General features: G+C 38.6%; 2 protein-coding genes and 1 long non-coding RNA gene across 5 annotated transcripts; 1 reads left to right on the top strand and 2 right to left on the bottom strand.

Moving 5' to 3' along the window:
- Nucleotides 1-27865: 27865 nt before the first annotated feature.
- Nucleotides 27866-29287, bottom strand: LOC120106871. Its single transcript, XM_039119970.1, has one exon. The coding sequence runs from the start codon at nucleotides 29285-29287 to the stop codon at nucleotides 27866-27868; it is 1422 nt and encodes a 473-aa protein (XP_038975898.1).
- A 41221-nt stretch (nucleotides 29288-70508) lies between these two features.
- Nucleotides 70509-133844, top strand: LOC103710690 (telomerase reverse transcriptase-like). Of its 3 annotated transcripts, none has more exons than XM_039119973.1 (13): nucleotides 70509-70886; nucleotides 78470-78547; nucleotides 79018-79083; nucleotides 79173-79361; nucleotides 82236-83184; nucleotides 83278-83357; nucleotides 106068-106194; nucleotides 108220-108358; nucleotides 115096-115234; nucleotides 122401-123702; nucleotides 124193-124878; nucleotides 125002-125274; nucleotides 133420-133844. In XM_039119973.1, the coding sequence occupies exons 1-13, from the start codon at nucleotides 70593-70595 to the stop codon at nucleotides 133487-133489; spliced, it is 4392 nt and encodes a 1463-aa protein (XP_038975901.1). In that variant the 5' UTR covers nucleotides 70509-70592; the 3' UTR covers nucleotides 133490-133844. The 3 variants fall into 3 exon arrangements, with proteins under 3 accessions (XP_038975901.1, XP_038975900.1, XP_038975899.1); XM_039119972.1 differs by lacking the exon at nucleotides 133420-133844 and adding an exon at nucleotides 132914-133413 and having other exon boundaries at nucleotides 83290-83357; XM_039119971.1 differs by lacking the exon at nucleotides 133420-133844 and adding an exon at nucleotides 132914-133413.
- Nucleotides 133845-140487: 6643 nt separating this feature from the next.
- Nucleotides 140488-141675, bottom strand: LOC120106872. Its single transcript, XR_005508868.1, has 2 exons — nucleotides 141632-141675; nucleotides 140488-140819 (listed from the first exon to the last, which is right to left on the bottom strand). It is a non-coding gene; the product is annotated as an uncharacterized LOC120106872 (long non-coding RNA).
- Between the last annotated feature and the right edge of the window lie 2504 nt (nucleotides 141676-144179).

Here is a 144179-nt window from a genome sequence, read left to right as displayed (position 1 = left end):
CCACAAGCCTTGCCTTATAGGTCTCTACCTTTCCATCCGAACCTATCTTCCTTTTGTAGATCCATTTGCATCCAATAGGTACAATACCTTCTGGTGGATCTACTAAGGTCCAGACTTGATTGGAATGCATGGAGTCTATCTCTGACTTCATAGCTTCCAGCCATTTCTCGGAATCGATATCAGATATCGCCTCGTTGTATGTTTTGGGATCCTGTATGTGATCCCTATCTCCCACTAGGAACATTTCCTCAGTATCCTCTTCAAGTATACCTAAGTATCTATCGGGAGGATGGGAGACTCTACTAGATCTACGAGGTGGTTGAGGGACATCGTGTACTGGCTCCTTATGAATAGGTTCTATAGGATCCATGACTCGTTGCTTTTCAGAGACTTTCTCTTCAAGCTCAATTTTCCTCCCACTGCCTCTATCAAGGATAAACTGATTTTCCAAGAAGATGGCATGACGGCTCACAAACACATTGTGATCCTCTGAGACGTAAAAATTGTATCCTAATGACTCTTTAGGATATCCTATAAAACGAGCACTTATGGTCCTAGCCTCTAACTTGTTCGCCTGTAGTCGGTTGACGTGGGCCGGACATCCCCAAATCTTGAGATGACCCAGACTTGGTTTCTTACCATGCCATATCTCATACGGTGTGGTAGGAACGGATTTAGAGGGAACTTTATTCAATAAATAAATCGCTGTGAGTAAGGCATCTCCCCAAAGGAACATAGGTAAATCAGTGAAGCTCATCATGGACCTGACCATATCCAATAGGGTCCGATTTCTCCTCTCTGACACCCCGTTGAGTTGAGGTGTACCCGGAGGTGTCCATTGTGAGACTATGCCGTTTTCTTTGAGATAGTCCCGGAATTCCCCACTAAGGTATTCTCCTCCCCGATCTGATCGAAGAGCCTTAAGAGGTTTTCCAGTTTGTTTTTCTACTTCATTCTTGAACTCTTTGAACTTTTCAAAGGATTCAGACTTGTGTCTCATAAGATACACATACCCATACCGTGAATAATCATCGGTAAAGGTAATGAAGTAAGAATAACGTCCCCTGGCTAGCACATCGAATGGGCCACATACATCTGTATGTACTAGGGTAAGTATTTCAGTGGTCCTCTCCCCATGTCCTACAAAGGGTAGTCTGGCCATCTTTCCTTGAAGACAGGACTCGCAAACTGGATATGACTCGGAAGTCAATGAGCCTAAGAGCCCATCTTTATCCATTTTGTTCATTCTATCTTCTCCAATATGGCCAAGTCTGAGGTGCCACAAATATCTTTGGTTTATCTCATCTCTGGATCTTTTGGATCCTTTGGCACTCACATCTTGCTCGGTAACATTCACAGATACATCCATATGTAAATGGTAGAGACTGTCAATCATAAAACCACGTGCGACTATTTTATTTCTCAAATAAATAGAACAACAGTCTTTGTCAAATGTAAAAACATGACCTTCCTGTGCTAGACATGAAACAGAAATCAAATTTCTGCTAGCAACAGGTACATAATAGCAGTCTCTAAGTATTAAACTAAATCCAGACGGTAGTCGCAGATGGTAGGTGCCCACAGCCACAGCAGCAACTTTTGCCCCGTTGCCAACCCGAAGGGTTACCGCACCTTCCGCCAGCCTTCTACTTTCCTTTAGACCCTGCATGGTAGTGCACAAATGAGCACTAGAACCAGAATCTATAACCCAACTAGAAGTAGAAGAAACCGTTAGATTAGTTTCAATAATGAGCAAGTCTATACCTTCTGAAGGTGTGTCACCTTTCTTGTTCTTTAGGCTCTCGAGGTATGAAGGACAGTTTCTCTTCCAGTGGCCTTCGACATTGCAGTGGAAACATTTTCCTTTGTCGTTAGCCTTTTTCTTTTGAACTTCCTTCTTTGGCTTCTTGTCTTTCTTCTGCTTCTTTGCAGGCTTCTTTTTCTTCCAAGTAGACTTTCTCTTGGAACCAGAAGTCAACTCAGCAGCGAGGACATTGCCCCTTGAACCTTTCAAGGCTCCCTCAGCAGTTACCAACATGTTGATTAGTTCAGTCTTAGTGCATTCAATCTTATTCATGTGGTAGTTTACTATAAACTGACCAAATGAATCAGGAAGTGACTGTAGGATCAAATCCACTTGCAATTCCTTGTGCATGTCCATACCGAGCTTCTCAAGCTTCTCTAGGTCCTTGATCATGGTCAGACCGTGATCATGGACAGACTGCCCTTCGCGCATCTTCGCTTTGAAAAGCCTCTTGGACACTTCAAAACGAGCTGTGCGACTCTGCTCACCATACAACTCTTGTAGGTGTGCCAGTATGTCCCTAGCAGTCTTTATATTTTCATGCTGGCATTGGAGTTCATTAGACATAGATGCCATCATATAGCATTTTACTCTAATGTCATCGTCCAACCACTTTTTATGCATCTCACGCTGAACATCAGTGGGACGTGCTGGTAATGTGGGGATATCTGAATCAAGTATATAGCCTATCTTCTCACAGTCCAAAACTATTTTAAGATTTCTAAGCCAGTCCTTGTAATTGGTTCCGGTCAGTCGGTTGGTCTCAAGAATACGGGTCAAAGGGTTTGAAGCCGACATTGTATCTGCAGAGAGTAAAGATTCTAGTTAGACTTTTGTACTTGATCCTAATCTGTCCTAAGGTCTTTTAGAACAAATGTGACTCCCACTATTTTCTCGAATTCCTCACACTCCCCTAGTAGGAAAACGGAAATCCCACACGACTAGGGTTTCTAGTGGGTACTGCGGTCCCACCAATTTACATGCAACTTGGTCTCTAAGCCATGAAGACCTCACCTAACAGTTATTGGTGACACATAGATGGATGAGTGTACAACTCTTGTACAATGCTTCTCAAGCATGTTGCAGTGCAACTTGGTCTCTAGGCCATGAAGACCTCACCTAACAATTATTGGTCTCATTTCTTAGTTAAGTCAGACCCACCGTATAACCGTAGGAATAAAGTCGTCATTGGGTCCTCACCTAACAGTTATTGGTGCCCAACCCCACCTTTACCCTACAACATCTCATGTCTATAGAGAGGTCCAGCCCCCCAATGCAACTTGACCACTGTATCCAGCCGAGACAAGTCAACATCAGAAAGGCCTTAGCAGCTCTACTACAGTGGAAGACCTATTGACTTAATATTGGTTAATCAGGTCTTAGTGTTTGCAACTTGAGCCTTTCATAAGAGGTAATCGAACAATTGGCCAGGTAAGCAGGTGGGAGGCTCCCCTTACTCAGAGAGTAAGGTCCTAATTAAGTAACCACCTTTCATGCTTTCCTAGACACCAATTAGATCAATTAATCTAATATGACTTGCTCATGTCGGTTCACTCTCGACTTGATTGAGGAGGTTTTGATTTAGGTCTCAATTGGGTTTGCTACATCACATGTAGACCTATCTACCCGACTCTCATTCACATCACATGCAAACGGCGCATTGCAGGCAGTTATAATCGCGGCAATAATTAAAGCTAAACTTTAACTAGGTGATGATCATGGATTCTAATTAGGTCGTATTACAAGCACATGCACATCAATCGATCAAGTGGTCTTCAACTCTTGAATTGGATCCAAGCTTCCTTGATTCGATCCTTGATCAACTCTTGATCTCATCGCCATCAACCGCTTAGACCCCTGTTCATCTCATGCATCGTCTTCGACTTGATCGTTGATGTACATTACATCACAGAAATACAACCAGATGTAAAATAAAAATAAAAATAATTTACATCTCCTTTTAGGGGGCACGCAGGCCTCTCAAAACATCAAATAAGATGCATGCAAGCATCTGAAAAATTACATGACATCGCAGATCACATCGCAGGTCATTACATTTGATACCAAAAGGGGTTGAATCCTATGATCATCACCGTATGCTACAATTATAATTTTCAGATCTGAAACTTAACTGATTATATCATGACATAGGTCGCTGATCATGCTAATCATGATTCTAAACTTTGTAATCCCATTAACAATGCAATTAGAATCATCTTTTTATCACATAAAAATCAGCATGTAAAAATCAGCACCCCTGAAAAATCTGCATGCAGAATTTTTCAGCATGCATGATCATTTAATTTTCAGATCTAATATGCCTTTAGATATTTAATTCTTACCTTAATCTACGAAGCCTAGGCTCTGATACCACTGTTGGGAACCCGCCCATGCCGCTGATATTTCAAAAATTTTCAGATGGCAGCGGAATCGGCATGCACGGGTTCGACGTTCATCGCATGAACGCTTGTTTCGAGACCTTTCGTAATTAGGTAAGAATTAAAACTTTTAGAACTAATAGGAAGATCAAATCTTCACCTTGCGCGGGTAGATGATCACCGCGAATCTGAATTCGTGGTTTTGGAAGAGGGTTCGTTTGAAGCCGTTCAAACGTCCGGCCTCTACGGGTATCCACACGAAGTAGAGAACCGATCAAAGCTTTCTTGTCTTCCCGGGGTGCTAGCTCCCTTGCAAAGACTCCTTTGATGGCTGATCTCTTCTCTTTCTTTCAACTCTTGAAAGTGCTTGAGATGAGGAAGAAGAAGAAGGAACTCAAGGAAGAAGAACACAGCTTCTGCAGCCTTCTTTCTTTTCCCTGCGTTGGAAGAAGGATTGGAGGAAGAGGAAGACGCCAACGCTTGGACCTTGCTCTTCCTTTGCTTGCGGCTGAACTAAGAGAGGAGAGGGGAGGGTGGCGGCAGCAAGAGGAGGATGGCTCCAATACCTAGGGCGCCGGCCTCATGGTGCTTCTTATAGCCATCAAGGGCTCCTCCAAAGTAGGAGCCCTAGATGGTTTTCCAAAGAAAGAAAGGGGGGGTGCGCCGGCCCCTCTCTCTCCTTCAATCCGCACCATCCAAGATGAGAGGGGCTGATGCCCCTCTTACTTGGTTAACCTAATCCTCTTCCAAAGAGGATTAGGTGCCTCTCTCATGGTTTAATCCTAATCTAATTAGGATTGGCCAAATTGGGTTCAATCTATACTAGTCCTAATCCAATTAGGACTTGAATGAACCATGACTCAATTGAACTCTTCAATCCTAATCCAATTAGGAGTCATGTTGATTCATTAGATTAATAATTAATTTGGACTTAAGGAATCCTAATCCAATTAGGATTTGTTTAATTTTAGTCCTAATCCAATTAGGACTCTACTTGAATCCGAAGTCCTAATCCAATTAGGATTTCTAGGAATCCTACTCCAAGTAGGAATCCAATTTTTAATTCAAAACTCCTAATCTCATTAGGATTGAGGAATCCTATTCCAAGTAGGAATCCCAGTCCTAATCCAATTAGAACTCTAGGTATCCTACCCGAAGTAGGATTCTTGTTTCAAGTCCAATTAATTAATTCCTTTTTCCTTCTTCAACTTCTTATCAATCAAATTGATTTCTTGTGATTCCTAATCACGATTTCAACCATCGGATCGGTCAATACTTCTAGTGTGTGTGACCCCATAGGTTCTATTCTGACTGGTAGTGAGATATATTGTGATCTCTATCACTATATCATTGAAAACTCCTTTCAATGGGTTGGAACGATTCCAACTCAACTCATTAGGGTTTATCGATCATCAAGATAATCCCTATGAGTCCCACCATCCACCAGTGACACCTAGCAGCATGTAGTGGCTACCCAGCAGAATAGAATGATGAACCTCTAGGTGCAGTTAACATGTGATACAGTCCTACTATCGTGGATCCCTACAGGACGGAGGTCATGGACAACTCGTCAAACCCCATCGTCTGTCATATGTCAAGATTTATTCGACTCGAGTTCGATAGTGAAAAACTCTTTCTCCACTGTGCATACTGCCCCGGCCGAGGTCTTACGAACTCAGTCTTATAAATCACATAGGATCTCTCCTTATCTATCAAGGTCGATAGATTCCATATAGGTGCATACCCTACTCCTACAGTGAACTTACTGCAGCCAATCTACACTGCATGGACCCATATGGCTAGAGACCATGTATGTGTGCAGTCAAACTACAATAACCTCACTGTGAGTAGCCGAAGCGCCGCAGGTCAAAGGACCAGTCACACTACTGCAACATCAAGCAAGTCACTGACGAGTGGATAGACATCCAAGTGACTTCTTGTATTGGTCACGCTCAGTACCCTTGTTCTCTAACAAGCACCTGCACTATCACTTCAGTGTCCCTACACTGTGGACTCAGGTCTCGTCCATCCAGAAGGAGAGTGATCTGTGCACTGATCGGATCGATCACCGTCCTCGTGATGATCCTTTGATCAGGAGCATTTAGAAATTAATCACCAATGATACATGGCTCAAATTCTCAACTCTTGAGAATATGTATCATCATCTTATTAATTTCTTGGACGATTCATAGACACATAAACAATATGAATGAAAAGATGCCTTTTATTTATTCAATAATAAATAGTCAAGTACAAAATTATGTCCCTAGAATCAACAATGTGTCAGCCAAATTGGCTTCTAGGGCATACATCTAACACATAAAACAGGGGGAGCACATCTTGTGATAACTATGTTAAACTAAAAGATAAGTCTGAAATGAATTCCAAAACAAAGGGGGAGTGATATGAATACATTAATAGAAATGACTTGGACAGGGGGAGAACAACTTGAATATCCTTGAGTAAAATGAATGCTGAATTCCACTATAAATTGAGTCTTAAGCACCTAAGGATAATTTGTCCCCTTCATGTTGCTGACAAAAAGGGGGAGTAGATAGTATATGGAATGCAAAATTTATAATAGATCTTGAATATGGAGTATGAAAGGGGGAGTAGACATGGATATTGAATATGGAATGCAAAATTTTTTAATCATACTCCAAAGTTGAATTAGGAAAGATAAAATTGAAGAATATTGATTTTAAGATAATTGCCCTTCTGGAAAAGAAAGGGGGAGTCAAAAAGAATCTAGCTTTCAATTATCTTCAGCATTAATATTTCATTTTAACTTGATTCAAACTCAGTTCATATGCCAAAATCATTTAAGAACTATAAAGATCAATCTTATGCACAAGGAAAGAACTGAATTGAGTGATACACATTGTATCTAGGCCAAAATATTATACTTGTACATCCGATCAAATACTGTGTATATGTTTAAATTTCAAATTTTGCATATACTCAGTGTTTGTCATCATCAAAAAGGGGGAGATTGTTGACCCCCTAATGGATTTTGATGAATACAAAACACTAGAGCATAATTCCATTATATCTTAACAATTTAATTAAGGAATTCATGTGTTTTATCTAGAATATTGTTGAGAAATGTCTAGGCAAGTTTCCACAATTTTTATGAATTCATTGAAGAACATTTTGAGTTAATGAAAAAGTTCAGGGACAGCCGAGACGTCTCCTGATAGTTTCAGAGACGTCTCTGGCACAAACAGGAAGAACTGGCACACTTGGAGACATCCCCGGCACCTGCCGAGTCGTCCCCGCGTTAGCGGAGTCGACTCTCTCAGTAGCGGAGTCGACTCTCTCAGTGGCGGCAGAAAGGCAGTTTTCAAGAGATATGCGCGAGACGTCCCCTGAAAGAGCGGAGTCGACTCTCTCAGGGAATTCCAGAGGACATGTCTTTCGGAGATAAAGAAGCGGAGTCGTCCCCAAGGCAGCGGAGTCGTCCCCACTCAAAAAGTGCAGACAAGCCGAGACGTCCCCGTAAAGTGCCGAGTCGACCCCAGACAACATAAAAAGTAAAATCCTGTAGGGGAGACGTCCCTCGTTGTAGCAGAGACGTCCCCGGAGCGCCTGGGACGCGACTGACAGCTTTTCAGGTTTGGTTTGAATTTCAAATCCTTCTCTTTTTGTTTCTAACGGCTATATTTGCTTTTTGGGCTATAAAAAGGGACCTCTTAAGTGGTTCTTAACAACTCTTCACCAACCAAAAAGCTAGATCATTCAAGAGAGAAGTTAGAAAGAAAAGCTCAAGGGAGTGAGTGCATTCAAGGAAGGAAATCAAGTATTCTCAAGTCTCCCAAGCGATTTCAAGCTCAACCACTCTCGTGCGCTCGGGATTCGAAGCTCACACTCAACCCTACGCGCTCCACCTCGGAAGAATCAACATTTTCCACGCTTCCAACGGCAAAAGGATTCTTCCGGGTTACATTATTCATAATTGTTATATTTGCTTCTTAGAGCTTTTATTTCCTTTTGTAAACTCTTTTATTGTGGTGCTTGTTCCAGTCAAGGGACTTGGAACAAGGGAAAGGCGTCCCAAGCCTAAGAGAAATTGGGGGTTTTAGGGTTTGTTGTGAGCCCGGTGTAAAACAACGAGTTGGGTAGTGAACTTGCAAAACTACCGTACTGTAATCTTGGATTATAGTGGAAATTCCCAAAGGCGCTTTGGGGAGTGGATGTAGGAGCGGTGAAGGCTCCGAACCACTATAAAACCGTGTGTTTGTGGTTGTCTCTTCTTATCTCTTTATCTTTATTTTAGTTCTTATATTTGTGTGTTTTATTTTTCATTAGGCAAAAAGTTTTTAAAACACCCAATTCACCCCCCTCTTGGGTGACCATCTCTGGGCAACATATCTTAGAGCATACATAAAATTCAAGGCTTTGAAGATTCTTTTAAAGCTCTTTTAAAAACTTTATTCCTTTAAAAAGAAGCACATTTTGGTACACATAATAATGGATTGGCACGAAATTGAAGTTCTAAAGAATAAACCAATAAGAACTCATTAGTGAATTCCAAAAATAGGTTTTCTAAGAGATACTCAAGAAAATCATTATTCTTTCCCTTTTTCATTAAATTAGAGGCTCTTAAGATCAACTATTTGAATTGCAATTTGGTTCATGATTGATGCATAAGATATACTAACCAAATAACAAGCCTCAAGGTGTATCGTAAAGATTTTCAGATTAAATTTCAGATGATACATATTGGAGAGTATTAGGATCACTTTTCATTTAGTATTCTTTCTCTCTCCTTTAGTTATGGATTTATGCGATTAGGTTCCATATGATCTTTTCTTCTGAAATTTTCTTTCTCCTCCTTAATTGATCGTTCCATTTAAGAGTTTAGAATTTGAAGATAATGTTCAATAAAATTGTCAATCTCGAAAATATATTTTTCTATAAGTTTCAGCACAGCTTACACTAATGAGAGTATATTTCTATAAAGCTTAATGTTTGAGATAAGACGAACTTTATAGAATTAAGACAAATAATGGCAACACAAGGAGGTTTATCAAAATCAATCCATAAAACATTCAAGATATTCATCAAATGGATGTAACCTTTTGCATTTAGATTGAATATCTAAAGCTCCCCCTCAAAAGATGCATTCTTCTTTAATCATTCTTTTCTTTGTTGAATTTCAGATTTTGATGACAAGCATGAATAGAACTGAAATTCTATGATATCGAGAATGTAGAGTGATCTAGAATTATTCAAAATTTGTAGCAATTACTCTTTCTAATCCTTCAAGAACAAGTTATGCTTTCTCTTAATCTTAGAGAAAATGTATAGAAATATTAATCAGAAAATGATTCATTTGAAGCTCAATTTCTTTCAAAAGCATTTACATTTTCTTTCTTTTAAGAATCATTTGAGTGAGCTGAAATATTTCTAGCTTTAAGATCATTCACTTTATATATATATTTTGATGGAAGTCTTTAAGAATGTAGGAGAGAAAAACATATAGATGATCATTGAGGTATATATATTTATAGAACTCAATTTCTTAATCATAGTTTTTCAACAATGTATACATGAAGCACAATAAATCTTTTCAATATCAAAATAAAATAATATATTTAAAAATATTTGTTTGCAATCAAGATCATCGAAAGACACATCATTTAGACCAATATTAGTACACTTTAAAGATAAGAAATGATATGTTTCAGATGCGTATCGGGGCAAACAATCAAGGCATCAGAATTATTCTATTTTTCTTAAACTGTAGTTTTTATTTAGAAATCATATTGAGTTTAAGCTTTTATACAAAATCAGATTCTGAATTTCATAAAGATTTTCAATAGAGGCTTTCAAAATCATAATTTGAGATATGTATTTTCCACATTGTAGCTCATCTTAAATCATTACGATTGAAAACACATATTTCAAACATATAAGAGCATATTCAGAATATTTGTATTTATGTTGAGTTGTGGTATGAATTAGAACATTATATACCAAAGTTAGGCAAGTTGAAAGATAAAACAAAATCAATTCATTTTGCGTAAATAGAGATATACTCCTCTTCTCTTTTTTACAAATTTATTCAACTTTCATATTTCAAAGATGATTGTGAACAACAAATCTAAAATTTCTTTTCAATAATACCATAAAATAACTTCATATAGTATTTCAAATATTCAATCAAATTATCCAAGTATGGAGCATTACAAAATATTGAGAACCCATAATTCAAAACATCATGCCACATGCAAAATATATTATGTGTTAAGTCATGCATTAAAATATTAAGAACAAGCATGTCAATGATCAAAATCAATTCTTTTCAAATAAACTCCCCCTATTTAAATATAATCTTGGACTGATTTCATCCTTAAAGTGTGTTTTCAAGTGATTAAAAAATTTGACTTGATTCTTCTTATATACTTTCATTTACTTTGTCTTTCATTTTTACTTTCTTATGCTCTATACTCTATTTGCTCCCTATCCGGTGGAGTTGGAAGGGGCACGAGGTACTACCACTAGCCTCCCTCTTGTGCCGTCCCTAATATGCCCTACACCGAATAGTTGGGTCAAATAGTGCCGGGTACTACCACTAGCCTCCCCATTGGCACCATTCCTGTGATGAGCAATATAGAAAGGTTAAAAAGTTCACTTCAAACTCTCCCTGTTTAAGCGTAATTAATTACGAATTTTATTCCTTCCAAAAGAATGCTCACACAAGTCTCACAAATGTGCCGAATGTATTATGCTTGTTTTGCTTTTCCTTAAGATTGGAGTATTTGCCTTTACTTAGATTTTACTTCTCTTGAATAATATCCATTTTCTTTTCTTTATCTCTCTCTCTTTTTATTATTCTCAAGTAATTTACATGAAAGAGCAGAATAAAGAAATAATCTTATGTATCATATAGATGTATATCATGCAAACAACATTTTCATTATGCTCAAGAATTCATAGCTTCTCACAAGTCATTTTAAATCAACATTTTAAGCATATACTTGTGTATTTCATGGTTATGATATAGTCAAAGAAATATTTTAGTTTGAGCAAACCATGAAACAATTTCTAAAAGCATAAATCAATTAATACATATATGGACATGATATCAAAAGATTAATAATTAAAGATTTTAATCATGCCATAATAAGATTTAAGTTATTGACTTTGCTCAGCTAATTTATGAGAGAGGTATCTAAAATTACCGATACATTCTGCATTCTTCAAGTCAAATACCTACTAGATTTCTTATGTGTAAACTTTTAGCTGAAGAAGGTCCTCTCTCTTGTTTGCATGTGAATGTATATTGTATCTTACGTAGAGGTGTCCTTCAAGTTGAAATCTCTCATTTTCTTGCTCAAGGATCCTGCATTATTAACAAACTCCTTTTCTTTCTTGAAAGAAAGTCATTAGTTTCTTCAAGATACAAAACATTCATCCAACATATTTTTAACTAGATGAGTCAATATAAGATATGACAATAGTTGAATGTTGAGTCACTTTACTCAAGAGATTGCCTAAATATAAGCAAGTACATATCACTTGAACTAAAGAGATAGTTTCATTAACCAAGATGGTTCAAGGACAAGCATGTGAGGCAATAGAAAGATTCATCAAGATCAAATCAATTTCTTATTTTCAAAATCAATTTAGCTTAGATTCTATTTGCTTAAGATAATTATCAATAAGGCATGCTAGCTAAGTTTTGATCAAATTGCCTTAAACAATTATTTCTATCAAAATTCAGATTATGATTCATTTGTTATCAATAAAATATGATTCATTAGAGTTAGATTGAAGTCTTGCACAAGGGCACATAATGAGCATACAATCTGGTCTACTAGCTGTATGATAAAATAATTATTCTATCATGCTTCAATACAGCTTTAAAACAATAGATCTACATTGCTCATCCTTTTCAAATTCTACAAGATGGGGTCATAGACATACCTTCTTCATGCCAATCTTCTATAAGAGTTTTCTTGTGGACTAACTTTGGTCAATGAAGATCCCCTTCCTTGTTTATCTTAATTTGGAGTTCGAGAAAAAATGTTAATTCATTCATTACACATATTTCAAACTCACTTTGCATGAGCTTAGTAAAATCTCCATATAAATCTTCATTAGTAGAACCAAAGATGATGCCATCAATGTATGCTTTGAGCAAGCAAGATATCACAAATTCTTCTTTTTTAATGTATAGATTTATCATTATTACTTTTTATCAAAAGGTTACTCAAGCTTTTATATATCATGTTTTTGATGCTTGTTCCAAATCACATATTGCTTTATCATATTTGTAATGAGTGTTTTCAAATAAGGTGGTTATTTTACATAGATCTTTTTTAATGAAATAACCACATAGGAGTGCATTCTACACATTCATTTGACAGAATATAAAGCTCATAAAGCAAGCAAATGATAATGGTGATCTTTACTTCTAATCATGCAAGAATTTCATCAAGATCTATTTCATCTTTTCTTGATTTAGTCTTTTAGTAGTTATCAATTTTTCTTCATTAAGTGCATTTTTGAAAAACTCAATTTGGTTCTAATTATTAACAAGTTTTCAGATTGTTATATGTAAAAGATTAACCATATACATATATAATTTGATTTTAGTATCTTGATAATAAATCATTAGTCTCATAAAGAATATAATGAATTGATATTTCTACAACTAGAATCTTTTCATTGAATGTTCTATATGCATTGCTTGATGAATGATATCCAAAGATAGAAATATCTTTATCTGATTTGGCATTATTTTCAAAAGATTATATCAAGCATAACATATACTACTGAAAAATATGAAAGATATGCAATAGATCATTTTTTATTTTTCAGAAGATCAAAAGGAGTTTTCATCAAAAAATAGATCTAATAGAAACCATATATATGACAAGCAATGATGATAGCTTTTAAAAAAAAATCATTTAAGTAGATGACTATCATACAACATTGCCTTTTTCATTTCTTCAAGGATTCTATTAATCCTATTTTACTTATGGTGTTCTTGGTGCAGAAACAATTGTATTCAATATTACTTTCTGTGCACAGCTTAATACAAAATTGGTTTTCCAAACTATGCCATGATACTTCTTTATTTTCATAGTTTGCAAACCTTTTTCATTTGAACCCTTTTTGTGAGTTTGTGCCAATGTAGAAAATATTTCAATTTGAGTGCCAAGAACAAAACTAATGTAAGCTTTTGAAAACTTAGTAATGGAAACAACATCTTTAGATTTAGAAATTAATTTTTGTTTGTTTTCTTAGTTAACATGCATAGTAAACTTTGACCTTTCAGAAGATACTCTAAGTAAGCCAATGGCAAGGTCTTTTGAGATTAAGTACATACTAGCATGAGTTGATTTTATATGCCAAAGATGGTTTCTTTAATCTTGGTATTCATAGTGCATATATTCAAAGGTATACCAAGTACACATTTTCATATCTATGATTGATAAACAATAATGCCATGGATAAAAACTCTCAATCAAGCATATAGAGAATTCATAGAGTTATTCTTAATAAATTGATTAATCATTTAGCAACTTATCCAATAGTGAGTAAAATATACTATAAAATGAAGTGATTTGATTATATTTTCAAAAGTATTTTCTATATCACAAAATTGATCAATACTTGCAATTCATATTTTAATCAAATACTAAAGCAAAAATAATGATGAGATGCAAGGGTTACTGATTTCATTATTATTATTTTTTAATTACTTTTCATAAGTATATTTTAAGTTTCATTTTTTTGACGTGTCTAGAACACCCATTTGTATGAAAGTTCTATTTGTTCCATGGGTATCTTGGCACACCTACATCTACATCCTCATATTTTCATTTTGGGTACCCAAGCTTGCTTGGGTCCTTGAGAGTTAGGACATATGGTTCCTTTTGGAACCCAAATTTATTTAATTGTAATAACTTTACCACTTGATTTAATTATGTTAGAACGATAGGTAAAGTTGTTATGCCCATTCTTTTCATGTTTGAAATAAGTTATCTTATTTAATGGTTTGCTTGGTGAATTGATAACCTTTTTCTCTAGAGATTTATTGTTAAGTAAAGGAGTCAAGCCAAGTTTTGATTTATCATAAGCAACATATTGGCTTTCAAACATCATTTTTAATCTTTCTGAACTTACAGTGAATTTGTTAATAAAAGATTTTAATTGGTTAATTTCTTTACTTAAGTTTTGATTTTCTTTAATTAAACTCTGATTTTTTTGAATCAATTGTTCTAAATTTAACCTTAAGCTTTCATTTTCAGAATTTAGTTTATCTTGTATTTCATCACTAGAATTTCTTTCTTTTGAAATTTTCAGATTTAGTTTCTTAAGATTTTTATTCTTTATAGCTAATTTTCTATATTCACCATACAAATCATGAAAAGCATTTAATAATTCATCATAAGAGAATTCTTCTTGAGAATCATTTGATATAAAGATAGATTCAGATTTTACCTTATCTTCTTGTGCCATGAAGCACAAGTTAGTTACCTCTTGTAGTTCTTTGGAGCTAATATCATCATTGTTGCTCCTAGCTTTCATTTTCTTGTTTGACTCTTCCTTGGTCAAGGCTTTCTTCCTTTTTATCTCTTTCTTTCTTTCATCTAGCTTCCTCTTCTTCTTTGTCTTTAGGAAGCTTTTGAATTTTTTTGTTGTTCTTTCTTCCTCGAGTCGACTCGGGTTTACTTGGAGTCGACTCGACTGACTTGAGAGTCAACTCGAGATCTTCGGGAGACGTCTCGCTCTCAGAGGCCTAAAAGATGATTCTCTGTCTTTTGAACTGTTCTGCCTCGGAGTCAACTCGGGCCTTGTTGGAGTCGACTCGGCTAACTTGGGAGTCGACTCTGAAATACTTGGAGTCGACTCGTTCACAGGATCTCCAAGATTGAGTCTCTGCCTTTCAGACTGTTTTTCTCTAGGAGTCGACTCGGACAAACTGGGAGTCGACTCGGCTAATGTGGAAGATTCTGCAGTCTGATTGTTAGTATGCAATTGAAGCACATGTGAGCTAATCTGAGATTTATCATAAATATTTCTTAAAGTATCCCAGATTTCTTTAGCAGATAAGCATGCAGAAATCTTATGAAATATAGATTCATGGATAGCACAATATAGAATGTTCATAGCATTAGCATTCAATTGTGCTAGGTCTTTTTCATTGACAGCTTGAGAGAGTGTGTGAGGGCCATTTATAATGATATTCCATATTTTATAGTTTTGTGATTGAACAAAAATTTTCATTCTAGCTTTCCATTGAATATAGTAAGTTCCATCAAAAGGTGGAGGTCTGTTTATGGAAAGTCCCTCGGCAAATAATGTATTATGTGGGGTTGTCATAATCTTTAGCTCTAGTCGGTTAAGACTATAATTAATAGAAGAGCACCTGCTCTGATACCACTTGTTGCCCAAGGTGACAACCCAAGAGGGGGGGTGAATTGGGTTTTCTAAAAATTATGTTACCTAATTTTTACTTTGAATTGAATACAGCGGAATGATAAGATGTTATTTACTTAAGCTCTAGGCAATTACAAGTAAAGTAGTGGAAAATTAAGCTAGAGCAATTATACTATGGCTTTAGGGTGCAATTGATCTAAAATTAACTTATAGTTGTATTATCAATTTTAATCTATGTGTATGGTAAGAATGGAGAGGAAGCTAAGCAAATTCTAAACAATCACTTAGAACTCTATAGAAAACAAAGCTAGAGATATTACACAATCAAGTATGAATGTAAGGCATGAAATACAAGAGATAAGGCATCACAAACACAAAGATGTATAGTGGTTCGGTGCACCCCAGCACCTACATCCACTCCTCAAGACCTCTTGGGAATTTCACTATAATCCCTCAGATTACAGCCGATTGTTTTACAAGCTCACAACCCAACTTGTTGTTTTGCGAGATCACAACGAACTCGGTCGGTTTTCACAGGCTCACCGACTAGAACCAACCGATTGTTTTTTCGGGTTCACAATCAAACCCAGTTGGTTTTTCCAAAGGCTCACCAACGACAACCTTACAACGATTGTTTTTCGGATTCACAATCAACCCAGTTGGTTTTCCCAAAGGCTCACCAACCACAACCTTACAACGTTGGTTTTCCCTTCGGCTCACCAACAAACCTTAACCCCTTGATTCAATCCCTTGATTGAATCAAGTTACAAGATATTAGAACAAGAATTTAAAACAAATCAAAGCTTCTTAAACAAGCAAATATAACAATATAAACAAATAGAGTAAAGAGAAGCCCTCAAACAAGTTGTGTAGATGAGGAAACTCGGCTTCTTCTTTACTTGACCCTCTTCTGATTTCGCACGAGGTAGAGGATCACTGAGGCAGCACACAGTTGGAGAGGAAGCTTTGGGATTCACTCGGATGCTCTTCTTCTCTCTATTTTGCTTTGAATGGCCCTTTTGTGCTTTTGGGAGATTTTTCTTTGAGATCTCTTTCCTAAGTGTTTTCTCCCACTTCCATCCCTTCTTCCCTAGCTCTCCTCTTGATTTTATAGCTTTAGAGGGAGTGGAAACAAAAATCTAGCCGTTAGAGACAAAAATAGAGCCGTTGGAATTAAGAAAAAACTAGTCGTTATGCCTCCCAACGTGCTGGAGTCGACTCGGCTGAAGTAGGAGTCGACTCGGCTGAAACAGGAGTCACTTGTGAATAGTAGTCTTTCGGCACTGTAGCTGGGAGTCGACTCCGCATTGTAACGCTGAAGTAGGAGTCGGCTCGAGTACTGTAGCGCTGAAAATCAACTTTCTGTCTTTTTGTTTGTTCTCAGTCGGAATCGACTCGTAGAGTATCGGAGTCGACTCGAGCACTGTTTCTTGAAACTCCAGAGTGCCAGAGTCGACTCTAAACTTCCAGGAGTCGACTCGAGGACTATTCTTTTGAATTTTTCTTTGAATTTGCTCCTCCAACTTGAATCCTTTGAACTTGAAACTTGGGCCAATGAAGTGTAGCTTTCTTCCAACTCTTCTTGAGAGCTTTTGAGGCCTTCTTGTGTTTATCCAACTTGCTATGTTCCTTGCAAAACAAATTATTTTTCTTCTTGCAACAAACACATTAGTATTTAAACTTCAAGGTTTTGTGATCATCAAAATCAATCTTTAAATCAATCTTTGGGTCATCAGAGATTATCTCTTATAGTTTGTTTATCGTTTTTAAGTTCTGAAATTTCCTTGGTTAGTTTTTCGTTATCTTTAATTAAGGTATTAGTTTTTTGAATTAGCATTTGGTTGCTTGTTTTAAGTTCTAAATTTTCTTTAATGATAAAATCCTTATCCTTAATTAATTTATCGTATTTATGGAAGTGAGATTGATTGGTTAGTTTTAGCTCTTTATTCTTAAGATTTATTGTCTTATATTCATCCATTAATTCATTAAACACATCATACAATTCATCAAAGGTAAAATCTAAATGCGTTTCAGATGTTACCTCATTTTCATTCGCCATGAAGCAGAAGTTGGCATTTTCCTCTTGTTCCTCATCCGATGATGATGATGATGAATCGGAGTCCGACAAAGTGGAGACGAGGACTTTCTTTTTCTTATATTTGCTGCCCTTCTTAAGCAAGGGACAGTCAACTTTGAAATGTCCCGGCTTCTTGCATTCATAGCATCTGATTCCTTCATTTTTCCTTTCCTTACCTTTATCCTTGTTGTAGGAACTTGAGGGACCTCTCCTCTGATGAAAGGACTTCTTCCGGTTGATGAATTTTCTGAACTTTCGCACGAGAAGAGCCTCATCATCATCTCCCTCATTATCTTCTTCTTCGCTGCTGCTACTGCAAGATAAATCCTTGTTAGAAGAAGTAGATTTGAGGGCTATTACCTTTTTCTTATGAGAGGATTCTTCTTCGCTGTGTTGTTTCATTGTGAGCTCGTGCGTCATCAGGGATCCAAGAAGCTCCTCAAGTGGAAGCTTGTTCAAGTCCTTGGCTTCTTGGATTGCCGTTACCTTGGCCTCCCATGACCTTGGCAAACATCGAAGAATTTTCTTGACAAGGTCACTGTTAGTATAATTTTTGCCAAGGCTTTTTAGGCCATTGACAATATCAGTAAATCTAGTAAACATGCAAGTGATAGTTTTATTAGATTCCATCTTAAATAGTTCATATTTATGAACTAGAATGTTTATTTTAGATTCTTTTACTTGATTCGTGCCCTCGTGGGTCACTTCAAGTCTATCCCATATCTCTTTTGCAAAATTGCAGGTAGAGACTCTATTGAATTCATTACGGTCTAAGGCACAATAAAGCACATTCATGGCTTTTGCATTTAGTTGTGCCTTCCTAATATCATTGTCATCCCAATCTTTTTCAAGTTTGGGTATAGTAACACCCTCTACAAAAATTGATGGGATGTATGGTCCATTAACTATGGTGCTCCAAATCTCATAGTCTTGAGCTTGGATAAATATCCTCATCCTAGCCTTCCAATAGGAGTAGTCGGTTCCGTTGAAGAATGGAGGTCTATGGGTGGATTGCCCCTCAATATGAGAAGATCCAAATGGGGTTGTCATTTTGATCTTTTACTCTTTTGATAGAAGAGTTCCGACTCTGATACCACTTGTTGCCCAAAAAGACAACCCAAGAGGGGGGGTGAATTGGGTTTTAAGTAATTATTGCAAATAAAAACTTAATGAGTAACTAATTAAACCTTATTGCAAGTGGATTAATTAGTTTACTATATGCAGTGAATGAAGGGAATGGAAGAGACAATGAAACAATCACAAACACAAGAGATTTTATAGTGGTTCGGAGCTAACCCTTGCTCCTACGTCCACTCCCCAAGCTTCACTTGGGAGTTCACTATAATCCCTCAGATTACAGCCGGTTGTTTTACAAGCTCACAACCCAACTTGTTGTTTTACGAGATCACAACGAACTCAGTCGGTTTTCACAGGCTCACCGACTAGAACCACCCGATTATTTTTCCGGGATCACAATCAAACCCTTACACGTTGGTTTTACCCTCGGCTCACCAACCAACCTTAACACCCTTGATTCAATCCCCTGATTGAATCAAGTAAGAAAAGCAGTTTGAAAAGAGTACAAGGATAGCTTCTTGAAAAGCAAATATAAGCAATATGAATAAAGAAGAGTTAGAAGCCCTCAAACAGATTTTTGGATGTGAAGTAAGGGGCTTCTCGAACTCTGCAACTCCTCTTGAGTGTGCTGAAGATTTGCTGTCAGAAGGGGAGCCTCGAATGCGAGGAAGATGTTTGGAGGATGGACTTCAATGCACTTCTTCCTTCTTTCTCTTGTATTTACTCTTGAGTGGCTTTGGTAGGTGGAAATCCCTTTTGCTTTGAATGGAGTCTCTCTCTTGATGTCTATTACTGTTCACTCTGGCTATTTAAGCAATCCCCATCGAAAACTAGCCGTTAGACACACTTTTAGAGCCGTTCTGCACATTCTGCAACTCCTGACATAGTGTCCGTTGGGATCGGAGTCGACTCGCTCGATCTAGAGTCGACTCGCCTGTTGCTGGAGTCGACTCATGCTTTACTGGAGACGACTCGCCCACTGTTCAAAATTTGAAATAAAGTGCTGTCCCGTTCTGGAGTCGACTCGGCCAAACTTGGAGTCGACTCGCCAATATCCGGAAATGACTCTGCCTTCTAGAGACGACTCATTTTCATGAATCCAAAGGTCTTTCTTTCGGGTTTACTTCCTCGAGTCGACTCGGATTCTCTTGGAGTCGACTCGGCTCTCAGAGCCTGAATACTGGTCTTCTATCTTTAGAGTTGAACTGCCTCGGAGTCGACTCGGACTTTGCTGGAGTCGACTCGGCTCTCAGACACCGAAGTTGGCTCTCTGACTTTTAGTCTTGCTTTCCTCTGAGAGTCGACTCTTGCCTTTTTAGGAGTCGACTCGGCAACCGTTGGAGTCGACTCGAGTTCTTCTGGAGTCGACTCGGCTCTCAGAGTCCAAAAACAACTTCTCTGTCTTTCTGTCGGTTACTCCTTGGAGTCGACTCAGAACTATCGGGGGTCGACTCGGCAAGCATCGGAGTCGACTCGAATTCTTCAGGAGTCGACTCGGTGACAGGGTCTGAGATTCATCTTTCTGTCCTGCTGTCTGTTCTCAGTCGGAGTCGACTCGCAGTGTGCCGGAGTCGACTCGAGCCTGTGCCAGAACATCTGAAACACTTGGAGTCGACTCGAAATCCTCCGGAGTCGACTCGAGTTTCAGCTTTTGACTTAAGTTGTTTTCCACATGTACTCAAAAGAGGATTCTTACAAATTTTGCCTGATATACTGGATTGAATTCATTAGTATAACATAAAATATACTCAATGGCTTTGTGCTCGTCAAAATCAAATAGGGTTATAATCAATCACTCCACATTCCTCTAATTTCTAGAAAATTTTTAAAATCATGCATGCAGCCCGCAAGGGATCCTTTCGTTTTCATCACATTTAAAAGCATTCTTAAATAATACAATTCACTGAAACTAGGATGAATATAAACAATCCTGCCAATTCATCTTTTTTGTTTCTTCAGGTCCAAATTTTGTGCCTAAAATTCCACACCTATTTTGTAGAAAATACTACATAGATTATGTTCCAAGCATCTTCTAACATTTCATTAGCTTGCATCCATTCCGTAAACATTGTTTTTCTACATCTTTTCTTGCAAGAATGGATGACAGACTCTAACTTCTATGATAGGCAATTTTGTTCATAAATGGGAGATGCACAACCAATCATTCGACAATTGGTTCTCTAAAATGAATACCAAACTAAAATAATCTTCATATCAGTGTTACTATTAATTAAGATATTTTCTACTATAATAGCTCTTTTCCTATCTACACCTTTATTTACATGCTTAAGTAAATATTTAATCATCCTTGATTTATTGCACCATTCAACTTTTATATTTGCCTGATAATGTGTAATCAAATCCATATTATGCAGACCAACAAATATGTTATCAAGTTTAATACTATTTTTCATAACATATCATCCATCATTCCTTCTCCTGCAAATAGCAAATCTATTTTCATCAACCATTGTTTCACGTTGAAATTTTCTTGAAAAATAGTTTGAACACTTTCCTTTGATCATACATGGAGATTTAGGGTTGTCTAATCTACATGGACTATGCATCATAAACTTCACAACATTTTCATATCCAATTGGATGACAGTTTTGTCAGATAATTCTGCACAAATTATAGAATCTATATCCATTGTTGTTGGATATTTATGTTTTGGATCTAACCAAAGCAAGATATGAACATGTGGTAAACCACATTTTTGAAATTCTATGGTGTATAAAGCTGCAAATAACATTAAAAATAGTCATATTAGAAACTGCAATCATATATATATATATACGAAAAATTTGATCATAAAAAACAACTACATACCTGCAACTATTTTTTCCAAAATGTTGTTTTCTCATAATATCCAACATCAATTCTTCAAGTTTCATTTTAAAAACTCTACTAACAATGTTTGGTCTATCGTCAGGTCTTTTACCAAAAATTAGATTAAAGTAGCATGAATTTCTGGCCATTGTGCATCGCATGTAAACGTGATGAATAGATCTAGATGTCCATGCCATGTGCAAATAGCTATTGCATATTAATAATTTTGAATCATGTACCTTGGACTAGCAGTAAAACTTGATGACAATATAATTCTTTTTCTAATTGCATTATCATCAACATTAGCTCTAACTACCATATCTTTGATACCTTGATAAATCTCTAATCTAAGATCTTTTTGATTTCTTCTAGTGCAGTTTAGTCTTTCTTCCTTAATGCATGAATAGACATCAACTATATATTGTTGAAATAACCTTCCTCCTCTTACTAATATTTTTTCTTCATTAATTCTCTGTTGTAATCTATAAGCATAAAATTCTCTCATAGTAGCATGCTGCCTCAAGGGGTTCCCACTTAGCTTATGCAGCGACCAGGATCATTTTTGTCTTCTAGGAGCCCCCACCCCTGGCTTTCTTAAGGTAAACTTTGATAACAACATTTATGAGGATAAAGGCAAAGAAGGAGTGGGTTCTGCGATTAGAGATCATGACTCTAGACTTGCTGTAGCTGGGGATCGGCATATCTTTAACGAGTCTGTCATCGGTGCAAAGCTAAGAGCTGCATGGGAGGGCATCACCCATGCCACGTTAGTTCTAAGTGCAGATAGTATCTATCTTAAAGGTGGCTCGGCCATGGTGCTTGACTGAATTCAGGGTCAATCGGCACCCACTGCTTTGGGATATCTGCAGGCTCGTGGGAAGGTTTGTTTTCATCTAGGTCACTCATGTCTATCGAAAGGCAAACAGTGCTATTGACTGAATTGCCTCCTTTGCTGCGCATCATTCAAAAGAGTTCCTCTAGAAAAGTCTCGAGTCTATTCTTTTCCCTTTTCGTCAACTTCTTTTTTCTAATCTTTCTAGGTGTACTCATATGCATCCAGTGTGAGTCGCTGTTGTATCAAAAAAAAAATATCAATTCTAAAATCATCCTCACTAAATGGAAATAAGATCAGATACTGCATAGCCATTAAGCTAGGATGCAAGTTACTAATGCATTTCAATCCTTCTGTTTTATATTCTACGATAATATCACGCTGACGGTTTGCCTGCTATAGATCACCAATAATTGAACTTGCCATTTTAGAATATGAAGGTGCACAATACTTCATACGATCTTTCTGATGTCTTCCCAATAATCTTAATTGCACTAGCAAAAATTCTGACTGCCTACAACAATCTCCGACTGTCACGCCTCCATCCCGAGATCGCGGGCCGGGGGTCGCGCCAACCGCCGCACACCCGTAGGAAACTCTCCCCACGAGCATGCAAGGCATCTAAACCAAACACCTCAATTATGCAATTCTAAAATAATTTAACTGAATAAATGCAATCTTATTCCATTGACTAACTCAAGTCATAAGGTCTCACAAGTCTAAATACGCAGCGGAATAATCATTTACCAACATGCAGAAACCTAGTTCTTAAAATAACAAAAGTCCACCAATCATAATAAATGTCCATAATAACAAATCAACTTAAATAACCCTAATCTAAGATAACTTGTGCCACAATCCTTCTAGTCGCTCTTCCCAATTTGAATCCCCAATAGATTAGTTCTCGAAATCTGTAAAACAACAAGAGATAATATAATGAGCTAGACAGCCCAGTAAGTCATGAACACTCTAGCTAGATAAGTCAAGCAATAATATGTAGAAAATAAATAAATATGCAGTTCCAAAGTATAAGTCAAATATTTCTTGAATTCATAAGATTCTTTTCGCGGTTTCAAGATTCTTTCACATATTCAATTTATCATGTCGATCCTGGACTATGACCACATGTTCCCTATGGCAGGGTCATCAACACCGACTAATCTTCTTGCGGTGAGTCCTTCAGGACAGTCAATTGCCAACGTATCTGCCCCCATTGGCGGGGTCCTCAACATAGCCAGGTCGATAGTTCAGTTTGTTCTCTATTTCATATTTCAGTTATATATAAGAAAAATCATACAATGTCAAAACCAAATGTCGTTCATATCTTAATTTCTTTCAATTTATCGGATTCAACTCAACAGCCAGAAACTATGACCACATGTTTCCTGTGGTAGGGTCATATCACCGACTATTCATCTTGCGGTACCAATGTATTAGCCCCCATTGGCAGGGTCCTCAACATAGCCCGACTGCAAGTCTGAATCTATTTCAAGTCATAATCTTTTCTTACATTATGTTTAGTGTTCCAAGCCAAAAGGTACAATATCAGAGCAATTAAACACAATTCAAATCAGAAGCAAATACGTTCAATCATAATCATATAATATTCTAAAAATACACATATAATTCATGCATCAAATTCGAAATTACGAATAATTCGATTCGTGAAACATATATATAGTTTGCCGATAAATCTAGAAAAGAGGTTACATCACGTACCTTGCGAACGCGATCCACGACAAATCCAATTAATTCCGCAAATCCCTCGCAGAACCTAATATTCAAAAACCATATTTTCTTTTAAAATTCATCACAATATATATATATATATATAACCTAAATTTTAACATTCTCCCAGGGCCGACCTTGCCGAAGTGTCTAGCACCCCGGGTTCGGGTTCGGATCCGGGTTCATACCCGAAAACCACCCTTCTTTTATATTTTTTTTTCTTTTCTTTTCTTTTCTTTTTCTTTTCTTTTCTTTTTCTTCTTTCTTCTTTTCTCTTTATTCTTTCTTCTTTTCTCTTTTTTTTTCCCTTCTTTTCTTTTTCTTCTTTCTTCTTTTCTCTCCCGATTCCCTTCTTCTCCTTCGGTGAAACAGGGGACCCCATGACCCCCTGTCGCCGCCCCCTCTTCTCTCCTCTCGATCGAACCCAAGGCGGCCGCGGTGGCCGGCCTTGGCAGCGGCAGGAGGTGGCGGAGCAAGCCCGGCCACCCCCGGCGACTGGCGGTGGCGAACACGCCGACGGCTAGGGCAAGCCGTTTTAGACCCAAATCCGGCGATCAGCCGGCCCCAACCCACCACACATTGTGGCCAAGCATCAGAGGAAACGGAGAAGAAGGTGAGAGATTCTTACCTCAGCCCCGACGAAGACCGGCGCCTCCCCCTCTCCGACGGAAAAGAAGAAGATGACCCCCCCTTCGTACCGACGGAAATGAAGAAGAAGGAGAAGAAGAAGAGGAAGAAGAAGAACCCCAACTGGCCCCTTTCTCCCCCACTCTCTCTTTCGACGGCTCTTCTCGGTGGCCGCAAGGAGGAGAGGAAGCCCTAAAAACAGGGCTTCCTTCTTCTTCGGGATGGAAACAAATCCATCCCGTCGCCTCACGTGCATTGCACGTGAGGCTGAGATTTTGGGACTGGGCCGGTCACTTGGACCGGGCCCAGTTCCAGGGTTTTACATCCCACCCTTCTAAAAAAAATTTCGTCCATGAAATTTGCGTACCTGCAGTTTTGAAAAGTTGAGGGTATTTCTGCTTCATTTTATCTTTCAATTCCCAGGTAGCTTCTCGTTTTGTATGATGGCTCCACTGCACCTTGACGTAAGGTATAATACGATGTCTCAAAACTTGATCTTTCCTGTCCACTATCTGCACTGGATGCTCCTTATATGATAGGTCTTCTCTAACTTGTAAAGGCTCAAGCTCTGTGACATTACTTGGGTCTGATATATATTTCTTCAACATCGAGACATGGAAAACATTGTGTACACCGGCCAGAGAAGGCGGCAAGGCAAGTCTGTAAGCCACTTTACCAATTCTTTCCAAGATCTCGAATGGACCAACAAATCTGGGATTCAATTTTCCTTGAATACCGAATCTTGCAACTCCCTTTGTAGGTGATATTTTAAGAAATACATGGTTACCAACTTGAAATTCTAATTCTCGTCTTCTATTATCCGCATAACTCTTCTGTCTACTTTGTGCAGTCCGAAGGCGATCTCTGATTAGCTGGATTTTCTCAACTGTCTGTTGAACAAGTTTAGGGCCCAACAATCTTCGTTCACCAATATCATCCCAACAAATTGGCGAACGACATTTTCTTCCGTATAAGGCTTCATAAGGCACCATCTGTATGCTACTCTGATAACTGTTATTATATGCAAACTCTATTAGAGGTAGATGCTCATCCCAAGAACCCTTCATATCTATGACGCAAGCTCTCAACATATCCTCGAGAATCTGAATGGTCCTCTCAGACTGACCATCGGTCTGAGGGTGAAAGGCAGTACTAAAACATAATTTTGTCCCCAAAGCCTTATGCAAGCTTTTCCAAAATTGTGATACAAATCTAGTATCTCGATCCGACACAATGGATACTGGAATACCGTGCAGTCTCACAATTTCTTTAATGTATAATTTAGCTAGCCTTTCCAGACCGAACCCCACTTTGATAGGTAAAAAGTGTGCTGATTTGGTTAGCCTATCTACTATCACCCATACTGCATCATTAGAACTGGGAGTCTTTGGCAGTCCTGTTACAAAATCCATAGAAATTTGTTCCCACTTCCATATTGGAATGTCAAGAGGCTGAAGCGGTCCTGCAGGTCTTTGGTGTTCAGCTTTAACCTGCTGACATACTAGACATTGTGCCATGAATTGAGCAATTTCTCTTTTCATGTTGTTCCACCAATACAATTCCTTTAAATCTCTATACATCTTAGTTCCTCCTGGGCGCACTGTATATCCAGACTGATGGGCTTCTTTAAGAATTTTCTGTTTGATTTCTAAATCCATAGGTACACAAATTCTATTCCGATACCTCAAAGATCCATCCTCATGAATCCTGAATTCAGATATATCTCCTGCTTCTATCGACTTCCGAATCTTCAATAACTGCTGGTCATTACCCTGAGCTGTCTTGATCCTCTCTATGAGTGTCGGCTGAACCTGCATATAAGCCAATTGAGTCCTTGTGCCAGGTACTCGGATTTCTAGTTCAAGTTTCCTCACATCTTCCAAAATATGTAGTTGGCTAGTAATCAAAGTAGCCATATTTCCTATTGACTTTCTGCTCAAGGCAACTGCAACAACGTTAGCTTTTCTAGGGTGATAATTTATCATTAGATCATAGTCCTTCAACAATTCCAGCCATCTTCTTTGTCTCAAATTCAATTCCTTCTGGATAAATATATATTTCAAACTTTTGTGATCTGTAAACACCTCGCATTGCACCCCGTAAAGATGATGTCTCCAAATCTTGAGAGCAAAAATCACAGCTGCTAACTCCAAATCATGAGTAGGATAATTTTGCTCATAAGATTTTAATTGTCTAGAGGCATAGGCTACTACTTTACCGTGCTGCATCAAAACACAGCCGAGTCCCTTTTTTGAAGCATCACTATAAATTGTGAATCCATCATCACCTGTAGGTATAGTAAGAATAGGTGCTGTAACCAATCGCCTCTTTAATTCCTGAAAGCCTCGTTCACAATCTTCAGTCCATTCAAACTTAACTCCTTTTTGAGTTAAGCGAGTCAAAGGTATAGCTATAGAGGAAAATCCTTCCATAAATCGTCTGTAATAGCCTGCCATTCCTAGAAAGCTGCGAATCTCAGAAACATTAGTAGGCCTGTTCCATTGTACTACAGCTTCCACTTTTGCTGGATCCACAGAAATCCCATCTCCGGATATGATATGCCCCAAAAACGATATCTCATTCAACCAAAACTCACACTTCTTTAATTTAGCATAGAGCTTCTCCCTCCTTAAGAGTGGAAGTACGCTTCGTAAATGTTCCTCATGTTCTTCTTTTCCTTTTGAATAAATTAAAATGTCATCAATGAACACCACCACAAATCGATCTAGAAAAGATTTAAATATTCTGTTCATTAAGTCCATAAAAGCTGTTGGGGCATTCGTCAATCCAAAAGGCATCACCAAGAATTCATAATGTCCATAACAAGTTCTGAATGCAGTCTTGGGTACATCTTCCGCTTTGATCTTTAGCTGATGATATCCTATGCGGAGATCAATCTTAGAGAAAACATGTGCACCTTGCAACTGGTCAAATAAATCATCTATTCGAGGCAAAGGGTACTTGTTCTTTATAGTCACTTTATTCAATTCTCTATAGTCAATGCAGAGTCTCATGCATCCATCTTTCTTTTTCACAAAGAGCACTGGAGCTCCCCAAGGTGACACACTAGGTCGTATAAAACCCTTGTCCAGTAAATCTTGCAACTGATCTTTCAATTATTTTAATTCAGCTGGGGCCATTCGATAAGGAGCTTTAGAAATCGAACCTGAACCAGGTACAAGATCAATAGTGAATTCAATTTCTCTGTCCGGTGGCAATCCTGATAACTCCTCGGAAAAGACGTCCGAAAATTCATTCACTATAGAAATATCCTCTATCTTTAGTTCATCTTGTTGTATATCAATTACTGAGGCCAGATAACCTGTGCATCCTTTCCTTAACATTCGTCCAGCTTGCAAAGCCGAGATAATATGAGGAAAAGCAGTTCCCTGGTTCCCACAGAAACTGAATGCCGGTTCCCCCAGAATTTGAAAATTTACCCTCTTGCCATGACAGTCCACTGAGGCATGATAGGTAGCAAGCCAATTCATCCCCAGAATGACATCAAAATCCCGCATATCAAGTACAATTAGATCCACAGGTAATTTTCTATCTATTATTTCAATTTTGCATGCCTTGCATATAACATCAGTGCTCAACATACCACCTACTGGCGTCTCCACATAGAACTTAGTGGTCATAGATTCACACAATATATTATGTGTTTTGATAAAGCTTGAGGATATGAATGAATGTGTGGCACCCGGATCAAATAAGACATAAGCATAAATATCGAATACGGGAATAGTACCTGTCACCACTGCATTAGAAGCTTGTGCATCCTGCTGTGTAAGTGCGAACACCCTTCCTTGAGTCTTTGGCCTCTGGCTTCCTTCCATTGCCCACGTAGATTTAATCTCGTTTCTTTGTGGGCAATCTGCAATTTTATGACCTTTCTGTCCGCAATGAAAACAAGAACCTGTAACCCAGGGATAATTTGCAAATTCATGATTACCGCCACATCTTGAACACTTTCCATTCTCATTTTTGGGATTTCTATCTTTATTTGGCTTCTGAGCTGGATTCTTGAAATTCTTGTTTCCCCCTTTAAATTCAGCAGGTCTGTTTCTTTTCTTTTGGTTTCTTTCTCTTTCAGCAAAAGCTTCGTTGACTTCCCTTTCAATGATTAAAGCTTTATTCACCACAGCTGCATAGGTAGTCAACTCATAGGGTACCACTTGCTTCCTAATTTCAGTCTTCAATCCCATCTCAAACTTGTGCACTCTGTCTTGCTCATCCTCTACCAATTTCGGAATAAATTTGGCTAGTTCTGTGAATTTGGCTTCATATTCGGCCACTGTCATGCCCCTTTGCTTCAAATGGATAAATTCTTGTTCCTTCTGTGTCCTTACACTCCGAGGAAAATATTTATCATAGAATGCTTTTCGAAATTTATCCCAAGTGAGAGGTTCCCCATCATGCTCAAATTTATGCTCCAACATCTGCCACCAATTAAATGCTTCTCCTTGCAACATGTATGATGCAAACAAAAGTTTTTCATCGTCCCGGCATCTTAAGACAGCAAATGCTTTTTCCATTTCTGTAAGCCAATTGTCTGCTTCCAAAGGTTCTGTAGTCCCCTGAAAAGCTGGAGGAGCCAACCTCTTAAATTCAGCTATGCTGCTACGATGTTCACACTGTTCCCCTCGTCCTTGTTGAGGCTGTGTCTGGAGCAACTGTGCTTATTGTTGGAGCAACTGCTGTTGCACCTGCTGTTGCATTTGCATGAGGCCCACCATGGTCTGCATAACCTGGCTTAAGCCCGGTTCCTGTCCCATTTGAGGGCTCATGACTCCCTCCTGCTGAGGGATACTCGTAGCCCGTTGGGGTGTGCTGTCAGCGTGCCGGTTCAGTGTCTCATTCGTAGCACCAATAGTAGTCTTTTTCGCCCGACGTTGAGGCATCCTGACCTATATGCATCAAATCACAGCAAATTCATAAAAAGAAAGCTCACCGAATTAAAATATTTTTTTTATAAGAATAATCATCACATTCTTTACATCTAATGTCCCAATGTCCCTAGTGTCTACCCACCTAAACTCCTATCGGGTATGATTCTTTGTCTTAGATTCTATCCAAGTCCGCTTTGATACCACTGAAGTTGTCACGCCCCCGTCCCGAGATTGCGGGCCGGGGGTCGCGCCAACCGCCGCACACCCGTAGGAAACTCTCCCCACGAGCATGCAAGGCATCTAAACCAAACACCTCAATTATGCAATTCTAAAATAATTTAACTGAATAAATGCAATCTTATTCCATTGACTAACTCAAGTCATAAGGTCTCACAAGTCTAAATACACAGCGGAATAATCATTTACCAACATGCAGAAACCTAGTTCTTAAAATAACAAAAGTCCACCAATCATAATAAATGTCCATAATAACAAATCAACTTAAATAATCCTAATCTAAGATAACTTGTGCCACAATCCTTCTAGTCGCTCTTCCCAATTTGAATCCTGTTGTCCAGAGATGGTCACCCAAGAGGGGGGTGAATTGGGTGTTTTAAAACTTTTTGACTATTTAAAAAATAAAACACGCAGATGTATGAACTAAAGTAAAGATGGAGGGATGAGAACAGTCAATCGCAAACACGAGGTTTTATAGTGGTTCGGAGCTTCCACTGCTCCTACATCCACTCCCCAAGCACCTTTGGGAATCTCCACTATAATCCAAGATTACAGTCCGGTAGTTTTGCGAGTGCACTACCCAACTCGTTGTTTTACACCGGGCTAACAACGAACCCTATAACCCCCAATTTAACCTAGGCTTGGGACGCCTTTCCCTTGTTCCAAGTCCCTTGACTGGAACAAGCACAATATTGAAAAAGTTTTACAAGGATTTAAAAGCTCTAAATAAGCAAATATAACAATGATAAGCAATAGAACCCGGAAGAACCCTTTTAGCCGTTGGAAGCGTGGGAGATGATGGTTCTTCCGATGTGGATCGCGTTGGCTTGAGTGTGAGCTTTGAATCCCGAGCGGAAGAGAGTAGTCGAGCTTGAAATCAGTTGGGAAGCTTGAAGGCACTTGATTTCTTCACTTGAATGCACTAACTCCCTTGAACCTCTCTCTCTTGCTTCTCTCTTGAATGATCTTGTGTTGGGTTGGTGAGAAGTTGTTGAGAAGCACTTAAGAGGTCCTTTTTATAGCCCAAAAAGCAAATATAGCCGTTGGAGATAAAGTTAAAGAGATTTGAAATTCAAAACATCCTGCAAAAAGGTGTTAGTCGCGTCCCAGGCGCTCCGGAGACGTCTCCGCTTCAACGCGAGACGTCTCGGCTGTAAGATTTTACTTTTGACGTTGTTTGGGGTCGACTCGGCGCTTGATGGGGACGTCTCGGCTTGTTTGTGCTTTTTGCATGGGGACGACTCCGCTGCTTCGGGGTCGACTCCGCTGTTATATCTCCGAAAAACATGTCTTCTGGAATTCTCTGAGAGAGTCGACTCCGCTCTTTCAGGGGACGTCTCCGCTGCCTTAACACCGAAAAAGACATCCTCTGGAAAACCCTGAGAGAGCCGACTCCGCTACCTCGGGGACGACTCGGGAGGTTTACTTTTTACTTGCGGGGACGACTCCGCTTACTGTGGAGACGACTCGCGCATATCACTTGAAATCGGCCTTTCTGCCGCCTCTGAGAGAGTCGACTCCGCTACTGAGAGAGTCGACTCCGCTATCGCGGGGACGACTCGGCAGGTGTCGGGGACGTCTCCAGTCGTGCCAGTTCTTCCTGTTTGTGCCAGAGACGTCTCTGAGACAACCCGGAGACGTCTCGGCTGTCCCTGATCTGTTTTCTTCAGCTCAAAAATTCTTCAATAAATTCATAAAATTATGGGAACTTGCCTAGACATTTCTTAACAATATTCTTAATTAAACACATGAAATCCTCAAGTAAATTGTTAAGATAAATGGAATTATACTCTAGTGTTTTGTATTCATCAAAATCCATTAGGAGGTCAACAATCTCTCCCTTTTTGATGATGACAAAACACTGAGTATATGCAAAATTCGAAATTTAAATATATACACAGTATTTGATCAGATGTACAAGTATAATGTTTTGATTAGAGCTAGATACAGTGTGCATAATTCAAAATAGTCAACTTTCATTTCTATCCTTATGCATAAGATTGATCTTAATAGCTCTTAAGCAATTTTAGCATATCAACTGAATTTGAATCAAGTTAAAATGAAATATTGATGTTCAAGATAATTGAAAGCTAAGTTCTTTTTGACTCCCCCTTTCTTTTTCAGAAGGGCAATTATCTTAAAGCCAATATTCTTCAATTTTATCTCTTCTAATTCTTCAATTTTGCATTCCACCATAAATTTTGCATTCCAATATATCCAATATCCATATTGGTTCTACTCCCCCTTTTTGTCATCAACAATGAGGGGGACAAATTATCCTTAGGTACTTAAAACTCAAGTTCTAGTAAAATTCAGCATATTACCATGAACCACTCAAGGATATTCAAGTTATTTCTATTAATGAATTCTGCATTCATTTTACTCCCCCTTTGTTTTGGAATTCATTTCAGACTCCTCTTTTCTCCCCCTGTTTTATATGCATTGATAAATTATGTCAAATTTGAACATTTAAGGTATGTTATGAGATTTTTATGGCACATCACAGAATCACATACACAATCACAGAATCACATACACAATCACAGAATCACATACACGGAGTTAGCAACAATGTACACAAGGTTTCAAAAGAAATTGTGTGTCATTCATGTATCATTGTAAACCTTTGAGGTCATTACAAAGTTAAAAGAGGAAATCATTACAAGTATTGATTTCTAATACAAAAAGTGTTTCAAAATGAGCCTAGGGTTTACAAAAGAAGATCCCTAGATGTCTACAAAATGTCCCTTATCGGCGACGTTGCTCATAAGCCCTACAAGCTGCATCTATAAATGCATTGATGGAATCTAGTAATGTTTTGAACTGCTCCCCCTGGGACTGTTGAAAGGCTGCCACTAGTGCTTCAAATTCAATGCTTGCCCTTTCAATTCTTCCTCGAAGTTGGGCAACCACAGTGCCCACATTACCTCCAGGGCTTGTCAGTTCTTGAAGGCTATTTGAAATGGTCCTCAAGCTGTCTTGTAGCTCAATTGATCTGAAGGCTTGGGTGGCATTCACACTAACTAGTTCTTGCGCTGTAGCTTCTATCTGAGCTCTAATTTCCTACAGCTCTTGTAGAATCCCTTCATGTGAAGCTCTGATGGGGGCCAACTCAGTAGAGATCATCGATCTCATCTCCTCTCTCATCTGCTGGCAAATAACAGATGCTAAAGTGCGCATCTAGTCTTCTGATAGGGAGTAGGGCCCACTGACTGGAGGTGGTGGTGGCATGGATGTGGAAGGTCCAGCTGAGCTGGAGGGTACATCAGGAAAGTCCATGTGACTATGTGGAGGAGAGTGGTGGTCAGGCTCCTGAAGTGGGATCTCAGGCTCTAGGGTTTGAGCTTTTCTCTTTGGTACCTTGACCCATGACCCATCTACCTTGTGAAACTCCATTCTACGCATTGTGCTCTCATTATAATAGTCGGTGTTTCTCAAAGGTTTTGCAGGCTCATTTTCTGGAATGGGTACTTTGAAATGTTTGAAGAGTAGGGTAAGGATCATCCCATAAGGTATGCTAAACCTAGAATACCTATGACATGTAGCAATGTAGTTCAACATAAATCTAGGGAGGTTTAGGGGAATTCCTAGTAGGATGTGGTGCATGATAACTAGGTCTCGCTCCGAAACAAAATCGAAGCGGCCGGTTTTAGGGAATAAGACTCGGTTGACAATACTCAAAAGGAGTCTCATCTCGCCATTTAGGTCTTGGGAGTTAACCACATCGAGAGGGCCGCAGTCCTCTCGTCCTAAAAGCAAGTTTAGGGCTATTTCCCTTTGGGGATGTGAGGTCGGAGCCTCACCGTCCTTAGGGATTTGCAAGACGCTAGATAGGACATCTTCATTAATTTCTACCAACGTCCCCCGAACATATGCAGTGTACCCTAAGTCCCCTAAGGCCATATTGCTAAATAGTTCTCTAACTAGGCCGGGGTAGGTTGAAGTATTGAGTGTACAAAGATATTCCCACCCTTGGGCACGGAGTCTCTCTCCAATAGAGAACCCCTCACTATCTAGAAAATGGAAATCTATGTACCTCCCAGTGGTTACTGTGCGATTCGCACAGGAAATGGTCATGGTTGGCGGAGCAACCGGAGGAGACGGCGCGGAAGGCTCTTCCCTCCGTTCCTCACCGTCGGTCGCTGCCCTAGGACGCCTCCCACCAGTCCTCCTAGCTCTTTTAGGTGCCATTGAATGGAAAACCTAGGAAAATGAGGAGAAAGAGGCTAGGGTTTGTGTTGGAGAGAAAATGGAGGCTAGGGTTTTTGTTTTTGTCGGGGATGAAAGGTATAGCTCGAGTCAGCTCGAGCTGTTTCGACTTATTTTAAAAACCCCCGTTCGGTCCCCGAGACGTCTCCGCGACTAAGGCGAGACGTCTCGCCGGGGGGACGTCTCTGCGATTTGCCAGAGACGTCTCCGGCACTGAAAAATTTCAGACTGATTTTTATCTTTTTCTAATTTGTTTCATTTAATCACACTAATCAATATGATTTCTTTTGGTGAATACAGAATGAGTTTGTTTGTGATCCTCCCCCTTAATAATACATCCTATAGAGGTTTGATAATGATTTTTGAATTATTAATGTTGAAATGAGAAATGTTTGACCAAATTTCGAATACCTATGAAATAGGCTCTGAAAATATCTCTATGAAGAGTCCAAGGGAGGGTAACCATCCTCCGGAAAGTCAAACAGTTCGTCATTTAGCTTAGATGGATTCATGCTTTCACTTATGTTGACCTTGAGGTGGATTACTAGCTTGAGTAGCAAAGCATTGCAATACAAGTCGAATTTATTTGCTAGGATCATACAAGCTCAAAGCATTCCTTAAGAAGTTGAACCTATCTTTACAAAGGGGCTTTGTAAAGATATCGGCCAATTAATTTTCAGTACATACATATTCAATCATCACATCATTTTTCAGCACATGATCCCTAATAAAGTGATGCCTAATTTCTATATGCTTTGATTTAGAGTGTTGGACAGGATTTTTTGTTAAATTGATTGCACTTGTATTATCACATTTAATTGGTATGTTGTCCATTTTGATACCGAAGTCTTCAAGTTGTTGCTTAATCCAAAGAACTTGGGCACAACAGCTTCCAGCTGCAATGTACTCAGCCTCAGCTGTGGACAAGGCGACTGAATTCTGTTTCTTGCTAAACCAAGAAACCAAATTAGCACCCAAGAATTGACATGTGCCACTTGTGCTTTTTCTGTCGAGTTTGCACCCGGCAAAATCAGCATAGGAATAAGCAATTAAATTTATGTCAGATTGTTTAGAATACCATAAGCCTACATTAGATGTCCCTACTAGATATCTAAAAATTCTTTTAACAGCTTGCAAGTGTGATTCCTTAGGACCTGCTTGGTATCTAGCACACATGCAAACACTGAATAATATATCTGGCCTACTAGCAGTAAGGTAAAGTAAAGAGCCTATCATACCTCTGTACAATTTGCAGTCTATACTTTTACCTTTTTCATCTTTGTCAAGCTTGCAACTTGAGCCCATGGGTGTGCTAATTTCCTTTGCATCCTTCATCTTGAATTTTTCCAACATTTTCTTGATATATTTGGATTGACTGATGAAGATGCCTTCCTCTGATTGTTTTATTTGTAGCCCAAGGAAGAAGTTGAGCTCACCCATCATGCTCATTTCAAATTCTCCCTGCATAAGCTTGGCAAACTCTTGACAGAGACTATCATTAGTAGCACCAAAAATTATATCATCCACATAAATTTGCACAAGCAATAAGTCATTTCCTTTTCTTTTAATGAAGAGGGTTTTGTCTACATTTCCTCTCTTAAATTTATTTTCAATTAGAAAATTACTTAATCTTTCATACCATGCCCTAGGAGCTTGCTTAAGCCCATACAATGCTTTATGCAATTTATAAACGTAATCTGGATGTAAGTGGTTTTCAAAGCCTGGAGGTTGTCCTACATAAACTTCCTCCATTATATAACCATTTAGAAATGCACTTTTTACATCCATTTGATAGAGTTTAAAGTCCATGAAGCATGCATATGCCAAAAGTAGTCTAATAGCCTCTAACCTAGCAACAGGAGCAAAAGTTTCATCAAAATCTATTCCTTCCTCCTGATTATAGCCTTTGGCCACTAGCCTAGCTTTGTTTCTTATTACTACTCCATCTTCATCTAGTTTATTTCTATATACCCATTTGGTGCCTATAATTGAAACATTAGGGGGTCTTTTCATTAAAGTCCAAACTTCATTTCTTTCAAATTGGTTTAATTCCTCTTGCATAGCATTCATCCAATTAACATCTTTTTCGGCTTCTTCTAGTGATTTAGGCTCTATTTGTGAAACGAAAGCAAGATAATTACTAGTATTTCTTAGAGAGGATCTTGTCCTTACCCCTTGTGAGGGATCACCAAGAATTAGATCCTTTGGATGACCATGTGCATACCTCCATTCCTTAGGAAGATCTTGATTTCTCAATGGAGGTTGATCTTCTTCATCTTGCTGAATTGTATCTTCTTTGATCTCATCCTCATGTTGTTTGTCTTGTATGGAGAATTTCTTCATTCGGTCTTCAAGTATACCTGCATCACCATCTTCTTCTTTTCTAGAAGAATCTCCATTAGCTTCATCAAAAACAACATGAATGGATTCTTCAACAATGAGAGTTCTCTTGTTGAAGACCCTGTATACTCTACTAGATGAGGAATAACCTAAGAAGATCCCCTCATCTGATTTAGCACTAAATTTGCTTAGATTGTCCTTTCCATTGTTTAAAATAAAACACCTACAACCGAACACATGAAAGTAACTTATATTGGGCTTCTTATTTTTTATTAGCTCATAAGGTGTTTTCTTTAAAATAGATCTAACTAATGCACGGTTTAAAATGTGACATGCAGTATTTATTGCTTCAGCCCAAAAATATTTTGGTAGATCCGATTCGCACAACATGGTACGAGCCATATCTGCTAGTGTGCGATTCTTCCTTTTACCACCCCATTTTGTTGGGGTGTCCTAGTGGCCGAGAAATTGTGATTGATACCATTTTCGTCATAAAACTTTTCAAAGTGCTGATTTTCAAACTCGGTACCATGATCACTCCTAATTGCTTTTAGTTTAAGATTGAGTTCATTCGAAACTCTATTATGAAACTTGATAAAAGTGGGAAAGGACTCATCTTTATGTGCAAGAAATGAAACCCATGTAAAGCGTGAAAAATCATCAACAATTACAAGACCAAATCTCTTACCCCCTAGACTAGCAGTTCTAGTGGGTCCAAATAAATCCATGTGAATTAGTTCTAGGGGTTTTGTTGTTGAGACTATGTTTTTAGGCTTGAAAGAGCTTCTCGTTTGTTTCCCTAATTGACATGCAGCATAAATTTTGTTCTTTTCAAAATCTATCTTTGGTAGTCCTTTGACTAGATCTTTTGTAATCAATTTAGAAATTAAATCCATGCTAGCATGTCCTAACCTACGATGCCATAACCAACTAGTCTCATTGACTTTGGGATCCATGGCTACAAGATATTGGCCATCCTTCATGGTGAGATCATCAAGATCTACCATGTAAACATTTCCATGCCTATGTCCTGTGAGTATGATCTCATTGTCAATTGGACTACTAATTATGCATAGTGATGATTCAAATGACACTTTAAAGCCCTTGTCACAAAATTGACTTATACTTAATAAATTATGTTTTAGTCCATTAACTAACAATACATTGTCAATAAAAGAGGAGGGTGATATGGAGATTTTACCAACACCAATTATTTGACCTTTAGCATTGTCTCCAAATGTGACTACTCCTCCTTCTTTTGATTTCAAGGTGACGAAGAGACTCTTATCACCGGTCATATGCCTTGAGCAACCACTATCAAGATACCACATTCTCTTTTTATTCCCGGCTGCAAGGCATACCTGCAAAATGATTATGTGAGGCTCTTAGGTACCCAAGTCTTCTTGGGTCCTTCGTGGTTAGTGTAGTTGGTTCCCTTAGGCACCCATACTTTAGTTATGTTTTTAGCTTTTACAAATGTACTCTTGTTAGTTTGGATCTTTCTTTGAATACAAGAGTAGGCTTTATGTCCACCTTTTTTACAATGAAAGCATGTAGGTTTTTCAGTTTTGACATCTTTTGCTTTCACAAAGAAATTCTTTAGATACTTTTGTTGCTTGTTAGTTTTATATCCTAATCCGGCTTTATTAAAAACAGCTCTTTGATTTGAAAGAATAAGATTTAATTTTTTAGAGCTTTGTGTAAATTTTTCAACAATTGGTTTGTACTTATGTACCTCATTCTTAAGATTCAAATTTTCTTTAACTAGTTCTTCCTTGTCCTTTTTAAGGGATTCAACATTTTGTGCAAGTGAGGTATTATTATTGAGTAGAGATTTAACTTTTAGATTCAATTCCTTAATTAGTGTTTTTGCCGTTTCATTTTCAATGCTAAGTTTTGAATTTTTGTTTTCTAGATCAATGGTGTTAACATTTTCAACGCTCTCTTTCTCAATCAATAGATTTTTAATATCTTCCTTTAGTTTTAGATTGGAGGCTTTTAATTCTTTATTCTTTGCTCCTAACATACTACAATCACTCATAAGTTCTTGAAAAGCTTCATACAATTCTTCTAAAGTAAAGTTTATAGTTGAGTTTTGACATACCTCGTCGTCTTCGAACGCCATGAAGCACAAATTGGCGGTCTCTTCCTTCTCTTCCTCGGAGGAGGATGTGTCACTATCGTCCCAAGTTGCCTTTAATGCCTTCTTCTTCTTCTTCCCAAAGTACTTCTTTTGTTGAGAGCATTCGGAACGAATGTGTCCCGGTCTCTTGCAATCATAGCATATGATTGGGTCTCTTTCTTTTTCCTTTTCTTTTTCCCAATCATTTCTCCCTCCAAATTTCTTTCTTGGGAAGGGTTTCTTTCTTCTCATAAATTTCTTAAACTTCCTTACTATTAAACCCAAATCCTCATCTTCGCTTTCCTCTTCACTCTCACTACTTTCTTCTTCACACACACTCGAGGTAGCCTTGAGTGCGATTGTCTTCTTCTTTGGCAACTCTTCTTCATGTTGCTTCATTGTGAGCTCATGCGTCATCAATGAGCCCAATAGTTGTTCTAGTCCCAAGGTGTTGAGGTCTTTGGCTTCTACGATTGCCGTGACCTTTGCTTCCCATGCTTTCGGCAAAGACCTGAGAATTTTACTCACAAGTTCCGGATTAGTATAAGATTTACCCAAACTCTTTAGACCATTAATTATATCGGTGAAGCGTGTAAACATGCATGTGATGGTTTCATTGGGTTCCATCTTAAACAACTCATATTTGTGAACAAGAATGTTCACTTTAGACTCTTTGACTTGATTTGTACCCTCGTGGGTAACTTCAAGCCTATCCCATATTTTCTTAGCGGAACTACATGTGGAGACTCTATTAAACTCATTTACATCTAGAGCACAAAATAATGAGTTCATGGCTCTAGAATTGAGTTGAACCATCCTATTATCATTCTCATCCCAATCCTCCTCAGGTTTGGGAACTTGAATGCCATTCACCATGTGTGATGGTTCTTGTGGTCCCTTGACTATAACCCTCCACAAGGCATAATCTTGTGCTTGAAAAAAGATCCTCATTCTAGTCTTCCAATAGGTATAATTTGTCCCATTGAAGAGTGGAGGTCTATTGGTTGCCTGCCCCTCAGCAGGAACATTGTTAAAGGGTGTTGCCATCTAGATCTTTGGCTAAGACGGTTAGGTCTTTCAAGAAATACACAGAGCACCTGCTCTGATACCACTTGTTGCCCAGAGATGGTCACCCAAGAGGGGGGTGAATTGGGTGTTTTAAAACTTTTTGACTATTTAAAAAATAAAACACGCAGATGTATGAACTAAAGTAAAGATGGAGGGATGAGAACAGTCAATCGCAAACACGAGGTTTTATAGTGGTTCGGAGCTTCCACTGCTCCTACATCCACTCCCCAAAGCACCTTTGGGAATCTCCACTATAATCCAAGATTACAATCCGGTAGTTTTGCGAGTGCACTACCCAACTCGTTGTTTTACACTGGGCTAACAACGAACCCTATAACCCCCAATTTAACCTAGGCTTGGGACGCCTTTTCCTTGTTCCAAGTCCCTTGACTGGAACAAGCACAATATTGAAAAAGTTTTACAAGGATTTAAAAGCTCTAAATAAGCAAATATAACAATGATAAGCAATAGAACCCGGAAGAACCCTTTTAGCCGTTGGAAGCGTGGGAGATGATGGTTCTTTCGATGTGGATCGCGTTGGCTTGAGTGTGAGCTTTGAATCCCGAGCGGAAGAGAGTAGTCGAGCTTGAAATCAGTTGGGAAGCTTGAAGGCACTTGATTTCTTCACTTGAATGCACTAACTCCCTTGAACCTCTCTCTCTTGCTTCTCTCTTGAATGATCTTGTGTTGGGTTGGTGAGAAGTTGTTGAGAAGCACTTAAGAGGTCCCTTTTATAGCCCAAAAAGCAAATATAGCCGCTGGAGATAAAGTTAAAGAGATTTGAAATTCAAAACATCCTGCAAAAAGGTGTCAGTCGCGTCCCAGGCGCTCCGGAGACGTCTCCGCTTCAACGCGAGACGTCTCGGCTGTAAGATTTTACTTTTGACGTTGTTTGGGGTCGACTCGGTGCTTTATGGGGACGTCTCGGCTTGTTTGTGCTTTTTGCATGGGGACGACTCCGCTGCTTCGGGGTCGACTCCGCTGTTATATCTCCGAAAAACATATCTTCTGGAATTCTCTGAGAGAGTCGACTCCGCTCTTTCAGGGGACGTCTCCGCTGCCTTAACACCGAAAAAGACATTCTTTGGAAAACCCTGAGAGAGCCGACTCCGCTACCTCGGGGACGACTCGGGAGGTTTACTTTTTACTTGCGGGGACGACTCCGCTTACTGTGGAGACGACTCGCGCATATCACTTGAAATCGGCCTTTCTGCCGCCTCTGAGAGAGTCGACTCCGCTACTGAGAGAGTCGACTCCGCTATTGCGGGGACGACTCGGCAGGTGCCGGAGACGTCTCCAGTCGTGCCAGTTCTTCCTGTTTGTGCCAGAGACGTCTCTGAGACAACCCGGAGACGTCTCGGCTGTCCCTGATCTGTTTTCTTCAGCTCAAAAATTCTTCAATAAATTCATAAAATTATGGAAACTTGCCTAGACATTTCTTAACAATATTCTTAATTAAACACATGAAATCCTCAAGTAAATTGTTAAGATAAATGGAATTATACTCTAGTATTTTGTATTCATCAAAATCCATTAGGGGGTCAACAAATCCCCAATAGATTAGTTCTCAAAATCTGTAAAACAACAAGAGATAACATAATGAGCTAGACAGCCCAGTAAGTCATGAACACTCTAGCTAGATAAGTCAAGCAATAATATGTGGAAAATAAATAAATATGCAGTTCCAAAGTATAAGTCAAATATTTCTTGAATTCATAAGATTCTTTTCGCGGTTTCAAGATTCTTTCACATATTCAATTTATCATGTCGATCCTGGACTATGACCACATGTTCTCTGTGGCAGGGTCATCAACACCAACTAATCTTCTTGCGGTGAGTCCTTCAGGACAGTCAATTGCCAACGTATCTGCCCCTATTGGCGGGGTCCTCAACATAGCCAGGTCGATAGTTCAGTTTGTTCTCTATTTCATATTTCAGTTATATATAAGAAAAATCATACAATATCAAAACCAAATGTCGTTCATATCTTAATTTCTTTCAATTTATCGGATTCAACTCAACAGCCAGAAACTATGACCACATGTTCCCTGTGGTAGGGTCATATCACCGACTATTCATCTTGCGGTACCAATGTATTAGCCCCCATTGGCAGGGTCCTCAACATAGCCCGACTGCAAGTCTGAATCTATTTCAAGTCATAATCTTTTCTTACATTATGTTTAGTGTTCCAAGCCAAAAGGTACAATGTCAGAGCAATTAAACACAATTCAAATCAGAAACAAATACGTTCAATCATAATCATATAATATTCTAAAAATACACATATAATTCATGCATCAAATTCGAAATTACGAATAATTCGATTCGTGAAACATATATATAGTTTGCCGATAAATCTAGAAAAGAGGTTACATCACTTACCTTGCGAACGCGATCCACGACAAATCCAATTAATTCTGCAAATTTCTCGCAGAACCTAATATTCAAAAACCATATTTTCTTTTAAAATTCATCACAATATATATATATATATATAAAACCTAAATTTTAACATTCTCCCAGGGCCGACCTTGCCGAAGTGTCTAGCACCCCGGGTTCGGATTCGGATCCGGGTTCATACCCGAAAACCACCCTTCTTTTATTTTTTTTTTCTTTTCTTTTCTTTTCTTTTTCTTTTCTTTTCTTTTTCTTCTTTCTTCTTTTCTCTTTATTCTTTCTTCTTTTCTCTTTTCTTTTTCCTTCTTTTCTTTTTCTTCTTTCTTCTTTTCTCTCTCGATTCCCTTCTTCTCCTTCAGTGAAACAGGGGACCCCATGACCCCCTGTCGCCGCCCCCTCTTTTCTCCTCTCGATCGAACCCAAGGCGGCCGCGGTGGCCGGCCTTGGCAGCGGCAGGAGGTGGCGGAGCAAGCCCGGCCACCCCCGGCGACTGGCGGCAGCGAACACGCCGACGGCTAGGGCAAGCCGTTTTGGACCCAAATCCGGCGATCGGCCGGCCCCAACCCACCACACATCGTGGCCAAGCATCAGAGGAAAAGGAGAAGAAGGTGAGAGATTCTTACCTCAGCCCCGACGAAGACCGGCGCCTCCCCCTCTCCGACAGAAAAGAAGAAGAAGACCCCCCCTTCGTACCGACGGAAATGAAGAAGAAGGAGAAGAAGAAGAGGAAGAAGAAGAACCCCAACTGGCCCCTTTCTCCCCCACTCTCTCTTTCGACGGCTCTTCTCGGTGGCCGCAAGGAGAAGAGGAAGCCCTAAAAACAGGGCTTCCTTCTTCTTCGGGATGGAAACAAATCCATCCCGTCGCCTCACGTGCATTGCACGTGAGGCTGAGATTTTGGGACTGGGCCGGTCACTTGGACCGGGCCCAGTTCTAGGGTTTTACACCGACCATTCTAAAATCTTTAACAATTTGGTTTTCATGATCAAATATCTGCATATAGTCCTTTTACAATTTCTCGATCTATATCCAAAAAAACATCATCCGAATTCAATGCTTTCACTCTATTACTAACTTTATTTTTAGTATTATACATATATAGTTGTGCACATTTAGGCTTCTCTCCATCAACTAGAAGGAGCAAACCCATCCTACGATGATTTTGGCTATCTATCCAGAATACATATGGTCCTTGTTTGTTATCAATCTCATTATCAATTTTTGCTCCAATTGATATAAATGCAAACATTGAATTATATGCTCTAATATTTTCTCAAAACTTTGAAGCCCTTTTTCCTTCAACATGATCCAATAAAGCATCTAAAAGAGCCTGAGTCTATTCTAGCAATGGTAAATCCACTCTTCCTTCGTGGCAACATAAACTAAACATAGGCCTAGAGGTGTTATGTGATTTGCGTATACACTCTTTATACCAAAACAATGCTCCACAGAATTGATATTGATGTTCGAGCAATCCAAGATTTAACGGTTCATTAAATTTTTCTATGCCATAAAAAAACAATAATGGAATTCACTATTGCTGAATCAAAAAAAAAAATACTATGGAAAAAATTCACTATTGCTGAAGGACTTACTCCAACATTTAGATGAAGATACGCCATAACTTCAGCGATCATATAAGCACTTATCAACTGAAATCACAAAAATTTGAACCTTTATAAACATTATAAAGCACACATGTTAATTTTTTAAGTTTTTATAAGAATGAACTACACCTTCATTTACTGCTGATATAACATCTTTCTCAAGAGAACTGCTATTTATAATCGATCTTGTACTTGTATAGTAAACAACAACATTTTTATTTCTTGCAATCGCCATCCTTGCATTTCCTCCAGCATTAGACAGTTTGTCTTTGTTACAAATTTTAAAACTTTCATATGCAACAATATTCAGATTCCCTTCATTGGTTGCCATGGAATGATCATGTATATGCATGGATGTCTTTATTCCATCAGTATTGCTCTAATGATCATTTATTTTTGATAACCTTCGAGCTCATTACTGAGCAATAATATTCATTCTTCTTATCCTATACTGCCTAGATGTTTCTATCATATTCATTCTGTTGTTTGAATAAGAAATGTGCATAACCAGTAAGTGAAAAAAAAAAAAAACAATACATTTTAAAAGTGAAATATATAGTTAAAGTCTTGAAAAGTCCAAGTTCTTTCTTCTACATTAAGAACAGTCTAACAATTGCACAATTATTTACTATAGATATTTTATAAATATAAGCAAATTAATAAAATCACATAAAGAAATAGATCAACAAATTGGAAAGAGTAGAATATGGTATTCACTACACATAAACGAAGTATAGAATAAATTCTAAAGCATGAAAAATGTAAAGGAAAATTTATTTCACTTTTGGAAATTATTGGAATAAAACCAAGTAGAACAATATGCTAACACAGCAACCGTGTTGGATAAATCAATCCAAGATTGTAAGGCAACCTAAAAAAGAGCAATCAACCTCAATTTATTCCTTTATGTGATAAAAACATGTTCAATTAAAAATCCAGCATTTATTGTTAAAAGGCTAGGTAAGATATCTGTATGTGTGTATATATATATAGACACACACAAAATTCATAAATTAATTCTATGGAAACTAACAAGAATAAAAATACTATAAAAAATAAAGTATTGTAATCTACTTATTCAGGACATATAAGATATTGAAGTATCTTGACATATATATCTCAAAGCAACATAATCGTTCAAATGTTACATTGCTTAATCAATTTAATGCATTTCTTAATAAGTTTCATAACTTTTCCCTCTTATAGAGGAAAACACTGTCATAGTATTGCCAATGGAAAATACTTGTTGATTTTTAAGCTAAAAAGTATTTTGAATTGATGAATCTATAGCAAGAAATAGTTCAAAAAATATTGACAAAAAATTATCAATTACATTTGCAATGCATCGACAAAACAATCCATGAAAAAATAATAATAAAATAGAAAAGCAGAAAAACTAAAAGAAAGTCGATACAATCATCATACATTGCCAAAAAGGTTCCACCATTTCATTAAACGATCCAAAATATATGATACACAATTCACAAAAATCAAAAGACAAATGAACCTATTTTTACGATGTAATGTAAACCGCAAGATATAGAAAAGCAGTCGGAAATTCTCCAATATAGGTCAAACACTACTGCATGGTATTTTCGCCTACAAACAATTCTGAATCTGGACAAAACATTTTCCTATACTTGCTAAAACATAATATCGCTCTGAGATCCGTACAAACATAATATCCCAAGATCCGTACATCTGAATGCAATAAACCCTATAGCTTTGAGAGTCGTACCAACCACCATATGCATTTAAATTTAAATAAATTATAAAGCACTACATTTTAAAATAAATACATAAACATAACCTATAATTGATTAATTATAACACTTTTTTGAAAAACGCAGGTTGCTTTCAGATCCGTACAATCTTTTTTCAAAGATCCGTACAATGAATGACTAAAATAATATAGCTTTGAGATTCATGCCAACCAGCATCTATGTTTAAATAAATTATTAATCAATGAATCTTATAATGAATAGGAAAATATGACTTCTAATTCAAATTTAATTATTTTGACAGGTTTCAGTATAAGATCTTAAAATCCATCTAAATTAATGCAAAAAGCACAATGATCATGGAAAGAAAATACATAACATCCTTTTTCTAAAAAAAGATAAATGAAAAGTTGGATTGCTTTGAGATCCATGCAAACATATTGCTCTGAGATCTATGCAACCAAATACAATAAAACCTTATAGCTCTGAGATTCGTGCCAACCACTATATGCATTTAAATTTAAATAAATTATTAATCATTGAATATTAAAATAAATACAAAAATATAAGTTGTAATTCTAATTTAATTATAACACTTTTTTGGAAAAGATTAAAACAAAAACTGGATCGCTGTGAGATTCGAGCCGATCTATTTACACCATCCTCCATAGCTCTCTCGAACATTCGAGAGAGCTCTAGCTTCTTTTCTCACCCCTGCCCTCTTCTCATCTTCCTCCTCTCAACATAGCCACCGCCAATGTTCCCCCACCCCCATCTTGCTTTCCTTCTCTCTCCTAACATTTTCCCACCCCGATCTCCCCCTCCTACCGAACCTCCTTCGTCTCCTCCTATCAAAATCCCAATCAAATCTTACTCTTTCTTTCTGCTATAATGGTACAACAGTTGGAAATTATATCCTGAAAGATAATTGTCAGTCTGTTGATAATTGAATTGTATATGAATTAATAAAATTAATAAAAGTTATTTGGCAATGTTTCATTATATATTTTGCATCTTTGTGAACTCAAGTAATGTAATGAAGTCCTTAGAACTCTACTAAACAATAAAAGAGGATTTATCTATGAGTCCTTAAACTAGTTCGCGACCAAACGATATGTTATCACTAGGACAATAGCATTATTAAGAATAGGTCGTTGTGTGCCATATACGTTGGTTGTCCTTTTAACTAAGGAGTGTAGAGACACTGATATGTCACACAGGTGAAGTATAGGAGTACACTTCACTGAACGTGACCAGTTCCGGAACGCTCTACTATCGAGAGATGTTTCGAATGGATATGGGTATAAGTATCCCCAAGATCTGAGATCACCACAGTAACTTGCAAGCAACTCACTGTACTTTGGTACCGGAATATCTGAATTTTTAATTCAGTGATGGAAGGCTACTGGGAGCAGTCAAGTACTTGCGAAGTCAATACGTGAGTCAAGATGGAAATAACCCCTCATAGTGATAGGAGATAATATCCTTGTGTTCAATTTAGCAAAATCTTGGCCAGGGTAATCCTCGTGAGGAGTCACAGAATTTGTAAAGTTGAAATAGATTTTAGATGCACTGATTAAAGAGTTGACAGAACTCTGAAGTCATCCTAGGCATTTGGAGTCATAGGGATTAATTACAGTAACCATAGTCCAAAGGTTCCAGAATATTGCTTTGCAATTATTCGACCTATCCGGACGTCGGATACCTGATAGTCAACTTTAAAGACCACGCAATAGCACGTATCTAGTAGGATAGTGATTACGGATATCGATCCACAGGGATTGGGGTATAGTTGTTTTTTTAAAAAAAATAAAAATATTTAAAAGGAAGAGTTTGTAAAAAAAATTAAACTAAGGAATTTAATAATAAAAAAATGCAATTAAAATATTATCAGTTTGAGGGAACCTAGGGCAAGGAACTCACCACTAACATCGGAACAAGGGTTATTTATAATTTATTTCGTTCTTGGATTAACATGCAAATTGGCTACAAGCCATTAAGCATTCGAATAGAAATTCACAAAAGTAATTTAGGCATAATCCATCTTCAGTTGGCATGAAATGTCTACCCTAATCTAAGGTGGTAGTACATCGCATCTTCCCTAAGCATGGACTATCTTATATTTACTTAGTAATCATGAAGAACAGTTGTATACACTTCACATTTAAAATCACAGAAATTAAACATGAAATAAAAGAAGATATTCATTAAAAACAATAAGTTCATACAACTCCAAGAATATAAAATAAAATATAAAACCCGTGTCCCTTTATTAGGGCTGCATCCAGCCCTAGTGAAAAGCTTAGGCTTCCATGCAGTGGTGGACGACAGCAGCAGCACAGCAGCGGGCTCCCATCTTCATATGAAAATCTTCCGCTTTCGTCCCACTCCCTCTATTCCCAAAATATCACAAAGTATTCTCTCCCTCTCCTTTTTTTTTATTCTTTTGTGGGAACTCCCTGTGAAGAGCTCAGTGGGAGAAGAAGGAAGAAAGGGAGCAGCCCCCTCCCCTGGTGGGGAAGAGGGAATAAAGGGAGCAGCCCCCTCCCCTAGTGGGGAAGAGGAGGAATCGAACCCCCCAGAAGTCCCTCCCCTATTTCATGCATGGGCCTTTTATAGGCTGCAAGCTCCATCTCTCCTCTCCCCTATTTTCCATAGAGATAAGGATGGATCGAAACTGGATGGAGCTGAGGATTTGTTGCTTGATCTTCGGAGGCGTTGTAGATGCTGGCTCTGGTCCCGATGGCTTGAACAACCCGTGAAGATAAGCTCAAATTTTGTTTTGCTGTAACAGGGGATCCGGCGAAGATTTGATGCGGGATGAGTCTTGTTCTGTGGAGTGGAGGCAATCGGTTGGGAACGAGTTGGGAGATGTTCGTGAAAGGAGGGAATGGCTGGATCAAAGGAAGATGAAAATAATCCGGACGCTGAGCAGAGGAACATCCATCGCGGGTGGAAGCTGATTGCGAACGAGATGGGAAGTGTTCTTAGAATCTGGATGGATCAAAACCAATCCGAACTGAACGTTGAAGATCTGCTGGGATTTTTGATTAACTTGCTCCGCCTGTGGATTATGGAGAGGAGATGAACCTTGAATCACGGAAGCAGGGAAGACGCGTACGGTTGCGGGAAGGAAGCAGGGGAGGCTTGGGAACAGTGGGGCGCTAACCTGCAACTGGCCGTGAGCTCACTGGGAAGGTGTTTGGATGGATTCGGAAGAGAGATACGGCTGTGATACGAGTGGTTCTCATCCGGAAGTTGGAGAAGATGGAATGAACGAGATGCAAGGGATTCGAACTTATCCGGGCTAGCGGGAGCTGAACGGAAGGAGAGGATGGCACGGATGCATTGGACGGGATGAAATCTTGAAACAGGGGATTCTGTGAAGGCTTGATCTCCTCCGCAGATGATGGGAAATGGTTGGGAAGAAGTGATGAACCGTGAGCTGGATGCGGTGGGAGAAATCGCTGCTTCTTCAACGCATGGGAGAAGATCTTGGACGCTTGGATAAAGTCTGGGATGATACGGATGACGTGGGAGAGTGGGTCGATGGAAAGATGAACACAATTGAAGCTGGGAGTTCGGGATGCATGGGAGATGAACATGGAGAAGATACGTGGGGTGCTGGAACGCGTTCACGGATTGGGGAGATGAGGGATTGATTTGGTTTGAGGTTTTTATTCAGCTGGGAACAGGCCAACGGCTCTGTTCTTTGGACGTGGAGGGATTCGTGGGATAAGGATGATTACAGGGGAGATACTGTGCGAGATTTGTTGGACTTGAAGCTGTGGATAGGCTCGGGAGGAATCCGTCGCGGGTGATGAGAGATTGCATACGGCTGGGAATTGATCTCATCGGAAGAGGAGTTCTGTTTTGAGGCAGGGAGGAAACTAGGATGCTCATCCGGCTAAGATTTGAAGAAGATAAGGCTTTGGGATCCGTGCAACTAGATGGTATGCTTTGAGATCTGAGAAACAAATAATTGAAAAGTGTGGAAAGAGAATTAGGTGCAGATGGGAATTAATGGAAAGCACTGAATTTTGGAGGAAAGTTCTTGGAGTCGACTCCGGAGGATGTGAAATGATGCAGTGTAGGTTTAGACTTTATCTTATTGAGCTTGACTCAACCTGCATACATTAGGCTCAATTAATAAATAATTAAATCAAACTCGAATTAATTTATTAAAATGCAATGATGAGGGTAACACATCTTTTATGGTTAACTTTACAAAATATATGTATTAAAATAATGATAAGTGCTATGAGAAGGATATTAATATATGCATTATTCAGCACTTATCACACCCCCCAACCTACATTTTGCTAGTCCTCAAGCAAAATAAAAGCTAACTCACTTTCGCAGAAATCGCGATTGCATTTACCGTATGTAATAAGGCTTTAAACCCCTAGGTGGCCCTAGTGGACGAGTTTTATCTCGTGAGAGTTTCCGGCTCAGATACCCACAAACTGCTGTCGAAAGAATTTATTTTATTGCTTTATAAAATCTAATTTCAAATGCATTAATGCCAAAAATTTCAAAAGCACACAAAGTTTTAATTACTAAGTCAAGCCAAATCCTAGGTCAGTATGCAACTTAAGTTGAAGTCATTAAATTTCTGTTAGAGAGTTGTAAGGCTTATTTATACTTGGATGCTCGGTGATATCTGGACCATACACAAGCTAAGGCTTTAGATTTCCCAAAATACTGCTAAAGCTAGTAGTTTCCAAGAATTGATCAGATAAGACCTATTCACTGATTCAAAATCATCCTATCTTGCAGGATTTCAAGAGTTGTGGATGTTTACTTTAATACCTCATGGGTTTTATCTGTAATATTCCAGTTTACTCGAATTTTTACAACGACGGCTTTCACACTATCATCTTTTTCAAGGTCAATATTGTTTTCTCTTTCTTTTTTTTTAATTTGTTTTGTATTTATAAATAAATTATGCACTTTTACTCTTGTAATGATTCTTTCGTGTAGCGAGCATTCAGTCAACACTCCCACACCAGATGGCATAAGGTGTTGGGCATCAAGACTCCCCTACGGACCTATGCTCGGTTCCTCATACAAGCCCGCTGGCCTTTGACAATAGGTAGCCCTTTTCGATGTACCTGACTGAATTCACTTCTCTTTTTTTTCTTTTTCTTTTTTCTTCTTTTTTTTTATGGGATAACAGTGAATTAGATAGGAATGATTCATCAAGACTCAAGGTTGCTACCAGATTTAACAACATAATGTCGAACCTAACCCTTAGAAGTGCAGGCCGTACGTGTTGTGAAATTCCAAAGTAAAAAATTATCTTACAACTCGCTAAAAGAATTTTTAATGAAAAGAGCTCAAATTGACTTACTCCTGACTAGTTATTGGGCTTTTTTAGATTTTATATACTTTGTATGTTTATCATTTCAACAATAAAGCATAGAAATTAGTTTTTTTTTCAAAAACTTATTCAAAAATATGAAAATGTGAAAAATATCTTCAAAAATTTGAATGCTATACCCCCCAACCTAGATCAGACATTATCCTCAATGTTTATATATATATATATATTGTTAATATTATATTTTTTTTTACGTTATTTTATTTTGGACGAAAATATGATGCATATGGAGGATAGAAGCATTTTACCTTAGTTGCATCAGTAATATGAGGACTCCTGAAAAAAATGCGACAAGAAAATGTGCAAAAACGAACTACAAAAATTGGGTTACCTCCCAACAAGCGCTAAGTTTAACGTCTGCAGCCAGACGCAGTGCATCCTTAATTATATCATACCGGGCTCATGCCGAGTTTTCCAAAGAAGAAAATTTGTGGGAAGCTGATTGTCGGGCACAGAGTTGACTGTTGCTATGGCCTGTTCTATATCAAAGTCAAAATGTACTAATTCAGGAGATCTGGAATGACACCCTATACACTAAAACTTGATCAGTCAAGCATGCAATAAAAGAAAAACACACCAAATCCTTATGTTTGCCCTAAAATCAATAGACAGCTCCTAACTGGTTTGAAGAGGGCACCTAAGCCTCCAATCCGATCTAATGAACTGAGTTGACCAGATAAGCTCCCAGGTAAGTGGGGGGGTCACGATGCGTTCGCAGAGGTCCCACTTAAAAACCACTTGCCTCGAACAGATGAACTGTCTCCCTTAAAGGGACAAAACTTGCCTAGACATCAACTGAGCCACAGAGCGAAATTGGTGTAACTTTCGGTGATCTTCATCCTATTGAGCTCGAATGTCCTTAGGGGCCAACGTCTAATTAATTTTAATTAAAGTGATAGCTATGTGAGAATTGATTCACCTAACTTGGGCAAGAATCTGGTGATGAAATCCAGTTCTTATCTTGTTGGGGTGATTGCCCTTACTATGTGCGGATTAATTGGTGTATGTGTATCAAGCATGCATTCACACTTTTACTGAAATTAAAATCAAATAATCACCACAAAATTTCAAACAAACTGGGGATCAATTTAAATAAGAAAGGTTTAGAGGTTACCAAAGAAAATTTTCCCAGCAAATTTTTTTTTTTTTTAAAAGCAAACCTCTACAGCATTCTTTTTTCAGTAGTTTCTCTTTTGATCATCCCAAATTTTTTCTTCGATTCCTGATCAAATAATACCCAAAGAAAAATCAAAAATTAGTTAAAAAAAAGAGATAAGGAAAGTAACAATAATAAAAAATATTTTTATTTTATTTTAGACATATATATATATATATATATTGAAAGTTTTTTTTTTATGAAAAGAAAAACAACTATGCTAGCAATCCCCGGCAACGGCGCCAAAAATTGATAGTCAACTTTAAAGACCACGCAATAGCACGTATCTAGTAGGATAGTGATTACGGGTATCGATCCATAGGGATTGGAGCATAGTTGTTTTTCTTAAAAAAATAAAAATATTTAAAAGAAAGAGTTTGTAAAAAAAATTAAACTAAGGAATTTAATAATAAAAAAATGCAATTAAAATGTTATCAGTTTGAGGGAACCTAGGGCAAGGAATTCACCACTAACATCGGAACAAGGGTTATTTATAATTTATTTCGTTCTTGGATTAATATGCAAATTGGCTACAAGTCATTAAGCATTCGAATAGAAATTCACAAAAGTAATTTAGGCATAATCCATCTTCAGTTGGCATGAAAAGTCTACCCTAATCTAAGGTGGTAGTACATCGCATCTTTCCTAAGCATGGACTATCTTATATTTACTTAGTGATCATGAAGAACAGTTGTATATACTTCACATTTAAAATCACAGAAATTAAACATGAAATAAAAGAAGATATTCATTAAAAACAATAAGTTCATACAACTCCAAGAATATAAAATAAAATATAAAACCCGTGTCCCTTTATTAGGGCTGCATCCAGCCCTAGTGAAAAGCTTAGGCTTCCATGCAGTGGTGGACGACAGCAGCAGCACAGCAGCGGGCTCCCATCTTCATATGAAAATCTTCCGCTTTCGTCCCACTCCCTCTATTCCCAAAATATCACAAAGTATTCTCTCCCTCTCCTTTTTTTTTATTCTTTTGTGGGAACTCCCTGTGAAGAGCTCAGTGGGAGAAGAAGGAAGAAAGGGAGCAGCCCCCTCCCCTGGTGGGGAAGAGGGAATAAAGGGAGCAGCCCCCTCCCCTGGTGGGGAAGAGGAGGAATCGAACCCCCCAGAAGTCCCTCCCCTATTTCATGCATGGGCCTTTTATAGGCTGCAAGCTCCATCTCTCCTCTCCCCTATTTTCCATAGAGATAAGGATGGATCGAAACTGGATGGAGCTGAGGATTTGTTGCTTGATCTTCGGAGGCGTTGTAGATGCTAGCTCTGGTCCCGATGGCTTGAACAACCCGTGAAGATAAGCTCAAATTTTGTTTTGCTGTAACAGGGGATCCGGCGAAGATTTGATGCGGGATGAGTCTTGTTCTGTGGAGTGGAGGCAATCGGTTGGGAACGAGTTGGGAGATGTTCGTGAAAGGAGGGAATGGCTAGATCAAAGGAAGATGAAAATAATCCGGACGCTGAGCAGAGGAACATCCATCGCGGGTGGAAGCTGATTGCGAACGAGATGGGAAGTGTTCTTAGAATCTGGATGGATCAAAACCAATCCGAACTGATTTGAGACGTTGAAGATCTGCTGGGATTTTTGATTATGGAGAGGAGATGAACCTTGAATCACGGAAGCGGGGAAGACGCGTACGGTTGCGGGAAGGAAGCAGGGGAGGCTTGGGAACGGTGGGGCGCTAACCTGCAACTGGCCGTGAGCTCACTGGGAAGGTGTTTGGATGGATTCGGAAGAGAGATACGGCTGTGATATGAGTGGTTCTCATCAGAAAGTTGGGGAAGATGGAATGAACGAGATGCAAGGGATTCGAACTTATCCAGGCTAGCGGGAGCTGAACGGAAGGAGAGGATGGCACAGATGCATTGGACGGGATGAAATCTTGAAACAAGGGATTCTGTGAAGGCTTGATCTCCTCCGCAGATGATGGGAAATGGTTGGGAAGAAGTGATGAACCGTGAGCTGGATGCGGTGGGAGAAATCACTGCTTCTTCAACGCATGGGAGAAGATCTTGGACGCTTGGATAAAGTCTGGGATGATATGGATGACGTGGGAGCGTGGGTCGATGGGAAGATGAACACAGTTGAAGCTGGGAGTCCGGGATGCATAGGAGATGAACATGGAGAAGATACGTGGGGTGCTGGAACGCGTTCACGGATTGGGGAGATGAGGGATTGATTTGGTTTGAGGTTTTTATTCAGCTGGGAACAGGCCAACGGCTCTGTTCTTTGGATGTGGACGGATTCGTGGGATAAGGATGATTACAGGGGAGATACCGTGTGAGATTTGTTGGACTTGAAGCTGTGGATGTTGGGAACCTGCCCATGCCGCAGAAAATTAAAAAAAAAATTTAGATGGCAGCGGAAAAGGCATGCGCGGGATCAACCGTTCATCGCATGAACGTTGTTTAAAAACCGTTCATAGATAGATAAGGATTAAAAACTTTTAAATAATATTAGAAGATCGGATCTTCACCTTGTGTGGGTAAATGATCACCGCAAACTGATGATCATGGTTTTGGATGAAGGTTCGCTTGAAGCCATTCAAGTGCCCGGCCTCTACGGGTATCCACACGAAGTAGAAAACCGATCCAAGCTTTCTATCTCCCCGGGGTGCTAGCTTCCTTGCAGAGATAACTTTGATGGTTGATCTCCTCTCTTTCTTTCAACTCTTGAATGTGCTTGAGAGGAGGAAGAAGAAGGATGAAGAATAGTAAAGGAACAAAAAACCTGCAGCCTTCTTTCTTTTCCTTGCGTTGGAAGGAGGAAGGGAGGATGAAGAGGCCACCTTTCTTTTTCTTCCTTTGCTTGCGGCTGAACCAAGAAAAGGGGAGGAGAGGGGGCCACGAATTGGAGAGGGAGAGGGCTTCAATGATGCCCTAGGTCAGCCCCCACGCCTCCTCTTAAATAGCATGTGGAGCTCCTACTTTGTAGGAGCTCCTTGATAAACTTCCAAGAGGGGCGCCGGCCCCTCTTCTTTGCCGCACCAAGCAAGGAAAAGGAGGAGGGGCGTGTGCCCCTCCTTCATGGTTAACCTAATCCTCCTTTAAGGAGGATTAGGAAGGTCACTCATGGTTAGGTCCTAATCTAATTAGGCTTGGACCAAGGGTGAACCAATTTGGGTTTAATCTAGGTAAGTCCTAATCCAATTAGAACTTAATGAACCATGACTCAATTGAACCCTTCAATCCTAATCCAATTAGGAGTCTTGTTGATTCATTAGATTAATAATTAATTAAGACTTAAGAAATTCTAATCCAATTAGGACTTATTTAATTTTGGTCCTAATCCAATTAAGACTCTAATTTGAATCCGAAGTCCTAATCCGATTAGGACTCTAGGAATTCTACTCCAAGTAGGAATCCAAATTTAATTCAAAACTCCTAATCCAATTAGGATTGTAGGAATCCTACTCCAAGTAGGAATCCTAGTCCTACTCCAAATAGGATTTTCAGTCCAAGTAGGAATCCCAGTCCAAGTAGGAATCCTAGTCCTAATCCAATTAGGACTCTAGGAATCCTACTCCAAGTAGGACTCTTATTTTAAGTCCAATTAATTAATTCTCTTTGTTCCTTCTTCAACTTATTATCAATTGAATTGATTACTTGTGATTCCTAATCATGATTCAACCATCGGATCAGTCAATGCCTCTAGTGTGTGTGACCCCATAGGTTCTATTCTGACTGGTAGTGAGATATATTGCGATCTCTATCATAATATCATTAAAGACTCCTTTCAATGGGTTGGAACGATTCCAACTCTACTCATCAGGGTTTATCGATCATCGAGATAATCTCTGTGAGTCTCACCATCCACCAGTGACACCTAGCAGCATGTAGTGGCTACCCAGCAGAATAAAATGATGAACCTCTAGGTGCAGTTATCATGTGATACAGTCCTACTATCGTGGATCCCTACAGGATGGAGGTCATGGATAACTCGTCAAACCCCATTGCCTGTCATATGTCAAGATTTATTCGACTTAAGTTCAAGAGCGGAGAACTCTTTCTCCACTATGCAATCTGCCCCGGCCAAGGTCTTACGAACTCAGTCTTATAAATCACATAGGATCTCTCCTTATCTATCAAAGTCGATAGATTCCTTATAGGTGCATACCCTACTCCTACAGTGAACCTACTGCAGCCAATCTATACTGCATGGACCCATATGGCTAGAGACCATGTATATATGCAGTCAAACTACAATAACCTCACTGTGAGTAGCCGAAGCATCGCAGGTCAAAGGACCAGTCACACTACTGCAACATCAAGCAAGTCACTGACGAGTGGATAGACATCCAAGTGACTTCTTATCTTGGTCACGCTCAGTACCCTTGTTCTCTAACAAGCACCTGCACTATTACTTCAGTGTCTCCACACCGTGGACTCGAGTCTCGTCCATCCATAGGAAAAGTAATGTGTGCACTGATCTCATCGGATCGATCACCATCCTCGTGATGATCCATCGATCAGGAGCGTTTAGAAATTAATCACTAATGATACATGGCTCAAATTCTCAACTCTTGAGAATATGCATCATCATCTTATTGATTCCTTGGACGATTCATAGACACAATAACAATATGAATGAAAAAGATGCCTTTCATTTATTCAATAATAAATAGTCAAGTACAAAATTATGTCCCTAGAATTAACAATGTGTCAGCCAGATTAGCTTCTAGGGCATACATCTAACAGTGGATAGGCTCGGGAGGAATCCGTCGCGGGTGATGAAAGATTGGATATGGCTGGGAATTGATCTCATCGGAAGAGGAGTTCTGTTTTGAGGTAGGGAGGAAACTAGGATGCTCATCTGGCTGAGATTTGAAGAAGATAAGGCTTTGGGATCCGTGCAACTAGATGGTATGCTTTGAGATCTGAGAAACAAATAATTGAAAAGTGTGGAAAGAGAATTAGGTGCAGATGGGAATTAATGGGAAGCACTGGGTTTTGGAGGAAAGTTCTTGGAGTCGACTCCGGAGGATGTGAAATGATGCAGTGTAGGTTTAGACTTTATCTTATTGAGCTTGACTCGACCTGCATACATTAGGCTCAATTAATAAATAATTAAATCAAACTCGAATTAATTTATTAAAATGCAATGATGACGGTAACACATTTATGGTTAACTTTACAATATATATATTAAAATAATGATAAGTGCTATGAGAAGGATATTAATATATGCATTATTCCGCACTTATCAATACCATTACTAGATGGTCACTTCAATTAGTACAGAAAGTCGTTCTTGTGCTACCGGCTTAGGTTCGAACCTATGGGGTCACACGTATAGAAGTTTCTAGGTTGATCAAATGACTGATCGACGATTAAGTATCGTCCAAGGGTACATCGTTCAATTTGATTGATAAATTACCCGAAGCAAAAGTTGCAGTACAATAATTATTAAATTATTGAAGGATTAATTAGCAATTAGATTGCTAATGAACTCAATTGATTGAATGATTGAGCTTAGGTTAAATAAAATTGAATAAGATTCAATTTGGGCTACATCAGGGTTTGACCTAATTGGATTTGATTCGATCCGAGTTGATTAGGCTTGACCCAATTAATCGGACTTGACTCAATTGGATTGGACTTGACCCGAGCCTATTAAAAGTCCTTATTTAATAAAGATTCTAAGTTCAAAAATTCAGAAATTGATAAGAAGAAAAATTTCTAAATTTTAGGACCCTAGCTTTCGATCTTGGAGAAAAAAGACACCTCATCCTTATTCTTAAAATTATTGGCACCTACCCTCTTTATTTTTGGCCAATTTTTGGGGTGAGAAAAGAGGAGGCATGGGGCTATTTTCCAAAAAAATATGGCACCTCAAATCTTCCTAAAGAGCTTGGAATCAAATCCCTAATTTGTAGGAACTGCATGGTGCATCAAGCAGGGTGGCGTGCGGATGACGTTTGGGGTGCATGAACCCCCTGATTTTTAGGGATTCATGGTGCAAAATTAAAAGACAATTTGTTCATCTCTTAGTTGTCGGTTCATCAGAATTTTTGGAAATTTTATCAACTAAATTCATTAGCTAAAATAGTTGTGAGGTGTGGGGGGTCTTTTGGCTATAAAAAGGCCTCCATGCCTAAGGTTTGAGAAATATGGCCTTTAGAAAGGGTTCTAAATTCTAAAAAAATTCTAAGAGCTAGATGCCCTCTCTCCTCCTTCTTCTCCTTCATCTCCATCCTTCATCCTCTCGAAGAAGAATCAAAAGTTGAGTGCTTCAAGGAAGAACAGCCACTGCAGCACCTCTACACAAGCTAACACTCCTGCAGTTGTGGATCTTCCTAGATCTTCGCGTGGACTATCCGTAGAGGCGGGATGCATGTGAGGCTACACAAGGTAATCAAAGCATCATCAAGGTCCTCAAAGCAAAAAGGTATGAGATCTGATCTCATTAGAATTTAAGATTAGAAATCAACTAGGTTGCTAAAATTCTGCATGACTACACGTTAGACATAGAATCATGCATACTTGTTTAGGATAAATGTTTAAAGTTCTGGATCTATTTCTATTATAGAGATATGATCTCTAGCATACATAGGAATTAAATAGTTTAATTCATGCTTCTGCTATAAAATTTTTAAAAATATATGCATGCGACCACTAGGATTCCCAACAACAACTAGCCTCGAACCTCTCTTTCTCTCCCTATACCTCTCTTTTTTCCTCACCCCCCGCTCTTTTCTCATCTTTCTTCTCCGAGCCCTAGCAACCATCAATCTTCCCCTCCCCTCTCTCACTCTTCCTCTCTCTCTCCTAACATATTCCCACCTCGATCTCCCCCTCTTACTGAACCCCCTTCGTCTCCTCTTGCCGAAACCCCCCGCCCTTTTCTCATCTTTTCTCCTGGCTAGCCTCCGATCTCTCTATCTCTCCCACTGCTGGTTTCATCACCTTCTTCACCCAAAAAACCCTAGCCCTCTTTACAAAATCTAACATCCAACCACAATTCCAACCTCCGAAAAAAAAAACTGAAAAACCATAGATGCGGAAAGGTTGACTTCCATGGAGCTCTTCCATCTCTAACATAGTAGAGCCCCTCATCCACCTTGCACGACACCATCTCCAATCCTTCTTCCCCCCATCTATTGCTTTGACCGCCTTCTCTACTCTCTTCTTCAATGTGGGGTTGCCCCCTTCTAGATTCGTGACCTCTCTTCATGGTAAGTTTTCTTATTCTTTTTGCTCTCAACTCTCCACCGCTCCAAGACTTAGCCTCGTACCTCACCCCATCTTCCACCCTAAAAAAACAAAAACCCTAGATCCAAAAAGGTCTGTTCTACGGATTTCTTCCATCTCTGGTGGACTAGAGCGCCTCCACCATCTTGCATGACACCAGCTTTGACCTCTTCATTCCCCTCTTTGTTGATTCCACCACCTTCGCTACTCTTTTCTTCATCGTGGAATCGCCCTCTTTTGGATCCGTGACCTCCCTTCTAGGTAAGTTTTCCTATATTTTTTCCCTCTCAACTCTCCTCCGCTTTGAAACCTGGCATCATTGACCTTTTCCTCCAATTCTCTTCCCGGCCCCCCTTCTTCAGCTCAAAACACTTTCCTTCCACCACCTTCCTAGCCTCCTCCTTTCTGTGGACTACTGTACGATAGGAAGAAAAGTGGTTACCCACACCAAACACTCCCCCCTCAACTCGTGCATAAGTCGACCGTACATGCGGTTGCCTGCACAAGTTGTCATCTATGGGTTTGTTTTTAAATAAAAAGGTAGAACCTCCCCTTCACCAGATGGGCATCCATCTCTTCCTCGTTCCCCCTTTTCAACAATGGCCCTCTATGACGCTTCTATCTTCCCTCATTCCCCCTTTTCAAACACCAACCCTCCCTGATGCTACCCTCCACCTGACAATGGCCCTTCCTTTATCACCGATGTAGCATGGGAAGAGGATGGCCATCATTTGATTGTGGCAACCCCTTGATGCTCTGACAAAAATAAAAGGAGAAGCAGAGCAAAAAAAAATTATATTTTAGATCGGCAACATCCTCCCTTTCTCAAATGATGACATGGGAAAAGGATGGTTGCGATACACCTACAACAATCTCCCAACAAAATGATGAGAAAGGGCAATAGAAGGGGAAAAAACTTAGAAGAAAGGAAGAGAAAACTCACCAAATAGCTTCAACGAAATATGTGGAAACACTGCTTTCTCGGGGAGCAAAATATAATGGATCACCTTAATCTAGCTGACCTGATCGGCATGGTGAGCTTCATACCTTACCGAAGTTGGGATGGAGAGGTGACCACAGACATTTGCCTATCGCTGAGATGGTATGGTCACACATGCTGCCTCCCCAATACCCACTCCATGTGGATCCTTTTTTTGTTATTTTTTTTCTTGTTTTTCTATTTTAGTCTCCTACATCTCTAAATGAAGCTGGAACCGACACACTCCTTCTCTCTATTCAACAATTTTAAGCAACATGGTATAGTTCATTAATAAGGTAAGGCTAGTAAGCCAAACTCTTTTCTACATGCCACCATTTTTTTTGTAAGAGAGGACACATTCAACCAGAGCCAACCCAATCCTTAGGTGACTTAGGCGATCGCCTAAAGCCCCAGCCCAAAGAAGGCCCACTACAGAAAAAGCCTTAAAGACAAAATGAAAAGAAAAAAGGCCCTCCTATGAGTTCGCCTTAAACTGGTTCACTGCAGGGAAGGCCTCAAAGACAAAATGGCCTTAGGCCCCCAAATACATTGGGCCGCTCCTACATTCAACAATTGACATGTGTTTCATTGCAGGGTAAGGTGGAACGATGTCATGACAGCATCAGACTCTTTCCAACCCTCGGATCAAATATACCAGATACCAACACGTGGAACCCTTTGATTTCGACACCTGGGTGAACCTCTTTCCAACACTTATGTTGCCCAACTATGCAGCCCAAAAGGGGGGTGAACTTGGATTTTCAAAAATTTAAACTAAAATGTAGCAGAATGAAAATATAATGTGTCTGTGACATGCCATTAGAAATATAAGTTATAAGTAAGTAATATGTAAGAGAATAAAGCACACAAATCATGCACTACAAATACAATAGATTTATAGTGGTTCAATCCCAACATTGCACCTATGTCCACTCTCCAAGACACTCTTCTTAGAAATTTCGACTATAATCTCTTCAAAATTACAAAACGATTATTTTGACTAGGCTCACAATTAACCTAGTTGTTTTTTACTAGAAATCAATCAAAACCACCGCCAAGTCTTTTCTAAGCTCAATACAATCTAATTCACAGTTTGGATGGACCTTTCTCCCAAGTTTAAAACTTATTACAATAGAGTATAAGAGAGATATGTAACAAAATAAATTACATCTCGTTAAAGATAATTAGACAAAGAATTGATGAAGCTCTCGAAGCAGTTGGTTGGTCTTGAATAAACTTGACTGCTATTCACCAACCCTCTTTGATAGTGGAAGATATGATTGTTAGGCTCCCACTAAATGCACTTGAAGTTTTTTCTTTTCTTTCTTTCTCCTTTTTTGTGCTACTTGTTCTTCTTCTTTTTTTTCTTTTCTTTTCTTGTTGTCTTCCTTAAGTGTTCCCATGTGTTTATATCTTCAAAAAGAGGTTGAAAAATGTTTCTTGCCATTAGACTGGCTGAAAGAGTCATGTGAGGCTAAAACCACCATTCTAATTTACTACAAACTAGTTGTTACTATTATCAAATGCAGATGGATCAACTCGACAAAACGGCCTTAGGCCCCCAAAAGCTCAGCACCACCCGGATTGACAAGCTGGAGAAGGCAGGGCATGCCGTGCTCGACCTCAGCTTCAACTTGGCGATCACGGTGTGGAACCGAAATGGTGCGGTACGACTGGAGCACGAGGGGATGAAAGTGGGATTGTACGCCGTTGACAATGTGAGGGTAGGGAAGCGGTCGCTCGATCTTCACGTTGAAATCACTAAGGAGGTTGTCACCTTCCTGACCCACAGCACACTGCCGCCAGCAACCGTTCCCCACCACCCTCTATAGTTGGCCATTCCGAAACCCCCAACCTTCATCCTCGCCACTGGCTGCCTCTCCTGCATTGCACCCACCACCGAATTCTTATTCTAGCCGTTGACCCCTGGATCTCCAAACCGCCTCTTGATCTTCAGCGCCCATTCCACTCCGCCTTTGATAGCCATCGCTAGCCAGAACATGCACTTTGGTCGAGAAGCCCATTTATGAGGGTTTCCAGCAACAGCTCTGGGACGGACTTCTTGGATTCGTATGCCTCACCATCCCATCATTTTCTCATCGTGTACTCCCTTATTCTTCTTCATTTGATTCGTTGTTTTCTGCTTCTCAATCCAATGGCCAGCGGCTAGAGGGTTTCAACTAGACACTTACTGTCTTCGCCACCCCATCCACCTCGAGAAGCAGGAATAGGTTGGATATCGACCATCCGAATATGTTCGTCATCTTCGGTGGATGGGGGTGTACGGTCAAGGATTTTCTTGTAGATTTCCATGCATCGATTTTTTTCTTGATTCCTAGCCTCTTTCTTTTTTATGATAATCCCCCTGTTTCATTGAAGCAGACAGGCTTGCTTGGTTGGCTGAGGTGGCAGGTAGTCATTTGCTCGGTGATGCCGGTATCTAGACAACAACTTCTCCTCTATACCTGTTGGCTTGCCTTTTGGGTTACTTGAAATGACTGGGAAATCTGAGAGAAGATTACCGGAAATTACAAACACTGGCTTCTGGACTGAGTTCCCAAGCCCCATTTACCCATCCGAACAAACATTATATGGGCGAGGCACTAGAAAAAAATAAATGAAAGAACGGACTTTTATTTTATCATATTTTGTCGGGTAATTAATTCTCCATTCTTCAAAAGATCGTGCTATAACAAAAAGTCCTCATTGACCGGTCTTAAAATTTTTGGTCCAAAATCTCTACTAAGTTTAATTTCCGGTCCCTGAGCCCTTTTATTTTTTAAAAAAATTCAAAAATGCCCCTGCCCCTTCTGATCTCCCATTTCCAGAAGAAAAAGAAAATGGGCAGGCCGCCGCCGACCCCGGCCCGCCCCCGCTTGAGCTCCCTCCCACGGCTGCCACCGGCCCTAGCTCGCACCCTCCTGAGCCCCTTCCTGCAGCCCCACCCCCTCCCGCGGCCGCGTCGCCAGGAATGCCCCTGCCCCCTCACGAGCCCCCTCCTGCGGCCGTCGCCGGCCTCGGCCCGCCCTCCTCCAGCATCCGCCGTGGCCTGGCCTCTTTCCGAAACCACCGGCCTCGCGGGAGGAGAGGTGTTCTCCGCTAGCCACGGTGGGGAGGTGCCGAAGAAGAGAAAGAAGGGTGGCTGTGGCATCCTGCGGCCGTCGTCGGCCACGGCCCGCCCTCCTCCTGGTCTGCCGCGGCCGGCCCCCTTCCAGCGCCACCGGTCTCGCGGGAGGAGAAGAAAGAAGATAGAAGGAGAAGGGAAGAAAAAAGAAAAGAAAAAGAAAAGAAAAAAAGAAAAGAAGAAAAAGGAAAAAAAAGAAGAAAAGGAAAGAAAAAGAAAAAGAAAAGAAAAGAAAAAAAAGGAAAGAATATACACACACACACGAATGAACGAATAAAGAAATATATAAATAAATAAGATAATAACTAAATATATTTCAATGAAATAAAATAATAAATAAATAAGAAAGGAGGAGGAGAAGAGAAGAAAAAAGAAAAGAAAAAAAGAACGAAAAGAAAAGAAAAAGAAGAAAAGGAAAAAAAAAAGAAGAAAAAAAAGAAGAAAAAAAAGAAGAAAAGAAAAGAAAAGTAAATAATGAGTGAGTGGCAAATAATCTGATCTTTAGGATATTGATAGATACAGTGGAAAAAAAGAAAAAAGAAGAAGAAAAAGGAAAGAAAAAGAAGAGAAGGAAAGAAAAAGAAGCAAAGAAAAAAAATAAGAAAAAGGAAAGAAAAGAAGAAAAGAAAAGAAAAGGGAAGAAAAGGAAAGAAAAAGAAGAAAAAGGAAAGAAAAAGAAAAAAAAAGAAAAAGAAAAAAGAAAAGAAAAAAGAAGAAAAAAGAAAAGAAAAGAAAAAAATAGAAGAAAAGAAAAGAAAAAGAAGATTTAAGTGTGTGCAGAGAAGACAATTGTGTATAGAGAACACTTAACTGTGTGATACACACAGTTAAGTATTCTCTGTACACAATTAAGTTTTCTCTGCATATACTTAACTATGTGATACAGAGAACACTTAACTGTGTGCAAAGAAAATTTAAGTATATGCAAAGAAGATTTAATTGTGTACAAATAATACTTAACTGTGTGATGCATGCAGTTAAGTCTTTACTATACACAGTTAAATCTGTGTGCAGATAAGATTTAATTATGTATAGAGAATACTTAACTGTGTGAATACAGTTAAGTGTTCTCTGTACATAGTTAAGTATTCTCTATACACAATTAAGTCTGCATGCATAGAAAACTTAACTATGTACAGAGAATACTTAACTGTCTTCTTTTCTTTTCTTTTCTTTTTTTTTCTTTTCTTGTTTTTCTTTTCTTTTTTTCTTTTTCTTCTTCTTTTTTCTTTTCTTCTTGTTCTTTCTTTTTCTTCTTTTCTTTCCTTTTCTTCCTTTTTCTTTCCTTTTCCTTTTTCTTTCCTTTTTCTTCTTCTTTTTTTCTTTTCTTTTTTTTTTTCTTTTCTTTTTCAATGAAATAAAATAGTAAATAAATAAATAAGAAAGGAGGAGAAGAAGAGAAGAAAAAAGAAAAGGAAAAAAAGAAAGAAAAGAAAAGAAAAAGAAGAAAAAAAAAGAAGAAAAGAAAAAAAAAAGAAAAAAAAGAAAAGAAAAGGAAAGGAAATATTAAATAATGAGTGAGTGACAAATAATCTGATCTTTATGATATTGATAGATACAGTGGAAGAAAAGAAAAAAAAGAAGAAAAAGAAAAGAAAAAGAAAAAAAGGAAAGAAAAAGAAGAGAAGGAAAGAAAAAGAAGAAAATAAAAAAAGAAGAAAAAGGAAAAAAAGAAAAAAAGAAAAAAAGAAAAAAAGAAAAGAAAAAAAAAGAAAAAGAAAGAAAAGGAAAGAAAAAGAAGAAACAAGAAAGAAAAAGAAAAAATAAAAAAAAGAAAAAAGAAAAAAGAAAAAAAAAGAAAAAGAAAAAAAAAAGAAGATTTAAGTATGTGCAGACAAGACTTAATTATGTATAGAGAACATTTAACTATGTAATGCACACAGTTAAGTGTTTTCTGTACATAGTTAAGTATTCTGTATATACAATTAAATCTATGTGTAGAGAAAACTTAATTGTGTACAAAGAATACTTAACTGTGTGTTAAGTGTTGTCTGTACACAGTTAAGTATTTTCTATACACAATTAAGTCTGCGTACAGAGAAGATTTAATTTAGCATAGAAAAAGTTAACTATCTTCTTTTTCTCTCCCTTTTCTTCTTTTTTTCTTTTCTTCTCTTCTTTTTCTTTCCTTTTCTTCCTTTTTCTTTCCTTCTTTTTCTTTCCTCTTTCTTCCTTTTTCTTCCTTTTTCTTTCCTTTTCTTTTCTTTTTTCCATTTCTTTTCTTTTTTCTTCTTTTTTTCTCTTTTTCTTTCCTTTTTCTTCTTTTCTTTTCTTTTCTTCTTTTTCTTTTCTTTTCTCCTTTTTCTTTTCATTTTTTTCTTTTTCTTTCCTTTTTCTTTTTTTTCTTCTTTTTCTTTCCTTCTCTTCTTTTTCTTTCCTTTTCCTTTTTTTTCTTTTTCTTTCCTTTTTCTTTTTTTTTTACTGTATCTATCAATATCATAAAAATCAGATTATTTGTCACCCACTCATTATTTACTTTTCTTTCTTTTTCTTTTATTTTCTTCTTTTTTTCTTCTATTTTCTCCTCCTGAGAGGCCGGCGACGCCATAAGGGAGCCGAGCCGTGGCGGCCACGGAAGGGGGCCCAGCCGCGGCTGCTTTATTTATTTATTTATTTATTTCTTTATTCATTCATTCATATATATATATATATTTATTTTTTTCTTTTTTCTTCTTTTTCTCTCCTTTTCTTCTTTTTTTCTTTTCTTTTTCTTTTTTTTCTTCTCTTCTTCCCTTCTTTTTTCTTTTTTCTTCTCCTCCTGCGATGCCGCTGGAGTCGGAAGGGGGTCAGGCCGTGGCGGCCGCAGGAGAGGGCCGCGGGAGGAGGCCGGGTCGCCGGCGGCTGTGGCAGCCGCGGGAGGAGGCCGGGTCGCCGGCGGCTGTGGCAGCCGCGGCGGCCGCGTATGGCCCGCGGAGAATTCTTCTCCTCCCGTGAGACAGTCGACACCGGAAAGCGGCTGAGCCGCGATGGACATGGGAGGAAGGCGGGCCATGGCCGGTGACAGCCGCAGGACGCCACGACCGCCCTTCTTCCTCTTCTTCAGCGCCTCCCCACCGTGGGGGCAGGGGCATTCCCGGCGGCACGGCCGCAGGAGGAAGCTCGGGAGGGGGTGGGGGCGGGGGAATTTCCAGCGGCGCGGCCACGGGAGGGGGCGGGCCGTGGCCGGCGGCGGCCGTGGCAGGCCCGACTCCCTTTTTTTCTTTCTCTTCTCTAGTGGGTTGGGAGATCAGTAGGGGGCATTTTCGTCTCATAATAAAATATTAAAATGTGGCTCGACCGATTGTTAAACAACCAGTCAATAGGGATTAAATATTAGAGAGCGGGCAATAAACGGACCGGTCATTAATTACCCCTATTTTTATTAGTATTTATCGAAAAAAATTCAAAAATTATAATTTTTTTCTACTAATAGAGCTATCAATATTGTAATTAATTTTTTTTAAAAAAAATCACTGTATATACTACTTGACTACGTAATACAAATCAAACAAATTAGTTATTTAGCAAGCCAATTTATATATTTCGGTAAAAAGATATACAATTTTTAGAATATTGTGTTCACTAGTATACATTACACGGACAGATAATATATACTTAGCAAATTCATCTTCTAGCAATCAAATACATATCTTCGAGCAAATTAATATATAGTTTTCATAATATCATATTCACCGGTACATACTATATAGCTGATGATACATACTCGTCGACTTTTTGATACATACTGGAAACTTATTCGATATATATGTAGCATTGATCTAATATACACCTCCAAGTAGATTGATACAAAGTTTTCAGAATATATTTTTTATCTATGCATACTATATGGTGAGGTGATATACCAAGCAAAAAAATTATCTCATAAGCGAGTACTTACCTCTAAGTAAATCGATATATAATATTCAGAATATAGTACTCATTAGTATTGATCTATAGTTTTTTAGTTTTGTTTAACATAAGAAATTATATACATATCATTTTTTAAATTCCATCACATACCTCTAAGTAAATCGATATATAATATTCAGAATATAGTGCTCATTATATTGATACACAATTTTCTAGCTTTGTTTAATATATGAAATTATATACATATTACTTCTTAGATTCCATGAACTCTTAGGTGCAAAAATTCTAGAAAAGAGAAAAACTTATAGAAAAAAAAAGACTCGGAAGGAAAAGAAGACTTCACAAGATGAGATAGACAATTCGATAAAAAAGAAGATATATGGAGAGGTTGGATGAGAAAGAAAAAAAAGCTTTGGCGATACTTTCTAAGGCCTTTACTGATGCTTATAAGCATTAGTAATTTTTTTCCGACGTTTTTAAAAGCGTTGCAAAAACGTCAACCATATGAGAGTAAAAAAAAAATTTGCTGACGCTCTTAAAAAGCGTAGCTAAAGAGTCAGTTTTTAGCGACGTTTTTGCCTTTAACTGATATTTTTATAACTAATTTTTTTATAACAACATATAATTATTTTTTAAAAAACAACTTTTTTTTTCCTGAAATGTATACATATTTTCTGCTGGACAAGTTTGCAAAAAAGTTATCTGCTTCTCCGTCTCAGACTTATGAATTTGGATCCATAAGGTACCTCGACCTCAACCGAGCAAAATACCATGCCGTGGTATCACAAGACAAAGAAAATACCAATTACAACAAAAGTGATGTTATTTTTTCCGTATCATCCTCCACAGACCGCTAACTTCGGTGTACACCGTGATTAATGCACAACAAAAAATAAACAAAACCTCGATCTCTTGGAGGCATTACTTCAAACACAAAGCACCTTGACAGAAACAAAGCTTTTCCACAATATGCAGACAAGAATCGAAAGGTAATCAATGACTTTCTAAAGATGATTAATAGTATGATTAATACATTACTTATAACGATGCATAAATCATCAGCCCACCCAACGAACCAAAGGAAAAAGGAAAAAGGCAAGAAATGAATTATTACGGAGAGAGCGGGAGAAAGATCCGGTGGGAGAAACAGAGAGAGCGGTGACCGACCGGATCCCTAGATCTACTCCGGATCCATGGCCTCCACCCTGGTCCTAGTCACCATCTTCGTCTTCGATCTCATCGCCTTTGGCCTCGCCGTCGAACAGTGCCGGAGCACGGTAAGCCCTCGAAATTTTCGAGTATTAGAGAAATGGTGGTGAGGGACATCGCCACCGGCTATGGTGTGGGGGCGCTCCTCTTCCTCCTAGTGAGCCAGATCATCATAATGGTGGTGAGCAAGTGCTTCTATTGCAGCCGCTCCCTCCGCCCCGGCGGCCCTCACGCCTGCGCCCTCCTACTCTTCATCGCCTGCTGGTACCTCCGATGATGCTTTAGAAAGGGTCGTCCTAGGCTCCTAGCTTAGCATAGGTGGAAGGCCCACTTTTAGCAAGCGTCATGCTGTCTAGCTTAGATTTCCGAAGACGCTTTTAGAAAGTATTGTATTAGCTAGACTAGCTTTGGCCTCCGACTTAGGCCCTGCTTGGGAGAGCTTTTGGAGGGCCAAAAAGCACTTTCTGGCCCTCCAAAAGTACTTTTAGCTAAAAAAGAGTGTTTGGTAAATTTTTCGAAAAGCTGCTTCAGCTTTTGCGGGAAGCTAAAAACAGCTTTTGGGGGGAAGCTCCAATTTGGAGCTTTCCAAAAATGTTGTTTTCAGTTTTTTCGGAAAGCTGTATTTTTGACCAAAATACCCCTATTTAAAAAAAAAATTTCCTCCCAAAAACCTCTCTCTCACCGTCTCTTCCTCTCCCACCCAACCCCACTCCCTCTCCCCCGCCGCCGCACCCTCTCCCTCTGCCCCGCCGTCGCAACCCCTCCCTCTCCCCTGCCCCCATGGTGGGGAGGTGCCGAAGAAGAGGAAGACAGGTCGTCTTCCCCTTCCTGCGGCCGCTGCCGGCGACGACCCGTCACGGAAAGGGGCGGTGCCGAAGAACAGGAAGAAGAAGGGGTCGAAGAAGAAGGAGGTCCCACGGTGGGAGGGGCCGAAGAATAGGAAGAAGAAGGGAGTTCCTGCGGCCGCCGGCGGTCACGACCCGCCCCCCTCCCGCATCCGCCACGGCCCGCCCGGCGCTGACGGCCTCACGGGAGGAGGGCACTTCCCACGGGGCCAGCCGCGGCCGTCGAGACCGCCGCGGGCGCCGCCGGCCGCGGCCCGGCCCCCTCCCGCGGCCGCTGCCGGCCCCGACCTGGCCCCCTCCCGCGGCTGCGGCGGCCTGGCCCCCTTCCGGTGCCGCCGGCCGCGCAGGAGAAGAAGAAAGAAGAACGGGGGAGAGGAAGGAAGGAGAAGAAGAGAAGAAAAAAGAAAAGAAAAAGAAAAGGAAAAAAAAAGAAGAAAAAGAAAGAAAAAAAAGAGAAGAAAAGAAAATTTAAAAAATAAAAAAAGAATAAATAAATAAAAAAATATTTATATAAATGAATGAATGAATGAATAAATAAGATAATAAATAAATATATTTCAATATTATTAATTATTTACACTAATAATTATAATATTTTATACCTTTATTATTATATTATACTATAAATATTATATTATATTACATTACATTATAATACATTAATATGTTATTTTAAATAATTTAATATTATGTTAGATTATGAAAAATTAATTTATACTAATAATTATAATATTTTATATCTTTATTATTGTATTATACTATAAATATAATATATATACATATATCATAATACATTAATATGTTATGTTAAATAATTTAATATTATGTTATATTACCAAATATTAATTTACTCTAATAATTATATTACTATTATGCTATATTATAATAATATTATTTTATATTACAATAATATTATACTATATCGTATATTTATGTACTAATATATGTTATGTTTTATTATGTTCTCTTGTATAATACTATGCAATGTCCTTTATGGTAATTTTGTCATACAAAAGTACTTTCTCAGTTTGTTTACCAAATACAAAACAAAGTACCACAGCACTTTACGAATGTAGTTACCAAACAGCAAACAGCTTTTTATAACAGTTCTACTTCCAACAGCTCTACTGCCAACAGCTCCCCCAAACAGGGCCTTAATAAGTGCCGGCGGAGCTCATTATTTTCCGACGCTTCCAAAAAGCGCCGGTATTCTTTATCTCTGAAAAAAATTACCAATATTTCTATTTAGTGTCGGCAATAATAATTTTTTCGGTAATGTATAGATTGTCTCTATCTTTTAGTTTATGCATATATATTTATAATTTTTTAAAGTTGCGAGATTGATGAGCTTTATTAGTAGAACAAATTGTTCTACTATTTAATTTTTGGTTTTGATTTTAAGATGGGTATCAGAGAAAACGCTGTAAAATAAGAGGCGATGCGCTATACTCTCGTACGATTTTTGTTCCACCCATCCATCCTCTTGAGCGTTCTTCCGAGAAAATGGCGAGAAAGAGGCGCCGAGTCCCGGAGGCCCTCCGGCGGGCGTACGGCGACCGTGCCCGGTCGCTGGAGGAGACCATCCTCTCCCTGCTTCCGCATCCGCCGCCACTGTCCCCGTCCCAATGCCGGTGCCGCGGACAGCGCTGCCTCGGCTGCGGCGGCTCTGGATACCTTCTCCGGCGAGACGACCCGCCGGACTACCGGAACCTCCTCTCCCGCGCCGTCTGCGTCGTGCCCAGCGGCGTGCCGCCGCCGCCTGTCGTGTACTCCGACCCCCGCTTGCCACAGCGCCAGGTGAGCTAGTGATTTCCATACCATAAACCCTGGCGTGATCTGGGCCGTTGATCTGCCCCATCCACTTGATCGGACGGCCCGGATGGATCTTGAATTGTTAAAAACAGATTGAAGTTGTAATTCTTGGTGGAGTTTGGGTACAGTTTTTCTGCTGCCTTGATATCAGAAAAAGAAAGATAGCTTATGTCTTGGTATTTATTTTCTGAATTTATCCGATGATGTTGGAAAAAAAACATATTTCAACTCATTATGTACTATATATATTTGCCGACTGAGATAAAAAATGTTGAGATGTACAGGCTCATTTATTTAAATAGATAAAAATTACTGCACTTAGTCTTTCGATTCCCTGATTAAGAAAGTTGAAGTCAAGTTTGGTTTTCTTGTTTTGCCTTCTTTGATTTCAGTGGGGTGCTCATTGAACTTCCACTGGCTTATAATTTTGCCATTTTAGGTGTCTTATAATATTGCCTGATTATGTACAGGCTTCTTCTTTGTTTTCCTAATTTACAATACTGCCATTTTAGGCGCCTTAAGTTCAATTTGTCCTAATGCAACTGATTGTTGCACAACATGCTTTTCTTAGGCAATAATATTATGTGCTAGACTAGAGGAGACTGTTGTACCTTTGCTTTAAAATGTATTGCATATGCGTTGTAACGATTCATGTTTAGAAAGTTTTCTGCTGACATATAATCTTCACTCAATATTTGTATGATTCCTAACTTGAGGAATAAATACATTTATGATGTTATATGCACAAAGATATGTGAATCTTTTTACATATACACAATAAATATGCATGCCTACACACATACATACACATGTACATATGTATGCATGTACACATGCATGTACATGTATAAAGGTCTGCATGTGCATATATGCATATCTTTAAATGGTCTTATACTTGTAACTTTGATCTCCTGTTCTACAAAGAGGGCATGGAGTCCTTCGGGCATGAAAATTGGCTTTATACCGTAAGAGGACTGCATATCACTATAGTTATTGCTAAACAGCACCAAAATAATTAGTTTGTATGAATAATTATTGAAATCATGGTTTTGCCAATTCCATCCTTTGGAAAAGTTGCCCTTCGGTGATCTAGAATGATCCTTCACTCAACCATCAACATCCACCTCTCCACTTCCATGATCCACACACTGCCAGCACTGCCTTTCATAAGACTCAAACAATTGGTTCCAAGACTTCCAACCAAGCAAGATGGTCTTGGTTTCAATGATTTTGCTAATTATGCTTTAAAATTAGAAGACATCTTGAAAATAAAAAAAAGTAATATGTTGGTTCTGGTAAAATATCAGAAATGTAAAAGGATAAGAATGAAAAATACATCGTACATCAACTTTGAGCACCATCGTACATCGCACGGGTCTGCTGGCACAGATCTCCTATAGATACGACGACCCAATACAGAACCATGTCTTCCCCATTAGTGTGCCTCCAGGGAAGAAAGAAGAGCACGTTCACGCTTGCAGATACCTCAAAAGAAACTTAGAAAAATTATGAGGAGAAGAAAAATTTTCTTTATTTCTTTTCTCCCCAATGATCCTTAGAGCCCTTTTTATCTAGACTCTTGGAATAGGGACAAGAGAAAATTTTGATTGTTCTTTGAAATGATCCCTAGAGCCCTTTATATAGGCTCAGGCACGTCAAAAGAAGAAGATTCCCCTCCCGCGGATTGATGACGTGTCTTCTTGTGCTCCTTTGATTCTTCGGCTTATTGCATCTTGGCCGTCCACGTTTTCTTCCTTCTTCGAGAGGCCTTTCTATGCTTGCTCTTGCGCTGGATGCATGACACTTGTCATGGTTTGCTTTCTTTGGAAATTTTTCCATGTTTGCTCCCTTGCTTGTGCACGGATGCTTGCCACTTGGCCGTTGACTAATTTAGTTTTTAAAATTTTAAATTATTTGATTTAATTCAACAATCTCCCACATAAATTAAATATTTAAAAAATTTAAAGTCAAAATAAAATTAAAAAAAATCAAAATAAAATGCTGAGTATCTTATATTATGTAATAGATGTAGGTACCTTTCGGTTTGAACCTTCACTTAGTGACAATTGATTACCTCTGTGGAGCTAAGGTGGACTATGCCTTGAACCTTGATCCATGTCTCAGATTTCATCAACAGCACACATAATATAGTGTGAACATGCTCGAAGCGGGTTTGCGCTTTACGGCCATGCGCATGTATCTCTTCATGTGTGTTATTAGGGAACAACCCACTTTCCACAGTCGCGGCCTCACGACTACACGCATATAGATGAATCCTAAAAAGGGTACGAGCAAGTAGGTACCCTGCCTCATGGGTCTCGGATCCATTAAGAGTAAAAACTCAACCTAACCCTTGCTTTTTATGAGCACTATTGCCATAGGGATGGAAAAAATAAATAGTGCTCCTCATTAGTCACCTATCTAGCTTGTTTCTACCCATTGAACCTTTTCAGGTTGGGTTACCACCGTGGTGACTTTACTTATGGGCTTAGCCCCATCCCCCTCGATAACTCTAGAACCACTGTTCTAGACAATCCTTTGGTAAGCTGATCAGCTAGATTTCTTTCGGATCTTACAAAATTTAGTGCAATCAAGTTTTTCTTTAATTTGTATCTCAATGATTTATGGCGCACTTTCAAGTGCCTATTCATTTTCATATTTGCATTTTCTTGATTGCATTTATCTATAGCAGATCTGATCAACCTACATACCCCTTTTTTTTCTTTCTTGATATGGGACAATGAAACCTTCGGGTTGGTTCATGTAGATCTCTTCATCTAGGTCCCCATTCAAGAAAGCGATTTTAACATCCATTTGATGTATAACCAGCTTATGAATGGAAGCCAAGGCAACAAGAATCCTAATGGTAGTGATTCTAGCTACAGGGGCATAAACATCAAAGAAGTCAATCCCAGATTTTTGAGTAAAACCTTCGGCTACTAACATAGCCTTATATTTGTCTACAGTTCCATCTGGCCTAAGTTTCTTCTTAAAGATCCATTTACAGCCAATGGGTTTACTTCCTAGGGGTAGGTCTACCAATTTTCAAGTGTGGTTTTGTATTATGGATTGCATTTCATTATCTATTGCTTCTTTCCAGAAGGGGGCATCTAGAGATTTCAAGGCATCCTCTAAAGAAGTAGGAGAGTTTTCTATTAGGAATGTGTAGTAGTCTTCTCCAAAGTTCTTTTCAACTCTAGTTCTTTTACTTCTTCTAGATTCAGTTTCTTCTTCTTCTTCTCTAAATCTGGTTCTGCTAGAACTAGTCCCTAAATTATTATTGGTATTTATTTGATCATTTATCCTTGTTTTAAAGGGAAATATACTTTCAAAGTAGATTGCATCTCTTGCTTCCATTATGGTGTTGTTATTAATTTTATTTATTTGAGAGTTAAACACTAAAAATCTATTAGCATTACTCTCAATTGCATATCCTATAAATATTGCATCTACTGTTTTGGGTCCAATTTTCTTTCTTTTATTTTCTGAAATTTTTACTTTAGCTAAGCACCCCCACACTTTTAAGTATTTTAAGTTAGGTTTTCTATGTTTCCAAATTTCATATGGAGTTTTATCATTATGTTTGAATGAAATTCTATTCAAGATATAAGATGCAGTTACTAGTGCTTCCCCTAAAGATTTTCTGGTGTACCTGAACTAATTAACATAGAGTTAACCATATCCATTAAGGTTCTATTCTTTCTCTCAGCTACTCCATTAGATTGGGGTGAATAAGGAGCTGTCACTTCATGCATTATCCCATGTTCTTCACCGAACTGGGTCAGCTCAAATGAGGTATATTCACCTCCTCCATCAGACATTAAGATTTTAATCTTTTTATCTAGTTGGTTTTCAGCTTCTGCTTTATAGACTTTAAATTTATTTAAGATCTCGTTTTTAGCTTTGATAAGATAAAGGTGACAGTATCTAGAAAGATCATATATGAAAGTTATAAAATATTTGTTTCTACCCCTTGAGGTTCTTCTTGAGTCACATATATCACTATGTATTAGTTTAAGAAGATTAGAATCTCTACTTACAGAGTAGAAGGATCTTTTAGGTAATTTGGCCTCTACACATATCTCACATTTCTCATTATTCTTAAGTTCTGATTTTGGGATTAAATTCAAATGCATTAAAAAACAAATACAATGATCAAAGATATTTTCTCACAAAAGGCCTATGACTCTCTTATATAGACCTAAGACTTATGTGCCATACATAGCTTGTTGGCGGGATAATTGAAACTACTTCTTAATCAACCGCCTGGGGGAAAATTCAAATTCAAATTCAAACTTATTCCATGCGGGGCACATGCTGAAAATCAAATGGGGAAGGTGAGCATGAAATAAGTTTCTAATCAGCCACATGAGGGAAAATTTAAATTCAAAATCAAACTTCTCTTATGCCAGGACCGCATTTGATTCTACTACCTCCTAAAGTTTTGACCATTAAACTTTTCAAGTTTAGCACTAAGGTTTTCAGATATGTAGGAAGCCATTGATTTGTAACTTAATTAACACAGTTTTGACACCTATGAAAATAAAAATATTTATGTCAAATTATTGCACTGATATCTAATTTGAACTTTAAATGTCTAGTTGAAAAATCCAAAGAATAACAGCCAGATCAACTCCAGATCAGTGGTGGAGCACTTGGCTCACTTAAGTACCAGCCTTTCTTAAGCACATATGCCTTTTTGACAAGTTTTTCTTAGACACTGTTATTCAATAGATAATTTCACTAGATATTGTTCAATTTTATCCTAAGTGCAATATTAAGCTAGCTCCTATGAATTAACCAATTTCCGAATTTTCGTTTGAATGGAATCTGGAAATTACTTCATGAGGAGTCCAAATGGAGGTATTAATAAATCTCTTGGAGGTTAGGCAATCTAATATTTTGCTTGAAAAATTAAGTACTAAAGTAAAGCTAGCATAAATGTGTAACAGCTAAAATATAATAATTTATAATTATGCAGCAAAATATATAATAAATATTGCAATCTAAAATCTAGTGCTAACAGTACATAAACTTTCCTGGATTGTTAGCCTAGATGCACAAATATAATTGATAAATTAAATATTTCTAATATTCAAAAACAATAAATAAGAAGAATAAACTAGCAAATAATTAACTTGACAATATAATAATAAAATGAAGAAAGAGAGAGAAGATGGCCTGTGGATCGAAGCACGCTGATGCATTGTCCCAGGAAAGTTTATGCCCCCCATGCACGGATCTGCTGGCACAGATCTCCTAGAGATACGACGACTCAATACAGAACCACGTCTTTCCCGTCAGTGCGCCTCCAGGGGAAGAAAGAAGAGCACGTTCACGCTTGCAGATACCTCAAAAGAAACTTAGAAAAATTATGAGAAGAAAAATTTTCTTTATTTCTTTTCTCCCCAATGATCCTTAGAGCCCTTTTTATCTAGACTCTTGGAATAGGGAGAAGAGAAAATTTTGATTGTTCTTTGAAATGATCTCTAGAGCCCTTTATATAGGCTCAGGCACGTCAAAAGAAGAAGATTTCCCTCCCGCGGATTGATGACGTGTCTTCTTGTGCTCCTTTGATTCTTCGGCTTATTGCATCTTAGCCGTCCACGTTTCCTTCCTTCTTCGAGAGGCCTTTCCATGCTTGCTCTTGCGCTGGATGCATGACACTTGTCATGGTTTGCTTTCTTTGGGAATTTTTCCATGTTTGCTCCCTTGCTTGTGCACGGATGCTTGCCACTTGGCCGTTGACTAATTTAGTTTTCAAATTTTTAAATTATTTGATTTAATTCAACACAACATCTTTAATCGTGATCCATGAATGACTTCATTACTTTTTATAGGTGCAGTAAGTGGCGACTTAATAGGCCATCATCACATATCATTTAATGTTAATGATGTCTTTGCTATAGTTACTTCTTTTCTTCCTTTATGGCATTTAGGTTTTGTAGCTATTCTTTTTTTGTGTTGACATGATCTCTTATTTTGTAATTTTTTAGCTATTTTTTCAAGTTTCTCCCAAAAAGAAGGAAGGAGATAGGAGAGAGGAAGCACACCTTATTTCGCCTCGTCTTTTTCTTCTGACAGCCTAAGTACGTGTTGTTTATGGAGTTTTTGAAAAGAAAAGCGGCGGAGCCTGTGTCAAATTCCATTGGAAGGGCAAGAGAAGGCCTTTCCAATGCCTTTAGTGCCTTTTAAAGGCATCAGGTGGACTGTGGCGTTATTGCCATAGTGCCACAGTAGCCGCAATCATGCCATAGTAGCCGCAATCATGCCACAATGGCGGCAATCAACTCGGTTCGAAATCATGTTGACTTGGTGCAAACCGACCGGATCGCACCGAGTCAGCATCGAACTGGCCGTTTTCGGTCCAAAAAGTATAGGTTCCGGCCGGTCTCTTTGCTGTTCCGCACCGGGTCGGCTCGGTACTGCCTGAACCGGGTGGTTCGGCCTTAGTTCGGCAGATCTTATAAGGGGTGGTATGGTTTGCTATGGTAAACCATGGTTTCACGCATCCCTCTATTATCCTAATGACGAAATCAAAGATATGTTAATGTACAGTTGCTAGTGAAGAGTTGTTGTAGTCTTAACAAAAGGACAAAAAACCTCAGCCTTCTCATCCCAATATAAAGTCTTAGTTTAGATGTTCCTTTAAAGGCCAATATCTTGAAAATTTGGAATCAAAGAACTCTTCTAAATTGTTCTTTCCAGTCTTCCCACTGTATTGTGTGCCTTGTGAGAGATTAATCTTCAGTCTCTTTGAGCTAGGGGTGGTAATGCTTAACACATTTAGCTTGTTTAACTTGATTCAACCCGTCGCAAGTCGGTTTAAGTTACTTGCTTAATAAAATGGTCAGGTTTGGGTTTGGATTTTTGACCTGTTTCATAAATAGACAGGTTTGGGCTGACATATTTTGACCTATCTGTATCAAACGTGACCTGTATCTAGTTCGAACCAACCCAATTCCCAACCCTACTTTGAGAACACCTACTATGTAAGGATAATTATGTATGTATTAGCAATATCCTAGTTTTTGTACATAATGATCCATAGAGGATTGACAATTAATTTTTGCATCGGATCTTTGTTGATGATATGAAGAATAGGATCATATTCTTTTTGTAGACTTGCATATATGCCTTTTGTTAACTTTTAATTGAAGCAAGGTGTTTCTTTCATCATTTTGAGATCTTCTATTTTCTTTTCGTATGTATTCTGAATCATTTAATAAATGATTAAGATGGATTTATTTAATTTTGTTTTGTTCATGTTTTAAGGCAGTTTAAGTTTTGTTTGTATGTTAGTTTCTATTTTCTACTGCTGTGAGCTTCACCATTCATTTGTTAATCTTTTATGCACTCACTGGGCCTAGCTGTGGTTGTTATGCTTTATATAAAAGATGAGTCTAACCGTACCATTCAGTATCTATATGTTTGCATGTACATGTACATGTATATAAATATTGTGATATGCATACATATACATATATGTGAATACACGCATTTGTTTAGCACATTTGACAACATCTACACATATTCCTTACATTCTTAAAGAATTACTTTATATTCAGATTGTTGCAAATACAATGGAGTTGATAATTGACAAGCCACAAGAGTTCACCAATGTGCTATGCAGTAATTATGATAAGGTATGTTGATGAATTGGTAGTTATGAAATGGAATGCGGTGTTCTTTTGCATTTGCACATATTGGAGATAAGAGTCTATGTTGTCTGCATATAGTCCAGCATGATGAACTGTGGTTGTTCATAAATACTTTTGATGGCATGTACACATAAAATGTCTATGACCAAAAATAAGGGTTGGCATAATGATTGACTGTTCTGCTGTGATCAATGTTGTAATAAGAAAGGGAATATGAGCATTTGGTGTATGTTGTGACACGAGCTCATGACAGGGACATCTGCTTTTTGTTTACAAGATTTTAGAAGTCATTCTCAGTTGATGTACTTTGAGAAAGTACCTAAGAGCATGATATATGTATGTCATTGTTGATATTCCATCCGCTTGCATAGTGGCTGTTGATTCTCTTAGCTGCTTTTATCTTTATTTTGTTTAAGTAACTTGATATGATTGTATTATTCATTTGTGCCTGCTAGCAAAGTTGTTTCAGCCCCACTGGTGAATTTCTCTATACTCGTGCTTGGGATCTTCTTTTGACTAGGGTAAGTTCTTTGATCTTTAGCTCCTTAATTTTTCTGTTTAATTGAGCTTGTTGTTTATTTGTTAAAAGAAAACATTGTGAAATCTGCAGATTGGCAATCCATTGATGGCTTTTCTTCTACAGTTTTCATCTATTTTCATACCGATTGCAAACAAAAATCACTATCAAGTCTCAGGAACCCCGTTGAATAGAATTCTTCAACGTCCAGAGTCCTTGTGTACTGCATCAATGTTAACAAAAAATCAGCAGTCGTTATGCTTGAAGAACAAGTCCAATCTGGTAATCATGACTTGTCATCTGAATTAAATTTTTTACATGACAAATTATACATTCTGGTCTAAATCATTCTCAGAAGTTACAGCTATATGCAAAAACTTTGGATGTCATTTACCTTTTTAGTACGTTTTCCTGATTGGATTTTTCTTGTATTCAAATTCTTCCTGACACATTGGATCACTTTCTAAATATTTGTTAGAAGTGTATTGAAAGCACATGAATGTGAATGTTGGGATACCCCTATGACTCACTCACTTGAATATGAAAAGTGAATGACATAACCTGGAATTGAGAACCAGGCAGAGCAAAGCGCGATACATGTCCCTACAGCTTACTCATGAAACCACATAAGGAGCAATACTGCATTGTTTCATACATGAAATGATTTCTAAGCACACAATGGATTAGTATTAGGGAGACAGTGATAATGCTAAACTCACATCCAAGATAGCGATGGATTATACAAACTCTTAGAGCTTGTTTATTGTACTTCTGTGACATCTCCCCCGCTCGAGGTACAAATTCCCTCGCTGCGGGTGGCCATGCAGTGCTCTATGACGATGGAGCAGTGGGAATTGGCTAAGTAAACAAGGTCATAAAATTAGAAGTGGGGGGATTGCATTTCAAAATCCTGTGATTTTGAAATTGATGGCCATTCCGAATCATGTAAACTTCTCCATCCTTTCTGCATCCTCCCCCCTGTCCTTTCATCCATGCTGGAAGATATCCCATGCCTATGATAGCAATACTACTAAACAGGTACCTAATGAAATTTGGGCAAATCTTATATTGTTGTAATTATGAAATAGGCTGCCATTCTTGCAAATCAAAGTTTGATTCGATTCTTATACCCAGGGTTGATGATCTTCTGAACATGGTTGATCCACATGGGTCCTTTTGATCATGAACTATGGGAACTTAAACCAATCAATTTTCAGATCATAAACACATTAATGATTTGAAGGCTCAGGTGCAGAAAGTCAAAAAATCTAAGTGACTTTAAGAAATATGCATCCCTTTAGTATCATAACAAATTAATCATTGGGAACCACACACACACACGAAAAAAAAAAAAAAAACAAAAACACTAAACTAAAGAATATGCATCACAACCCTATATTAAGTGATTCCTTGTATATCTGTGCAAGTCAAATGATTGTAGGGTAGAGACTAGAGAGAGAGATTGGATTTAGCTGCAAATGTCGTCACTATAGATCAGGCATAATGCTGTGCAGGTTCACAGAAGAATTCATGTTTTGCACAGAATTCCATGGCCATTTCAGAATCTCCATAGGATTTTATTTTTGGAGCTTAAGGTTATGTACTTTGTTACCCTAAACCTCTTTGAAGCTTCCTTCCCAGCTCATACACCTGAATGCACTTAATCTCAGGTAAGGTATAACAAGAAATCCAAATTGGTGCACTATGAAATGGAAAATCAGACTTGGTAAGTGTACCTACCATAATACAGACCAAGGTCTACTGTGCCGGTACCGGTCGGCCGGCAGCACGGTTTGGTACGTCCCCGTGCCGTTCCTTGTTGGGCCGGTACTGACACAACAGGTTGGGTGACGGAGCAGGAGAGGGAGAATGAGAGAGAGAGAGAGGAAAAGAGAGAGATGGGGAGGAAGGGAGAGGGAGGCAGAGCCACCGGAGGCCTTCGGAGGACACTGGAGGGCCGTAGAGGGCCAGACTAGGGGCTCCGCTCTCCGGACCCTTGTTTCGAAAGAGGGGGAGGAAGGGAGAGGGAGAGAGGGCCACCGGAAGTCTTCAAGGGCATTGGAGGGCTGCTAAGGGCTAGAGCAGTGGCTCCGCCCTCTGGACCCCTGTTTCGAAACAAGGGTCCAGAGGGCGGAGCCCCTGCTCCAACTCTTTGGTCCCCCTCTAGAGGCCTCTGGTGCCATTCGGCGCCCCTCCGGTAGAAACAGGGGTCTGGAGGGCGGAGCACCTGCTCCAGCCCTCTGGTGCCGCTCCGGTGCCCCTCTTGCGGCCCTCCCTCCCTCTCCCTCTCCCTCTCCCTCTCCCTTTCTCCTCCCCTCTCTCTATTTTTCTCTTTCCTTCTTTCTCTTCCCCTACTTGCCAGTTTACCGTCTTAAATGCTGGAACCGTCCTAGATCGTCGCCAGCATAGCTCGATATGCCCCGTACCAGACGGTTCGGGACAGTTCCACATTTCTTGATATAGACAAAACTGCTTGTTGTTGCACTGGTTAAAATCTGTCAATTATGTTAAGTGTAACTCCAAGTTAATGACATGTGGTGGCAAGACAGTTGTTTCCATGGGATTGTGAACAAAAGTACAATGTTATATTGAGCTTCTACAAACGAACTTTCATGGCACGAGGGTCTCATTTAGAATTAAACATTCTTGGTAGAAGACGATATTGGAAAAAAAATGATCAAATAGGGCATATGAATGTTTAATATTGGAATCGAGAATTATTTGAGGCTAGACCCCTACTATATCGCAACTCAATATGTGCAGTCTGTAGAAATGCATTTATCTAAAATGCTTTTTCATTTCCGTCCATGTCTCTGAGTTCTATAGGCACTATTGCAATTAATCATGTTGAGGTGTTTTTTCAGATTACGTGCTAACACAAATATTCCATTAGCTGTGCCTCTCTCACATCTTTTCCTTCTGGTTCAGAACATTTATCACAATGTTATGCTGCATGAAAATGATTTGAATGCTAGATGTAGATGTGACTAACAAAAGCAAAAATTTTCTAGATTTCTTATCATCATCTGTTCTATATTTGTTTCTGTTTTTAATCATATTACATCGCAGTATTCATTGCTTCTAAGACCGCTAAGATATTATTTAAGATATCAACCAGAACACTGTTCGCCTCATTATTTGTTTGAAATGCTTCAGCATTCGTTAGGACCTAAATTGAAGAGAAGGCGAGATGATTTGGACGAGGGACCAACTATGGATTTCTCATCTTCTGTTCTACAGCCAAATAACTCACCGGGTGTTGATTCCTTAGGTTCTGATTGTCATGGCATCGTAGTTGCCAAGCACAAAAGACATGCAAAGGGTAGTCAAAGAACAAGCAGGCAGACCGATTTACAATGTATTTTGGGGGACCAAACTGCTGGCATGATCACTGATACCAATATCTTCTCTACAAAAATTCAACATGGATCAAACACTAATCCACATTTTCACTCTGAGGATTTCATAAGACAGCATTATTGTAATGTAATTTGTCAAACATCTGCATTGGAACAGAAGAAATCTGCATGTAGCCTTAAAAATTGTACGAAATCTGGTAAAGCAATCAAAACTGAAAACCTTTTCTCTTCACATGCCAAAGTGATGCATCATAAACAAGAAGTGTCCTCATGCTCACAGAACAAATGCAGCGCTATTGATCCTAATATTGCAGATGCTTTCGAAAAGTCTTCCTTGCATGTCTTCAGTAGCACATCCAGAAAGCACAGAAGATTGTTTAGGTGGCAGCGCCACAGAAAATGCAAGGTTAGCTGTTCTGGAGAAAATCTTCTAATGGGAAATAATGAAGGGCCTTCCAGGATGAATCTCAAGCAAAACAGTAATGCAAATTTTAATCATCAGCCTGTAGAATCAGCAGGGCCATTCATCTATGACATAGCCAGTGAATTATGTGATGCGAAGGATCAGGAGCTTAATAGTTTTCCTGCATCCGTAGTAATGGGAGATGCTGAAGCAATTGATAATCTAAACTCTCATTCTGTGCGTTGTGAAGAGGTGTACCAAGGATATTCACCATCTGTGGAAAACAGCCATCATCTGCCTAGAGCTATGTCAGAGGATAAATGTGAAAAAGGATCTCATGCTGGTATGCCTAACTTGAAAGTTCAATCTATGTACTTGCAAGAGACTGCTGATGTGTTTTCGCACAATATCAAAATATTTACTAATTTGTAAACAGAATCACCTCCAGATGAGCTTCTTTCCAATTATATTGGGTCCTTCAGGAACCAGCATATACTTAATCACCATTCTGACAAGGTTAGCCTAATAAACTTGGTTGAATATTTCATAACAAGTGGCTGCCTTTGATGCTGTCTTAATTCATTGTTGTAGGATCCAAGTTCTGCTCCAGCACTTGCATCGTTCTTATACTTCCTCTTGACTTGGTTAGCGAGTTATGCATTTCACTGATGTTCTGTAGTGATCATCTGGATTGCATTCATTCTTATTACATTCGTCATTTGTTTATGATATACCTTCCAACACTGAAGTGATATACCTTCTATGGAGCCAGTCGAAATCGAAACTGAAACTGAGTTTTCAACCCTATCTTCTTATGGTGTTCCATGATAGGGTGAAAAACATGTGATACCATATCTTGGTTACAAGGCCTCACACTAGTTGATCTGCTTTATTCATGATTCAAAAGATTGGTTTTAATTGACTTAAGTAAGTTGGCAAAAGAGATATAGAGTACATCAATGAGCTCTTCTCTGCTATCTTATCTATCTTATCTCCTCTAGCTGCCCTCTTTGCTTGTTCTGTTTTTTCTCTCCCATTTGCTTGAAGGTGTCTAGGTTTGGCTGACTAATTAATTCAAGAAAGGAAACAAGTTTCTTTATCTGTCCTCAAAATCTGATCTCAAAGGCTATAGGAAATCCAGGTGTGAATCTATTTTCCGGACATAAAAATTATTATCAGGGTCTGCTGAACTGGTCGGAATTGACCGTTCAGTCTGTACCGTACCGGTACCGGCTAGCACCGGTATGGTACAGCCATTGAATTTGGTTCCGACTCCACAGGGGGTCATAACCGAACGGCTCCTTGCCCGTACTGGTGCGAACCGGTACAAGCCTGGTACCGGCACCGGAGAAGAAAAGGAAGAAGAGGAAGAAAGAGGAAGAAAGAAGAGGAAGAAGAGGAAGAAGAGAGAGAGGAGAAGAAGAAGAAGAGAAGAAGCCTACCTGTCACCTCGGGCCGACCTCCTCCCTCGGGCCGACGAGGATCACCCGTCTTGCTCACGGTTCCGGCCTCTTCTTTGCTCGCGGGAGAAGGGGGAAAAGAGAGGAGAAGAGAGGAGGAGAGAGGGGAAGAAAGGAGAGGAAGAGAGTTCGGGAAGGAGGAAGACGAAAGAAAGAAAAAAAAAAGAAAAGAAAAAAAAGGTTTCCGCGTGCGGGGCAGCACGCCCGCACGGGCGCGAGCGGGGAATCGCTCGCGCCCGCGCGCGATTCCACGCGCAGAGAACCGTGCCCGTGCGCGGTTTCCCACGCTGGGTAGCGAGCCCACGCGGCACCATACTCGAGCGTGAGCCCACTTGGCCCCGCGTGGGCATTTAATGCCACTCCGTGGCTAAAATGCGGATGCGCGCCTATCCACATGAACCGGTACCGGTCCCCATCGGTACGTCGGTTCGGTCGGCTCTGCATACCTTGATTGTTATAACACTAGAACATGGCTTTATAAGAAGAAATTCTTAGATTTCAAAGGATCTGATGCTAGACACATTCCCTATTGACACATGAATCCAAGTCCATGTAACACATGAACTTCTTTTGTTTAGATTCACATTGAGTTTATTATTTCAATGGTTAGAAGAACCAAGAGTTTTTGGATTGATTTGTTTAATTCCTGAAACCTAAGACGTTATGCTTCAAATTTTTCATTCAAGAATATTATTGAGCAATAAAATGTTGGGAATACATGAAAACATAATATCAATTTAAATTTACTTATTTGTTCATTTCAAGAAAAGAATGATAGAGGAGTGCATGCAAAAACCAGGATTTCCTCAAATTTGTAGAGCTGGTGGGATTTGGGAATTCTTGTTATTATACTTAATTGATGACAAGTGCAACACTTTTAAAAGGAAGCAAAATAACTCCTGCATCCTTCAAAATTTTCTTTCAGTTTATACTTTCTCTTCTAAGGCTGTCTTTTCTTGTAGAATGGGTTTAGAGAGTAGCCATTTTCATTCTCTAGAAAGTCACTTATCCCATGGTGGAGGGATAAGGCAATTTGGTTGCAATTTGGTAATTTTCTCAGGAATAGGCTCCATTGCCATTTGGTCGGAGGATAAATTCAACAATTTTAGCTGCTTTTTACAACTATTGGACAAAATATCCTTAAGTATTAAAAACTTTCCTAAGTACTAAGCTTAACTTAAACCCAGTGCAAATCGTAATAATAATCTATACATGCATAATCAAGGTTGGTGATAACTAGCTGGGGCATCATCAGGATGTTTGTGATGGACTCGTTGAGAGCTAATTATCAACAGAACATGATAATGGGTTGGCCTGATACCCCCCTTTTGAATGCAATATTGCAATGCATATAGTTAATGATAATGGGTTGGTGTAATGGTCCCTTGGAACATGTGCAATATATGCGGTTAATAATCAAACACACGGTTATAAAAAGTAAAAGATTGAGCAATAGAGCATTACCTTTTGAATAGGATCCATCTCATGATGTAGCATGCCTTTGAAATTGTCTATTGAATAAGTATGAGAGAGGCTTAGAACCATGGTTTGTTGTACCTGCCCGAACTGGACGGTATGGGGCGTACCGTACCGGTTCGGTATCTGTATCTGGTAAGGGTGGCGTACTGACACTCGATACACTGAAAAGATTCCATACTATACCGACATTGTGCTAGTGTGGCACCGGTATGGGGTTCAGCACCGAGATGGCGAATCTTGCTTAGAACAATTACCATTGTCATTGTGTCACATTAGCTGCTTGAAATAGCATGCTGTTCATAAGGTCAACCATGGTGAGCTGGTTTGTCATCATTGCCTCACCCTTGAGTTGCAACAATTGTTAACTGGACATCCTACTTACAATATGTACTTAGTAAAGCCAATCTTCATGAAATTTAAACCTCCACATAAGGCAAATTGGTAACTAGTACAAGTAGTTGCTACTATATGAACTGCCAAGGGCAGTAAACAAAACTAGGGCATGGTCGAGAATTAATGGTGAAATTTGAGCACTCATCATGGCTGACAGCAAGAGCACAAATCTGTAGGCAACACATTGCAAAGTGACCTGGATGATAGAAACATCACCAGTCATTGATGAAAAATCATAGAGAAAAAACATAAGGCAGCATAACAACCTGTTCACATAAAAGAAACTGCAGATTTAGAGAAGTGGTCCTTCTAGCTACCACCATAATAGTCCACTCTCATAGGGAAAGCCAAAATAAAATATACAAATAAAAACTAGGCCCTTTTCAACCAACACCATAACAACTGTTTACATAGGAGAATGCTATTTCTTTTTAAAAGCTTTTATTAACAACCACCACAAGAAGCTGCTCGCATATGATATTTCTAAATTAGTGAAAAAAGCCCCTGTGAAATATGACGACAATTCACTTAATAGGAGAGTGCCAATGTCAAAAAAAAGGTGGTAGTGGTGCAACATGGGTTGGTTTCAACATAGAATTGCCCACCCAACTATTCATTGGGTGGGGTTGGGTCGAGGTTTTTATATATTTCTTGGGCTTGGGCTTGGGCTAAAAATTCCCAACTCAACCCCAAATTGGGTTGGGTTAGGGTTGGCCTTAAGGGCTTGTTTGGTTCGCGGAAAGCATTTTCTCTCGTAGGATTATGATTCCTGAGAAACAGATTTATACAAAGAGGATGCTTGGAAAAGTACTTTTGGCATGTTTAGTTGACCATGAAAAAGTGACAGATTTTTAGAGTGCTTATGTTTTGACTATTCATTTTTCTGAAAAATTATGTAATTCCTATTATACCTTTAATAAAAATTAGGTCTTTAATGCTTTGGATCAAATAAGGATCCTTGATTTGATGCTTAGATTCACAAACCCGCCCCTCCTATATAAGATCAAGAAGGCTTCTTCTCTTTTCCTTTCTTTTTTTCCTTTGATAATTCTTGTTCAACCATAAGATCCCTAATCAACATCAAAAAAAAAAATCACATTCTTCACTAGTAAAATTCAAATCATGAAGAGAAGGATATTAATAACCATTGTTATCCATAAAAGTAACCATCCAAATTCATACAAGTAAGCACCTAGCAACATACGAAGCAAGAAACAACAATTTCTGTGCAAAATATAAACTTGTAGTTGATCCAAAAGCAGTGTTTGCATCCATATTTCTCAATAAGGCCTACACCAAAAAGCTACCCAATACATAATATCCCAAAAAGATACACAAACCCTACCTAACTTAGCTACATCCCACTTTGAAACTCCGAGCAAAGAGTTAAAACATATGCCCTTCTATAGTCCTCTTGAAGACTGAAAAAGTAATCAGTCTCCAGTGGGTCTATTGCAATTTTTCTGCCCACCTTAAGAATCTCAGAATGAGAAAGACCTTGCAACTTCATCACCTCAGAACCACTGCCATTCTTCTATCTGCAGTCTTAGACTCATGCTTAAAACATTGAGCTAATTTCTCAATATGATCCCCAGCACCTACCATCATGCCTACTATCTTAGTCATCTCAGATGTTAGATCTCTCACAACCTCAAGGGCCTCATGCCTAGCTTTCTTAGTTTTGGTTGGCCTACTTGGACCTGCGACTTCAGTATTAGTAGCTGTCTGGGGAGTATTCATGTTGACATTCTGGCCAACAAAATTGCTATCCGCTTCTTGGCTCTCATTGATAGTTGGTGGTGTATAGATACTGTTGCTCCTCCATCTCTATTTCTTCAACAGCATCTGCAGGTGCTTCAGCTCCCATCCGGTAGCACGATCCCTCCCAAAGACATTAGTCAAGTCCTCAAAGTGAGGAAAAGGGTTGTTCCTCATACCTTGAGCATTTGGGTGACTCTGCATTAAAAAAAAAAAACACAACATGTATGAAAGGTATTCAAAGAAAAAATAAACAAATTTATAATGCCAATTTACCTTAACCCATTCCTTGAAGGTATCCTTCTCACAGGTCACGCACTTGTTGATGTCATCCCACCCAAATCCACTGTAGTTAGGTCCCAACATCTCTGCAATAGCATTGTATTGCTTCTTCAAGAGCTTGACCCGAGACTCGATATGTGGTGTTGCTTTCAGTCCGCACCCAGGAAGCTTCTCTTCCATTAGTCTCTCCAATTGCTGCAAATACCCACTCATAAAAGTTCCATTATCGCCCCTCCAACCTCCTCGGGTTACTAACTCAACCAATGCCTCAACAAGCTTTGCATCCTCCACATAACCCTATTTTCTGTTGCACTTTGTTCTCTTTTTTCCTCTTTGATGCTTCTCCAGCTATTGAGGTGCTCATATCTACATTCACAATCTCATATATTATAGATATACATTCACAATCTTATATATTATAGTTATACATTCACAACCTCACAACATGATCTTACATTTGTATTATCAAAATGAATGGATACAAGGGAACTATTAAGTAAGAATTTGACATAACACAAGATTATAACATAGCAAGGGAAATATTAAACAAGGATTATAACATAACTCATAATGTTCATACAAATGTTAAGAGCCCCAAATATTAAACACAACAAAGATCACAATTCTTTCCTCAAATTGTATTATGCTGCCACTCTTCAAATATATGGGCAGCAAGATTAGCCCTGAATGCATTCCAAGATGCAGATGACTCAATATACTCAATATATGCAGCCTGCTGATGTGGAAAACTGCCATGAGAGCACTCCTCATTGTACAAAGCCTCAATAGGATCTACAGACATCTCTTTTCTAATGTAGTTGTGCAGCAAACAACATAAAGAAATGATCCTACACATTGTCTTAATAGGGTACCAAGTATTGCTTCTAAGGATTGCTCATCGCATCTTTATAGAGCTCCTCTAGTTTAGTGGGTTGATGACCATGTCTCCACTCATTGAGGTGATATCTTTGACCTCTAAATGGAGTTAAGAAATCTTCAGAATTTGTGTACCCAGCATCGCACAGGTAGTAATAGCCTACTCATTCAAAAACATGCAAAAAAAGTGAAATCAGAAAAAATTATCTATCCTACTCATGCAAGTAAAAAAAAGATGCAATATTAGACTTAAAATTACCTTGCTGGACTTTTAATCCATTTCTACGAGAAATAGCATACCCAAGGATTCTATTATCATGTGTTGACCCCTCCCATCCAGGTAGCACATAAATAAACTGCATATCTTGTGAGCAAACACCAAGTGCATTTGTAGAAATCTCATTCTTTCTCGACCGATATCTAGGTTTGTCCTTCTCCGAGACCCGCACTCTAATATGGGTACCATTCAATGCACCTAGACAATTCTACAATGCAAGTATGAATATAATAATCAGTACTTTTAACAATTTAATATGCCAAAATATTGCTTTTAAAAATCTTAAATGTAATATTAACTCACCGGAAACCACATCCATTTCTCATCTGTTGATCTTTTTGTGACAGGCTCAGTATTCTTTAGCAAGTATCTATGAAGCCTCAAGATAGTATTCAAGACAGCATTAAAATGCCTACTTACTGTCTCGCCCGATCTACGAAAGTACAATTGCATAACCCTATTTTTTGAGTGATGGCCTAGGGTGTGAAGGAATGTTGCAACCATCTCTTCCATTTGAAAATTTCTATTCCCCTCCAATTTGCTAATCAATTTAAGCATTTCACAAAGCTTCCAAAATGCCCTCCTATCCATTCTAAGTTGATCAATACAAATCTGATCAGTCTCCATTATCATAAGCCTAAGATTAGCTATTCTATTCATCACCCTCTCATCAAGTGTTCTATCAAAAACATACACCATTTTTCTAGGAATCCTAACATTTACTCGTGCCAAGGTTTCAAGAATCTTGGCCATCATTGAAATTATCATCAACCTCATCTCTATGTATATCACCAAAATGGTAATTGCCATCTTCTTCTTTTTAGAAACAGATAAACGAGCCATAACTGCCATAAGCAAGCCAAAAGTATTACAATAAATAATTAAATCATCTACAAATATGTTGGTTCTGACTGATCAAAATAAGGGAATGCACATGTAAATCTAAAAGATATACAAAAAATGGAGAGTATTAAAATATATACAGAAAATGGGAAAGGGAGAAGAAGACCTTGGAGGCACATGGGAAAGATCCATCCGTCCATGGAAACTCGCAAGATTTATCAAGGAATTTTTCAATGAATGAAGAGCAATGGCTTTCTGAAACATGTGTATGGCTTTCTGAATACTGATGCTACTTGACTACTTGAGTGACAATGGTGAGAATCTGATGCTATTTGTGAAGACTTACAAAAGCAATGGCTATTTTATGGTTAAACTGTTGTCAATGCTTGAGCTTTTCTTCCCTGACCTCTAGCTCATTGCTTTGCAACGGGAAAGTGAACAAACCAATTCTGCAGAGCAGATAAAACAATCTGTTTTCTACTTGTTACTATAGCAGGAATTTTTCTGAGGAGGACTTGTACATAGTGGAACTCAAAAGTATCATGTGGCTATAGCAATGTTAGATTACATGATCTGCAGTGCTTCAGCAGATGAAAAGGCTTGGGAACAGGACAGCAAAATTTCAAATGATACCTCAGGAAGAGTATGCAAGGAAATTTGTTATTATCTTCAAAAGGACAGTAATGACTAGAGTGCCTCCTAACTGGTTCCTTTGCAAAGTCACTATTGACACAAGAGTCAAATGAATAAAAAAGGATTGGCACTAGAAAGTTTTGAGATATTCATCAAGGTTTTCTGTACTCCCTTGGCCTACCGGATCGACTCAATAAGATATTTGTATGGTGTAGGGCTCAATAAGGTATTGTACCGACACATGGTATAGTTGTTATCACACCTCCAGCAACATACTATGTGTCAATATAAGGGTGTACCATACTGTAATAACCCCAAAAATTTTTTTATATATAAAAAGGGATAGAATAGTCCTTTAAAATTGATATAAGGGGTAAAATTGGAAGGAATCAAAAGATAATGGCATAGTTGTAGATATGTTGAAGTGTTAGGGGCAAAATGGAAATTTAATAATATTAAACAAAGGGTGAATAGTGCTTGATGTGACTTAATTGGAGGGTTTGAGTTGGTCTCAGACGGAATGAAACAGAGAGAGAGGAAGGGAAGTCTCAGGCGGTGGAAACACAGAGAGAGGGAAAAAGAGAAGAAGAAGAAAAAGAAGAAGAAGAAGAAGAAAGAGGGAGGGGATTCGAGGTGCAAGGAAGCTCCGGTTGCGCTGCCAGCAGAAGGGAAAAGTGTAGGTCTCCTTCTCCTCTACGCAAAGACCTCGATTTTCCGAAGAGAAAAAGGTAAATATCCATCCCTACCTAGTATTTTGATGAAATTAGGCTATACAAAGGGTGGATGTAGTCTAGAGGGGTTGGATAAGGGTTGTAGAGGTGGTTAAAAGAGGAAGAATCGGATTTCGACAAATTTTTCCAGCACTACGGAAAAACTGTGTCGAAGTTCCAACTTCGGCGAATTATTTCGGGGGTCAAACGGCCTTCGATAGTGATGCATGTTATCTTTTTGGAATTTCCTATGAGTGTAGAATGTTAGGTAAAAATTTTATCAAATTTGGAGTTTGGAAAGTGGATCAAACCCAGGATGAAGTAACCGGCTGTCGGTCCGGATTACTGTTCATCCGGGTGGGAAAATAGGGGATTTTATGCCATAATAGGGTATTAAGCCTAGATTAAGCTAAGGGGACCTTGTACTCATGCAAGGGAGTCCCTAATACATATAAATGGTGAGTTAATTAATAGAAAAAGAAAAAAAGAAAGAAAAGAAAAGATTTAGGGAACGGGGGAGTTGAATCAATTAAAGTTTCCTATATTATAATTGGCACGTAGATTATGGCTCTTGATACAAACCTAAATGTATTGTAAATGCATGTATCAGTTGGGCAAGAAGCTAGGGAACAAGAGGAAGAAGTTCCCCACTGCTAGCTGTAGATTTTTGGAGGCGTATCAGGGCTGTGCCAGATTGACAGGTGAGTGGGAGTCATGTACTTTGCACTATGAGCATCCTTAATTCATTTTCATGAATGTCGCCAAGTGTGAATTGATTCCACTTGAGCATATTGATTGATATTGTAGTAGATTCCTCTATAATCTTGATTCTCCATGCTTGATTATTTTGTACATGCATTTGAGGGAACATTGAGAGGAATTACAAGAGGTAGATGAGTAGTTAAATTGGTTCCAAATTGTGAAATGACTTCTTTTGTAAATTGATTTCATTTCCTCTATTTCAAAGACTTGTGAGTGGTAGTCTTGATTATACTCCTTTATGAGTAGTTAAATTGGATCCGAATTGTGAAATGACTTCTTTTGTAAATTAATTTCATTTTCTCTATTTCAAAGATTTGTAGAGCCCTTTTCAGTGGTATATTGAGTTGCATTGCACTCCCATGATTCCTCACTTCCAACCCTGATGTTAGTTATGATTGGGTCGTGGCCGAGTGAGTGGTAGTCTTAATTATGCTCCTTTTTAGTAGAGTATTGGGAGGGTGTATTATGGCATTCATGCATGGCTTGGCAGTATCTACAGGACACCTATAGTCGATGGGGTTGAACATCGGCTTTTGTGCACATAGTAGCCTTCTGGGTGGGCGGAGCCCAGTCCCTTCCTAGGGGGGACACGACCCTAGGCGTAGGATCGGCCGGTCCTACGACTTATATTCTGCTTACCGCCGGGCGTAGTAAGACCCCGCGAGGTGCAGTATGGCTTTCCGCGGATGTAGAATTCCCGCGAGGTGCCGTTTAGTATATAGATGTGAGATGGATTTCTGTTCTGGATACTGGCCAGCATTTACATGATCAGTGTGGTGTCTTATCCTGCATATGCATGTGACAGTAGGAATGTTGCCCAAGGTGACAAGCCAAGAGGGGGGGTGAATTGGTTTCTTTTAATTTTAATTATCTTACTTGTGTTAAATGATGAGTTAGTAAACTTAAACAACTCACAATACAAACAACAAGAAATATAGTGGTTCGGTGCTCTCCTTAGCACCTACGTCCACTCCCCAAGCGACCCCTTGGAAATTCACTATAATCCCGCGGATTACAGTTGGATTGTTTTCCGGGCTCACAATCCAAAAACCTTTACACTTTGGTTTTCCGGGTTCACCAAAAATCTATGTTGGTTTTACGGGCTCACCAACGAACCTATGTTGGTTTTTCGGGCTTACCAACGAACCTTTACAATTGGTTTTCCGGGTTCACCAATCAACCTATTCCGTTGGTTTTGCGGGCTAACCAACCAACCTTTACAAGTAGTTTAACAAATAATGGAAGAAGATTTAAACTCCTAGATGAGCATATGAAACAATATAATCAACAAAGAAGAGTTTAGAAAGTATTTATCGCTTGAAGTGACTTCTCTCTTCTTTGTCAAGGATGCTTCTCTCTTTAAGGGTGGATGGAGCTCTTGATGACTCTTTGAATCTGCTCAACCACTTTCCTTTGATTCTTGAATGAAGCCCTTGGATGAAGAAGATTAGGGCACTTTCTCTTTCTTGTGTACTCTTTGATATTCTTTGGAAAAGATGTTCTATCTGATGAATAGTGCCCCTTTAAATAGTTTCTTACCTCCATTGGACAAGCCCCAATGGTTAGAATTCAAAAACTAGCCGTTACTCACTGTTGGAAGGACAAAAAGTACATCTGCAGAACTAGCCGTTATGCTTCTGCCCGTGTTTGGGTCGGCTCAACCTGTCCTTGGGTCGACCCAACTTTCACTTGGGTCGACTCAAACATTCCTTGGGTCGACCCTCTCAGAATCCACAGAAACTTTGAAATTCAACTTTCCTTCACTTGGGTCGACCCAACTTTTCTTTGGGTCGACTCAAGGTTCAGCTGGGTCGACTCAACTTCTTCTTGGGTCGACCCTAACAGGGTTTCCAGAGAACCTTTTCTGTCTTCTGTTCTGTCTTGCCTTTGGTTCGACCCTCTCAGGGTTTGGGTCGACTCAAGCTTGGGTCGACTCAACTATATCTTGGGTCGACCCTCTCAGTAAATCCAGAGAACCATTTTCTGTCTTCTGTTTGAGGATCTTGATGTTTGGGTCGACTCATGCTTTCCTTGGGTCGACCCAACTCACTGTTCATTTGTGCCATTTTTGCAGAAGTGTGCCAAATGCTTTCTTGATGTGCCGGGGTCGACCCAATCATCCTTTGGGTCGACTCAATCCACACTTTGCTGCATCTCAAGGTTAGATTCATTCAAATAAACAATGAAAATGTATCTATATCAATTTATCCAAATATACTGAGAGTAATAGACTTATAAATGAAGTATCGATTTAACTTATAACATACTCTAGATAATATGCCTAATTCCCTCCTTAGTGTGCAGAATCTATCTTCACTCAATGGTTTTGTGAATATGTCGGCTAATTGTTTTTCAGTGCATATATGCTCAATACATATGTTTCCATTTTGCACATGATCCCTAATAAAATGATATCGAATTTCTATGTGTTTGGCTTTAGAGTGCTGAACCGGATTTTTAGTAAGATTGATGGCACTAGTATTATCACACTTAATAGAAATATTATCTAGCTTAACTCCATAGTCCTCTAGTTGTTGCTTAAGCCATAGTACTTGAGCACAACAACTACCAGCAGCTATATATTCAGCTTCAGCTGTGGACAGTGCCACTGAATTCTGCTTTTTGCTAAACCATGATACTAAGTTATTTCCTAAGAATTGACATGTGCCACTTGTGCTCTTCCTATCTAATTTGCATCCGGCAAAATCAGCATCTGAATATGCAAGTAAATCTAGACAGGAGTCTCTTGAGTACCATAATCCTATATTGGTAGTTCCTCTTAAATATCTAAGGATTCTTTTAACAGCACTTAAATGTGACTCCTTAGGATCTGATTGGTATCTAGCACATATTCCTACACTAAATACGATGTCTGGTCTACTAGCAGTAAGGTAGAGCAAGGATCCAATTAGTCCTCTATAAAGCTTAATATCAATACTCTTCCCTTTTTCATCTTTTGTTTAGCTTACTAGTAGGATTCATTGGAGTGCCTACTCCCTTATGATTTTCATTCCCAAACTTCTTTAGTATTTCCTTTGTGTACTTAGTTTGATGAATGAAAATGCCTTCCTTAGTTTGTTTGATTTGTAATCCTAGGAAGAAGCTTAGTTCTCCCATCAAACTCATTTCGAATTCTCCATGCATTAAATCAGCAAATTCTTTGCAAAGAGTATCATTTGTGGCACCAAAGATTATGTCATCTACATATATTTGAACCACTAATAGATTTTTGTCCTTTCTTTTGAGAAATAGTGTTTTGTCTACATTTCCTCTACTAAAGTCATTATTAAGCAGAAATTTGCTTAATCGATCATACCAAGCCCTAGGAGCTTGCTTTAATCCATATAATGCCTTATGTAGTTTAAACACATGATTTGGCAATTCATGATTCTCAAAATCAGGAGGTTGTTCTACATATACTTCCTCCTCAATAAAATCATTTAAGAATGCACTCTTCACATCCATTTGATACAATTTGAAATCCATGAAACATGCAAATGCTAGAAGTAATCTAATAGCCTCTAATCTAGCTACAGGAGCAAATGTTTCATCAAAATCTATTCCTTCTTCTTGATTGTATCCCTTAGCTACAAGTCTAGCTTTATTTCTTATAACTAATCCATTTTCATCTAATTTATTTCTAAATATCCATTTTGTTCCAATTACTGAGTTATGCTTTGGTCTTTCAGTTAATGTCCATACAATACTTCTTTTAAATTGATTTAATTCTTCTTGCATGGCATTTATCCAATTAGTATCTTTTTCAGCTTCTTCATAAGTCTTAGGTTCTAATTGTGAAACAAAAGCAAGATAATCATTTAAATTTCTAAGAGATGATCGAGTTCTTACCCCTTGAGATGGATCACCAGTGATTAAGTCTTTAGGGTGTCCATATGCATACCTCCATTCGTTTGGCAAGTTTTGAGATTGTGGTGGCACGCAATCATCTCCCTTATCTTGAATTGGCACGTCATTAATATTCAACTTTTCAAAGTCAATAATTCCTGTATCATCATCAACAATATTTTCTTTCCTAGCAGACTCACTATCAGACTCATCAAATATAATATTGACTGACTCTTCCACTACTAGAGTTCTTTTATTGAATACTCTGTATGCCCTGCTAGATGTGCAGTATCCTAAGAAGATACCTTCATCTGACTTGGCATCAAATTTACTTAGATCCTCCTTGCCATTGTTTAAGATGAAACATCTACATCCAAATACTTTAAGATATTTAGCTGTTGGTTTCTTATTCTTGCAAAGTTCATAAGGAGTTTTCTTGGTTATTGGTCGTATTAAAACTCGATTTAGAATATGGCAAGCAGTGCTTATAGCTTCAGCCCAAAAGTACTTTGGAAGATTTGACTCACACAACATCGTGCGTGCCATTTCTGCTAATGTCCTATTTTTTCTTTCAACAACCCCATTTTGTTGAGGCGTTCTAGGTGCTGAAAATTGATGTGAAATTTCATTTTTAGTACAAAATTCTTCAAAGTGTTGATTTTCAAATTCAGTACCATGATCACTTCGAATTGCTACTAAGGTGAGTTTCTTTTCATTTATGATATTATTATATAGTTTCAAGAATTCTGAAAATGCTTCATTCTTATGTGCCAAAAATGAAACCCATGTATATCTTGAAAAATCAATAATAACTAGTCCATACTTCTTCCCTCCTAGACTCGCAGTTCTAGTGGGTCCAAATAAATCCATGTGTATAAGTTCAAAAGGCCTAGTTGTTGATACTATATTCTTTGATTTGAAAGATGATCTAGTTTGTTTTCCAAATAACATGGTCCACAGATTTTATCCTTTTCAAAATTCAATTTTGGCACATCCTTTATTAATTCCTTAGTTTTGAGATTAATTCCATACTAGCATGTCCTAGTCTACGATGCCAAAGCCAACTTGTTTCATTTTTCTTTTCTTCATTAGTAATTAAGCATAATCCATTTTTCTTGCCTAAATCATGAAGATCTACCAAGTAAATATTTCTTTGCCTTTGTCCTACAAGTACAATGCTATTATCTTTAGGATTTGTGATTATGCATACAGATGCTTCAAATGTGACTTTAAACCCTTTATCACAAAATTGACTTATGCTAAGCAGGTTATGTTTCAATCCCTTAACTAATAAGAAATTTTCTATAAAAATAGATGGAGTAATGAAAATTTTACCCTTTCCAATGATATGCCCTTTACCATTGTCTCCATAGGTTACTACTCCACCCTTCTTTGATTCCAAGGTGACAAATTGATCTACGTCACCGATCATGTGTCTTGAACAGCCGCTATCTAGATACCATCGTTTTTTCACTTTATCAGCTGCAAGACACCCCTGCAATCAAGATCAAGAAAGAGCTTTAGGTACCCAAACTATGTTGGGTCCTTTAGGGTTAGTACTTGATGTTCCTTTTGGAACCCAAACTTTCTTGAATTTAATCTTTTGATTATTACTTAAATTGTTTTGACTGGACTTTCTATAGTTACATTCATATGCTCTATGTCCTAATTTATTGCAGCAATGACAAGTAATATTTTCATTTTTAGCTTTTACAAAAATGTTCTTTAAGAATTTTTGTTTCCTATTTGTTTTATATCCTAAACCAGCCTTATCATATACAGCTTTTTGACTGTCAAGAATCATATTTAGTTTGGTAGAACTAAGTGTAAACTTATCTACCAAGGATTTATATTTTTCAGCATCTTCTTTTAACTTGATATTTTCAGCAATTAGATTCTTAGTTTCGTTTGTAAGTTTCCTACTTAATGTTTCATAGTTATGAGATAGTTTTAACTTATCTTTGACAAGAGATTGATTTTCTTCTTTTAGAACTTTATTTTTATTGATTAGTTTCTTATGTTCTTCCACGAGTTCTAAGAATGCATCATGTAATTCATCAACAGTAAAATCACAGTCAAGTTCAGAATCTACCTCATCGTCATTGGCCATATGACACATTTGGGCCGTCTCTTGATGATCTTCCTCTTCCGAACTTGACTCCTCACTTTCACTCCATTCAGCCATGAAGTTCTTCTTTTTCAGTTTTCTTGCCATCCATTTCAAATCTGGGCAATCTATCTTATAATGCCCGGGTTTGTTACACTCATAGCAAATAGGAGTTTCTTTTTCCTTTTCTTTGTCCTTACCCTTTTCTTTGCTTGAGCTACCTTTGAGGAAGGGTTTCTTTCTATAAAATCTATTCTTACCTCTCATAAATTTTCTGAATTTTCTTCCAAGCATAGCCATCCCTTCTTCATCAAATTCATCATCATCATCTGAATCTTCCGATTCAGTTAGTTGTTTAGGGGTGGTAGTCTTTAAGGCAATGGGCTTTCTTCTCTTAACCTCATCTTCTGAATTTTGCCTCATTGTCAACTCATGGGTCATGAGTGATCCTAGAAGCTCCTCTAATTGCAGTGAGTTGAGGTCCTTAGCTTCCTGAATTGCGGTTACCTTGGCCTCCCAAATTCTTGGTAGAGACCTGAGAATTTTTCGCACCAATTCAGAGTTAGTGTAAGACTTTCCCAAACTCTTAAGCCCATTTATAATTTCAGTAAAACGAGTAAACATATCAGTTATGGACTCAGTAGATTCAATTTTAAACAATTCATACTTGTGTACTAATATGTTTATTTTCGACTTCTTAACTTGATTGGTCCCTTCATGAGTGACCTCAAGTTTGTCCCAAATTTCTTTAGCAGTAATGCAAGTAGATATTCTATTAAATTCACTTACATCTAATGAGCAATAAAGTACATTTATAGCTTTTGCATTTAACTGTGCCAATCTTCTATCACTATCATTCCAATCCATTTCTGGTTTGGGTATGATAGTGCCCTCTATATTAAGTGTGGGTGTGTGAGGTCCTCTAGTTATGATGTACCATAATTCATAGTCTGAAGCTTGAATGAATATCCTCATCCTAGCTTTCCAATATGTGTAGTTTGTGCCATTAAATAGAGGTGGTCTATTTGTGGATTGACCCTCACTCATAGAACATCCCACTTGGGTTGTCATGATCTTTAACTCTTGATTGTGAGATCAATGAGTACTATTGGAGCACCTTGCTCTGATACCACTTGTTGCCCAAGGTGACAAGCCAAGAGGGGGGTGAATTGGTTTCTTTTAATTTTAATTATCTTACTTGTGTTAAATGATGAGTTAGTAAACTTAAACAACTCACAATACAAACAACAAGAAATATAGTGGTTCGGTGCTCTCCTTAGCACCTACGTCCACTCCCCAAGCGACTCCTTGGGAATTCACTATAATCCCGCGGATTACAGTTGGATTGTTTTCCGGGCTCACAATCCAAAAACCTTTACACTTTGGTTTTCTGGGTTCACCAAAAACCTATGTTGGTTTTACGGGCTCACCAACGAACCTATGTTGGTTTTTCGGGCTTACCAACGAACCTTTACAATTGGTTTTCCGGGTTCACCAATCAACCTATTCCGTTGGTTTTGCGGGCTAACCAACCAACCTTTACAAGTAGTTTAACAAATAATGGAAGAAGATTTAAACTCCTAGATAAGCATATGAAACAATATAATCAACAAAGAAGAGTTTAGAAAGTATTTATCGCTTGAAGTGACTTCTCTCTTCTTTGTCAAGGATGCTTCTCTCTTTAAGGGTGGATGGAGCTCTTGATGACTCTTTGAATCTGCTCAACCACTTTCCTTTGATTCTTGAATGAAGCCCTTGGATGAAGAAGATTAGGGCACTTTCTCTTTCTTGTGTACTCTTTGATATTCTTTGGAAAAGATGTTCTATCTGATGAATAGTGCCCCTTTAAATAGTTTCCTACCTCCATTGGATAAGCCCCAATGGTTAGAATTCAAAAACTAGCCGTTACTCACTGTTGGAAGGACAAAAAGTACATCTGCAGAACTAGCCGTTATGCTTCTGCCCGTGTTTGGGTCGGCTCAACCTGTCCTTGGGTCGACCCAACTTTCACTTGGGTCGACTCAAACATTCCTTGGGTCGACCCTCTCAGAATCCACAGAAACTTTGAAATTCAGCCTTTCTTCACTTGGGTCGACCCAACTTTTCTTTGGGTCGACTCAAGGTTCAGTTGGGTCGACTCAACTTCTTCTTGGGTCGACCCTAACAGGATTTTCAGAGAACCTTTTCTGTCTTCTGTTCTGTCTTGCCTTTGGATCGACCCTCTCAGGGTTTGGGTCGACTCAAGCTTGGGTCGACTCAACTATATCTTGGGTCGACCCTCTCAGTAAATCCAGAGAACCATTTTCTGTCTTCTGTTTGAGGATCTTGATGCTTGGGTCGACTCATGCTTTCCTTGGGTCGACCCAACTCACTGTTCATTTGTGCCATTTTTGCAGAAGTGTGCCAAATGCTTTCTTGATGTGCCGGGGTCGACCCAATCATCCTTTGGGTCGACTCAATCCACGCTTTGCTGCATCTCAAGGTTAGATTCATTCAAATAAACAATGAAAATGTATCTATATCAATTTATCCAAATATACTGAGAGTAATAGACTTATAAATGAAGTATCGATTTAACTTATAACATACTCTAGATAATTGCTTGTTAATCATCAAAATAACACTATCATCCTCAAGAAAGTTGTTGCTGGTTCGCCTGAGGCGTAAAACCCACCTTCCGATAGCTGTCTAGCATTTATATTATCAGTATGGTGTCTTATTCTGCATATGCATGTGATAGTGGGGAGTTGTTGCTGGTTCGCCTGGAGCATAAAACCCACCTCCCGATAGCTGTCTAGCATTTATATTATCGGTATGGTATCTTATCCTGCATATGCATGTGACAGTAGGGAGTTGTTGCTGGTTCGCCTGGGGCGTAAAACCCACCTCCCGATAGCTGTCTTGTTGATGATTCAGCCTATTGACACCTGATTTATATGATTCAGTACTATGACCTGTTGAGCATATTCATGTTATCATACATACTTATTTGATTATTCTATATATGCTCCAGATGAGTTGATTGAGATTGTGATGATTTACTCCTTATTTCTTATGTTGAGTTATGTGTACCCTATTCTTGACGACTGCTCATATGCTCTTGAGATTTCACCTCGAGCCATGATTATATCTTGTCTCATGTGCATAGTACTCTCTACTCCACTCACTGAGTATTTATATACTCACTCCCCAGTTTGGTGTTTTTGATTGCAGGGCAGGTATTGTATAGAGAGGAGCAGGGTTAGAGATTGCCTGCTAGCTGTGCTGCTCCATAGTATAGTATAATGTAGATAGAGGTTTATACCCTTTTGGTGTATTATAAACCTTCTGTTGTATATAGTGTATAGTTACAGTCATAGATCCTGTTGTGGATATAGGTTTGACCATGGATGGAATGGGAACCAGATTTTTATATAGTTGAGTTATATGCCTGTGATGATGTATTGATATATATTGTCCAGGTTCGTTATGTGACAGGTTATGTGATTGCTGCTCTGACAGGTAGTGTTGTTGTATGTATTGAGATAATCCTGACAGGTCACTATAAGAAAGGTGATCATTTTGTGCATTCATCATGCCAAAATTTTCAGAATTTATTGATGATTGATAGGTAGTAGGGTTTTACGTGGTGGCTGGTGGCCTTATGCCTACCCGCACCCTAGGACCGTCGCGGCGGCCCGCCGGGAACAGGGCGGGGGTCGTGACACATACCAACCCAACCCATACCAGTAAGCTACCAGTATAGAGTCGGATACTGAGATAGAAAGCCCTAGCATTCGCAAACAAAAAAAAGGGTCAAAAACGGTCTGAAATCTTACATGAAATAAAATACATGAATGTAATACTTAAAACAAACTATATAGGTTTTAGAAGGATCGACCAGACATTGAGACGTGCACTTAATAAAGTTATCTAATATTCTCCAAATGAGGTTGATGGTAGTCTATGTTTTCTAGACATCTGGGTTACCCAAATAGTTCTGCCAATAGAAACAACATGGCTTGACACTTGTGTATGGGTTTGAAAGAAGAATTTCTATAGAATAGAAATATCCAACATGTCAACATGCACCTACATTTGATACCCATACCCAAGTCTGCATAAAATAAGCATTGGCCCTTAAAAACATCTCAGACCTTGTCTGGCAAGGAAGGCAAAACATAGACTTAAACTTTGGGATGAGTATGGCTTCACATAGGGCAAAGGAAGGTCAGTATATACAAATATAAATAAAATGCCTTTTCAACATTGAACTTGTCAGATGAGCACCAGTATATTACTTGATTCCAGGAAAAAAGAAGAAGAAGAAGAAGAATTGAATATACAAATATAAATAAAACCACTTGTAACAACTGGGACTCAATGATACGATTGCAACGCATCTCTCTCTCTCTCTCTCTCTCGCGGAAACAAGAAACAGAGGAAGGGAAGAGGAAGATTCCCCTCTCTCTCGGAAACAAGAAACAGAGGAGGGGAAGAGGAAGATTCCCCCCTCTCTCTCGGAAACAAGGAAGATGAAGGGAAGAGGAAGATGAAGGGAGAGAAGTGGGCGACGGAAGGCGAGAAGACAGTGAAATGGGCGGTGGAAGGCGAGAAGACAACGAAAGATGAGGATGGAGCTTAATGGAGGGAGGGTTCCGGCCAAGGTTGAGCACTTGCTGGCTCTCTCTCTCACGATTCTCGGTGAGGGGAAGTGGAAGGGAGAAGAAGAGCAAGAAAAATCTGAAATCAAAGAAAAAAACAAACAACCTTTTGTCGAAGAAAAGCAACGGCAGGCAATGTATTCAAGGACGACCGCCTTGTAGACCAGGGCATTGGCAAGAAATTGAACTCCATTGAGCCGAAGAAGATGAACAGTGCTAGGGCTTGAGTTAGTATGATGGAGAGTTTGAGGGGAGGGATCGCGAACGATGGATGGTCTTAAGGAGCTGAAGGGCCTTTTTAGGGAAAAAAAATGTTTCGATTTTCGGCTCACGGAAAAGTAACTTTTTCATGTTTCTCATGGAAAAGATTTTTTCATAAAACGTGAAAATCATATTCCCACGAAAATACAACTTTTCCATTTCTCCTTTGAAAACTCCAATCAAACAAGAGGCATCTCTTTACTTTCCCATTGCCCATACTTTTTTCCCTTCTTTTCCCGCGAACCAAACGTGCCGTAAGAGTTTTCTTATATCATAGATATGTTTTATACTAAATGTTGCATGTTATAATATAAAAATATTTAATTAATAATATAATATATTTATTTTATTGTCATAATGTGCATTACAATATGTTTATATGATTAATAATTGCATCATGTTATTATAACAATTTCAAAATATATTTATGCGAATTGAAATATTCTACGAGGTTTGTTTATTCACTTGAGATTGCTGACATTTATTTAGAATTAAACATAGGAATCAAAATTAGTTGCTCCTGATGATTTCCTAGAATGGCTACCTTGGGATGAGAAAACCATTCTGTTTTCTATTTCTGACCGTTAGAATTCATTGATTGATTGATTATGCCAAACTTAGTCGGCCTTACCAAACTTCATCTTGATTGATTTGTGATTGATTGTGCCAAACTTAGTCGGCCTTACCAAACTTCGTCAACGTCCTAGTCCACATAAAGGTTGCTCCTGTACATTGTAACAGACGGACATAAATACAATTCTTTTCTCTAATTCTTTTTTTTTCAACTTGGTATCAGAGCAAGGTTGTTTTGTCCCGTCTCTGAGCGGCCGTGCCCCCACGCACGTCTTCAACAACCTCTTGTGTCTCCTCTTCCTACGCGCGTCTTGTTCCTCTTCCTATGTGCGTCTTGTTGGGCCTCGCGACCGATGCCTCTGTTGCTGTGTAATTGCCCCCTCCAAGCCTCTCAGTCCTTCCGTCCTCTCTCTTTCAAGCTGACCCAAGCCCATGAGGCTTCTCGCCTTCTCACGTGCCAAAGGTTTTGTAAGGCTTTAAATAGAAGAGCCAATCCTCTCAGCCAAGGTCCGCCGTACCGGTACCGGTCGGCGTACCGGTGGCGTCCCGGACCGGTACGAAACCGGTCCCGTACCGTTCCGAACCGGTGGCGTACCGGCTCCGTACCGGTCTCGTACTGGTTCTTCAACAATAAATCGGTACCGAATTTCACGCTGATCCGGTACCGGACCCAGGCCGGACCGGTACGGACCGGTACGGCAGACCATGCTCTCAGCCCTTCCGTTCTCTCTTTCAAGCTGACCCAAGCTTGTGAGGCTCCTCACGTACCAAAGGTTCGATAAAGCTATAATTGAAGCCCCAAGTTGTATCACCAAAAAAAAAAATTGCATAGTTTACTACATATTTATAGCTTTGCCATTGTCGTCCACCTCCACCAAAAAAAAAGTGCAGAGCTTACTACATATTTACAGCTTTGCCATTGTTGGCAACCTCTTTTTCGACACCGGCAACCTCCTTTTCGACGACCTTTTCGGCAACCACTTTTCCAAATCATGATCCAAAATCTGTCCAACACTAAAGAAGTGACTCAACCCATCTCTATTGGCAGCAGCGAGTCAAACCATACCATCAGAAGCTTGGTGGATAAACTTGGCAGGCACGGTCTCGCTCCACACCCTAGTAGCAGCACGTCAAACCAAACCGTCAGAAGCTTGGCGGGTAAACTTGGCAGGCGCGGTCTCGCTCCAAACCTTAGCAGCAGCGCTCCAAACCGTACCGTCATAAGCTTGGCGGATAAACTTGGCAGATGCGGTCCCGCTCCAAATCCCAGCAGCAACAACACCGCAAACCATACCGTCATAAGCTTGGCGGTTAAACTTGGCAGACGTGGTTTCACTCCAAACCCCAGCAACAGCGCGTCAAACCGTACCGTCAGAAGCTTGGCGCATATACTTGGCAGGCGCGGTCTCGCTCCAAACCCCAGCAGCAGCGCATCAAACCGTACCATCAGAAGCTTGGCGGATAAACTTGGTAGGCGCGGTCTCGCTCCATACCCTAGCAGCAGCGCGTCAAACCGTATCGTCAGAAGATTGGCAAAGGTAAACTTGGCAGGCGCGGTCTTACTCTAAACCCCAGCAGCTCCTCCTACTCTTTATCTAGTACGTCAGTATTTTGGTATATTTGTGATCTAATTTCCACGGCTGATCAGCTTGCGGACGTCTTCACCAAAGCTCATCCTTCTGGCATCTTTCGATCTCTTGTTTTCAAACTCAAGTTGGTGGCCACTTTACTATCTTGAGTTTGAGGGAGGGATGTTAGAATTCATTGATTAATTGATTATGCCAAACTTAGTCGGACTTACCAAACTTCACCTTGATTGATTTGTGATTGATTGTGCCAAACTTAGTCGGCCTTACCAAACTTCCTCAGCCGCCTAGTCTATATAAAGACTGCTCATGTACCTTGTAACAGACGGGCAAAAATACAATTCTCTTCTCTAATTCTTATTTTTGAACTCTGACAATGGAACATTGCCATAGAGGAATGAACATCTAGTGATTTTGCTTTTCTTTCATAAAGTTAGTATATGCACAGAAAGTGAATGTGTTTGCTCACCATGTAAAGGAATCTCTAGAATTTTCCCGACCCAACTTATTGTGATAATGAAAGATAAAAAAGATGCTATGATGGGTTTTTTCAGGTCTATCTAAATTCCTTACTTTTGTTCATTTATTCTTCTTGACTCAGTTTTACTGCTTACTGAAAAACTACAATTTACACTTTATGTAACTGTAGGTAGATATACGTATACCCTACATTATAATCTTCAGGGTCACATTTTACTTTATTTATTGCTCCTTTGACCTTTTTTATGCACATGCAGATTGCTTCACAGTGCTGTTCTTGTGTGATGCTGCGAGCTTCACCAAAAGTTGCAGTGGGCACTCAAATCAAGAGAAACTATGTCTTTTATAATACATTTTCATCTTATTCTGTTTTCCCAAGAAATGGTATCCTTTTATGCTATCTTGTGTAACCTTTCCAGAATGCAATATTGCTTTTGTCACCAACTTCCTTAATTTACACCAGGCACATAATATACGAATGGTCCAACATTAGAATTGCACCTCCCTTGGATTTAAGGTATTTGTGCATGTATTTGTATGTATAGTTGGGACAAGGATTGATAGTTATATTTAAGGTTTAAGCATATGTTTACATACTATATATACTAGGATAAATTTAGGGATTTCTGCATAGATATGCTTATTTGCTCGAAAATTCATATCATTCCAGAAGACCAAAACTTGGAATTGTGCTGTCCTAAAAGTCTAAAACTTCAATGGCACATATGCCTATCCAAATATCTGGAAATTGTGCGCTTACAAAATCTAATGACTTCAAGGTGCCTTTGGGGTTATGTAGCATCCTTCGAACGAGAAGTAGCAATGTCATATTAAATTCACACCAACAAAGTGAAATGTAAACAAACTATTGATACAAAGTTTTAGAGACTTTCCTTGAAACTTTTGAAGATTATATGTCATCGAGGGACAAATAGTCCATGAACAAGCTTTGCAAATTTTCAAGTTAGCAAACTAAATATAAAATGACAGAATAGAAAGAAATATGATGGGAAGAATGCATGTGCAAGTTTTGGAGTTTTTCAAGACTGTACTTTTTAAAGGGCAAGCATTCATATATGGGAGTTGCTGGGGGCAGATATGCATGTCCCGTAAATTTATTTGAATTTAGAACTTAGTTAACATGTTGAATTACCATGTAAAGAAATCAGCATAGCAATAGAGTATTGATTTTGAATCTTGTTTAGTAGTTACTGCCCTACAGCTGGGTACATGGTGTTTTCTTTTCAAATTGTTGGTACATATAGTTCATTGGTGTTTCACTACAGGTTTTGTCCAAATAAGGTTCCCCATTTTTTTTTATTCTTTTAATTAACATCATTATGATCGACAAAAGTTTGTGGCAACATTATTTATGAACTAGCACTACAACTCGGGCAGGTTGGGTTAGGTTGAGGTCTAAACCTTACCTGACCCAAGTCTATATCTCCCAACCCTAACCCACCTTGGGTTGGGATTTCTCCAATCTAACTCAACCTCGCCTTAAGCTAATCTGGGGTTTGGTGGGAGTAGGATTTGATTGGTTGGATTGGATTAGGTTGGATTTCATCTGTAATTTAATATTGGGGAAAGGTTTGGACATTTTTTTGATCTTATTTGTGTGCATTTACATGATTCTACAAGTTACTGAGGCTGAAAAATATAATCAAATGGAGCATACAAGTATTTTATGAAGCATAAATATAAATTCTATATATTTATTGGTTTGGATTGAGTTCTTCAGGTTTTGGTGGGGTTAGGGTTGGGTTTTGGTAAAGTTTAAGCTTGACATTAACCTAACACAACTTGGGGTTTGCTTTGGATTTCTGAGCAAAAGCCCAACTACCCAACCCAAGTTCACCAAACCTTAGCCTAACTTGACCTGATGAATGGGTTGTGATGGCTGGATTCATGTTGAACCCAGCCCAAGTTGCATCACTCTTGTCAATTCTTTCATGTGTATTTGGTGAAATCTCGATGACTACTAAAAAAAGATGATAGCAAGACTTGTCACGTGCATATAAAATGTAGGAAAAGCCCTATGTCATCAATTTGAAATTGCTAGAAATCTCAATTAGCCTCCTCTTACTATCTGAGGGAATGCCTCTACTTTTAAGTGTCTTGAAGTTTCCTTTCATACAAAATTCTTTCCTTGTGTCAATCTTGTTGAAACTATGTCCACATAGGGCCATATTTAGTCTCCACTGCACATCTCCAAGTAGTTGTTACGATTTTTTTTTTTCAGTTTGACTATCCAATTGCCTTATTATACCATAGGACTCACTCCAAGTGGTTGTTGCGCTTTTTTTTTTCAGTTTTGACTATCCAATTGCCTTATTATATCATAGGAACTGGGAACATTGGGCTTTGATTTAAGTGTTTTTTACTTGATACACCTTTCATGGTCTTCAGGTATCTTGACCAGGTTGAAACCAAACAACTCAGGTGCAATTTCTCTTATGAAGCATATTTTTGGGTTTCGTAATGAACATCTAAACTTGGTGACATGTATTAGTTGCAATGGCTTTTCTGCCATCAAACCCAAATGCTTGTAAGTAGAACATTCCATGGATTTAATTTCTTTTAGTTAGAAGTTACTTTTATGCTTTGGGTCTTTGAATTGAATATTTCATGCTATTATTAACCATCTATAATAGTGCTTATTTGCTTGTTATTGAAGATCCATTAGTTTTAGTTTCTCTTAGACTTAAGAGCAAGGTCTGAGGAACCGATATCGGGCACCGTACCAGTTTGCCGGCGGTACGAGTCGGTACGGGCCATGCCAGGCCTATACTGACGAGGGTTAGGTACCGTGGGAGAGATAAAAAGAGAGAGAGAGAAGGGGGAGAGAGGGAGGGAGTTCGGCGGACAGTGGTGGACGCTGGCGGAGGCCGTGACCGGTTCTCCTGTTTTGAACGAAATAGTGGTCCGGCCACGGCTTAAAAAATTTCAGAATTTTTAAGTAAAGTCGGCAAACTCGAAATTTTTTAAGCCGCGGCCGGACCTCTGTTTTGTTCGAAACAGGAGAACCGGCCGTGGCCTCGCCTGCCGCAGCCTCTGCTGGCCCCCTGTGGCCTCCACCGGCCTCCGCCGACATCCAGACTTCTCCTTCTCTCTCCCTCCCCTGCTCACTCTCTTTTTCCTTCTCCTTCTCCTTCTCCTTCTCCAGCTCTGGCAACAGGTCTTGTTTTCGTTGCCAGAACTGTACCGATGAGCCACCGGTACGGCTCGGAACGGTCAGAACCGCCCGGTTTGGAACAGTTTCGCCGACCTTGCTCAAGAGTGTGTTTACTTACGTTCTCTTGTTCATCCATTGCTACATTATTATGTTAGTCTTATATAGCTAAAGATTAAAAGTACATTTGTTTAATTACTATTTACATAATCTATGTTTGCCGAACCATCCTGAGTTGCTTGGTTCGAGGCATACCGACCTATGCAAAATTGGAACCAACACGTAAACATGATTCAGGTTGGTACGGTCCTTGGGTCTATAGCAACGTGTATCGAGTTAAACCGTAATGTACTGCTTGGTACCATCCAAAACTGTGGTGCATACTGTATCGCACTGAACCTTGATCGTCCAGTTTTGTGTGGTACCATGACAGAGTGAGAAAAATGCTTTAGGACTCGTCTCGATATGGATGTATATTTACTGTACTGACCTGATAATGTCTAGTATGGTACTCGATACTGAGATTGCAGACCTTGTACATAATGAAAGGAGGTAATATTGTAAAAAAATCTTACACAATGCTTAATAAATCATGAGTGGTTTGGACTTCAGAACTTTATATTTCTTTTTCCTTATATTTCCTCTCTTTTCCCTTTCCTCCATGTCATGCACCCATATATATCTTCTCCATTGCTATAGTTTCATTACAGCCTTTGGATTTCATTGAAATGTTTATCGTCAATGTGTCTAATTTACACAAGTTGCTTATGATTGTTGTCTCTAATAGTCTCGGTCATGAAATCAATAATTCAGTCACCTTTTGTTAGTTGATTTGTTATAAAGCCTCTAACCTCAATCTAATCTTTGCCATTGTTGATTTTGCCATCATGTTCGTGCATATGACCCTGGAAGCACAAATACTTCAAGTCACATGCCACATCCATATTAGATATGAATCAGATATTGATGCTTGCTGGATACTTCTTGGATACTTGTTTGGTTAAGTATCCTATTTTTTAATATTAAGAAGGCAATCTGGATACATCCCGCTTAACCTAAGATACTTCTGATACCTCCAAAAATGAGAAAAGGGCATTTTCTTTCTTTTCCAATGTCTTTTTAACAGTGAATGATCAATTTTGGAGCCATAAGTTAATATTAAACTATGAAGTATGGACAAGGGTTGGATTTGAATGATGACTAAATTATAAGCTTATAAAAGTTGATGCTATCATATAAAATATGGACTATGTTATTTTGATATCATACTATGCTTTGTGAATGCTTTTGTGATGTATATACGTATATGTATGTATCTAAAATGTATGTACATATGTATAAAATATAGCCACACATTATAAAATACACACACACACTGACACACACACATATGTGTGTGTGTGTGTGTATATATATATTCATCGACATATCCTAGCTTTATCTTATCCTCCTCATGATTTGTAGTTATGGTGTATTTGTATTGTGTCGTATTTGTATCGCTTCACTATGTCCATTCTTCTTAGCATACAACCATTTTTCATAATATTGCAAGCTAATTCCCTTGATGCAAGATATCATACTTGGAACAAAGTTTGAGAGCATTCTAGATAGTTCATTCTGAGAAAAAAACTAATATTTTTGGCATATCACATGATTAGATAGTGTTCTCCTCATTTTTTGATTGTTTGTTTGTTCAATTCTAGGCTTCTAGCTTTAATAAATTAATCATTATTTCTGCAAAATAAATTAGGTAAGGAAGTGTTCCTTCAAATTGTTTTCCTTAGCTAATATTGTTTTCTTGCTTATGTAAATTGTCTTAATTTCATAACTTAGACTAGAATATAGTCAATTTAGTTGACTTGTTATGCACACGTCTGGTGCTAATACGAAATCAATGAGAAATAATTTGGCATACATTCGATTTCTGGATTTTCTTCCACTAGATCCGTATATATTGGTTCTTCATCTAACAAATCTTCAACCAACTGTTTCTTTTTTTTTTTGTTTTTTGGTTACCAAGTCTTCACTCATCATGTTTGATGCATACTGGCCCATCACAGTTGGAGTAGCGTTGATCACATCAGGAACATGGACTTGCCATGGAATCTAGTCTTCTTCATCTACTTTCTTAGTCCTGCCAAATAAGTGCGATAATCATATTCTATTTGATCTAAGCTAAGTGCTTTTAAAGTTGTCAATAAGTCAATGACCTCTACCCCTGCTCATGTTACATCTACAGGCTGCTGCCTGTATGATTCCATAAGCTATTACTCAGCATTATATTGCAAGAAATGAACACAGTAATCAAATCTCATGGGAGAGAGAGAGTGAGAGGAGTTGGAGGTGGAGGAGAATAAATGGATGGAAGAATAAATTGAAGGGAGAAGAAAGAGAAGGCAGCATGGTCTACTGTCTGTACCATCCGGTACAGGCATACATACCGTATTGGGAGAAAATCGGTAGGAAACATACCTTCAAGTCGGTACAAGCCCCGTACCATAGTATACCAGTTTGTACCGTACCGAGGTGCGTACTGAGGTATACCGAGGTGTATCGAGATAAAAAATTAAGAAAAATGGTTAGAGAGCTATATCGATATAGAGGTCTATCATACTGTACCATACCGTACCTGTGAGAACCTGGAACTGGGTCCGGTCCACTCGACCGGCCCAGTCCCAAGCCTTGGCCTCACGTGCGTTGCACGTGAGGCAACGGGATGGATTCCTTCCATCCCGAAGAAGAAGGAAGCCCTGTTTTTAGGGCTTCCTCTCCTTCTCCTTGAGGCTACCGAGATAGAGCCGCCAAGCCCGGACTTCCTTCCGGTATTGGGAGCTCTTCCTTCTTTGTGTTGCCGCCGAAAGAGAGAGAGGGAGAGAGAGGGCTTCAGGTCTTCTTCTTCATTGCCGTCGGAGAAGGAGAGAACCACCGGTCTTCGTCGGGGTTGAGGTAAGAGTCGCTCGCCTTCTTCTCCTCCTCTTTTGATGCTTAGCCACGGTGTAGGGTGGTTTGGAGCCGGCCAAGCGCCGGATTTGGGTCCAAAACGGGGTTTCGGCCCGTAAGCTCGTCGCCGCCGCGTGTTCGTCGCCGCCAGCCGCCGGGGGGTGGCCGGGCTTGCTCCGCCACCACCTGCCGCTGTCAAGGCCGGCCGCCGCGGCCGCCCTTGGGTTCGATCGAGAGGAAAGAGGAGGGGGTGGCAGGGGGTGACGGATCCCCTGTTTCGCCGAAGGAGAAGAAGGGAGTCGGGAGAGAAATGAAGAAAGAAGAAAGAGAAAAGAAGAAAGAAGAAAAAAAAAGAAAAGAAAAAGAAAAGAAAAAAAAGAAAAGAAAGAGATAAAGAAAAAATAATAATAATAAAATAAAGGGATGAGGGTGGTTTACGGGTATGAACCCGAATTCGAACCCGAACCCGAACCCGAGGCGCTAGACACTTCTACATGGTCGGTCCTGGGAGAATGTTAAAATTTAAGTTTTATATATATTGTGATGAATTTTAAAAGAAAAAAAATGATTTTTGGATATTAGGTTCTGCGAGGAATTTGTGGGATTAATTGGATTTGTTGTGGATCGTGTTCGAAGTAAGTAATGAACTGCCTTTTCTAGACTCTTCATTTATATAATATTATTTTTGCATTAAATAAATTGTTAATGAATTTATATGTGATTTATGAATTTTACGAGATGATGATTTGAATGAAAAATGGATATGTGAACTGGAATAATATTTTTCGGACTATTGTTATATTTACTATTCTTGCATTGTATATGCATGTTTAGATCGGATTATGATATATCTATTATGTTACTAAAAGAATTTTGATGTGCATTAGATTTAGAACTCTCAGCCTGACTATGTTCTGAACCCTGCCAATTGGGGGTTATGCATTGGCAATTCTGGCCCCACCACAGAGTATAAGTGTGGTATTCTGGCCCACTCCGCAGGGTATAAGTGCGGTATTCTGGCCCACTCCGCAGGGTATAAGTGCGGTTCTGTTTCTGGCCTAGCCACAGGGTATAAGTGTGGTCGTAGCTAAAGGCTGTTGAGATGAATGTGATTTGTTTCAAATCAGATTTATAATTATGTATATGGATATTTGAAAGATACGGATTTCAATGAATTTGTATTTGAAAATGAGCTGATTATGTTATTATGCTGACTCATCGTAATTTATATTCATATTTTATGTTATTATATGAATTGACTAGTTAAGGTGTTTATTACTTACTGGGCTGTCTAGCTCATTATACGATTTCTTACTATTTTTACAGATCCGAAGAATTAGCTTGATCCGGGGTTTTACAATATGGAAGAGCGAATAAAAGAATTATGGCACAAGTTATCTTAGATTAGATTTTATTTAAATTAATGTTCTATCTTTATTGTTCCGCTGCGTATTTAGAACTGTGAGACTTTATAATTTGTGTCAGTCAATAGAATAAGATTGCATTTATTTTAGTTGAATTATTTTAGTTACATTTTTGAGATTTGGTTAAGATGCCTTGCATGCTCGTAGGGAGAGTTTCCTACGGGTGTGCGGCAGTTGGCGCGGACCCCGGCTCGCGATCTCGGGCCGGGGGCGTGACAATACCGTACCGATAAGATACTGATATAATATCTGGTACCGAGATTGTAAAACTTAGAAGGCAGAGTTATTCCCTTTGGCGTTCATATTATAAGAGCCATGGTATGCCGAACCGGCTGGTATGAACTGGTTCCGGCCAGCTACCAGTACGCTGGAGCCGTGAAAACCGGTATAGGCCGGTTCTGTGCTAGAGACGAAGAAGACGAAGAGAAGGAGAGAGAGCGCGGGGAAGAGAGGGAGGGAGGAGACCTGTAGCCTTCATCGGAGAGCCGTAGAGGGGCGGCGGAGCCCGGCGGAGGGCGGGGGAACCCGCAAGGGCACGGCGGAGGCCGCGGCCGCGGCCGCATCCCCTGTTTCGAAAGAAACAAAAGACGCAACCACAGATTTTTATTTGGGGGGTTTTAAATGAAGTCGGCAAATCGGTTGTAAGTTAAGTACGGTGGACCTTGGTAAGAGCTGATTTTGTTCTCCTTTAGAGAGAAGTTTTAAATAAACTTATGCCTTTTAGAACTACAAAATATTCAAAATTGCAGAGTGCGCAATAATCTTTAGGTGGTTTATTGTTCTAAAGGAAATGAAAGTAAATTCTAGCAGTATTACTAAAGATTTTCCTAAACTTAAAAACGCTTTTGCTTCATAAATATTTTAGAATACAGCAAGCCCTTGTGTTCCTTCCCTTTATCTAATAAGAAAAGGCAAATTCTCAATTGGATACCTTAAAGAAGACCCTGTTAACTGACTTAGCGACAACTTATGTGAGTTATTCAAATGATCGTTTCTTCATTTTTCTGCACAACTCCTCGAATCATCCTAAAAATAAATCTGAAAGTGTAGGATGACAAATAAATCTTAACCTATGCCCAACCTAAATTCTTACGACATCAGAAATCATGGTATGTAACGAAGTGCCTTCTGCCAAGAGAGTAAGATATAAAAGAATGAGCTAAGTTTAATAAGCTCAAAACTTCTACAAGTTTCATTTGATGCATACAGAAACATTATATATTGCATGTCATGAAGAACATAAAGCAAACAATTAATTATTCCATCATTTTTTACTATTTCAACCACTTAGGAATAATATATTTTAGAGGAATTGACTGTCTTGTCAGTAATCTCACTTTCTTTTAATGCCTTTGCATATGAAGAACTGTAGGACGACCTTAATGATAGTTTTAGTCAGTTGTCCATGATGGTCTTGTTGGTGCATCTTGTGGCTTGCTGCTAACATGAATCTTTTGATGCTGCCTATCTTTCTCAAAATGTGAGACAAATTCTTTGTCTGTGCAGCCTCAGATTCATATCTGACACAATTGACAAGCTAGTTGTTGTTTAGAAAGAGGCTCTTGGAACTCATTCTCAAGCTTCTGCATACCTTTCTTGGTCGCTCAGTGCTCACTCAAGTTCTAGCATCCATAGATTTTTACCTTAACCTTCTTCTTCATGTCATCATCAACATCGTCATTATCATCATCATCATCATCATCATCTTCTTCTTCATGTGCCTATATTTTAATGGTGTTGGTTCACCAGGTATCATTTACTTTTAGGCTCGCTTAAAGCTCTTATACGAAATGCTCAGAGGTGCCAGCATAAGAAGTTGCTGCTAAAACATTGCCCAGTTACAACTTTCGGACAGCATAACAAGGATGAGAATGGATTAGCATCTGAGGTTCGCAGACTTGCATTGCAACTTTTAAATACCATATTCTAAAATTATATGAGCATCATATACAAATAAAAAACTTCTTCTGTTAGCTTCTGTTTGTTACCATTCCAAGTATCCTTCATAATTTAAACTTGCTGGTGGTAATTTTCTTTGCACATTGTTGCGCTTATGTTGAGAATATGTTTTAGCCAACACATATGCTTAAAATACATTTTATTTCTAGTAGCTACCTTTTGATTGAAAAAGATGGAGTAACACCTCCTCCCTCTCTCGCATTCTATTTATGTAAACATGCAGGAAGTGACAAACTGAAAAGCCTTACTTTTGCTTACCGAGAAAAGCCCTACTTCTAAAAACCCTCAAAAACTGGCTAGCCCACAAACCAATCTCCAGTGGGTCATGAAAGGGTGGTAAGAATGTGGAGAGGAAGACAAAAACATCAACCTAAGAGACTGTTTCTAAAAGAAATAGCTTCATATGCTTCTACAGGTCTTGTCTTGATATCACTAATTTTAACTTTATTTTCAACTATGCGATTTCCATGATTTTTATGGGACTGATGTAGATACTTACCTTGATCCACACCATTCTACACTGGTTGCAAATAATCTTGATCTATGGTGCAGATGCACTTATGATTTGGTTGGACAATCTAAAAAACGGTAAAACAAATCCTTTATGTTCAGACCTTGCAATTGGGCATGTGCAATGCACGTTAAACAAAGAGTTAATAAATAAAATTCTAAAAAGAAATAGGTACATCAAAAATATAATGCATATATAAAATATATCACAAAAAATGAAAATTCAGAAAATAAAACATAATAAAAATTTAAGATAAGATATAATAAATCCTAAAACTATATAAAAATATGAATCTCTTCCATGTGAAAACCTTATTAACTGAAATTGCACCTCTGCACTCCTAATATGACACTGTTAGTCTAAAGTAATGGCCATCCCTCCTGACTTCCAAAAATGATGAAAAAATTGTTAATTATGCATGTTCTTCCTAGAAGTCCCAAAAACAATAAACTTCTATGCTGGCCCACCTATATGTTGGAAACTCAACCATCTTTCTCTCATGGATGTCCCACACAAGTGAGTCTCTTGTATGAAGCTACTCTTTGAGGCATAAAGACAACCTTGTCTCACCAACTTGCTAATCCATGCTCGGAGTCCACTGCACTCTCCTTACTGACATGCAAGTAGGGAGGTTATAAAATTAGATACTTTTATTATGAGTTCAAAGAAAGTAACAAGAACTACAATGCTTTACAAGGAATTCAAGATGGGATTGTTGTCAACAATATAATGATTGAAGCATTATCTACAAAGCAAAGGCGGTCTAAAGAAATCAAAGATTAGGAAACAAGGATTCACATAAGTTCCTGGATTTTTTTTGTGTGTACGAAGGGAAAGGTAGTTAATGGTTGCTAGGTATCTCCATGAATACCCACACCCATCCAATGGCTGAATCCTAGTGCAACATCAAAAACCCAAAATAAGCTTCACAAGGAGATAATGACTGTACTGACTATACCCCTTTAAGTTACCAGCATCTTACAAATAAAACTAAAGTTCCTAGTGGGAGACAATTTGGATTATAAAATTATCGTGTAACTAGTTGTAATGACTCTATCTATACCAGGCTAGCATGATTTCAATCCATGGTATGCTGAACCGGCCGGTATGGGCCGGTTCAGCCCGTACCGGACCGGTCCGGTACAGTGGTGAAAAACGATACCAGCCGATACCGGCCAGGCCAATTTTTTTTGGGCTTTTGGAGGCCGAACCAGTGATACCGATACCCAACCGGTCTGGTGGCCGACCAGTACGCCTATCGGTACCAGTTCGGCGATCCTTGTTTCAATCCAATTGAAGGTTCACTCTTTCTATAATTTCTTTTCTTAATTGGTAACATTCTTAGTTGAAAAATATGGTGGAAATGCTGCCTTTTGGGTCCAAATTCATGATACACCCCTAACACCTTTCTCCTTGGTACACAACCTAGCGATACGTTCTATATTTGAAATTTAAATGTGGCGTTCCCCTGATGTTTTTTAAAAATAAGCATTTATTATGCAAACTTGCATGGATAGACATACAAAATCCTAATATGGATGACTCATGTTCAGTTGGATGAAAAATTGCTGATCTTGATTTGATCCTACCTCAAATTGTTTCTCAACTTATACGACATTTTAATTTTTTTAATACTGTTCGCCAAGAAATATATTTAGATAATTTATTATGAGGCTTAAGTGCATTGCATGTGCTATGTTCCTATTGATAAATAACTAATATTGGAAATATTAAAAGGAAGGTTGTCAAGGCAACTAGGCAAATCCCTAGTTGGTAGAGACCTAATTCTTTAGGCATTGCCTAAGTACCTAGGTGGATCGCATAGTGACTTAGGCTGTCAATCTTTTGGATAGGCAAACAAATAAATTAAAGGTTAAAAAATAAAACAGTCAATCTCGTTTTCTCATTTTCTTCCAAATCATATATAAAAAAAATGAAATTCACAATTATAGCATAACAGGAGTTAAGATTAATCAAAACAATGGCCGGAATAAGCCAAGTCAAATGTAGAAGTAAACGGTGATAATGATATCACATTATCAAAAGTTATATATAAAAAGGAAAAAATGTGATGAGTCTTCAAAAGAAAAATCTAATGCTCATAACTCATAATTGAAATCCCATATTTGCATTAAAAATTTTCAGCTAGGAGAAAATAGTGAAAAATGGAAAATAGAAAAAAAAATATGGATGAAGATGTAGTAAAGAGGATAGGGAGGAGAGACAAAGATCTTTCTAATGAGAAGTGAAAGAGGAAGAGTAACATGAGAAAAGAAGTGGAAAAGGAAAAGGAAAAAGTATGAAAAAATTAAAATAAAAAAGACTTTTAGAAGCCTTGGACTAACAACAATTGTCAACTGCCTCCTAGAGGGCTGACAGATTCCATAGGAGCCTCTAGTCCTTTGTGCACAGACAAATGGGTTGATGATAGCATAGAGGGCTATCGAGTTACCCAAGCATCGAAAGATGAGGGGTGACATCGGGTTGGGAGATATGAGATAATTTTTTGTGGTATTGAAACGCCAAAGGTGTTACTTGAGAGATTGTTTTAACTTTTGGGTGTTGAATTGGCAAAATACAAATGGGAATAAGTTATTGAAAAAAAGATGACCATGTTACTATAAGATCATATGTTCGGCTTTGACACAATGTGCCTAGAGGAATCTAAATTTGTTGTGATAGATCAAAGCAAGGTTGCCAAATCGGCTAGGCAGTCCTAGGAATCGACCTCTTTTAAGGTCAAGGCAGAATGCATTGGAAGCTAGGCAAACGCCTGAATAGTGTTCCTCAAAATTGATAGAATTACATATTTTCGTATATAGAATCACCTATAGTTTGTAAAAAAGCACATCAAATAACATCGTTGATAAACTGTAATGTTGTCAACTACTTTAGTTATGTGATAATAAAATCTTTAATTTAATCACCTTAGTCTTCATAGTTTTTGTATTAAGTAATTTAAAGAAGACATTTTAGAAACATTACATGTTCAAGCATCAATTAGTATACATGGAAAGACATTATAAATAGCTTGACTTTTTTCTCCTAGATACTTTTTGCATCAAGAGGGAATCTTCATGTACCAAAAAAAAAAGAGGGAATCTTAAATAAATCCATGAATAGGCACCCACTGGGGGCAAAGGAGGGCCCTTGGCATTCAGGTGCCTATCTAGGTGCTTGAGCAGATGCCTCACCTAAAGGCTTTGAAAAGCGAGGTGTATAGGCGGGTGGGTCCAAGTGGATATGCGAGACCATCTAGGCTCCTAGGTGGCTTCCAGTCACAAGCTTGGGTCAAGGATAAGGTTTACAAGTCCTCGGAAAATATATTCTATTTGTTGGTGAACTAATCTATTTGATACTTGTTTCATCTCATATTGATTTTGATTGTGGATAGTGTTAGTTAATGTCCTGAGATCATGCATGCTAATTATACAAGCAAATAATTTTTTGGTTCCCAAGGTTCTTCAAGAAGGGATATATATATAATTCCCGTAGAAGTTGAATCTCGCTTTATATTACAGGCTTCTTGGCTGAAAATAGTTGAAATATGATAGGTCAAAAGAGCATTCTATAATATGAAGTGCTTTACATCAGTCAAGTTGCATGTTCAGCTTGTGTTACTAAATTATATTTCTTGAAGTATATGTTAATAGAGGCTGTGGGGCTTCAGTATGCTGGTTGGAACTACCCTCCTCAGCAATTTTGCTAAGTGGAGGTTCTGAGTTTGACTCAGGTAGCACTCCCACCATTATGCTCGAAACAAATATGGTAGTTGTCAATAGCAAGAAAAGTAGAAAGCGCTATTCCGTTAAGAATATATTAGAGTGTAACATTATTTCGTTCTTTGCAAGATTGATAACATGTAATTCTGCACTGCACACATCATCTCATCTTAGGTGAGCTGAGGACATGTTTGCTGAGGACATGTTTGCTAAGGCCCAAGAAAAGCAAAACTTAATGAGCCACTTTTCGAGCTAAATCACAAACATATCAACTGACAACCTGTTGGGGATTGTTAAAATACATGATGGACCGATGTGTTAGCAATTAAATGTCCTGATTTTTTTGAGTTATGCAGATCGAATATGTCTTACTTACTGGTAATCATGTTTGTGCAATATGTTACCATTTTGTAGCATTACTACATTATTCTGTATGTGCTTTAACGAGGCCTAATTTTATGTTTGAAGGTTAACATCAATTTCCCTGTTGTCATTTTTGGGTATGAATTCATCATTTTTGCTCTAATAAGTAATAAACCGATCGCTAAATGAATAGAGGTTAACACTTGAAGAAAACCAGCATGCAGTTTCTGCTTCCTCTCGTATCATTCTTTGTTATATCAGGACCCTCTCTCTCTCTCTCTCTCTCTCTTTCTGGTCCCTCTCGACCTCTAACTGTAGGTTTCCAGTTTGTTTAAATCTGAATGATCCTCTAGAATAATCCAACTAGGCAACTTTTGCTGTTCGATATAGTTTTTCATGTATAGTGTATGAAGACAGCCTTGATGAGGAGTTTTCTTGAAATTAAGTTGACCGACTAATAAATTGGAATGGCAGATCAAAGAAGATGAAAGTATAAACCTGCCTCACAATGATATGCAATTGACAGCATGTTGAGATGCATGTTTTGAAGTCAGTGCAATGAAATAAATCTCGGGATGCCAGTACTACAGGGGCTTAATTACTTCACTTCTCTCTACAATGAGTTATTAACATAAACCCTCCACTTTTCTACCTGACACCAAATTGTGGTGGTGTGTTTGGTTTGCTACACGACCAACTTAAACCTTGATGATTTAAAAATTCATAAGAAAAATATAATGCTGGCAAATAAGTCCTAGTAACAATGATGGAGGGGGTAGAAATGAGTGTTGAAATTGGTATATGGTCAAACAAGGATACAGGAAAAACAATGGAGGGACATAGCAGTGGCAGCAACTGAGGACAGAGTGATGGAGAATTTGCTGATGTAGTTAGACCAGAACAAAATACATGAGGAAGTTGCAATTTTTGAAGGTGCCTGAATTTGTGGCGAGAGGCTGAGGAAGATCTAAACTAACAAGAATTAAAAATTTTTGGAAAAGATCTCAATCACTTTATAAGTTTCCTTAATAAAGATGGTAAGCATGAAGGGTTTCACAAAGCTGGCCTCCTAAATGGTTGTGACAAGCTTGATGGCTCTGGTTGTTATTAGTTGCACTAGTGGAGTATAAATTAAGAGTAAACCATTTAAGAGCTTGGTTAGGTTCTTTACTTCATCACATGGTAGATGGTTATGCAATGAGGGGTACAGAAAGTTAAATTTATAGTATACGGTAAACTAAAGTGAAGGGAGACACATGGTAAATACGGGGAACATAATCACTGATGTTTCTTTCATGAATAAAGCAAATTCATTTCCTTGTCTTTAGATGTACTTTTGATTTTTTGGCTTTATTCTTTCACCCCTTTGTCTTTTTTGCTGATATTTTCTTTTTCTTGTTGCTGCTTATAAAAGTAATTGTAGAATCTGTATCATATGGTTTGAGCACAGAAATTACAGCAGAATGACCTTGCTGGGGAATGGTTTGTGGATTGCAACAATGGGTCAAAAAGTGTAGAATCCCAAAGAAAAATCAAATGGAAACAATTAGGTGGTACTTAGGGATCGTTTCCCTTTTCATGGACATGAAATTGTTTACAAAAGCAATGGTGAACTAGGGAGTCTGGGCGCATGTATCCTAGATCCAGTTGATGGGCTGTCCTCGTCTATGCCATTGTATATGTATGCTGGGTACTAAAAACAAATGTATATCTAAAAGGAAGATGGACATTGTGACATGGCTTTTTGATACCTTTTTATATTAATCTGAAATCAATTCCTATAATAGCTTCATCTAATCTAGTCCAGTTTATTTCTTTCCTCCTCTTTTTCTTTGGTCAAGTGTTAGTTTGTATAGAAGTTGTGAGTTGTTAAAAGATTTTTCCCCCTCATTGTCATCTGAAGTACCTTATCAAAATATTAACAACGTTCAGAAAATTGCCATCTTGGCCACCTAAATAGTGTTATCTAGCAGCTGCTTTGGTGCAAATGTCAATGTTTTCTGTCACGTTTGAGTATGAATGGAGGGTGGGATCAATTTATTAATAATTTATTGTTGCCAAGTTGGTATTTCATTGACTAACTATATGTTATTTGATGTGTTCCAATTTTATGTTATTAAATTTCTCTTTTTAAATATATTTTTATGAATTTATTGGTTTTGGGCTGCCTTGACCTCTGGGCGTTTGCCTAACACCTAAGCATCAGTCAGCCCCATGAGGCCATTCCCACCAGTTTACTGCCCACAAGCTTCTAGAACATTAAAAGAATTACTAGCCTATCATCATCTTTGCTCATGTTCTTCTGGTCGGAACTTAATTAATGATGGAAAAAGGTTGCTGGGCATGTTGATAATTCATATGATTGAGCTATATAATATGCTACTCTATTGCCTCCATGCTAGTTTCTTACCTTGTGATTTACAATTTTCTGGTTGGCTACTAACAGAAAAGATCAATATTTAATAGTTGTGAAATTTTTTCCTGAACTTTCACAAGCAGGTGGGAAAAGGAACATTTTCGTCGCTGAAGATGTTCAAGGAAATCTACTCTAGGTTGCAATGCCCATCAAGCGTTATGCATCATGAAAATTCTGAGCAAAAAGAGCGGCCTTGTGAACATTTGCCGAAAGTTTTTGATCTAAAGTTTGATCCAATTGAATCTTATTGTAGACATCAGGAAGTGGTTTCCTTTGTGTGGGCTGTTGCACGGAGCATAGTTCCTCCATTTCTGCTTGGAAATTCTTCAACTTGGAGATCCTTACGGAAAAATATTTCAAAGTTTATCAGCTTGCATAGATTTGAAAACTTTCAGCTGAAACAATGCATTCATGGACTGAAAACTTCATGCTATCCATTTTTATCAAAAGTTAGAGACTCTCACTGCTGCAATAATAAGGCCGAATTCAGATTTGGTAATAGTGAAAGCCTATGGAAAGAGATCAGAAAACCCAGTGATATAATGATACTTCACAACAATTTCTTCCTTAGATGGATTCATTGGTTCTTTTCTTATATGGTGGTACCCATAATTGCTGCCAACTTTTACGTAACAGAAAGAGAGTCCAGAAAGAATGATGTATTTTATTATCCAAAGCCAGTGTGGAGAATATTAACTGAAAGATCCACTAATCACTTGAATGACCAGAACTACAGCCTACTTGATCCTGCAACCTTCGAACATATAATGAGAGGAAGATCTTTTGGTTTTTCAAAGGTTAGATATGTTCCGAAAGGGATTAGTGTCCGGCCTTTAGCAAACCTTAGAGCACCATCTAAGGTAAGGCTTCGTAATCATGGATCTTCGTTAAAACTTACTGCAATGGAGGAAAGAGCAGGAATGCATTGCAAACAGATGAGCGGTAGGAGTAGGCCTGTTCATTACAAGTCTGTGAATTCTGCTCTACGTGAACTGCATGCGATCCTGAGAATAATAAAGGTTGAACATCCACAGTTAATAGGATCTTCTGTGTTTGATTACAATGATGTCTACCAGAAAGTACATCAATTTCTTTGTAAAGTGAAAAATAGATCAACAAGGATGCCTGAGGTATTCATTGTTGTTGCTGATGTACTGAAGGCATTCGACTCCATTGATCTGGATATGCTAATTCGTATAATGAGAGGTGTTATAAGAAATGATGAATACATACTGAGAAAACAGGCACGGGTTGTTTGCAAGAAGTCGTCCATAAGGACCCTTTATGACCAAGTATCTTCTGATTTTTGTACCAAGGAAAATGGTTGCTCAAATTCTGAGACTTCCATTCGGTTGTCATCATCCAACAACATTTTCATTGATCAGGTATTTTTTGAATACGTCTTTTGATTTTTGTCTACAGTACTCTCAAGCAAATAATGTCAAAAGAAACTTGTATTCAAATTTTAAGACAGTTATCGTTATTGTCCAAAATCATAAAAAAATATCTGCAGTATCATCATACATGATCATGTGAATAATTTTCTCTCGTGCTTTTTATATCAATTATATATATATAATTGATATGTTATACTGGAGTCATTGCTCTGTTAAAGAAAAATAAAAATACAGGTATATCCAAGAGCACACGCATGCCCTCCTGTCTTCTTACTGGCCTTTGCCTTAGTTGAGTGTTATTAATTGTCTTACCAATTTTCAAAAGGCCTATAATTTTACCTGATATGCAATATATTGCTTATTGGAAATACCTGCGTGCAACTGATGACAAGTACTGCATAATCTCAATTACTCATTTTCTTTTGTTGATGAAGAAGTTCATTACATCTGAGATATTTTGTTGGCTGGATAATTTTAGGGGACATATAAAAGGATCAAGAAAAAGGAGATTTGTAGTCTTCTTGGTGAACATTTGAAGCGCAATGTGTTGCAAGTTGGGCGGAATTTTTATTTACAAAAGGTTGGCATATCTCAGGGAAGTTTGTTATCTTCCCTTCTTTGTTCATTTTACTATGGTCACATGGAAAGGAACGTGATTTTTCCATATCTTGAAAAGGCACACAGGCTGTTGAATGGTAAATATATGGTTGATGAAAAATTATTTCATGGCATAAAACCTGTCAAAGATGATGCAACCTTTTTAGGGCAATCTTGTACAAATGATTTGGGCAAAGAGTGTGGTATGGTTATAGATAAGAGGCATTGGCGCCATAATGATCTTGCAGCAAATGTTTGTGTCGCTGGAGCAAACAATGAGAATTCATCTTTGCTGCTAGACCATCTTTTGTTGAGGTTCACTGATGATATTCTTTTTATATCTACCTCGAAGGAGCAGGCAAGCAATTTCTTCTACAGGCTGAGAAGAGGGTTCAGAGAATACAACTGCTACATGAATGATAACAAATTTGGGGTGAATTTTGATTTGGGACAAAACAGGCATCTGGTAAACAGGGTGTATACTGGTGAAGATGGTATATCATTTCTTCCCTGGAGTGGCTTGCTTATCAACTGTCGCACTCTGGAAATTCAAGCAGATTACACAAGGTAAATCTGTCATATATGCCCTTCTGTTACTCAACTTGTCACCGGGACCTTTTGCAAATTTGTTTCAAACATTTCATGTGTTTCATTTATCAGATTTAACCAATCTTGAAAACTGTGTTATAGGTACTGCAGAACTACTATAAGCTCCACTATTACAGTTAATGCATGTGCTAAACCAATGCATCATCTGAAAGCCAAGTTGTGTGATCATGTGCGGATAAAGTGCCATCCTATACTGTACGACTCCAACATCAATTCGCCTGCCATTGTCAGATTGAATGCATATCAGGCCTTCTTACTTGGTGCAATGAAGTTCCACTGCTATATTTGTAGCATTTCGGACATAATCAATCCTAGTGCAAGTTACCTTCTCAAGATACTTGAGTGGTCTTTCAGGTATGGATCCCATCACCACCTCTAGCAATTTAATCTCATCACTACAAGAAATGATCAACACGATGCAAAAGCCAACTTGAAAAAAAAAACTGTCAGCAATCTCGAAATCTGCCATTTGAATTTTTTCCTTAGAAGGTCCTGCTGTTTGGCATGTTTAATGTGGGATAACTGAAAATGACTGAAGTCACCATAGAGAATCAGGATCCTCTCCACTTTGTGGATGAACTGGAGAAGTCCAGTTTTGCAGTCACAACCATCTGTGTATTGCATGACAGTCAATTGCATGGGCCTCACATGGTGCATGCAGTGCAATGTCCCATGTACCATATGGAATCCAGGCAATCACGGCTATCATGTTGTAGATGGATGGATGTGATTGGAAGACTGTACATCTCCAGTTCAGTGCTGAATTGGAGATGATCCAAACTCTACTAGATGTTTTGATCATAATATGTAGCCAACATTTGGATGGAGACCTGCATAATGATCCCACACCTTTAATTGCACACACCTCATGAGTTTTGTAAACCAGAGGTTGGGAAATTCATCGGGGTATAACAATTTTTTGAGGCGACATGATGCTCAGTGGAGATGGGGATTCCTCAAGTTCTGTTGTTTCTCACTATTCCTAGCTAGTGTCATGGCTATGATGTTATGTGATCTTTAAGAGAATGATTGCAAAGAGGCAAATGATGCAATCTTAGTTATTATATGCTTCTTATCATTCGTTATTTATTTCTTTTGTTTTTTCCTTTTTTAATCAACATGGTGGTAATGTGCCACCTCTAGGTTTGGAACCTGGATCTCTCCCCCAAGGGCAAGCCTTTAAGAGAGGTGCCAACAAGCTGATCTAACAATTGTTGGCTATATCTTTTGCTAAATGAATTTAAAGAAAAGAAAGTCATTGTCATGCCTCTGACCAAAAGCACACACTGAGGGATGCAACAGCTCGCCGCATACATATAGGGCTGGCCCCACGAGCATGCAAGGTGACAACCTATCAAACATCATAAATACAACCAAACTAACAATAGTTCAATAACACAGGCAGGATAACCATTTCCAATATTCACTAAATAACGACAAGTTAAACATCAAGGTAAAACTATAATTTTGTCAATATAACTACAAATTTTTTTTAAAGGTCTAATTAGTTCTACAAAACCAACGCATAAAGGAGGGATTTAAATGAAATTATAAATGTTAGGTTGGCCCAACCAAGTCTCGGACCTTGTTCTAAGCTCATTGTCCAACCTCTATCTATCCCTTCCTACGCCTCAGGCTTTGAAAAAGAGACAGAAGAAGAGTGAGCTAAAAGCCTAGTAAGAAACCAATAACCATAATCAAAGAGATCAAGCAAGTATAACAAATAAACTTTGAACAATTTATGGATGCACAATACAAAATAACTTATTTAACAAATATAATATTTTATAATCAAAATTATACATCTAATTCCTTACAGTCATATGCAAATCATTTTCTAAATCAATATTTCAAATATGATTTTGAAGAGTTATTTGTAAGAAGGCTTGCGGAACTAGCAGCAAAGGTTGTACTAGCTGGTGATAGGTTTGGTATGGTATGGGTCCGTATTGTATTACTCCGGATTATACCAAAAATAAGGAGAGGGAGGGGGAGAGGGAGAAAAGAAGGGAGGAAGAGAGAGGGAGAGTGATGCAGGCTGAAACCTGTAAGTCTTTGCCAAACCAAAATGATTCAACCAAGGAAAAAGATGATCTTGGGATGCCACTCAACCAGGGGTAGCGGATGCCACTCGACGCTACTAATTGCAGATGCCACTCGATGCGACCAAGCCACGCGCTTGATTGGTAGGAGGATGCCACTCAACTCACAAAAGCAAGAAAGGCTTGCTGGAAAGAAATTCTGAAAATAACAACTCTGTTTTTCATTTCATTCATGTACCAGTTTTATGCTATCTTGGAACATCCCTCCAAGCATAGGTAAGACAAAACAGTGCTGAAACACATTGATGGGAGTCTTGTTACATGTTCCAATATTTAGAAATACCAAAAGACACTTAGAGAAATGAAACTATGTGCTGGAAAAAGACCAAATTAAATGCACTTCGCTGGGCGCTGCTAGTCCAGACGTGCTGTAGTAAAAATGCCATAACTTTCTCTAGGAATTTTCAAATGGCACGAGATCAGGTGCATGGAAACTAGAGGCGTAGAGCTTTCCAATGGTATATGGCATGCTAGCTGATTAACCATATATTGTTCCCAGAATTAATTTAAAACCAACTTTGTCATGCTGCCAGGATCAAAGGACGACTCACTAAATACGAATCGACTCATGAAAGCAATGAGTCAACCTCTGCTACACATGAGTCGACTCTTGAAAGAAATGAGTTAACCCCCGCTACACATGAGTCGACTCTTGAAAGCAATGAGTCGACCCTTGCTGCTCCTGCATCATTCTTCCTAGCTTGAAAAGAACTCGCCTTCGAGTTGGAATTCAGGTCTTCCCAAAGCAGATGATCCAGTTTCTTGAGCTCCTCACTTGAAATCCATGCATCCACAGAATTTGGCTTTCCTTGCTAATGGACCAAGTATTGTGTATAAGTGCTATGCCGAGTCGTGATAGAACGTACATTCAAAACATCAACAGACTCATGCGGAGGATTAGAGAGGCGACACTCGAAGTCTTTCGGTTGAAACACAATCTTCTCCTTATCTCCATAATAAGGATAAAGATCACATATGTTGAAGGTAGGACTGGTTGAAAATCCTTCAGGTAGTTCAATTCAGTAGGCATTTGGACCCAACTTCTTCAAAATCCGATAAGGTCCAAACTTTCTCTGTTTCAGCTTATTATAAGTACTTATAGAAAATCTTTCCTTCCTCAAATATACTATGACCAAATCTCCTTTCTTGAACTCTAACTTCTTTCGATGAACATCACCTTGTGACTTGTACATTTGAGTAGATTGCTGCAGTTGATGTCGAACTTGTTTATGGACCTCCTTTATGTGCTCAGCAAACTATTCAGCTTCCATACTCACTCTTGTTTGATTTGGTAGTGGCAAGAGATCAAGAACATGACTTGGATTTCTGCCATAGACAACTTCGAATGGAGGCTTCTTCGTTAATCGACTGGCTGAACTATTATAAGCAAATTTAGCTTGAGGAATGACAAATTCCCACTTCTTTGGGTGCTCTCCCACTAAGCTTCTCAGCAAGTTCCCCAGGGATCTATTCACTACTTCAGTTTGTCCGCAGTCTGAGGATAGTAAGCACTGGAGAATTGCAATCGAGTTCCCAAAAGTTTCCATAGCATCCTCCAGAAGTGACCAACAAACTTTACATCATGATATCAAGTTATGGACTTTGGAACACCGTTCTCTGAAAAACAAAGTAGCCATGTGAGATGCATCAGTAGAGCTCTTACATGCTATAAAGTGAGCCGTCTTAGAGAATCGATCCACCACCACAAAAATGCAATCAAACCCATGCTGTGTTCTAGGCAAACGAAGAACAAAGTCCATTAATATGTCTTCCCAAGGAGCATTAGGGATTGGTAAGGGCTGATAATAACAAGTATTTTGGACTCCCCCTTTGGCCTTTTGACATACAAGACAATTTTGCACAAACCGAGAAATATCACGCTTCAGGGTAGGCCAAAAGTATTGCAGCTTCACAAGAGCTTCAGTCTTGTCTCTTCCAAAATATCCACCAAGTCCGCCAGCATGTAATTCTGCAATAACAAATAATCTCCAAGATCCCTCTGGCAAACAAAGTTGATTGTCTTGGAATAAATAGCCATTGATCAGCAAATAGTGTTTACTCTTCTCATTATTCAAATTCTGCAACATCCTTTTAAAGAATGGATCTGCAACATAATAATCTGGTAAGAGATCAAAGCCAGTAATTTCATAAGAGAGTGTTATCAACAAACTATGCCGTCGACTCAAAGCATCAACAACTTTGTTTGATGAACCGGCTTTATGGTGTAGATAGAACAAAAGAAAACTTCTCAAGGTATGATACTCAACCAGCATGGCGAGAATTCAGCTTCTTTTGGCCATTCAAGAATCTCAAAGCTTCATGGTCGGAATAGAGCACAAATTCGACACCAATAAGATAATGTTCCCAATGCCGCAAGGCTTGAACAATTGCATATAGCTTCTTGTCATAGGTTGAATATTTCAGCTTTGCATTACTGAATTTCTCACTAAAATAAGTAACAGATCTTTCCCCTTGCAAGAGAACAGCTCCTATACCAACTTTGGAAGCATCACACTCCACTTGGAATGGCTTAGAGAAATCTAGTAGTGCTAGGACCCGTGCTTCAACAAGTTTAGACTTCAACTCTTGGAAACTTCTTTCAGCCTCATTGGCCCATTGAGATTTCTTCTTCTTTAGAACGTCCATCATTGGAGCAGCAATGGTACTGAAGTATCAGATGAATCTCCTTAGAATGATGCCAAACCATTAAAGCTTCTCACGTTAGTTAGATTTCTAGGCGTAGGCCAATCAAGAATAGCCTTTTTTACCTTCTCGTCATCCATCTTCATGCCATCTGCACTAACAACATAGCCTAGAAATACAACTTTATTAGTCATGAAAGAGCACTTCTTCAGATTCACATACAACTGGTTTTCATGGAGCACTTTGAAAACATTGGATAGGTGATTCACATGATGTACACTATCCTTGCTATAAACCAGGATGTCATCAAAATACACTACAACATACTTTCCCATGAAGTTCTTCAAAACTTGAGTCATAAGCCTCATGAAAGTGCTGGGGGCATTTGATAATCCAAATGGCATAACCAGCCACTCATACAAACCATCTTTGGTTTTAAAGGCTGTTTTCCACTCATCACCTTTTCTAATTCGGATTTGGTGATAACCACTCCGTAAATCAATTTTAGAAAACATCTTTGCACCAGCCAACTCATCCAGCATATCATCAAGTCTAGGGACGAAAAATCTATACTTGATTGTAATCTTGTTTATAGCTCTACTATCAACACACATTCTCCATGTTTTATCTTTCTTAGGAGTTAAAAGGGCAGGGATAACACAAGGACTAAGTGACTCTCTAATCAATCCCTTTTGCAATAAATCAATGATTTGCCTTTGTAATTCAGCATGCTCATTAGGAGACATTCTATAATGAGGCAAATTAGGAAGAATATCACCTGGAATGAAATCAATTCGATGCTGAATGTCTCGAAGTGGTGGTAAACCAACAAGAAGGTCAGTAGGAGCTAAGCCTTTGAATCTATCCAATAAGCCTCGAACTTCGTCCGGAACTTCTGTTTCAAGTTCTTCACTTTTTTCTGCAGCAACTAGAGCATAAACAATACCATCTTTTTTGTAGGACTCTTCAAATTCCTTGTAAGATAATAAGCTGATCTGGTTTGAAGAAGGCACACTATTTAGAATGTCTTTCATAGGGGTCAAAACATACTTCACTTTGTTATGGATAATAGTGTAAGTGTTCTTCCTCCCATTATGATAAGCATTCCTATCAAACTGCCATGGTCTGCGAAGAAGCAAATGACAGGCATCCATGGGCAGCACATCAAAATAAATTTCATCTTCATACTTGCCACTAGCAAACTTAACTTTGCATCTCTGAGTCACCATGATTTCTCCACCCTTTTTGAACCAGAAAACCTTGTAAGGCTTTGAATGGTGTTCACAAGAAAGCTTCAGCTTTTCTATCACTACTTTTGACACCATGTTCTCACAACTTTCCGAATCAATCATCAAGATGCACTTCTTTCCATAAGAAAGACAATAGGTTCGAAAAGTGTTATGCCTCGACCATCTATCAGTCTCTTGAATAGTCAGCACTTGCCGGATTACAAGACTTTCCGCATCACAATCACCTTCACAATATTCTTTATTAAGATCAGCCTCTGGTTCTTCATCATAAATTGGCTCTTCATCTTCTTCTTCCACGAGATGCAATTCAGCTTTCTTCTTTGGACATTCATAGGATCTATGCCCAGATTCACCACACCAAAAATATTTGTTCGAAGATGAATGAAACTACCCACTCTCCTTACTCCCTCCACCCTGATGTTGGGTTTGTTTTTCAGAGATAGGAGCCAACTTCTTACCCTTCTTTTTCACCCCTTTTGAGCTTTCACCTTTTCGGTATGAACTCCATTTTATTCTCTTCTGCCTTCAATGCCTTTTGATATGCTTCCTCCAGAGAATGAAGCGAATGCATCATCAGCTCGCCTTTGAGATTATATTTCAGTCCACTAACATATCTGGCCACCAATTGATCATCAGATTCTTGTAAGTTCACACGACTCATAAGCTTGTAGAATTGCTCTGTATAATCACCAACAGATTGTTCCACACCAAGGTATGCTGAACCGATTGGAACCGGTCAGTTTAGCCTGTACCGAACCGGTGCCGACGGGCATCGGTACGGTACAGCGTATAAAAACTGTTCCAACCCAAACTGGGTCGGAATCGATTGCTGCCGTACTTGGACCGGTGCGAACCGGCCCGGTTCCCGCCGGTACCGGCCACTCTTTCCCCGTTGGTGGGCGTGCGGGGCAGCGCGCCCCGCACGCGGAGAAGAGCGCCCACGCGGGCTCCTCTTAATGCTACAGAGTGGCTTTTGGCATTTAACGCGTTCGCGCGTTCGCGCGGACGCATTTTTTTTTTGTTTTTTTAGGAAACGTGCGTGGACGCGCGAGCAGAGAACGTGCGCCCGCGCGCGATTCCCCGCGCAGGAACCGCGGCCGCACGCGATTCCCCAGCAGGGAATCGCGCTCGAGCGCGGTTCCCCGCGTGGGGCACCGTGCCCACGCGGGCTGGCAGCCTGCGTGGGGGCATTAAATGCCACAGATGCCACTCTGTGGCATTTGACGCGTCCGCGGACGCACGCGGATGTTTTTTTTTTTGTTTTTTTGGGAAACATGCGCGGACGCGCGAGCGGAGAACGCGCGCCCGCGCGTGATTCCCCGTGTAGGAACTGCGCCCGCACGCGATTCCCCAGCAGGGAATCGCGCCCGAGCGCGGTTCCCCGCGCGGGGCACCGTGCCCGCCCGTGTGGGGGCATTAAATGCCACAGAGTGGCATTTGACGCGTCGGCGCGCGTCCCGGGCGCGCGCGGACGCATTTTTTTTGTCGCATTTTTTTTGTTTTGTTTTTTTTTTATGTCCGCGCGTGCGTGGCCGCGCGCGCGACTCCGGTTCGGTACCGGTTCCAAGCCGATACCGAATCGGAACCGTATCGGTGCTGGTGCTCGCCGGTACGATCGGTCCGGTGAACCTTGCTCCACACGCTGATGCAACTGATGGAACTTTTGGTAGAGAGTTTGAGAATAATCCAAGGAAAGAAATTTCTCATCAAGCTTCAATTTCATCTGAGCCCAGGTATTGACTCTTGGGATTCCTCTTCGATCTTTGCTACGCTGATATTGTTGCCACCAGATTAGAGCATGACCCTTCAGCTTTGTAGCCACGAATTGCACCTTTCTCTCATCTGTAAGAACACGAGTTATATTTTATAGTTATGCTGGTAATCATAAAACTGGTTGTTGAGACTATTATTTATTTATTTATTTATTTATTTATTTGCCACATTTTTGCATTTCAACATACTTTCGTTTTGCTAATAATCTGGGTACCTATTCATCAGTTATATGTACAAGTTCATTAAGAAGCGGATGTATGACATGAGGCTTTGCTTCAATATCCATCCTGTTCTTCTACTAAAGAAGACAGAAACTATATGGCTTGGATTGTCCGCATATATTCGTGTGCTCAAGAAGAAACAGTCACGGCACAAGGAACTACTATCACTGTTGAGGACCAGGATTGCTACATATGGGGGATGGATAAGGCTTCATCTCATTTGAGATATGCTGTGGACGATTCCCATTCATCATTTTTTTGGAAAATGAAGTTCTAGGTTTGAATGGATGTAACTTCCTTTTTTGGGTTTAATTGGTAATTCTTATATTTAGTATCTGTACAAGTAATTAAGACAGTTGGAACTGTCTTGACAATCCTATACTCTCATTTCTTGGAACTAATATCAGCATTCTTTTTTTTTACAAAAAATTTGCTGGTTGTGAGTCGCATCTTTGAAGTGTATGATGATTGTTCTATTTTGTTAACAAAGCTTATTTTGTGTGACTTCAGATGGGCAGTCTCTTGTATTGGTTATGGCCAGCTTACCACTCTTTCCCGTCATCTGTTGGGATCCATATGATAGTATTAAATGGTTCTTAATGCTTGTTGATGCACAGGTTCAGCAGAATGACTGGAGATGGCAAAGCTGACTGTGCTTCTATAGATAGTAAACATGGTTGTCAATCTGGTAATTGAGATTAATTTTACGAGCCCAGCTACAATCTGTACTCTGAGTTTGATTACTTGGTCGGACCTAGAACACTGTTATTTTGTTGTTTATAAATGTCTTGCATAATTGTTATATACTGGCAGACATCACCGCTGAGTTTGATTACTTGGTCAGACTTAGAAGACGTTATTTTGCTTTTATTAATGCCTTGCACATTTGTTAGTATGTTCGTCCTCAATTGTTATATACTGGAAGACATTAGCTATATCTGCTTATAACTGATAGCAAGCAGCCTCTAATCATGGTTGGATATACAAATTATGCTATTTATATTCATACATCTGGGAACTCTTGTTATCTTATAAACTTGAAGAAGTTTGAGTCTTTGAAGTGTCCTCTATGAAATCTTGTTCTACCAGTTTTTTTCCTCCCTTTTTCTTCCTACTGTCATGTATCTATTGAAATTGCATAATGGATATCTATGCAATTTAACAGTACAAAAGGTAAATCAAAAGCAAACCAACACCAGTATGTTTGCATTTTCCAACACACAAAATGTAAGTCCTAAGCAAACTGATGCTAGTTCAGAATTTGTTTGGTGGTGGTTTCATGGACTGTGGCCTATAATTATACAAACTGGACCTGAGATTGACCTGGTCAAAGGTCTGGGCATGGTACGCCAAAGAGGGCCGAACTATCCAATTCACCCTGTACCAAACTCTGAGCTACTCTGTCCCACCCCTCCCCCTTTCAATAATAGAGAGGTTTGAGAAGTCTTTCTGAGCCGGACCTTTCTTCTCTTTCGTTTTCAAACCTTCCCGCCTCTCTTTCACCAAAAAAATCCATGATTTTGACGATGAAAGAAGGATTTGACCTAAAATAAGATAAGGTAGTTCTTCCCCATCTCATTTCTTTCCTTCTTTTTTTCCAATATAAAAAATATCAAGAAAATTGAAAAATAAAGATAGGTTATACTAAAATTTTTGATTTTGGCATAATATTATGATATGTTGTAGATATATGGGGCCAAAATTTTTAATTTTTGTTAAATCTATAATATTTAAAATTAAAAATATATTTTTGGATAAAAAATTTAAAAGTTAAAATAAAATTTAAGACTACTCTCGGTCCAAATTTTGTATTTATTTATTTAAGTTTAGATGCGATCGTGCGCCCAATGGTTTAAGGCAAAGTATCAGATAAGGCAAATCTATATCAACATCATTGAGTAGTGGTGGGACTATCAAATGGATAAGAACTTGCATCTAATAGGTAAGCAAGACTATTAAAAATTTGACTGGTCTTGTACTCATATAATTTTATTTAAAAAAATTACAAACTCTATCTACACCTTTTTACATAAACCCGAGGTTCTAGTACACCTTACTTAGGATCGATATAGATGAGGAACGTCTAACCATCTTGCATAATATGATCTACAAAATGGAGCTTGATTCAGAAGTCGCGATCCGATGTCTACGAAAAGTAAGTTAACTTAAGTGACATGCATAAGTTAACCGATGTCTTCAATTATTAATATATTATAACACGTATCATTTTCACAAGCGAAAACATTTAGGGAGGGCACTGACAACTTTGGAGTCTCCACAGTTGTTGTAAGTAAGAAAAGTATGAATTCAGATATATTAGATATGAATGATAACTATTACTTGACCTTAGATAGTTACTAATATAATATTATATTATATATACTTTTCTTCGATGCTTTTGTAGCTAAATGGTGGATTCACTTAGTTTGTTGACGAGAAATCTTAAATGGTTAGTCATCCGAATCGTCTCCTAAATGGTCTTCTCGAGTGGTTGTGAGCATAATTAGTCCACCTTTGACCTCATTCAAAGCAAGCAGAACCATTTGATATAGAGACATCTTAAGAACCTCATATATGTTTACTGCAATATGAGATTGAGGCTGAAGTGCATCTTGGAGGAAGTGTAGCTGAAGTACATGATTTCGATCCATAATGCTTTTGTTCAGGATGAGAATGATTCCATGATCAGATGGCTTGTAGGCTACCAGTAAGAGCTGAAGCTTGATGAACTAGGATCCCCTCCATAACTAACTAGCTTCGTAGCCAGAGAACTTATGGTGGATGCAGAGCAATGGGCAGTTCGCAATATTTCATATATGCTTCTAGTTGATCAGCCACAGTCAAAGGGATCATTGAAGAGCTGATCATCATATGACTCCGGATACAAGACATCCTCCTAAAGATATAACCTAAACTTGCTTAGATGAGGCCACCACACTGTTCGGTCAACCCAGTCAAAAGGGTGACATCTATCCTTCCAGTATAGTCAGACAGAGAGGGGCATGAAGGAAAAGTAGGTAGCTACTTAGCGCAGCCTGAAAGGAAAAGAAAAGGTAGTTGCAACCCCAATGGAGAGAGTGGAGGAAAAGTTAGTTCAGTCAGATTCAGAAATCTGGGAGAGCAGCAATGACAGTTTCTTATGATCATGAATCAAGTGGCGAGAGAGGGAGTGGGGGACGTAAGACCACTATTTTGAGATAGACACAAGATGATCTTCGATGCACTAGTGGGTCCCCATTTACGTATGCCACACAAGATAGGAATTATAATGCATGAGCTAATTAAGCTCACAAGGATGCAATTGTATATAAGAGACGGACTCCTTGAGGTTATTTAGGAGGGCACGATGCAGCTATAGATGACCTTGTATGGAGTAGGATCCATGACATATCAGATTCCAAGTTGCATGTTGGATCCTATTACCAACCGCCACAAGTAGCCTATGATTCATACTAATATGGATATTGTGCATCTAAGGCATTGTTTTCTATTGGGTACTATACTATGCAGCCCGAAGCGCCTTACAAAATCGGATTTTCTTGTTGGCATATTCGGATGGGCCTCTCCACAGTCGTATTATTAGCTAGAGGACATCTTTCAGTGCCAAAGCTTTAGTGAGGTATTCGAGACTAATTATAACCTAAAGTGCAAACTCAATGAGATGAATGTATAGGACTATAACGCTGCTTAGTTAGTGGGATAGGCTGATATACCTCCTAATTATATTAATAATCCAGATATTTACGAGAGATATCGCTAGTCGATAAGGTTTTAGATGCCGATATGTAGGTTGTACTTTAAATATATGTAATTAATTATATCATTTTATATTTTGTAACACACTAATTAATGGATTTTAGGATATCTCATATTGCTTCTTCTAGTATGCAAAGCTAGGATCACTACTTTTTTCCTTATATTTTGGTTTCGGACTGACACTAACGCAAAAAATTGGGTGTAGCAAACCTAATGACCTAGATTTTCCACACTTTTGCATCCAAGGTAGCATTTTTTAGCACAATGTCGTGGTAACGCAAAAAAAAAACTCAAAAATATCAAGAAACATCATTTAGGATTTACTGGGATAATAGAAACATCAAAAAAATACCAAATTAGACTTAACATCATTGAAAGAATAAAAAACTGATTACTTTTAATTTAATCATAAAAAAATTGAAAAAAAAAATATGGCATGCTAGTTTGGAACCGGCATGCTGCAGTGTACTATGTTGGTATGGTACTAAATTGGTAGCTACTGATATAGATCCCGGCACCATTTTGGCTAATTTTTGGATCTATGCACTTATAGCATTAGAGAAGCTATAGTACAGCGATATGTTATTTTGTTATATCCAAATGATGTCTAGCCTACAAGCTTCAAGAAGCTCCACTCTCATAAATCTATTACAATGAGACATTATGCACTTAGGCCATCAAATAATTATGTAGTATTATAATAAAATCAAAGTAACAGCCATGTTCCATATATTTGGGGATGATAAACTTATATTGTATAAGGGTGAGAAATTCTCTGCTAACTATTCTCCCATTATGATGCCCTATGATGGTTCTCATTATATGCATTCAAATCACAGCATACTAAGCAAATAATAGAGGTATTGCCTTTTGGCTTCTTGACAATAGTTTGGTAACAGAAAGCACAACCAGCCCCCCGCAACGTCCGCTAGCCCTCCCTCCCTCCCCTGCTCGCTTCTCTTTCTCTTTTTCTCTCTCCCACGGTGTCGTGCCCTCTCTCCATATAGTTCCGGCATGGCCTGTACCGAGTCGTCCTACCGGAGAACCGGTACGGTGCCCGATACAGATTCCTCCGACCTTGGTCTGGTTTTGCAGATATTTCTAAATTTAGCAAAAGAAGCGATCTTCCTTTCCACCACCAAATGAACGAAGAATCTAATTGGAGATTCAACCTATACCATTTTGACAAAGGAGTTGAAATTCCCTTGAAACAAGAATCAGTTAAAACCCAATGAAATAATATGCGCAGCACATACTAGCAAGCACCACATTGACAACAACATATGATAGAAACAATTCAAAATTATCAAGTAAAAGATATCTAAAACTATTGCTCTATTTTCAACATCCATCACAGCATTATTAGAGGCATTCCACTACACTGTGCAATATTAAGCAAAAGTGGTGTTGAACTTGAAATAAACAACTGTGATAACTTGGATTTGCAAGGAAAGAAGAGTGAGACGGAGAAAAGAGTAGCAAATCCCATTTAAAATTTTAAATTGTAGCATGGCCTTCATTTTCTTACCTCACAAAGAGACAATGAAAGAAGTCACTTCTAATCCGCATGCCTCTGGTTTTCTGTAGTTTAACATCCATCTGATTGATTGGGATATTTGTAATAGGAAAAGGGAAAAAAAACAACATACGCGAGATCTTGGGAACCTTAAAATTAGCTTTTTCAGAAAATTGGAGTCAATGAATAGTAGCCGCCCAAAAATTGAAAAAAAGGGAAAAAAAGGAAGAAATGGAAAAAGAAGAGTGTTGTTTTATTCGAGGTTAGGTGCTAGATCTCTACAGAGTTAAAGAACAAAAAAAAACAACCCAAAAAATAGATAACAAAAGAACGAGTATGGAAACCACTTTAGACTAGAGTATTTTGACATACCATATTCCTTTGGAGCATTAAATCAAATAGTTTTTATGTGATACAAAACTGAACAGTTTAGACTCCACCAACACTTGGATGCAGAGGACGGCCCCAAAATGTCAGCTGTCCACCCAGGAGCTGTAGAGATAGCAGGAGTTCAAAGAAAAGGTTGCGTAAGAAGGGTAGGTGTATGAAGTGTGTTGGGTGATGTTGTCGAAGGAAAGGTTTGGGGTATGTTACCATGTCATAAATGCGTACGCTAAGCAGATATAGTGGCAGCTATGTTTAATACAAATTTAATAAATTATAAAATTATAATAAAACTGAAAGTATATAATATAGGGCATTGTAAAAACTGCATTTCAACAAGCATCATGACTTCTTCTTAAAAAAAACAATTTTAATGTGTTGAATATTCTCACAATACACAACTAAGATAACTACTGTTAATATAGCCTTACATGTTTAATATTTTCTATTTTCTAACACCAATGTTTGATTATATAGGTTTCTTATTATTTCTTCTGAAATTTTTAACTAAAATGTCTTCTTTGGACAAAAACAGAAAGGAGAAAATATCTCACCCTAAGATTTGGCTGAAAGGTGCTGATGAACCCCTATTTTGATCCTTGCACTATTTGGGGACAAGTTGTTCTTTTACTTCTTTTTGGTACAGTTGAGAACAAGGTTTAAAGATTAAGAATTTGTCAAGGCAAGAAGTATCTTTCCCTACTGTTCACAGGAAGAATTGATAAATTTCTAGCTTAAGGTTTTGGAACAAACAACCTTGTCTGTACACAGGAGAACATTCTGCTTTAATTACTACCTCTCTCTCTCTCCCTCTCTCTCTCTCTCTACACACACATACATGAATGTGTTCTGAAAGAAGTAGGCCTTCACTGCATATGGAAGTTACTTTAAATGAAGTCTAAAGACCTAATAGTATTAATTTAATAGGAAAACACCTATGTTGAATCTTTTAATTTTAAATAGATACTTAAAGCAAACAAAAACTTTATTTTCGAGCTTTTTAAATGATAATCATAGTATAAGAATTTGTTAATATTTTAAAAAGATTTAATAATTATAAGACTTTATTCGAGATGATCATAACACATTTTGTTCTTTCTTGAGTGACCTGGCAAAAAAGGGAAAAAGAGGTTATGGATCCAGGGTGAGGTCAAAAAGCTGGTGGTAGACGTTCTAAAAACGTGAAATAGAGACAACTACACATGTACTTCAACAAAAGAATAGATCTCCAAATAAAGATTAATCTAAAAGTAAAAATAATACTTATAACAATGGATGGATGAATCTCATAAGTAGAATTAAAATTGCCAAAATCTTGTATGTGGTCAGTTCAACACAACTGAACTTCACATGCTAATGTACTACAACCACCAAGGGTTTTGATTAAATGAATTCAAACATTACTAGGATTTTAATGAATATATATTGTCTTTCAATCTTAAGTTACATATAGAAACAGGGAGTCACTATCAACACATGGGACACCTAAACCAAATAATCTGTTAGATGTCAAAAACAGAAAGAAAACTTGCTTCATGATTACACACAAAAGGATTATACTTAGTTGTGCTTAAGGAAAGAATAAAAACAAAAAGCGATGGGAAGAAAAATTTCTTTAAGCAACTTGGAAGGTGGAAATCTCAACCAAATATAAAGAATAATATGCAAAATAAGCACATTAACTTCATCTAATATCGTCATTTTTGAACGATTGATTCTGGAACTAAATGACAACTCTTAAAGTATTTCATCGAGGAGCTATTACATCAATTGAAGTGTTAACAAAAAACCAAGAAGCAAAATGCATTAAGATGTACATGGTTTTGGGCCAATAAACAATGTATTGAATCAAAATGAGCGAAGGCCAAAGGAAGCTCTAAACCTGCAAGGTGATCCAACATGGATCAGACATTCTTGTTCTCTTCATCTTCGATGGTGGCCATCTGCCCTCTTCCTCATCCGCCGCTTCCGTACAAGCCTCTTCCTGCGAAGCCTTATCTTCTTGGCCCAGCTTCATCCTTCTCTTCTGCTCAAGCATCATCTGCAATTTTTGACTCCAAAGGAAGGTTCTCCACTGATATAGCCTCTGCTGCCCCTTCAGATGGTGGAACAAGTTCACTTCCATCATTTCCATCAGTCTCTGAGGAAGCACGAGTGATCAGTGACCTCTTCTCCCCAAAAGGAAAAGGAGCAGGAATGCTGACTCCATTTAAAGACCTCCTTTGAAAGAGGCCTTTCTGGTGCAACCTCAATGCTGGAAACATAGACAATAGAAACCTTATTAAGATTTAGAAAATTAAGTCTATATTTAAGATACATCCAACAGAATTTAAAAGCTTTAGAACTTAGCAAGAGCCAGAAAATCATGGGAAAGGGGGAGAGAATTCAAAAGAAAAGGACAGGAATTACAAGTAATGAGGTTTAGGCCACATTTGCCCATTCCTATGAAGAAGGGAAATGAGCTTCAATGTTAAAACACACACGTCCTTGATAAGATTCTCTAGAAACCATGTCAAAGCAGATTTATTTGTACACTACTTTTAGACGCCCAAAATTATCACAAGAACTGATTTTCTTAACCAGAAAAGTTTTTTCCAAAACCTTCACAACCAAATTATGCAGAAAAACAGATAAAAATGTTACGACAGCAAAGAAGCAAAACTGAAAACAGAAAGAAAAAGTAGAGACACCAAGACCGGCACTAAGAAAAAGCTAAGAACCGGTCCGAGATATCATTTCGTACGAAATTTCAAATATATCCAGATACATGAGCTACAACTACAAGAAAGAATCTAGAAAGAAGAAAGCCAAGATACTATCTTGCTGAGGAAAGAAAAGCTCAAAAATAAAGGGAAAGTAGAAAGTTTCCAAGTGTTTGCAGGAATACCCGAATAAGCTTATAATGGAGATTCCAAAGAGAATCCGTATGACAGAAATTCCACAGGCAAATTAAGAATCACCAAAAAAAACACAAAACAGCGATAACTAAAGAAATTTTACTCAAACAAACCCAATTTAATAATGCGAGAGTAAGCAGAAATAGCCGAAACACCCCAGAGATTTTACATGGATTAGCTTTGATGGGAATAGAAGGAGCCCAGAGACAAGAAAGGAGAAGAGGGAGGAAGGAAGGAGAGAGAGGGAGGAGGAGAGCCCATGTCCCGCCTCTTCTCTTTGCGTACACTTCGTGGCGGGCTTCCAGACAAACTCTTCCGCCGCTTTCTTATCCGGATGAGGCTAAGGTCTTGAGCTTCCGAGCTGTCCCGCACCAGTGCGAGGCATGGTGTAACCGAGAGAAGTACGGATGGACGGTCAAGATTTTCTTAATTTGTCTATAACCATATCTCTGTGAGAGTTAAATATAAGTCAGGATCTCCAAAAATAGATCCCGGGAGCTATCAGATCATGTCTGGCTCTCAAAATCAGACAGTAACTTCATCAGATCAGCTCCTAGTTATTTGATTTTGCAAGAAAAATATTGGCTTTTATTTCTTTTTTTTTTGCAGAAAATATACGAATTGAAGGTTTCAAAATGAGTTTGGACCTGGGGCTAAGTACAACAATAGCTGATATACATCTAGTGAATGCATGATATATCTATAGATATTTAACATACATATTCCAAATATTTGATACAAATTTGTTTAGACTACAATTCATCTTGAACTTAAAACATAGGGGCAAAATATCCGAAACCCACTAATAGATGTGTCTCTCTAAAAGAAAGAAAGAAAAGAAAGAATCTGATTTTTTTCTTGTAAAATCCACAACTAAGGGGACTTTTATAAAATGTCACTTTCTATTTTTGCATTCTCTTGTCAACGGTGAAAAGAAAACTCCGAGTCTTTTTGCCTACAAGAATACCCCCGGATTCTTTCATGCTCTCTAGTAGCGCATGCAACTGTAGTGCTTTGGTCAACATTGGTACAGTAAATCAAACAACAAATAATTATGGTTTCCGTTCCCATCCTTTTACCAGTCTACCATAGACTAACCAAAAACCTTTGCTCATGGGCAAGATCGAATTGGAGTAGCACTAATAAAATCTAATAGCAATTCAAAAAATGATCAATGTTCTTTGATTTTAGGCCTAATATAATGTATTGGTGTAGATAAAGTGGATTTGGAATTAGGTTTGGGTTTGGAACATATAACTTGACTTTGGATAAAAAATTGCAATTGGTTTTTTCCTGCTACAGATATTGGATTCCGCTTTCACTATTTTGATAATTTAGGCTTTTTCTTCCTCCTACCTACACTTTTTTTTCTCTGTTGTGGCGTGGCCGAATGTTGAATTCCCTCAAAACGTCCCATTTTGACTAGAAATCCGAGACCAATGATTAAGGGCTCGTTTGGTTTGCGAAAAAAGAAGGGAGAAAAGTATGGTCAACGGAAAAGTAATAAGATGCCTCTTATTTGGTTAGAATTTTCAAAGGAGAAAAATGAAAAATTGTATTCCTATGGAAATATGATTCCTACATTTCATGGGAAAGACTTTCCCATGAGAAACATGGGAAAGTTACTTTCCTATGAGGCGGGAATCATCCATCTTTATTTTTTTTCCAAAAAAGCCCTTCAGCATTAAAGAAGCATTAAAGACCTAACTTTTATTAAGGGTATAATAGAAATTACACATAACTTTTACAGGAAAGTGGATGATCAACCAAATATAAGCACTCTAAAAATCTGTCACTTTTCCATGTTAAACCAAACATGCCAAAAGTACATTCCCAGGCATTCTCTTCTTAGGAATTTTCTTTCTAGGAATCATATTTCTAAGGAAAAAAATGCTTCTCGTGAACCAAACGAGCCCTAAAGAATTTTCTCTTCCTATCTTGTCCAATGCAGATCCAAAGGGTAGGGATTCTTGCTTTATTTTGACTGCTTTGATCGACCGGAACTGCTACTCTTGGACTCAGATCGGGATTCATGCCTGAACGCGTTCGGTCAGTTTTGACCGTATTCCCACATAGCTGGCGCACACCTCTTGCTTCTCCCTTAAGTGTCCTGTTAAATTAATTAAAGTATATTTCTACTGCATAAGGGAAGCATGGGATTGTTCGAGGCTGCAAGTTTCATTTAAAAAGGCTTGGAGCAATCATGTAATAGTAGTACATTAGAATGAGGTATGGACAAGGTTGTAGATTTATGGAGGTCTTGATCATATCTGACCAATTGCTTAGAAGATATAAGGAGATCGAGGTGCAAATAAGATGACACTTATTAAATTATGAAGATAGAGTTATTTGGTGTTTTAATTGCTTATTATGAATGGCAATAGTTTAATGTGACGAAAGTAGCACTGTTGAATGTTACTATGCAACACCCCATACATTTTTATATTATATTAAATTTTTTGTTTTATTTTATTTATATGTATTTTTATGTGAATGTATTTGTTGACACAAAAGGTTTGATTTTTGATAAAAAAATATTTAAGTAAAAAGTTCATTAATTAGTTACTTGGAGTATACATATCACGCTCCCGACCCGAGATCGTGAGCCGGGGGTCGCGCCAACCGCCGCACACCTGTAGAAAACTCTCCTCACGAACATGCAAGGCATCTTAATCAAATATCTCAAATATGTAAAACAATTCAACTAAAGAAAATGC

The sequence above is a fragment of the Phoenix dactylifera genome, unplaced genomic scaffold (genome assembly GCF_009389715.1).
Source record: "Phoenix dactylifera cultivar Barhee BC4 unplaced genomic scaffold, palm_55x_up_171113_PBpolish2nd_filt_p 000671F, whole genome shotgun sequence".
In the NCBI taxonomy this organism is placed as follows: Eukaryota; Viridiplantae; Streptophyta; class Magnoliopsida; order Arecales; family Arecaceae; genus Phoenix; species Phoenix dactylifera.
Note: the sequence above shows the minus strand (reverse complement) of the source record. Positions and strands in the feature narration are given on the sequence as shown.

What these genes read in the sequence shown, in the direction of transcription:
- LOC120106871 (XM_039119970.1), bottom strand. Translation starts at nt 29,287, where the DNA reads ATGGAAAAAGCATTTGCTGTCTTAAGATGCCGGGACGATGAAAAACTT.
- LOC103710690 (XM_039119971.1), top strand. Translation starts at nt 70,593, where the DNA reads ATGGCGAGAAAGAGGCGCCGAGTCCCGGAGGCCCTCCGGCGGGCGTAC. An exon ending in CCCGCTTGCCACAGCGCCAG is followed by an intron (nt 70,887 to 78,469) that starts GTGAGCTAGTGA and finishes CTTTATATTCAG; the next exon opens with ATTGTTGCAAATACAATGGA. An exon ending in TTCTGTTTTCCCAAGAAATG is followed by an intron (nt 106,195 to 108,219) that starts GTATCCTTTTAT and finishes CATGGTCTTCAG; the next exon opens with GTATCTTGACCAGGTTGAAA.